This window comes from Simochromis diagramma, unplaced genomic scaffold (genome assembly GCF_900408965.1).
Source record: "Simochromis diagramma unplaced genomic scaffold, fSimDia1.1 OVJJ01000487.1, whole genome shotgun sequence".
NCBI lineage: Eukaryota > Metazoa > Chordata > Actinopteri > Cichliformes > Cichlidae > Simochromis > Simochromis diagramma.
Window position 1 is genome coordinate 1,287,884 of NW_024387305.1, and position 126,687 is coordinate 1,414,570.

Here is a 126,687-nt window from a genome sequence, read left to right on the forward strand (position 1 = left end):
AGGAGTAAAATGTTCTCTTCATTTTGGAGAAACATGTTGGGATTCATATGAAAGACCAATTAAACACTCAGCGAGGGCGAGTGGGACAGACTGCTGCATAATGAAGATATGCAGCTAGCAAACAGTGGAAAAAACAGTAAAAAGAGATCAAAAGAACAAATTTAAGCAGAATAAATGTAGCACCTGAAGATACCACAAACAGAGATAACTCAAGAGGCCACTTACACCTGAGGGGAAATATGTTTGTTTATGACAGATGGAGAGCAGCAGAAGCAGACAGAGCCAGAACACGATGAAACAAACACACAACTAATGAAGCATTAATTGCTACTTACACCTGTTCAACGTTTGCAACAATCTACAAAGATTTGATGAGATTTTGCAGAGTTTTCAAATGCCTGGATTTCTGAACAAACGTGTGCACCGCATCAGTGTCAAGCCTGGGACTGTAATATTAGGATGGAACAGTCATATTAATTTCCCCAGTGAGTCATTTCTATTAGCTCATATCAGTTCTCATGTAACCAATATGAACCAATCAAATCTTGGTTTTAAAAAAAGTACTGTCACTGATTTTGCTCTGTGGTTTTTTTAATTGTTTTGCCTTTCATTCTACTCATAAATTTGACATCAGAGGAGATTTATTTGATAGAAGAAGCAGTTTTCTTTTTCTGTCTGTGATGCATTTTATTTTTCAGCTCAGTTTAAATGAAAATGGTAAATGGTCTGTATTTGTATAGCGCTTTACTTGGTCCTAAGGACCCCAAAGCACTTTACACTATACACAATCATCCACCCATTCACACACTGGTGATGGCAAGAAACAGTGTAGCCACAGCCGCCCTGGGGCATTGACAGAGGCGAGGCTGCCAGACACTGGCGCCACCGCCACCAGTAGGCAACTGGTGAAGTGTCTTGCCCAAGGACACAACGACCGAGACTGTCGGAGCCGGGGCTCGAACCGGCAACCTTCCGATTACAAGACGAACGCCCAAATCTTGAGCCACGATCGCCCCTAATGCTTCAAAAAGGTTTCAAATGTATAGTTGCTGAGATAATAATATAATATAATGCTTAGACACGAGGCAAAGGAGAAGCAGTGCAGTAAAGATCGTTGGAGTGAATATTATTAATAATTAATTAGAATTAAATATAAAATGCAAATGAGGCCCAGTGGCGTTTCCTTGTGATAAGCAACCAAGTTATGTTTTCTCTGTACAATCAAAACTGCTCCCAACAATCATAGATGTTTACATCTGCGCTGTAACTGCAATAATTTAATCAAGCGATTCGCACTACAACCTGGTTTGCCTCTTATCTGTAGTTAATTTTATTTAATTTAATAACTGTACAGTACTCTGTTTATAGTAACCATTGTCCTTGATGTAAATATGTAAGAAAAATTGTGTATGTTTCTGTTCTGTGTCCTGTGTACTGTTTGTTGTATATGTGCCTTTCTGGCTGCTGTTACAACCAAATTTCCCCTTGTGGGACAATTAAAGGATTATTCTATTCTATTCTATTCTATTCTTCTTATTCATTATTCAAAAAATATTCTGGCTCAGCTGAGCTGTTTATTTTAGTACAGATTTAAAGGTATATTTGTTTGAGTCCATGTCCCCTGATTTAAACTTCACCTGTGAATCTCTTTGCATGGTCTTCTTTTACGGAGGATTAAAATTCACGTTTGGAGGTTGGACGTGTGGCAGTAAAGTGTCAAGTTTTGTGGGGGCTTTTTTGTTTGTTAGCAGCTCAGTGTCCACGAATTTCAATGTACCATTTTTAATTTTTTGTGATTGTAGATACCAATAACAACTCGAGCTGATTTAATTTGGGTGAAAAGTGGATCAAGGTCAAGGTCACACCAAATGTCAAAATCAGTAAAAACTCTATTAATCAAAATTCTATATGGAAAAATCACAACTAGGCCTTGAGGGACATGAGTAACTAGGTTGACTAAGCTTTTGCCCTTGACCTTCATTGTTAACCCCTAAGGTCAAAGTTAACCATAAAAAAAGAAAAAAAATGATTATGCTATATCATATGAAAGGCCATAGAGAAAGCTGTACAAGACACTGTTTATTTTGTCAATACGACACTCTGCAGCATCACAGTGATGAATGAATATATCTTTAGCTTATATAAGCCAAAGATTTCAGCCAATTCTGCTGCAATCATGGATAAAGATAATCATTTTAGTATAATTTTTGGTATGTAATACTTAAAGGTCGTAGGTCAAAGGTTAGACATCAGCGTAATGTAATAAAAGCAGGTTGACGTCAGTATGTTGTAATAAAAACATCACAAAACATCAGTTTTTGTATAACCTTTGTCCTTCAGGGGGCACTGCGCTCTCTAATCGATCTCATTTGTCTTCGTTTTTACCCTCTGGTTAGTTTTGTTTTCAGTGGCCTTTTAACTGTTGCTCATGTGGTTAATCTCAGGCATGAGATTGTCTATAGTAATATTTTCTCAGTTCCTCTTCATTCTCTGTTATTTATCTCTGTTATTTATTTGGGAGAAATTTATAAGTGGTGCTGTCCTTTGCAATGTCACCTCACAGGAAAAAGGTTTTAGGTTTGAATCATCTGATGGGCTGAGAGTTTGCATTACCACCATCCTTTCCATTCAAATGTAAAATGTGTTTATAAGAAATGCTAAGACTAGTATTGTGCATTGTGCATTAAGAGTGAGACATTGTCTGTTTCTTTCTGTAAGGTATACCAATTTATAAGTGCAAAGTTTCCACATTGTAGTTTGGGTTGGTTTTTACTGAAATCTCTCAAAAACAATTTCTGTATTAAAACGTTGATATTTTCATAGATAGATATACTGTGTATAGATACACACACAAAAATAGCCTCTGGTGGTCATAATTAATGCATGAATGAATGAAGGGGTTAAGTAATCTTTGTAGCAAGAAACAGAATAATTTATTATCTGACAAATATAACATTTGGTAATTAATGCACCACCACATGTCCAATGCCCGCAAGAGTAACATGTGAGTAGCTTTTCACAGAAATATTGTCATTTGCATCGAGTCATCAGACAAATGTCAGTGATGACAATGTCAATAATTGCGTAACCAATATCACTCACAATGTAATAATTCTCGTGGATGATTAATTGAGCAGTACCACGGGAACATGAACGACAGTTGGAGCTCTGAAGAACTCGGCGCAGATCATTACACCAGTAACGATGAAGCAACACAGATCAAAGTGACAGCAATGACACTCGCCGCACTGCCTGATGTGAGATGAGACCCTCTGATGACCTTGGATTGCTACAAGTGAGGAGCAGTCACTATAACAATAAAACTGGCTGAAAATTCAACAAGTTTTTAGCGACTTTATTTGTGGGCTGACTCCCTGCCTCCTGAAACTGCAATGGTCCTGCCTTGTTGACCCAGTGTTTTGTGTTCTTGGACTTTCAAGCTCACTTTATTGTTTAATATCCTCTGTGTGAATCGCATTTTGCCTATTGTTTAAGTTTAATTCTGTGTCATTTTCCTGTTTAGTTTTTACTTCTCACTTCCTGTTTTTTTTTTTTTGGTAAGCGTCTACATTTAATTCAGTTCTATTTCCACTCCTGCCTCATTGTATTGATTATCTACGCTTGTGCTAATTTGGCCCAGCTGTCTCCACTTCCCTCATTACATTGCGTGTGTATAAGTAGCCTCAGTTTGCCTGAATTGCCACATTGTGCTGTTCCCCTACCTGCCTGTTGCACTGTATGCGTCCCTGGGGTTCCTGCTATTCTCTGTTTTGGATTACCAGCAATAATAAAACTGTGTCCTGTGTTTCGAATTCTGAAACTGTGTGATGCTTTCGGGTCCTAACCTGCAGCTCAAATCTGTCCATCAAGAGACAAGAGGATTTATGTGGTGTTCACAACAGTCAGTGGCCTTACCTTTGACCTGCTAGAGATTGGAATTTAATTTATTTTCCAAGACAAAATTATTACACTCCAATTTACTCCACTTTACAGAATATGAAGAGAAAAAAAAAAACTTCAAAAATACGTCATGTATAAATCCACTTTCACATTTAAAAGCTTCAAACTTCCAATTTTTTAAATGACAAATAAAATGAAAAATAATATTTCTAGAGTAACTTGCTAGGCAATCCTTGTCTTTGTGCTGCACAAGATCTGCTGACCTGCTGAGGGTCTAAGCAGGTCATGTCATTATTTTCTTATTACTCAGAAAGTGTCTCCATGCTATCAGCTGGAAGCAATTCTTGGCTCAGCACCCAAAAGTTAATGCATTCGACCGGCAGGTAATGCATCAATGCATCTGTTTAATTGTTCATTAGCTGAAGATGGTGGAATCCTGTTCCTATGTTCCTATAAAATTTGGAGAAACATAACTCAAAATTTCGAGTTACTTTTCTCAAAATTATTTTGAGTTATTAACTCAAAATTTTGAGTTATCTCTGCCAATCAGTAATCTACATGAATGAGGTCACTTTCTTGTTACCCAGAAGCATATGGCGCAGAGTAACGCGCACTCAAAACGGGATCGCAACACTTTGGGGCTTTCGCGAGTACGTTTGCTGATAGTAAGGCCATGTGATTCAGCAAGGATTTCATCATTTTTGAAGCCACGCTGAAAATACTCAGCAATCTGTGCATTCATGACTGGATGTAATACCGGTAGCTTAGCTGTAGCATTTGTACCTGAGGGCTTCAGCTTCTGGGTAACAAGGAAATGACGTCATTCACGTAGATTACTGATTGGCAGCGCTAACTCGAAATTTCGAGTTATTTTTCTCAAAATTGTGAGTTAATAAGTCGAAATTTTGAGAAAATAACTCGAAATTTTGAAATTAGGGATCCTTTTTTTTCTTTAGTGGTGGAAATGGGCTTCCATATGTTCCAGATCATTTGTACTCACTTTATCCTCTGGTTACTACCAGTTTTGTTTTGAAACTAGTTTTCCTGTGTATTTTCACTCTTTGCCACCCTCTTTAATATCAGTGCCTTATAATCACTTCTTCCTGGCATGTGTGTTTCTTCTCTCAGTTTTCGCTAGCTTGTTATTGTGTTTTCAAAATTTCTACCTTTTCCATTTTATACTTTTATCATTTTTTAACTTGATTATTTTGTTGGATTTCTTTCTACCTCCTTCCTACCTCCTTCCATCTGCCTTTAATGGGTTTGGGCATCTGTAATTTAAGATTAAAGGCTTTTTATTTTTATTGCTTACCATTGTGCCTCATATTTCTGTCAGCAACTGGGCAATTTTTATATAAAATAAATTACTTCTAAAACATGACATTTGGAGGGGTTGGAGAAACACTCAGTTGGAGATCATTTCTCAGCCTCTACCATTACTCCTATACAACTCTTTGCTTTATCCTCCACTCAAACCAGCCGATATTGATTAAGCATCTTCTCTGTGTGAGACCAGTATTTCTGAAAGTAAGATATCAGCTAATAATTTCACCCCATTCTGAAGCCTTGCTTAACCTTCTTATGCAAAGAAAGCTACCATCATAGCCAAATGGACCAGTTACCAACCCCCTGCTGTCTTTGCGTTAATTAATTGTACTAAATGTCAGATAGCTGCTGGCAAGGGTGCAGGCGATTAAAGGCGGCCATCATTTAGCAGGTCATGATTTTGATAAGGGCAATTAGACCACAAGCTGCTGCAGAAAATCAATGGGCAAAGGAAGAGGCTGCCTCGCAGAATTTATCAGGTCTGTGGAGCAGAGAGAGGATTACAACAAAGGCTTGTCTGGGCAGAAGACAAATTCAGGTGAACCCTGAGGTGTCATAATTTCCTAGCAAGTTTTACAATGGAAGAACATTTTAATATTTATGCAAAACAGGTCAGTCAGTTTTATCTAGGCTTGCTGATGAATGACTAAAGTGAAAGGTGAAATCCGAAATTTTGCCAACTTTCTTTAATTACGAGAGACATCACACTTTTTCATATTTCTCTTTATGTCAAAAAGTGCTTTCATTTGTTCCAAATTATCCGACAGTCTCAGATATCATTATTGAAATACAATAAAACCTTGCAGAGCGGAATATTATAGACTTCACATATATCTTTTAATAAGTCGTTTCCAAAAAACCCACTTGATGTGCCAATAAAAGGTTTTCCCTCTTGCGCTCTTTCAGCATTTATCTGCATTTCTCCGATCACGTGACCTCTGGCAGGTTTGGTTCACATGCATATGAGTGATGCTGAGGGCAGATAAAGCATCCTGTGGTAATGAAATACTCCACATCTGACAAATAGGAGTCTTCACAGCTCAGGTTTTATTAGATTTAGCCCTTTTTAAATGTCTCCTCAGTGGCATGGAGGCAGCTTCACTTTCAGCGGTGAGGCACATACAGCACACATAATGTCTCAGTATTAGCTTTACTTCATTCTCAAGGTATGACAGGCCACATGCATCTGTTTGGTGAAACCCTATCATCTCCTGCATGTTCTCATATTTAAAAAAAGCTGAGGTTTTATTGTGACATTTAAAGTCTTCTATTCACAGGCTGTAGTATTGACATGCAGCTGCTAACATGAAAATCTGTCAGCTGTCCCATGGAATAGAGGGTTAAAAATGATGATGGAAAAGATTGCGTTTGTCAGCTATAATATGTTTGTTGGCCCTCAGGTCATACAAAGACAAGAAATATGGGAATAAACCAAAAGGGTTTCATAGCAGTGGTGCAGTCTAAGATCCTTATGAGGATTTAATTCAATTCTTTGCTTCGACATTTGAACTTTTGTGGGGGTTTTTCTCCTTTTTTTTAACCAAATATTTGACACATTATGGGAAAAAGTCTTTTCCTTGCCCTTTGGAATAGTAGCCATTCCTCACTAAACCACAAAACCTTTATCCAACATTTTCCATTGTGTCCAAATGGTAAAACATTTCAGTGAAGACAAACAAAGCAGAGTCACAAAAATATAGAATAAATGTCAATTATTATGTATGGATCCTACATTTACTTTTTATTATCCTCTGGATATCCTCTGTTGCCTCACACCAAGAAGGTCCTGGGGTCAAATCCACCATCTGACCGGCGCCTTTCTGTGTGGAGTTGCATGTTCTCTCCGTGTTTGCATGGGTTCTCTCCAGGTACTCCTTCCTCCCACCACCCAGGTGGGGGTGAGGGTGAATGGGTGTTGGCCATGTGACAGGCTCATGACCTGTCGGTGTACCCCGCCTCTCGCCTTATGGTAGCTGACCCTGCATCTCTGAATTCAATAAGTGGAAGAGAAAGGATCAGACGGATGGATGGATACAAGCAGTGATTAGCATAAAAGTGTAAATTAAAATGCAGTACAATAAAATAAAAAATACATAAGTAAAATGCATAAAATAAGTACATTAAATGTAATTAATTAATGTAATTATACATTTACAGTAACTTCACTGTAAATAAAAAGATTAGCAATTGCCATAAATTCCACTTAGCAGCAGAATAATTTTTTGTTTTAAAAAGTGTTTATTGTAAATTTAATGTGAGCATTTTTTATAGTAACTGGCTGCCAGGAAGTTACTGTAGAATTTACATCAACCTGTTTGCATATTGTTTGTTTTTTCAAACTTCTCAACAAACACATAATTTTTTTTTCTTTTTTCCTTCTGTTTTTAACACAAAAATCTAAACAGAACTGAACAACCTTAAAAATGTTTTGATACAATTTAGTGCAAGTCAAATATATCAGCTGGGTTTATTGTCTCTGTGGTACATTTACTCACCTCCACCTGTATGGCTTTGGTTTGTACAAAGATAGTACATTTCGGGCCAAAGTCTAATATGGATGTGCGGTTAGCAGTAAGTCATAAAAGCAAATCTGGAGTGTCTCAGCCAAGCATCAGCAAACAATCACTGTTCTCAGTTCATTTCCATTGTTATCCTGCCATCACTGGATCTTTAAAACAAGAAAAAGAATGACTCGAAAAAAGATTCATTCGCATTCAAAAAAACAAAAGATGGGTGTTCCAGTAGCTGAAATTGATCTATTTCAGAAGCTTTTTCTAATTAGTTTTGTAATTTTTCGTTTTTATTAATTCTATTCAGCATCTGTTTATCCTCCAGATCCAGATGTAGCTACTTTATTTTTCTGTTTCGTGTACTCGTTTCTCAGTCCTCCTGCCTGTAACATGGAAATACAACTTAGTGGGCCACCTTGAAGGATGTCTGACTCCCTAAAATACATCTGGCAGGAGAAAGAACTGAGGCTGTTTAGGGGGGGCTTGTGTTTTGTTTTGCTTTTCACTCTTGATGTATCACAAAAAGCTTGGCACACAATTATAACACAAAAAATACTGAAAAAAAAATTTTTCACTTCAACTCATGATGAAGATTAATAATTGATTGCAACACATTGTAATACCAATTGCCATCAAAATGGAAAATAACGATTTTGCTGTAACTTTGTAGATAATTGCTAGCACAATGTGTGACTACTGCTGCTTAGAGACTATACATAAATAACAGATGTAGCTTCCGAGTCTGAAAAGTGAAGCTAATAAAGAAGTGCATTAGACCTGCTTTTTTTTTACTGGCCGACATGGAGAAAATACCTTGTTGCAAACTAAATGTAGCTGTGTATAAGTCTATAGGAAATCCCCCTTCTCTTCCCTTGATGCACATCTTCAGTAACCATTTTCTTGAGGACTTTATGGGCTCAACACTTGGCTGCGATCTACAGGTTGCAAACACAGAGAGTTACACAACAAGCAGAAACACCAGCAGTTTTGACAATGGCACTTAGAAAGTAGGTGCGGACATGAATTGTCCCTCAGTTTCTTGTTTAATTCGAGCCCATGCTCATCTGGTTCAAAACACCAAGACATCAGTGATCAAAACAATGAGGCTTTACAGCAAGACTTCATTAACCAATGTGTGTGACAGACTAGTGCAACACCCTCTGGCTTACACTCAAAGTCACAGCAGATCACGAGTCTCAAGGTTTAACACTGATCCCAAACAATTAAATCAGAAGTTAAAGGTAACTTTGAATAGCATTATTATTAGTAGTAGTAGTAGAAGTAGTAGTATTTTCTCTTTTTATAGTGATATAAAGCAATTGTGCAGTGGTAATCTGATATCGTGAGAGCCTTAATTCAAGCATATGCTATCAAATAAACCCCTACAATAGACTGGTACACTATCCAAGTTATACCGCCCCTTGTTCCCTGTGACAGCTGAGACAGGTTCCAGTCCAAGCTGTTAAGAAAGTGGATAGATGGACTTCATATAAATACCAACCATGCACATTTTGTGATCGTGTCTGTGAATTTTCAGCTTATTTTATGTTATTTTCCACCATAATTGACACACAAATTGGTTAAGGTTCATATAAGGTGTGAAAGAGCACACGAGAACCAAAATATATACTGTGTGCAATAATATGCAAAGAAAACGCAGGTGCAATGTCATGATACCAAACCTGCGATATCGTCTTTCAAATTTCACGCTGAGGCATATTAAATGAGTGATGCTGCCAGTAACTGTAGCGGCACGGTAAACCTTAGTGTGAGACTGTTTGTACTGGACACCTGTTGGGTATGAATTTACCACCGCAAGGCTACAGCTCCAATAACTACGTGTTCTTTGCTAATGTGGCTGTTTAAACAAAGTGCTCTCAGGCAGTATATACACAAACAGCAACAACGTCTGACATGTGTTTGTGAGTCATAGAAGAAAAACGCCTTTGAATGTGCAAGTAATGTTTAGTCGTCTGCTTTGAAATACAGAGAATAGGTAGAGTAAGAAGGAATAAATTCCACCTTCACAAACCTAACATCTGCCTACAATATATAGCCTATCAAACCGTGTGCATTCTTTAAGCTATTCAGCAAAACCTGTATTCAAAGGAAATAATGCTTTGTTGCTCCTCCAGGAATTCAACTTGTGAAAAGTCTTGTTATTGCTTCTTTTGCTCTCTGTTTCATTTTTCATTTCTCATGATAGCTAAAAGTGCCACAAATTGATAAAAAAAAGATGGCTTATTTCATTTAAAGATGCACCAAGCTGTGAAAATCTGTGGGAGGACTGGTCCCCTCTTTTTTCTCTCTCAGCCTTTGTGCGTCATAACAACTTTTCCATTTAGGCGCAAAGCTTCTGAGTGATTTGTGTGGCGGTAGCTTTTTTTACATAACAAGTATTTTTATTAGTATCACCTCTGTACACTTTGAGGAGATTGAGTGAAAAGGGTGGGCTGTAATGCCCGGAGCAAACACTAACCAGGAATAATCACCGATTCAGAGGGATGAATGGAACACAATGCATCAAGTGGCAAGCGGAAATTGCAGAGGCCAAAGCATCATATGATGAAACCATTTCTGTAAATTAGATATTTACTCATCTTTGGGAGAAAACCAGGAGACAGCAAATAGGTAGGGGCGAATGTAATGTGGATTCACAGCACAGTGCAGGCAGTAATAATGTCTAAATACGGACCAGACCTCAGGGTCTAGGTCGCACTAAACTGTGTGTTTTTGTAACCTGAAACACTGTAGCCATAACCAACAAATTACTGCCATTAATAAAAATAAACACTCCATTTTCTTCGTGTTTGGACTGCTAACCATTGGCACAGCATGTTCACGCCGGATCCAACTGTGAATAAATCAGAACACATAGCTCTGCCTTCTCTCTTGCTGTAATCATATTATAGACACATATCATGGGGTGAATGTAGTGTTGTCGCAAATCTAGAATTTTAGACATTTTATCAGCAGATCATGGACATTTAAATGAAATTACGTGATGCACCACTTCATAATGGATGTTTTTGGAGCAGTTTCTAAGGTGTTATTTGAGTTTAGAAGTATTAACCCATTAGAAAACCAGTCAGTTGAATCTTCATGTTAAAGTTTAAACCTCCTGGCTGACAGACAGTTACGGAGGTATGGTGACAGGGACAATTTCACTTGCTTGTGTTTGTAATGTGGTGGCACATTACAAAAATCAGCACTTTATCCTGGCTTTAACTGTGGACAGATCTCCTGCTTCTGTAAACATCCTTTAATAGAACATAAAAGTATTTCAAAATACCTTAGAAAATGTACAGTTTTATTGCTATAATAAATTAGATTTACTGTACAACAGTTGTGGTGGTTTGGGGATTCCCGGCAAAGGACCCAAACTCTGAAAGACGTGGATGGGGAGGGTGAAGCTTCTAAAGACTAAGAATGCGCTGTTTCACATGTTTAATGAGCACAAGTGCTTTGGGTTTCTGTTGTTTTTGCACACTACAAAACAAATGCAACCAGCCACCCTATATTGTTAGAAAAAACCCAAATAGGTCTTAAGTGGTAGCAGAGCAGATGTCACCATTTGGCTTGGAATTTGGTCAGTTTAGTGCTTTTGTGATTTATTCTTTATTATTTATTTTGTTTTTTGTAGAGGGTCTAATAAAATTATTCCAAAAGCACTCTGTAGACTGAAGTTAGTAACCAAAAAATATTGAAGTATGCCTGTAACAGCCAGGGTAGCACTGGCATCCATTAATAGTGAGTGAAATGTGGCAATAATATAAAGGGGTTTATCTTAAAAGAATATATTTTATTTTTAGGCAGTCAAGATAAATGAAATGATTTAGTTGAGCATCTAAAGAACAACAGAACCAGAGACACAGTCATGAAGCACACTAGCACCCACATAGATAGGAACACATTCAGTCACGCTAACAAAAACATTCCCCACACATCATAATAACACAATGAACTCAATCAAGACTTCATAAAAACACACTATTGTACCGTTGCTGACAATAGTGAGACCTGGCTGCTGTCCTTCGTTCCGTTTATTTTATGACAGACAGACTTTCCTCCGAGTAAACACCGCAATCTTTTTTTCAATCAAATATCACCGCACGCCATCCCTGAAGAAGATTCCTCCACATCCTCTTATGCCCAATTTTATTTGCTTTTTGGATACCCACTTTTTTCTCATCACAGCTGCTCCAAATATCAATAAAAAGCTTAATTATCATCTTTTTGGAGCTATCCTGTGTAACCCACTATTGCCTGTTGTTATTTTTTCACTTCATCAGATTTAGTGCGCTAAAATGCTGCAATAATATTGTGCAGCTCATGGATGTTTCTGTTTGCATCTCCCCGGTGTTGCATCAGAATGTTCATCATCCCCTTGTGATGGGAGAATGTATGGGAAGCCTTCGGGAGGTCTCTGAAATTACTCATAATGTCCTTCACATTGAATTTCCCTTTCTGCCCACCAAAAACAGCACCAACTACCTGCCTGCTGTTTGTGCGTGTATATTTATATGCACGATGAGAAGTGACTCCAAAATGTTTCTGGCGCTTTGTCTCTTATCCTGCCAACCCACCCCCCACCCACCCACCCTGCCTATCGTCTGAGTTGTTGTTTTCATTTTTGTGCTACAAGTTCCCACTTGGTCAAATCGTCACAGGGGAGGAGAGGTCACCAGATACAAGAGGGGGAGAAGAAGGAGGAGGAGGAGAGAAGATGGAGAGGATGAGTAATGACAGGAAAAGGATAAATGAGTGCAGGAAGGGGAAAATAGATAATGAAGATGAAGAAAAGAGAATAGAAGAGAAAAGAACACAAGGAAAGGAAAGGAGAAAAGAAGGATCAGGGGTTTTTTTTTAAAGTGGGGGGGGGCAGCAGAGAAAACAGAAATGGATGGGAATGTAAAGAGGGAAGGTGGGGTAGAAAAAAAATCCAAAACTGGGACAGAAGAAGGAAGAAATGAAATGAAATGGAAAAAAAAAACCCAAAAAATTAAAAGGAAAATGAGAGAAGAGGCAGTAGAGCGGGGGTGTGCAATTCCAGAATAAGCTTGGATGTTTATCGTTAATCCCCTCAGGAAGGGTGAAATCTTGTGAGAACTGACTACTGTGGAACCCTGGACAGACTCCATGTGGAGAGGGCAAGAGGCACCACACACACGCACACACACACAGATTCTAGAAGTTCAGCTCCAGTCATAACTCAGCAGGGTGCTAAGTGATGAGGACTGAGAACTGTTACGCAGCAGCTCACCCCCTGCTAATTCAAAGTCCATTTTGACAGCTGAGATATTGATTGAAATGAACATGTTTAGTGGCAGTTTTAGTAAGACATTAAGTCATAAGACATAGATCTTCCTATCTGTCAAGATGTTAATAATGCATTACAGTGAATGATAACCACAATGTAAACATCCGCTCACTGAGCTCAATCGACTTCTCAGGAGAAGCCTGGAGAGATCCTGACATGTTTTATGAAACAGAGACAAACGGTGCTGAACTGTTTCCCATGCATTCGAAATATGAAGACATGCATTTTGACCATCGAAACTCGCTGTTCTTGACTAATTCCCAACAGCATGCTGAGAGCACTACTTTGATGTGTTATTATTTCTCCTACATGTTATGGGAGATTGATGTCTGTATTTCCCTCAGACAACTCCCCCACGGCTTGAGTAATTCCCCCAGAAACAAACAAAAACCAAAAAAACGTGATGAGGAAAGAGTGCAAGCCTGTGCCAGATGTAATCTTCCCCAAAGCGTAGCTCTCATCCCTTTTTTCTTTTTTCTTTTCCAAGCCAATGCTGACTAGCTGACTAGTGCAATCGAAACAACTGATCATCCCATCAGTATTCACAGCCAGGCCCTATCCCTACTGCTGTCTACCTCGCTGCTAGCCACGTGAAGCCATTTTTTTTTGTCTCATCTTTCATATTCTGCATCTCTTTTTGAGCTCTACACCAGCTCCCACCTAAAAGGTTTGATGAATTAAATAATTAAATAATGGAATAAATTAGCAGAAAGCAGCAGAAAGTCTGTCATGAAAACTGTATGTGTTTTTGTTGGGCATTTTGCAGTTTCCTTCAAAGCATATCCACATGGGATGGGAAGGGAAGAGGCAGATGGATGAGAGGTTAAAGGGGAAATACAATGAGTAGGATTCAAAACAGATCTGGAAAGCAGATCTCTAGTACTGCAGAAGATCTCTACAGCACCTGCTGTGTGAGGAGTGCTAAGAAAATTTTTAAAGACACTATAGGCCCTGGACACCATTTGTTCAAGCTCCCACCATCAGGCAGGCAGTTTAGAACTAAGAATGAATGCACAAATAGACTGAAACAACTTATCTCAAAAGCCGAGTCATCGTCAGTCTGGTAGGAAGAGTTATGTACCTTATTTTCTGTGCAATATTTTAGGTTCATATATACATATTTTTCTTTTATTTATGTTAAACATGTTTGTGAAGCTTATTTTATTTGGTCATAAAAAATGGAAACATGGTGTCTAATCAAATACATATTCCTCCTGGCATTGTGCAGGCTTCCAGAAACACTGTAGGGAAACTTGCATGGATATTAAACAGATTTCTAGGAGATCTTGTTTTCGTCTGTGCAATATTGCTAAATTTTGAGAGATGCTGAAAACCTTTTGCATGCACTTGTTACTTTTAGGCTGGACAATTGTAATTCATTATTATCAGGCTGTTCTGAAAGCTCCCGGAAAGCCATCAAAATGCTGTGGCAAGAGTACTAACAGAGCACTCAATACCAGAAAGAAAAATCACATTTCTCCCTTACTGGCTTCTCTTCATTGGCTCCTTGTTAAAGCCACAATTGAATTTCTTAAAAAACTCATAGTACACTCATAAATATCCTAATTGAGCACTTCGCTAGTGCAGGCTTACTTGTGGTTCCTGGTGTTTCTAAAAGTTGAATGAGAGTTAGAGCCTTTAACTTTCAGGCCCTTCACCTGCAGAACCAGCTCCCAGTTTAGGTCTGGGAGACATTTCCATTATTTAAGTAAGACGTTACTCTTTCCTTTTAGGTAAAGATTATACTTTGGGCTCGATGTATTGACCTTAAACCATTTCTGAGTTATGCTGTCATTGGCTGTGGCTGCTGGGGGGTGCACCGAGCGTTTCTTCTACACTTACTTCCTTTCACTGCTGATGTGTTTATATGCCTCTTCTGTCTACTTACTCCAGCAGTTTGAGTTTTGTCCTTGTCTCTCAATGATGAGATGCCTCTCAATCTCCCTTTTTGTCTTCTCTTCTGCTCAGAACCCAACCAGCCACAACAGATGGGCTTAGTGCTGCCAGAGCTCTCCTCTTCCTGTCAGAAGGGAGTTCTTTCTCCCTACTTTTACTATTGCCATTTTTTCCATTATACTGTAGGAAATTTAACTTACAGCAGAAAGGAGGACACTATTGCCATAAACTGGTGCTATATAAACAAAATGTAATTTTTGGTTGCCTTAGGTTTGAAGCAGGAGTTTGGAATTTCTAGCAGGTTTTTGCCTCAGGATTTCAAGATTTGACGCCATCTGGAGAACTACATTTGGGCTTTGCAATTTTCTCTAAAAGTTTGATTATCTTTTTGGCATTTAAAAACTGAGGCTAATTCATTATAATTCTTGTTTATTACAACTGTTTCCAGCTAGAAATAACTTTGGGTCCATTGAAATTTGTTTTGCAATCACACTGATCTCTTCCCAAAATGTTAATCTGGTACTTATGAATAACAGATCCTGCAAAGTAGATGTCTCCAGGACCAGCTTTTGCCATGATGATACAGGCAAACAAACAGACAGACAGACTTGCAAATGGTAATGTGAATGGTTACTATGTGGCTCCCTGCTGATTTGTTCGGGGAGCAATTTTAAGGCTGACCTTTGTTGGGAAAGGAGGCTATGAATTCAGTGACACAGTTTAAAAAGCCTTTCAGGTGTGAGTCAACCTTAGCAGCGATCATAGAGGAAAATTACTGAAATTTAGTTGCGTCAGTGGTTTTATTTTGTTTTGTCATTGTTGTTTTTCTCTGTGAGGTTAAAAGACTGTTGTGTAACTGAAAGATGTATCCTTTTACTGCAGCACTACGTACAGTGAATATATCAGGTTTTCTGAGCAATCCCTTGTGTTCTCTTTGATAAATAAGATAAGATAAGATAAGCTAAAACTTTATTAATCCCTCGGGTGGGTTCCTCTGGGAAATTCGGTTTCCAAAAGCACAGCACCGACAGAAGTTACAGAGTTACAGAATATTATATATATATATATATATATATTAGAGATGGACCGATCCGATATTACGTATCGGTATCGGTCCGATACTGACCTAAATTACTGGATCGGATATCGGAGAAAAATAAAAAATGTAATCCGATCCATTAAATATCACGAAAGCACCTCACAAAACTTGCAACACGCCGTAACTCACCTCAGAACGTTAGCACGTCGGAGCAGTATGCATCACGTGATAGAGCGGCTGTGGCATGCGGGACCTGTCGGTGGTCTGGATAGCATTTGGAGCTTCGCTAGCAACCCGGCATTTCATCTCCGACAAAGTTATCCCCAAGAGAAGTAAAGCAAGTGTGTAAGTCCATCTCTGAATGTTTGTAAAGCATTCCTGCGTTAAGCTTAACAAGCGACTGCCTCTCGCTCTCCGGCTGCTACTTCAATCGTGAAACTGCTTAATGATCAGCTGATCGGCTTTTCTGTCGGGAATCCGTCTGTCTTGTTTGTTTTTGCCCCACTTTGCACCAGAAAGAGGAAACCAGCGGCTGAACAACAGCAGCACGTTTAAGCTTGATCAGCTGTTGTTAGAATTTATTTAATATTACTTTCTACTCGAGGATCTTTTTCTACGTAGCTGACGCTGGTAACTGTGCAGGGGCGGATCTAGCAAAGTTTAGCCAGGGGGGCCGATAGGGCATGAACAGGGAAAAGGGGGCACAAAGACATACTTTTCTTTCTTATTCTCATTTAAAATGTCGAGCTTTTAATAAATAATTATCTGACACCCAAAGTTTTAATTTGATGTAAAATGAATAGAAGTCAATTACTGTATATAGTGACTATTAAGTCTAATATATATACCCTAGTAAGCTATAGTACTTTTTACTTTGGGAAGGTACCATCTGTGCAGTCTGCAATTTTGTTGAAGAAAGATGTTGAATCTATTTAATATTTCTTGAAAAATAATTGATTTCTGTGCATTTTTTTCACACTTCATCAAATTAAGGTTGATTACGTCGATTAAGCATCATGAGGTGGAGCGTGAGGGGTGGTTCCCTATTTTTTTTTTTTTTTTTGTTGTTGTTGCTGGGAGTTGGAACCCTATTAGTTAGGTTGCTTAATATTTACGCTAAGTACTCTTTAAAATACCAGAATAGTGAGGATGGTGTAGGTTTAAGTTTATTAGATTGATCAGTATTGCTGAACTATGAAATATTTTTTTTGTATACAGGTATAACAGAATAGCTTTAGTGTAGTTGTTGTTTTAAACTTGAGTATGAACTTGCAGACTTGCAAAATGCAGCAAGACATTTTAAAAAACAGTTTTGTTGATTAAAAAACACTATATCGGATTCATATCGGTATCGGCAGATATCCAAATTTATGATATCGGTATCGGTATCGGACATAAAAAAGTGGTATCGTGCCATCTCTAATATATATATATATATACACACACACACACACACACACACATATATAAATACAGAGACAAATATAAATAAAATATACGAAGGGGATAAGTAGAATAAATAGGAATAAAAATAAAAAGACAAGTGAATTGCACATTTCAAGTATTGAGGTCTATTGCACCATTGACTATTAACAAAAGTATTGCACAAAAGGTATTGCACAGTGAAGTGAAGAGGCACTACAGCTTAGTTGTTCCCCCCTCCTTTGTTCTCCTGTTTCCTGTTATTTCAAGTGTACAGTGCAATCTAAAGTGCTGCAACAAGCCTGTCTTATCACTTCATTTAAAAGAACAATGTCTACATGGTAGCAAAGTCCAGCCGTTGCCACATTTACCTTAATACAACAAAGGAATATTTATCTCTTACATGATTTTTCTTGACTAATTATGTTTCATATTTCACATAACAAATATTTACTGGGGGACTTTAAAGCTTGGCTTGTGAGTAGGCCAAGCACCCTCAGAAAGAAGCCATGCTTCTTCTTATTTTTTTAAAGTTTAAAGGACACAGCCTGAGATTCACTATGTTTGGGTTGAAGGGAAAAGATGAAGGCAATCAGTCAGTGTGATTTGCTGCTGCTCTATTATGGGATGTTTCAATATACAGCTGTTTATGTCATGACTTTTTCAATTTTGCACCGTGTCCCAGGGGTTCCAGACCCATATTCCCTGACTGATCCACTGTTTGATGTATACACTGCTTGTCTCAGCCTTCTCATTTGCTGGGAATGTTCCAGAGAGAATACCAGTGGTTTTCTTCCATTTGTGTTTGCCAGCGACATAACCCAATTCACCTATAAATATGGGCTATCGTGTCCATTTTCCATGCCTGAGCCGCAGACTAATTTACCACTGGCACTGATACGAAAGATGAGCCTTTTGTCTCAGGGAAATAGGATTATTCTCATTGATGGGAAGAGGCAGAATCACATCTGCTTAGACCAAAAAAGGCTGTCGTATGAGAAGATGGCAGCCTGAATACAGTTTGGGCAGAATGCAACCAGGGCAGAGCTTTTATTGTAGAGATCTGAAGATCGTCTTGTACAAAACGGAGCAGGAGGTTTTGGCATGTAGATGAGATGGACTCCCACCAAGTGTGTGTGTACTCACTTCTCTCCCTTTTGCCAGTTTCCTAAATACACATATACCTGCTGCATGTAAAACTTTGGCAATGATCTCTGTTAGCTGTTTATTTTCATAATTTCAAATAATCTTGGGAGTTTACTTGCTCACTTTTAGCGCTCTTGTGTCTTTTTTCTTCTCCTCATTATATTTGTTCCACCTGTCTCACATGAAGCAAATGAGATCTAGGTCGTAACACCCACATATCAGATCATCTACACCATTTGGATACATGCTCACTGGCACAGCCCTTTTTTCTGATAATTGCCTATAATGTGGTTCTTTTTCTGGGATTTGCAAGCTTCCTGCTTAAACCGCACATAAAATGCCATGCTTCTGAATTACTCATAATTACCACGCACTAGCATGGCTCCTATTCTCTGGACTGTATTTCCTGAGAGCACTTATGGAGAAACACAGCTTGAGTTTTACAGGCATGGATATAGGTGGGTAAGAATGGGTGAGTGAAAGGATGAGTTCAATTCAACTGTATTTATATAGCGCACAACAGTTGCTTCATCACACTTTGTATTGTAAGGTAAAGAACTTACAATAATACAGGGAGTGGAAAAGAAAAAAACTTCCTTTTAACAGGAAGAAACTTCCAGCAGAACCAATCTCAGGGATGGACGGGTATTTGCCACGACGGGTTGGGGGTGAGTGGACTGAGAAAGGACAGAGACATGCTGTGAAAGAGTGGATAAGCAGAAGAAAATGGATGGATGGATGGACGGACGGACGGACGGATTTTGACACTTTTGCATAAAAACTTTATTATAGTGGAAGGACTGTCTCTTTATGTCAGTCATTTATGATAAAACCACATTAACTAACACTATCTGTTCAATAAAACAATAATAAATAACATGCAGTACATGTTGGATGTGAAGCATGTGTCACTGACTTAAAGACATGTTTCTGTCTGAATGTCACATTTACGCTGAGTTTTTGGTCTCTACCAACTTCTAAGGGAGATATCTGGGTTTTACACTGATAAACCTTCCAGTTTTTCTCAACGTCTTGTTGCCAAATTTGTCTCTCAGCCTTGTGGCAATAAGAAGTTACTGGACAGAAGGCTTTTAGAGCAGGTCCAGAGAAAATAGCTGCCTTCTGGATCTGAAAACTAATGAGATTTAGGGAAGCTGTGGATTTAGGTTCATTGCGTTATTCCTTGTGTCATTATTCTCACACTGCTTTATGAGGCAAGTTGTGGATTCAGATTTAACTCCAATTGGTATTAGAAGCCCTAACATTCATTGATAAAGAGAAAGGTTGATGCACCAGTAGGGGCTACTAATTTAGTTTTCTCTTTTTAGTAAAAATGCTCTTTGCTGCATAAATTTACCAAATGTTTAACTTCAATAATTGAAATTTCAATTGAACCATATCATAGATACTGGGTTCAAAGAAACCCATGTGTACAGTTTACAGCCCTGTTGCAAAATGAAGCAAGCTTGAAGGTATCATAAACTCTCAAATATTACAACTTGCAGTCAGAAGCCCATCCAGGAACTTTATGTTTGGTTCTGATCAGCGAAATTCTGTTATTTTACTAACCTGTACTAACTGGCAGCTCTTCGCGTTTGTGTGTTGCACAATCTGCTGGAGTCCAGAAACCAATGTGTGACTTCTCAGCACCTACATTTATATCCAATCTATGTTTAAACTGTATCTTTCTAAGGAAATAGTAAAATAATCATGTGACTTGGCTCCAAAACTACAGAACAGCTTACCACCCTCTCTTCACACCTTAAAAAAAATAGCTTAAAAGTCATCTGTTCAGAGGTGTGTGTGTGTGTGTGTGTGTGTGTGTGTGTGTGTGTGTGTGTGTGTGTGTGTGTGTGTGTGTGCGTTCATTTTGTCCATGGACAATTTGTTTTTTATTGATACTTCTCTAAAGCACTTTTGTAGCTAGTTTTTACTTTAACATACAAAGGTTCAAATGTTTACTATTAAAACAGTTAAGTGACAACATTTGTTACCCTCAGAGTGAGAACAAGCTAAAAAGAGTGACTGCATTTGCAACCTGAACTTCTTTCATCAACACTATAAAGTAATTGTGCTGTAATTTCAAAATAAGAAAATGTTCATCCATGTTTCCTTTCCAGTTATTGTGATTATAAAAGCTGCCTAAAACACATGCTATTAACTTACAATCATGGTACCATGAAAAAAAAAGATCAAACATGTCCAAATTTATACCGCACATAAAAAGCTGCTATTCATGAACCGACTGCTTTCATTAAGTCATCGTTATTAAGGCCTGCAGCAATGAAACAGCAGAGTGCTCAGGTATAATCTCCTTCAAACGCCCACCGGCCTGTCCATCAGGACACACTAGACAGTCATTATAGACACTACAGCAACCTACTTCAAATGCCCTCTCTGCCTCCCATTCACTCTGCTGTTCCCGTGTCACCGTACAGATATTCTTCTCGGCTGTCAATCACTCATGGAGAGATGGGAATTTCCAGCACAAAGACCTTAAATAATGGTGAGAGAGAGATCAGCTATTTGTTGCTTTTGTCTGTGATAATTAGCGAGCCGCACAGTTCGCGCGGGGCTGGAAAAGTGTTGGTTGTTTTTTTAATCTTCCACCCCTGTTAAACATTCTTTCATGAAGCTTTTTCAGCCATCATTTCTTCAAAACGTTACTCTCGCTTATCAGCTGGTTCTCTTGTGATTGATGTGTGACAGGTGCGTGTGGCATGTCCATCAGGTTAAATAGCTCTTTAACAGGAAGCTCTGCTTGGACAGACAGTATACACATGCACATGGACAGAGACTGGGCAGAGAGTGCTGAATGGATTACACAGGAAATCAATTACAAATACAGAAATATCAAATTTAAACAGCTACTTGTTTCATTTTCTCGTGGTCTTGGGTCCTTAACACAGTCTTTTTGTGTTTTGGGGGCTTTGACTCTTTGGATTCTGGTTTATTTTAATAATAATGGATTGGATTTATATAGCACTTTACAATACCACTATTCAGTCACTCTCACATTCATACACTGGTGGAGGCAGCTACAGTTGTAGCCACAGCTACCCTGGGGCAGACTCGTAGAAGCGAGGCTACCATATGTGGCCAACACCAGTAGGCGGTAGGGTAAAGTGTCTTGCCCAAGGACACAACGACCAGGACAGAGAGCCCAGGGATCGAACCGGCGACCTTCTGGTTACAGATGCGATTCCCAACCCCCTGAGCCACGGTACCCATGTGTTTCTGCTTTTTTTTTTTTTTTTTTTTTTTTTTTTTTACTCTAGTTTGTATTTGGTTTCTGTTATCATGCCTCCCCTGTGTTCCACACTTCATGTTTAGTGACTCTTGACTTCATGTTTTATCTCTTGTCTCCATGTTTGGTGTTCCTTTTCTGTCTTGTGTCTTTTCTGTTTCTCCCTCAGTCCCAGTGTCAAGCTTGTGTGTCTTAGTCTCCCCCTCGATGTGTTTCCTGTTTTATTTTAACAGTCGTGTGTTCAGCGTGTTCAGTTTTGCTTCCCCAGTTATGTCTATTTATTGCAGCTGTGTACCCATGTGTTTCCACTTTTGTTGGTTTGTCATCCTGTATGTTCTGAGTCTCAGGTTTTTCATGTTTCTTATGTTTAGTTACACCTTGTTTGTTAGCAGTGTATTGGTCTCCTTTTCCCTTGTATTTGTATTTGGGTGTTCAACATAGACAGGTCACACAGATCCATGAGTAGAAAGAAATTCCAGAAATCGAGTGTTTCGAGTAGTCTGAAGCCTCAACCTAATTATTTAACGTTTTGGCTATGTTTAACATGAACATACACTGTTGTAATAGTGTATGTGGCATAGCAGCACAACTGGATACTTACAGAATGAAATTTCCTTTCCAAAGATAAGGAAGTTGAAGTGCACAACTTAAAAACCTTGCTAAAAGAAATATAGAATATAATATAAATGTATATAAACATATACATGCCTAATATCTACTACTTGTATTGCATTTATATGAATAAGAACATGTATGGATTTTTTAACTAGTTTCATCCCTGATGTAATGATGCATCTCTGACATATATTCTGTTACTTGTGGCAATTTATTCTGTCTCAATTATAATTTTTAATTCATTAATTATTTGTTATACTATTTACTTTAAAACCAAAGTGAAGCAACTTGATTTATGTTAATAAAACTCTTGTACTATCTGTGTGCATCACAATACAACATCTCTGTCTATGTTTAGGCTCCAGTCAGGTGAGATGAAATGAATATACAGGGTGCACATCATAACAAAATATCAAATTTAATGTGTTACAAAAGTAAAAAACAAACAAAGAAAGATTTAATTTAATTTAATTTAATTTAATTTAATTTAAAAAACAAAAAAAAGAAAGTGTAAGATGATATTAGTTTGTATCAGAGAGCATTTAACTGCATGGTATGTTGTGTATTCAAGATAATTATATAATAAATAAATATATTTACATATTGGATGATTTTTCTGTTTGTTTGTTTTTTGTTGTTGTTTTGTTTTGTTTTGTTTTGATGAGGAGGGGTTTTCTACGTGCTGTATTTCACTGTTACTAAAACTGGGTTTGACTGGCAAAAAATAGAAACACATGTTTTGATTCCGTTGCTAAAAATTGCTGCCAAAATCCACACAGCTGTTAAAAGTGAGATGATGCATGTGTACACTTGTGCACTCTGGCTCAGTATGATTCTTAAATGGTAGAAGCTTAAATGTATAAATGTTTTAAGACTGCTTTTGTGCTTTTCTTTCCTTGACTGCATACTTCCAGTCCACTTTGTTCAAAGATATTTTAGACACATGAAAACTGATCTGCTGCGCCAACATTTTTATGTGCATGACTAGAACACTAAATCCTGCATGCTATCCTTTCTCCAATGCAGACCAAAGTACCTCACAAGTTTAATAACCACGTTGCGTAATGCTGTGTGGTCTCTGGGACGATGGGAGCTGATTGCACTCAATCATAATGAGTTCCTGGAAAATAGATTTGTCGCGACAAATTATTCTTCAAGGGAAATATCCATTGCCCTGCGTTGTTTTGTTTCTCCAGTCTGACAGATAATCAGCTTGTCGTTAATGAGACTGGAATTTCATTTTAGATGACACCTGTGAAATTCTCTCTTTCCTCAAAGAGGAGCTGACAGACTGCTAGAAAATATGATCCTTCTCTAGTCGTATGTTCGTGGTGTAAATCGTAGTTAAGATGACAAGTACAGGCCTCCTGTGAAATCGCAAAAAGGAAAGCAGGCAAATCAAAGTAGGAGGGAAAAAAACACAGTGAGTCATCAGTAACACTGTGAATAATCATGTATATTAAAGCCACCTCAAATAGGCGGATGTCACTCTGCAAAAAAGCTGTACAGGTTGTAGTACGTGGGTGCCTCAGCCAACATTCGCTGTCATCATGACCTTTTCACCCCGGCCACCTACAGCATATGTGCACAACACACAGACACACCCATCCTCCCACAGCCACTTATAAGCACTCATCTCAAAACAAAGCAGCCAAGTAAAATGCAACTTTATCCCCACATGCATCCTCCATCTATCACTGATTATTTGTCCTGTAGGATTTTCGAAGCATACTGACATTTTGTTCCTGTCATTTTCAGTGGTAGCTGCACTGAACCACGCTTTGCCTTTAGAGACGGATGTGCACTCTAACCTGATGATCCATGCCCTGATTCCCAGAGGCTAAATGTTTGTGTGTGTCTATGTCTGTGTGTGTGTATGTGTGTAGAGGGTCTGCTGACTTCGACAGCTGGCTTCCTCCAATAGGCAGCCAGCGAGTACATCCGCCTAATGATATCACTACTGCTTGTTGATGTGAAAGGTGCAGCGGGAGAGACAGAGAGGAACAGGAGGACGAGACGAGGTAAACACACAACACATATGTATTAGTTAGTATCCATTCACAAACCCCTGTGACCTGCTGTGCAATATTTCAGCTCTGTCTCAAAGGAAGAGGATATCACGACGACACATACATTTAAATCAGCTATAATTGATATAGCACTAATCTATAAAGTGACAATATGAAAGCACTGCAATCTGCTCAGCGCCAAAAAACAGATGGATACTGTAACTAGTGATATTTCTCTCAGGAGTTAGCTAGAATCCAAAAACAGAGCAAAAACGACAGTAAATATTGGATTATGTTCATCAGCTGTTCCGCATCCCCGCTTCATTTGAATCATGTTCCTGTCACACAGCTGCCGTTTGCATAAATAAGCAACGAAAAGGGTTGCCATATCAATTTACAGGGCAATATGTTGGTTTTGTTTTGACCTTCCCACTTATTAATGTCAGTAATTCCCAGTTTAGAAATTTAATTAATGTTTATGTTAAGCAAAATGACTTTAGTTACACAGGATTGTGTATCTATTAATATTAGCTCATACCAGCATGCTGGTCAGACCACATCAGTGTATATATACTGTATATATGTTACTATAGCAGTATGCACACTGTCCATATACACCAGCAACAGTATGCAGTATTTATAAAAATCAATATTATGGTAATTATAAGAAGAAGCAAAAAAAAAATAGCATGGTTCAGTTCAATTTAATTCAATTTTATTTATATAGGGCCAAATCACAATAATAGGTGCTTTATACTGCAAGGTAGAGACTCAACAATACAATATAGAGAAAACCCCAACAATCAAACAACCCCCTATGAGTAAGCACTTGGAGATAGTGGGAAGGAAAAACTCACTTTTAACAGGAAGAAACCAGAACCAGGCTCAGGGAGGGGCGGCCATCTGCTGGGACTAGTTGGGGCCAAGAGGAGGAATGAGATGGTAAATTTTTTAGATCTAACCAGGAACTCTGTCAATGTACTGTAAAGTTCTGTGAATATGAGTATTTCATTATGAAATACTTCAAAAAGTAAGTAGTGATACTTTTGTAAGGATACAAAACATCTAAACTTCCTAAATAAGTTCAGTTTAGTTTTAACTTGATGTTTAATCTTATGAGTTGGTTACTCTTTCTTGACGATGGATATTTCACAACAAATATCAATGTGTATCTTTCTGTTATGAGAATTCTCCAGCAAAAACATATGAAGAGCTTATGTTCTCAACCTGCAACCTCACAGGAAGTAGAAGGACTTAAATCAGGCTCTGGGGAATCAATGCAAAACTCTCTGCTCTGGGTATTGTAAAAAAAGTAACAACAAACATGTTGATTTAGGTCATAGTTTGTGACTGGCATTAATTAGGACACAGCACCCCAAAAGAATTTATTACAAATAGACTGACAGCAAAAGCTTGGCTTTCCTGTCCATTTCTAAACAAGTGACCAGAATTTGAGAAGACTTGACTTTGATGTATTAGTTCTGTAACCTTTATTGACACCCATCTCTCTGGTAAAGTTTTCTTTTCTTTTCTACAACATAACAAAATCTCCCAGAAAATTTCTCCTCACATTCAAAATGAGCATGGAGTATCAGCACGACTGCAAACATGTCTGTCCAGTGGGAGCTCACCCCCTGTGTTTATATGTGCTGCAAATACACTTGCACATTCTCACACACATGCACTGCCTTTTTCTCACAGACTCACCACACTTATACATGTTGTAAACGTGCAGAGAAACACTCCCCCGGCTAAATATAAGTGTACATCAGGCTGTGTTGGATAAGGTGGATACACAGTTAGAAAAACTCCCAAAAGACCATTTAGCTTTCTGAGGACTGTGCTGCTCAACTGCCTTCCTGACAGTCAAAAGGAATCCATTTACATATTCCTCCTCTGCGGGGAAAAGCTATGCTCTCTGTTTTCGATGCACAGATAATAGTTACTCAATTGGTTTTTTTTCACCCGCTCTTCGAAGTCTGATGGAGGGAAGACAGTGAAAAGACAGAGAGAGAGCAAAAGAGAGATGAACCAGTCAATCAGGATCTGGTTTGACAGGCTGCGTGTCTTTATTTAATGACGCATACTGTGGTAGCACAAGACAGCAAATGAACCGTTACTTCTTATCATCCAAAACGAACTCTGAAATCTAAAGCTCCACTAGACAGACTTGGGATGGGAAAAAAAGATTAGAAGGGTAATTTAATTTGACATCTTCCCAAAAAGAAAAAAGTCGAGCATCTTATCGCAATCTTTGTTAATTCAAAGAGCAAAAGAACATTTGCACATGTTCTGTTCAGGCTCATTAAGAGCTAAGCTCTTTGTTAATCTCTTGCAAAGGTCAGATTCAACAGACCTGCATATTTGCACTTTTCTGTTGGAGTATCCAATTCACTGTACAAGAAGGTTTTCACACCCTTGCACGGGTGGCACGTGGGACCGCTTTATTTTCTCCTTTGGGAACTCTTTAACCCGTGATCATTTTCTGAGAACAAATTCAGACGTTTTCTTTTGTTCGTGCTGCCTTTGTGCCATTTTATTACACGCCTCTAGTGTGTTTTGTGTGAATAAGTAAACACACAGTAACATACTGTAAATTATAACATGTCATCACCAGTCTGAAGTTTTATATGGCTCCTTGAGACTGCTTCAGGAAATGGCCTTTATTTACTCTTTAAAAGGGTCTGCATTTTTTCCCACACCGCCATCATCATCATCATTATCTTAACCGTCATCGTCATCAACATCATACCATAAAAAAATGCACAATACTGTATCCATAACAACAAAAACTAGTGACAAATATTCAGACAGATCATTTTGTACAATACACGTTCATAAAATACAATACATATCATGGACTTCACTGTGTTTGTTTCTTTTATAAAAATACAAAGAGCAGTTACAATAAAACATGTTCTCGCTGTGGTGTTCGGTACTTTAAGCCTCTTTTTTGTGTGAACTTGGTCAATGTTGAGGCTGTGGGTGGCAGACGTTTCGAAAAGATGCTGCAAGACATGAGAGAAGTTAGCCTTCAGTTCTTTCTGTTGTATTTCATAGAATGTTTCTTAACCCAAACAACAATCTTTCTGAAATCTTATCAAATATTTGTGTTGCTCAAACCTAGAAAAGCATAAAAGAAAACAAGATTTTCTGCCAGAAAGTTCTAAAGGCAAACTTTTCCCACTAGTGCACAGGAAGCTCATCCTGGCAAAGCTTTTCCAAGCAGTAACACCTAGAGCAAACTGGTGATCCATGCACAAAGATCAATGTCTTTTACAATTTATGTACAGGATGGCAAAAAAGAATATATGTACAAGATCAAGTCCATCATACATATCTCCTAGTGTCCCTCCTGCACAGAATCTTTTTGAATGACCTCCGGAAGTCGTTGTTGAAGATGGTGTAAATGATGGGGTTCAGTGCACTGTTGCAATAGCCGAACCAGAAGAAAAACTTGAACAGTTTTTCAGGGACACAGCAGGACAGACACAGTGTCTTCAGCATGTATGTAAAGAAAAAGGGAAACCAGCAGATCACAAATGCTCCAATGACCACTGCCAGGACGAAAGTGAAGCGTTTCTCTCGGTTCTGACGGCCTTTCCAGCGGCTGCCTTTGGTGCTCGGCTCGCGCTTTCTGACATCATCTTCCCCTGGTTTGATTTGACTCAGTCTGGGTTTCCCCTTGGTCGATTTTTTTTTAATTGAGCATGGATTGTGCATATGATGATCAGAGGAGGATGAGTCCTCAATGTCCACCCCGTTGGCCTCACCTTTCTCATCCTCTGCACCATCGCCTCGTTTCACTTCCTCCTTCAGTTTGATGACCTGTTCGCCATTCAGCTTGTCATGATCCTCATCATCCCCCATGCCGTTCTGCTTCTGGTTGGAAGCAGCGACGGTGGCAGCCTTTGGCAGATCCTTTCGCTTTCTGTCTCCGGGTGGTGCTCGCGTCCTCTTTTTGGCAATCTGGTAGATCCGAATATAGACCAGAACCATGATGATGCAAGGGAGGAAGAAAGACCCGATGCAGGAGGAGATGACATACCATTTCTCATCATTGATCCTACACGAAGGTTTAGTAACATTAGTAAAACTGTTATTATTGTTATAATCATTTTCAGTATTCTTGTCTTTCTTCATGGTGATTAGAGGTGGGAAGGATATAACTGCTGCAATAACCCACACAATGAAGATGATGCATTTGATGCGACGCGGTGTCCTTTTCAGGTTGTACTCGATGGCCTGGGTGATGGACCAGTAGCGGTCTAAGCTGATAGCACAAAGGTGGGCAATGGAGGCAGTGCAGAAGAGAACATCAAGTGCAAGATAGATCTCACACCACACTCCACCGAAGTACCAGTATCCCATGAGCTCATTGGCCAAGGAGAAAGGCATCACAAGGGTAGCCACTAAAATGTCTGCTGATGCCAGAGACACCAAGAATAAGTTCTGGGGAGCCCGCAGGGCCCGGCTTGTAAACACAGCTATGACCACCAGGACATTACCAAACACTATCAACAGGATCATGATCGCCACCAGCACTGTGAGTGGCAGGGCAATCTGGAGGGTGTAAACTTTCATGTCTGTCTGGTTGGTCTCCACAGCACACTCCATTGGAGCAGGTTGACCCACTGCCTATCTGAGTTCACCTGAGGTTAACAAATATCATCCACCAGGAAGGACAGAGCTTGTAGCTCACAGCAGGGATGAGGAAAGGAAGCAAATGAATCACTCCTCTGGGGCTTTCCTCAGCTTTTTCTCTTTCATTGTGCACTGCCTCCTCCAAGAATTAGCCCTTATTATTTATAAGGCTGACAGTTCATCTGAAAATATGAGGCAACACAAAGAAACAAACATCAGATCCTTCAGTGCTAACAATTCTGTTCTCGCTTAACTATGACATGACTTATGTACTAATGTCACCTGTCTGAGACATTAGGTGAGCACTTGAACCTGAGTAACACTGAGGAAAGAGCGTAAAAAAGAGCGGAGCAGCCTTACCTGAGATGAAGGGCAGTGGCACAACGTGTCCAGTGCATGAGAGGCACAGGCATTAAAAAACTGTCAGTGGGTAACTTCTTCAGGCAGACCGTTTGAAAGAAAAGAGGCTCCATGAGGCAGATGAAGCGTTTCCTCTGCGTCTCCTCTCTCTCTCCTCACACAATGATCTCTGTGCTGCATCTAGTTGTGTTCAGTAGCGGACCTAATAGAGCGCTAATCACGTTATCCCGGGCGCTGCCGTGCTTCTGTCTGCGTGTGGAGTTTCTCTCCTCAGTGTTAACCAGTGCGCCACTCCCTCTCTTTATATTCCGCACGCTGCAAAAAGTGTCCCCATCACCGGGCCACTGTGCTTCCGCGGAGTGTCAACACTGGCGTTTTGCCATGCCATGTTTATCTGGCAACATATCGCACACAAAATACGGTCTGCAAGCTTAGTGCAACGGGGAGGTATTAAATGAGGCGGAGATGGAAAAGAAAAGAAATGAAAAGAAAAGAAAACTTGTGCAACTTCTGAACGAAATAACAGGTATATCTGGATCATGCGATGTTGTTACATTTTTTGTTTAATTTAATTTGTTCCCCTTCAAGAATTACTGCTCCAGGTGTTTGGCATGATGCCTCGTGATCCTGATTTTTAAAACGAAAAAACAACCAGAGTAAATAGATACTAAAGGCAGAATTACTGCAAGAGAAAGAACGCTTTTTTGTAGCAAAGTTATGGAGGTTTTAATTCAGTTCACTGAGTAAGAAGCCACATTTTGCAGTTCAAAAAGAGACTATTGAAAGCGTAAAGTACAGGCCGTGTTGGGACAGATATTTTTTGCAGTGCAGCTGCTAGACTCTGTTGCTAAGCAGCTGCCATGGACACACCATGTGGATATCAGAGAAGCATTTTATTACCCACCAAACCTAATTTATTTGGCCACCTTTCACACTCCATGTAGAACACACAAGGGAGTCCCCAAACTTTTTCGAGAGCGGACCTCTGACTGACTCACAGACCTGTTTGCCTGAAGGATACATATAACAAAGTGGCCAATGGTAGCAGAGGCTCAGGCAGATGTAGAGTATTAGCTCTGTATTCCCAACAGAATCTAAAAAAAATGCAACCTCTTCTATAAGGAGTCCTCTCTGTGTGTGTGTTTCTCTGTGGCCACTTATTGAAGAAAATTCAGTGATTAGCAGAACTTTTTTTTTTTTATTGGCACAGACGATCTTATCAGTATCTTGTGATATAAACAGATTGCTGCCAAGTAATATTTTTCTTCAAACATGCAGGTGGTTTTCTTCTTCAGTGTAATCTCATGGTGGCTGCTGACTTATAGGGCATTAAAAGTGGATAATGAGGATAAAGCTAAAAATTAAATTAAAATGGTTCAAATTAAATAAATATCAAACATATTTTTGCCTTTCTATTTATTTTCTAATGTGTCCTATGTGACTGTCTTGCCATGTAATGAGAATCAAAAACTGTTTCTTGTGAAAAAGTTGTATAGTGGGACATGTATCACAATACAAGCCTATTAGGAGTCACTGTGCAATCCACTTTGCAAGACAAATCCTGCAAAGTGATAAAAAGTTACCCAGTGACCTGAAATAAACCTGCCCAAATATTCCTTTTCAGCATTCTGACATCATGACCAACCTTATCTCTCAACCTCCTAATTAACAGTCACTCTGAGTCACACCCAAACACTCAGAAATTTGACTATAACTATGAATAGAAACCCTTTGTCTCTTTACATGTCATGAACTCTGTTCAGTAGTTCACCTGATGTTTGAATTCAAATATTTAACTTCACCTGATGCTTGCATTACTCTGCCCAGTCCAGTTTACTTAGACTATATTTACCTGTCATATGATGCATGCATTGCGTCCATAGACTAAGGATGTGTCAGGTAATCACACAACAGCTGCAACAATTTAACACTAAAAACATATTTATCAGTATGAAAAAAGGATAAAGACTGGATCTTTACTGAACTTTAAAACAAACCAACAGTGCGCCGAAGCCGGAAAATGTTTTTCATAAATCTAAGACAGCAAGGGAACATTAAAAAAGAGAGTAATAAAGAGTCAGTTTTAAGTATTACTTAAGTCAACTAGAAAGTAGTTATTTTTCCTAAATCTGACACATACAGTGTGGGCAGTATTCCTCTGACATTAGATCAAAAATCTCACAAGACTTCGCAAACCCCACAAATGCTAATCCCCTCTTTTTATGTATACAATTTATAGCTGGAGAAGCCGGCGCTTTTGTTTGGTTTGGACACTTTTAGCATTTCTTTAGATTTCATCCACTGGGGGAATCATTATGGTCCAAACTCCCAGAGTCTTCTCAGAAAGTCTTTCTTACCACAGAAACTGTGCTGAATGCATTGTTTGTGTTCCACTAAAAAAAAATCGCTCCAGCAGGGTGACTCGAAGGAGGGAACTCTCGAAGAGAGGACACAGAGTACGCTGCTTATCATCAGTGTGTGCCGGGCGCGCTCAGAATGCAGGAGTCAGCAGACACACTGAAAAAAGTGTCGTGATAATCTTGACTTCAGTTGTGCTCGTCTCTCACAAACAAACTAAAGCTGCAACAGTTAATGGCGACTTCAGTGGGTTTAACACCCTGTTGGTGTCTATGCTGTGGAGAGGCTAAAACTACAGCTCTAATTATGAACCAACCATATTTTAGTTTGCAATTTTAGCTAATAATACACTGATTTTTACAGTCACGTGCTTACATGTAGTGTCTAATTTTCTGATGTTTTTTCCGGGGATCTTTTATTTTCTATTCACCGTTAATTTGATGATTTGGATCACGGAAACAGAAGTGTGTCTTTGACCCTGTTCACTCCAAAGCAGGAGCAACAAGATGTGGAAGAGAAAATTGACATGATTTTAGTCAGAAACATGTAACCCAATAGCTTAATGGATTATTAGAAATTTTGGTTGCTCTGTGATTGTCTTCTGTTGAAGCCATAAACCACAAACTATCCGATAAATGTGCGGAAAGCTTTTAACGGGAAGTCAGTGAATATTCAAAGTGCCCACCTGCGAATCGCTGCTCACAGGCAGGACCCACAAAAAAGCCTGACAATCCAACTCTTATCTGTCCTGGCTGGTGAAATGATAGCAGCCGTACAGGGAACTGGCTGACTGTTTTTGGGTAAACATTGTCTCGTGGCGCCGGTTGATGCATGAGGGCGCGCACAAAGCGCAAGGATACAGTGACACCTGTCGTCTCCAGCAAGAGCCTCCCAGCTTCGGGAACCAGCTCCGTGGGAAAAAAAAGATATTTATGGACAACACAGACGATGAGGAAGTGGAGGAGGTCAATGAGCTCAGTGTTTTTTTTCCCCCCAAGTTTATGATTTCCTTTGCTAAAGACAGATATGTGGGAGAAAGCACTCTCCCACAGTACATACTTGAGCGTAACTAGACGAGACGATGAACTCGGTTGATCGGGTTGATTTTCAGATGGTGGTGGTAGCTCCATGGTGACATCATGTGAGTATTATTATAGATTTATTTAAAAAGATGAAATGAAGACAAGAAAAAAGAAGAAAACCCCGTTTCGAGCTTAAGTTAGAAAACAATTTCATCTCCCCAGCAGGGGGCGGTGTTGTACTGGACTGATGACACCGATACAGCTTCAGGCCGTTAGAGAGACTGTGATTACTTAAAAAACAAACAATGTGTAAAATGCACCTGCTGCTCTTTTACCATCTTTCGTTACACATTGTGTAGCATAAATGAAACCGTATTAACCCCAAAGGGAAGGTGAAAATAGCCAGTCTGAAAGTGAATTATAGATAGATGGTGCATGTCATCAACCTGACAAGTGAGAAATGCTGGATGCAGACAAACCGCGGGCAATACTTAAGATTAGAGCAACCTATTTCTTTCCGTTATCATCAGTGGCGTTTGCAGCTGTATTCTCTGCACAGGTGAATAATGAATCACATCAGCACTTCCAAGATGAGCTGTGAATGAGAACAGGCTCAGCTCTGGCACAGGTCAGCAGCGATGCAAAACAAACAGGAAACGTGTTGTGCAGTGAGTGCTGAAATCGTCCCCGGGGGTGACACACAAAGACTGCTTCCACTGCTTAAGTGGAACCAGTGGAAAAACATTTGTTTATTTCATTTAGAACATTAGAAGAGTGTACTTTTATTACAAATTAATAAATAGATTTTTCTTTCTTTGTATTTTTAGACTGATTGCATTTTGGGCTACAATAAATCTTAATGATTTGTTATTGAAGAAACTACTAGCTCTTACAAAAGTTTCTTATCAAGGCAAAGTCCCACACCACCAGTGATGAAGCCCCAGTGCATGTCCCACTAACTGGAACTGTTTCTCTGTACAGCTGCTTGCTGTTGCCACGTTTTAACAGCACAACCACCTCTTAAAATTGCCACTGTGGTTACATAAAAAAAGATTTTTGTGTGTTTATTTGGTTGGTTGGTTTCTGCTATTTTAGAAATTATTGATGTTGTGTTTTAAAGGTGAGTATAGTAAGTTTTGATTTTCAGAGCATGATGATTGATGACGATTAAGCACGATGAGTTTTTAACTTGCACTTTCCTTTAATAAATCATGTGGATGTTTTGGATTTGCTCTCATGTTTCTTCATCATGGTGGGAAAAAAACAGCTTATTAATTTCAAGTCTCTTTTAACTTCTGATTACTGTTACCTTTTAACATTAGGGAAACGTTAATATTAACTTAATATTCCCATGCTGTGATGTCTGTCTGGAATACAAAATGGAAACAAAACGATAGAAAAATGGCGGGGGGGGGGGGGGGGGGGAAATCCTGACTTTAAAAAAAATGTGAAATTTAAATACAAGCACATGAATTTGTAAATATTTATCAGTTTATTACAGTTAAAAAGATGTATGTACATACAGAACATCACCAAACATGGTCATTTTCACTCATTTGCAAAGTAGTACTCTGCAGCTAGTTGGTATCAGAATAATTTTCTTACAATGGGGCGGCATTGATTAAGTTTGTCATTTACAACCAAGCACAAGAGTCAAGTGTATTTCTCTTCTTTTCCAATTGCCAAATAATGCTTAATAAAGGCATATATATCCAAACAAATAAAACATCGGAGGGGGGTGGGGGTGCTTAGTAAAACAGACTGTTGTTTAATTGCTGGTCCAGATTTCCTGTTTCAAACACACAGCTGTACACAGGTGGAAACACCTCAGACTGGATCTTGGTCACTGGTTAGCAATGAAGACTCACATAGAGGTAGTCATGTCTGCGTCTGCTCGTCCAGTCAAGAAACAACTCATCCAAAATCTGTTATGTCCAAGGACCCGCATCTCTTTACTGGCGTAAAAAGGAAATAAACGAAAAAATGACTGTCTTTGTGGATTAAATCAAGCGGTCATAAAGGTTTTGCTTGGTGCACATAAGGCAGTCAAGTAAATGTATGGAGATACTACAGGAGGATGTGTCAGTGGCTGGGTGCGATTCAGATAAGTATGCACTGGGAAAGATTGAACAGCTTCACATTAAAGGGCCATTCCACCAAAGCTGACTTGGTTTATATACAAAAAAGATGAGTAATTATGAATCCATGTTCCCTCATGTGGAAACAAACCTGGAAATTGTTTGTTGTGTTTCTGAAAACATGTCCAAAACTACCTAATCTCAATATAGATTTATTTTTAAGAAATGAAGTTTAGTCCCTCTGCAAAACTCCTGAATTAAACCTGATATAACTGCAGAGATAAGATTAAAAAAATAAATACGTTGTTCTTTCGCAAAATAACAATGCAAGTCAGTGTTGGTGGAATTCCCTTTTAATGCCAAAGACAAGGGAGACGTAAGCTAATGCACATCCACTTGGTAGCATAATGGCATCATCTTCCATTGCGCTCTCTGTTTTCTTGAAAAACTCATCACATTACAGATTTTGTAATACTGAGCCTACCATAACGTCAGATTACTGTACAGAGTAAAAGGAAAAATAAGACAGAAGAAACTAGACCCAAATTTACATTGTAACAACCAGTTGCTTGTCATCAAGTACAGTCAGTGGCCATAGACACAAGGAATAGCCAAACAAACACATAAAAAAGACCATTAAGGCTGCTTGTCAATGTAGATTAAGTAGGATAAGCATTGCCACACAATGCTTCGACACCCTTTGCAATATACAAAAAGGGAGCATTTGCAGATACACCAAATAGCCACTAAATCGAAATCTTCTATGCAAAAACGCCCGATTCTGACCCAGACAAATCATGTCAAATATGTGTTCAACATGCTTGTTTCCTGTACAAAATAACAAGGCAAGAAAATGACGATTCATATGATCCAGAAACAAAAAAGCAAAAGGAGCAAAATGACTGATTCTGTGATGCTCTCGATGGCCTAAAATCACAAACGATAGAAAAATAAACAAAATACTCCAATTATTTTGGATGCACCAGTACGCAATACATCATCACCACCTGCAGCAACAAGTCAGCACCTGGAACTGAATGGACAGGTCGGTGATCTCCATCTCCTCCTCAGAACATTAAAACTACATTCCACGATCTGATAAATGCTCTCCAGTCGATCAGCCCCGCTCAGTTCGTGCCTCACCTCCCATCATCTCGTCTCTTCATACCCTGGCATTCTCAGCCTTGCAAAATGGCACATGAATAAAGTAAAACAGAGAGACTGAATGTAAAAATGGGTCACAGCGCTCACGCTGCATACCTAATGCACATCTCACTTTTGAGTACTCGTTGAAGGCATTTTTCACACAATTGTTTACAGCTAAAAGTAAATACACACACAAAACAAAAGAAACTTCCAAAGCTTTTATATAAAACCCAGGAATGCAATGCCTCCGGTGTGTTGTTGAGCGTGAACACAGAAAGCCCTTTTTACAATTTTTTTTGTCTTTTTCCGACAGTCTTGTACTGTAACTGCGTTAAGCTCAAATATGCACCTTGTGTTGTCTCATCGTTGTGTCCAAACGATTTGATCTGTGTGAAAACCACCGGGCCTGATGCTTAACCGAAAAGGTCAGTGGATTTGTCCCTTGTCAGGTTTTCGAGTGAAGTCTCTATCGTTCTTGGGAGTGGATCGTTTTCCCTTCGCCTGCCCTACTCGGCTCCCTCTGTCTCGGAACAGCATATGTTTAAGTCCATGAAAAGCAGCAACAGGTTCTGCTGGTAAATTAGAAGCAGCGTTTCATTGTTCCCCCAACCCTGACCCGACCCAACTCCAACGTGAGCTGTGGTGCTCACGTCACTTGGGCTTCCTGTTGAGAAGAGTGGCCAACACAACCCACTAAAACACACCAAGCTGCTGCAGAGAAAGTAGGCCCACACATGTCAATACAAAAAAAGATCCATGATTGAATATAGAATTGGGATGCAAAACATCTTAAGGAAACAAAAAAGGTTTGGTTTGATTTCCTTTTGTCGGATTTTTAAAATGCACAGTCACAGGAGATAATACTAACTGAAAGCACATTTTATCATTTTGAATAAAAAAAACAAAACAAAAAAAACCCCCAAAACAAATTGATTTAAAATAAACTGGGCTCATTTGAACTGCAGTTAGCTGTTATGCTTGCAACAGAGAAAGCAGGATATGTGAATATTAAAACTGTCTCACACTTTTTTTTTTTTTTTAACAGTTCAAGAGAGCAGGTTCCTTTGCGACTGAAAGGAAAACCTTCCCCAAAGAAAGTTACCATTTATTTTGAGCCAGTGAAACTCAGCATTTATATTTAATTGATACAAATTTACAACCGTTTAACAAATAAAATACTTCTGAAACAAAATGCCCCCATTCAAAAATAATCAATGAGAGACTACTGATTTTTTTTTTTTTTTTTTTTTGTCTTAATATAGAGAATGCAAATAAAAAGTGCATACAAGCAGCAGCATTGCTGGGACAGTGTGGGACAACAAAGATATCTTTAAAAAAAATTAAGTTACAAATCAATACAAATCAAGGGAATAGTTTGCATGATGCTATTAAGATTCTTAACTCGACCCTGTGAAAAAAAAAAAAACTACAGAAAATTAAAGACATTTTTTAAAAAGAAAAAAGAAAGAACTTTCAAGAAGTTACCGGCCAATGTTTTATTATAAATGTTTTTCTTCTTTTTTTTTTTTTCTTTTAAAACTCTCATACACTCACCACTTGCTCCAGAAGCTCAAAACGTCTTTTAAAAACGCTTGATATGTTGGTCAATGATCAACTGGATGACAGCTATGCAACCCAACACTGAAGATAATATCAAACAAGTAAACATAACTAAAAATTGCACTCAAGGCAACAACCAGTATTTGTATTAATATATAAAAACATCATTTATCCCATCACCTATGTATGCGCTGATGTTTCTCAATACCTTTTTGTCACATAAAATCAATATAGACAGGGCCCACAGCACTGCCTGTTTTGGAGAAAAGTCCAAGTTGCTTCTGTTTTTCAAGCATGTGTGATTGGCATTTCTCTATGTATGCATTTACTATCTCCTGCTGCTATTTATTTTAAAAACGACCCTAAAAAAGTAAAAACAAAAAGTAACAGCAGTAATTTAAAAAAAAAGTTACCGAAATAATTTATGTCTTTGTACTCTTGTGGTCAACCGTGTTTAGAAATAAACCACTGGTTCACTCTAAACATAGGCACATTTAAAAATAAAAAAACAAAACAAAACAAAATGCCAAAAAAAGAACACCATCATTAGACCTTTGTTCTCTATAGTCAAGAAGCAATTAACACAATTTATGTCAAGGGAAGATGTTTAAAAAATGTTTTAAAAATGGGAGAGTCAAAAGAATATATAACAAGATGACGTTAAAAATCACGGCAGCAGCAGTAAATTAAAAGTTCCAAAGACTTTTCTTGTTTGTTTTTGCATACAATTGTATCCTTGCTCACATAATAGATGTTTGTAATTACCGTAAATACATTGGCAATGGGAGCATGGTTTATATGGTTGAAAGACTTGCCACTTAGCTCACAGTTACTCAATATATATAACTTTATATATCTTCAGTTTTGGCAAATAGATGGAAATAATTCCTCTTGTATGATTCGGAATGAAAGACGAGTTACGGGTGATGGACTGGCGTCCTAAAATGACCGTGATAAACTGGAGAAACACAGAAGTCAAGTCTCCAAAGGTTTGCTTTGCTTCTGCCCAAGGATGATAAAAAGAAACATTTTCCTCCTCAGTATCCTCTTTTTATTTGCCCCACCGACACCTGTTGTGACGAGTGTGTTTTCTTTACAGTGTATGATACACATAATGAGGGTGGGCAGGCAAAAGGGTGCAGAGCAAGTGGAGGGTTTGCAGTTAATCAGGACTGGCATTGAGCTGCTCTTGGCTCAGACCATGGCACGGTATGGTCCCTGCATCTTGAGGAACTGAATGATGAAGGAAGGGCCTCCTGCGACAATCTGTGGTGGCAGATGGGTGAGGGGACAGTTCTCTATGCTCATGATGGACAGTTTACTGCAGAGGGCCAGCTCAAATGGAAGGCTGTGCAGGTTGGGGTTGTCGTTGAGGTACAGTTCCTCCAAGTTCTCCAGTGTGCCTGAGGACAGACATTATGCAGTGTTAGTTGAAGCGTATACTGTCATCCAGAGAAACTGTGTCAATAAACTAATTTTTTTCAATGATAGCTCCTTTATTTAGTATGATATTAGATTTGATGCACTTTAAGCACTCATGAAATAGCAAATGAGGTACGCGTAAGTGCAATTAATTCCAGCGAGCCAAAAGCTCAGGTCAGACTATGTTCTGGTCATCTCCACTAGACACCCCTGGCTCTGTGCAAAACGGCATCACCAACCTATTGTTCAAAGAGACAGCCAATGAGAATAAACTTGGGCTAAAAGCAGGGCACCTAAGTGCAGTTAAAGATAATCAAGGATTATTAAGAATGAAACTGTGCAAAGCTGCTGTAGTAACTACCACGTCAAGAATAAAAGTATTTTATTTATATTGCAAGAGGTTTCCTTGTAATGTTTTGCAATAAACTTTACTGATCATGATACCTAATGCTGCAACTAGTAATAATACAAACTGCCAGTTAGTGTCCTTTTGAAAGGCTTCACATGTTAGTGAATATGAAGGGCAACAACATAAGTCATTCATATTAGAAAGGCCAAATTAAACCAAGCTCAGAAAAAATCATTAATGGCCATTAAGATGGTAAGGAAAGACTGCTACACTATGGGCAAACCTCCAGTTTTCATTAGCTATACAAATTTTAAGTCTTACAAACTATAAATGTTGCACTGTTACTGCTTCAAAAGAAAATCCAAATACCTCTATACCACATCTATAACATACTTCTTCTCTCTGCCTAAACACTCTAAAAATACACTAACCTTATCTTCTTTCCCCACTCATTTTAATCTCTGGCTTAACGCAACACTAACAAAGCTATCCAGATTGGTCCAGTCACTGGGAGGAAGGGTCAGAGGTGACACATACTGTGGACTGTTAAGCTCTTGAACCCTAATGGTTACGCTTAGCCTTTATGGAAAAAAATAATGGTTACATGTATTTGCTTTGTCATAAAGGAGATTTTCAGAACGGGTATAAGAGGAGTACTGACCAATCTCCTCCGGAAGGTGTTGCAGCTGGTTCTCCCCCAAACCCAGATGAGTCAGGTTGAGGAGGTGGCCGATTCCTCTGGGTAACATAGTCAGCTGATTATTTGTCAACACCAGTTTCTGAAATGAAGGTAGAGACAGCACAATGAAACTGTAAAAAGGCTTCTGATTCCACTGTATGCCACAGCATTTACCAGCTGGAGACCAACTGTGGATGATTATCTAATGTGTAGACAGGCTGTGCTGTATCTGCTCCTTAAAACTAAAGTGATTTCTATGATAAAGGATTAGGATTTCAGTTTTTAAGATTGTTAAAACAACAAAAAATGTTAAAACATTTTAAATATTACATGTCAAAACTTCCTGGTTCTGATTAAGCCTTCATATACAACAAAAATCAGAGCAACCAGACAATTTTAGCAATGGTAGGCTTACCTGTAAATCTTTCAGATAAGCGATTTCATTAGGTAGACATTCCAACTTGTTTTCCTCCAAGTCAAGCTCCCTTAACTTTCTCAAATTCCCAATACCATGTGGTAACTTCTTGAGAAGATTATTGGACAATATCAACACCTGTGAAGACAATGAGATTTTTTTTTTTTTTTTTAAATAAGGAACAATCAGACAGCTTGGCACTATTAAATATAATGATCCACAGAATTAAGCAATTAAACATCACAATTAAACCAAAAAATAAACCCAGAAAAAGCAACAGTGGCTGATATGAGTTTATTTAATAAATCACTAGCCTCAAAGATAAGTTCCCAATTTATTATGAATCTGTACCAAATATCATCTCTTAGATATTGTGCTGAGATACTAAAAAAATTAAAAAAAAAAAAAAAAAAAAAAAAATCACCCAACATTTATGTATGAAAGACTCACCTCCAGAGAAGCAAGACCACAGATATCCTCTGGGATCTTAGTCAGCTGATTGGTGGCCAGGTTAAGTTCAACCATGCTAGTCCATGTACCAAAATCCAAAGGCAGTGCTGTTAACTGGTTGTCCTGAGCGAAGACAAAGGAATAACGTTATTAGCAATATAACTGACAATTCAGTGAGTCAACAAAATACAACAAAATGCTTCTTACAATAAAACATATTTTTTTGAAATGACACTTTAAAAGTACTCACCGTGTGTTTTTTTCCAAGTAACAGATATTTGACTTTGATATATTTAATGATTCCATGAACTTTTATCGTTCTACCTCACTTTTATTAGAACTACTGTAAAAACAAACTTTCCAAAAGTGTAGAATGTTGATTTGTTGCTTTGTTAAATATCAAAATTTTCTATGAATTCACAGGAGTGCATAACTTTTTGTATGTGACTCCGTATTGCTCAGGTATAACAAAGCTTCAGTTCAATACCTGATGTTCCTGTGGTTTTTCTTCTCTGAAGATATTTTAACATGTCACAGCACAGATTCAATAATGTTCAAATTCAATTTAGCTCCCTCAGTTTCAGCCTCCTAGTATTGCTCATGCTGGCTCACAGTCACAGCTTACTGGAACACTTGACAATAACAGAGCCATTGTCCACCTGGACCTTTCTTTTTACGACAAGTCAAATATGTCTGCGGTAAAAACCAGGCTTAATATTCACCCGTTTTATCCTATTGTGATACCTTACTACCACCAGACTTTGGCAAAAATAAAACAACAGCAGATAAAATGGAGATAATTTAACCAAAAGATATTAATTGTATATTGTATTACAAGTGTGTAACTATACCTTCATGTTAAGCTTGCTTAACACTTTTGCCCTGGAAAAGATGCCAAAGGGTATCTTGTTGATACGGTTGTGCTCCATGTTGAGAGAGTAAATGGTTGAGAACTGGGATGGCCCACCCACAGGGTACGACTGGAAGCAGTTTCTTGCCAGTGTTAAACTCGTCAGATTGACCAAACTTGACAGCAGACCCTGACCAAATACAGAAACAGTAGCATGGCAGGAATCATATGAGCAGGACAAGGCTGTTGGTATATGCGGTTGGGTTTTACACTGGATATATTCACAAGTAGACCACAAACATATCACATTACATTTGTGATAAAAATCCATGGTCTACTTACCTCTGGCAACACTGAAATGTTGTTGTTTTCAAGATTTAGCTCCTCCAGTTCTCGACATTGCGCTAAAGATCTGGGAATAGCTGACAATCTATTGTACCTCAGACCTAAGCGATTTATGCTTGCCAAGTTTCCTGAAATAGTAACCAAAAACATTTTACAGTCTTTTTGTATCATTATTAAATGTAGCTGGATTCACAAGGTTTTGGGGGAAACAAAACAAATTAAAAAAAGCTTTAACAAAAATACAAACTGATGAATACAAATGATGTAGTTATATTACCTATAGTCTCTGGTAGGTCCAAGAGCTCATTGTGCTGCAAGTCGAGGTTAGTTATCTGTGTGCAATTTCCAATCTCCCTCGGTAGGTGTTCCAACTGGTTATGGGCAACGTCCAGAGTAATGAGGCTGCATAGCTCCCCTGCAGGAAGATGCATACAAAATACAAAAACTACTAATTCAACAAGGGTGTTTTCAATATTATACACTGGCCTCACTGACAACTTCTAAGCCTTTTGTCTCATTCCACATAAAGAGAATTAAAATACAGATTTAAGTGTGCAGAACAGATTTTTTTCCCCCAAATTGGAACAGCCAAGTTAACAGCAACAATTTTTAAATGCAAGGGACTACAGTACGTTAGAGAGAACATTGACAATTACAACGCTGTTATTAGTTTGGGATTTTGGACTTTAGTAATGGTCTATGTAGTACTGCTGGAGCTGAAGGAGACTGTGTATAGGGATGTTGTAGAATTATATACATTAAAAAAAAAAAATGGCCATCACAACGTACACCCTGATTGAAAATTAATACAGCTAAATATTTCAAATCCATGGTCAATCACTCCCTTACACTGGAATCTTCTTACAGTCAGTGAAAAAAGGCTGTCTTTTGTCCTTCCTTCATCTGAAAAATTCATTTCCATTTTACTCACCTATCTCAGCGGGTAGCTGTTTGATCTTGTTCTCACGAATGCTGAGCATGGTGAGTTTGGATAGGTTTCGGATGTCCTTCTCCACTGTTGTAATGCGATTGAAGCGCAAGTACAGCGTGGTCAAAGATGTCAAGCGATAGACAACTGGTGGTATCTCTCTTAGCTTGTTATGTCGGAGGTCAAGCATTCGAAGCTTTTTCAGGGAGTCCAGGGAGTCAGGCAAACTGGTCAGGGAGTTCTCACTGAGGGCCAAAGTGACCAGGCCTGATAGGCAACCCACCTCAGCTGGCAGGCTCTGCAGCTTATTGCTGTATAGGTAGAGTTCAGTCAACTGTGTCAACTCCTTAATGGAAGTGGGCAGAGTGTGAATGGACCGCTTGGACAAATCCAGTCTCGTCGAATTCTCCTCCCGACATTTGTTAAGCTCTTTGATCACCTCTGCATTACTGGACTTCTTGCGTGTACCTGTTGCTGGGTTTGGCCGCTTTATCGTATTGTCAACGGAGAAGGCAACACCTGGTGTTGAGCTGCTGGTGTCCTTCTTTCCTTCTTTGGCATCTTTCCCTTTGGTCTTCGGGTCTTTGCCCCCATCCTTCACTAAGCCGGCCGGACCACCTTTGGGGTCCTTTTCTTTCGTTTCTTTATCTTTACCTAAAGTACTACTCATGTCGACGTTATCGGGGAACCTACAAGATTGCTCATGGGAGTCTCTCTTGTCAGGTTACTTATCCCAAAAAAACAGGACAGACAGCCAAAGAGGCTTTTAAAAAACACATTCCTGTGCAGGCCCACACATTTACAATTACCCTTGGAATAAAGGCCTTTGGATCCAAAGACTTTTTGGATACTTATGATACTTTGTCCCTTTGTTAAAATGCCATGGGAGAAAAAATCCTTTGAAGTGGCTGGATTGTGGCATCCATAGGCCACATGCTTAAGTGTTTGAACAGCACACAATCCCAGGACCTTCGGATGGAAGCTCTTTCCCGTTGCAAAGGTTAATGAAGGTTTTTTTTTTTTCTTTCAAAATTCCTTCGACATTTGCTGTGGGAGAAAAACAGAAATTTTGTTTAAATTGGCAATTTTATTTTTACACTTTACAAATATAACACTTTGGATTTTGACAATAAATTTCAACTAGCTGTCAGTCACTTTCTCCTACAATTTTTGTTTCTTTTAACTCTTTCCTGGCAGTTCTGACAAAAAGAAATACCCCTTTTTGAAAGGACTTCTAAGAACAAAATGTTTAGAAATATTTTCTACTCTGATGATGAATCTTAAAAGTGTTTCCTACTAAAAGAATGCAGTTCTCATTACCATTTAAAATAAATCTTTAGCCCTCTTGTAGTGGGCAAAGATCAGAATATGTGTATATGAAAACTGAGGGGAAAAAAAAAAAAAAAGAGAATAAAATGTAAACATGCTCCTTAGAGTTGTGCTGATATATGACAATGTCGAGATCAAAGATTGTAAAAATGAGCAGCGATAGCATAGGTAATTTTTATTTCATTTCCTCTTTAATGCATTAAATCATTATCATCATTATGAAAGTTTAATAAATTGGATCTGCCTTCACTATCATTTCATCATAGAATCAACACATGCAACACAGAGATGTCTGGGTTTGCAAAGGCACGAAATTAATGTGAGCGAAGCAGCTGTAGCGAACCATCATCATCATCATCATCTACTGACAGAAAACAGGAGGATATTTCTGACTGCCGTACTGATTTTTGAATTAGAGCTTAATGTGACTACTGAGATACTCTTCTATCTTATCTCATTAGGCCTTAGTCACCTAGGTCTAGAAACCAGGCAGTGATCCCCTGAAAACATCTGGCTGCTAGGGAGAAGCGTGTATTCCCAGACCGTCTGACAGCAGGCTGTTGGCTGCCAGTGTGTGAATTTGCAAGAACGGAAAAGAGGGTGATTGATTTGATCACTAGCAGGTTGCTGCTGTTAACGAGTGTAATACAAATAGGAAATTCAGACCACTCACCCTCAAAGTAAAAAGTTGCAATTTTTGAAACATGGTGGTTTGAGTGTTAAGGACTTTTATTTTAAATGAAAAAAAAAACTGTCCATTTCGAGTTTGTATCACACTTTCACAACCGCTTGAAGGTCAGCAAATGTTTTCAGACATATTTGTGTATTTCATACAAACTACAAGTGACCACAGCAACCTACTGACCAAAGCAATTGCACAGAGGGTTTCAGTGCAGCACCGTATAATAATAATAATAATAATAATAATGGATTGGATTTATATAGCGCTTTTCAAGGCACCCAAAGCGCTTTACAATACCACTATTCATTCACTCTCGCATTCACACACTGGTGGAGGCAAGCTACAGTTGTAGCCACAGCTGCCCTGGGGCAGACTGACAGAAGCGAGGCTGCCATATCGCGCCATCGGCCCCTCTGGCCAACACCAGTAGGCGGTAGGGTGAAGTGTCTTGCCCAAGGACACAACAACCAGGACAGAGAGCTCGGGGATCGAACCGGCGACCTTCCGGGTACAGATACGCTTCCCAACCCCCTGAGCCACGGTCGCCCCACGGTCGTATAGCTCTTTGCGACCAATTTCACTTGGCGATAGCAGCAAGCAGCCTCCTGAAACCACTTGCCAATGGTAAGGAATACTTAGTCAGTTTCACAGAAACTTCACGCAACCAGTCAAAACCAGTTGAGCAACCCTCCACCCACCTCCTCCGTATCTTTTACCAGACATAACTGGTTACCAGGAGATTGCAGACCAGTCTCTCAACTTATGTGATTGGAGCTGTGACTTTTTTCTTCATCTGGTTTTTCTGTCAGTGAAAAACTCAGCTGTGTGAAAAGGGTATGGTAAAGAGGTCAGGCAAGATGGGTAAGATAGGTGAAATGTTTTATTCAAGGGGGGGAGGATGATGGATGCTAATACAGCTCTACGGTTAACAAGTCAAGAGTCAGCAAATGTTGACTTTATACTGTTTTAGCTGTTCAGCTGATATCTACCCACTTAAGTTAACTACTTATAGTAGACTCGTTGTTGTACTGAACATGCGACATTGCTAGAAAACTGCCGGAACATGTTTCTCTTATTGTGTTTCACTGGCATTTAAACAAGATACACTGACAATATTCTTCCTTAAAAAGAACTCCTAATTTAACAGGTTTCATATGCTGTCATTATAATTAAGATATTGAGTGTGCTCTGCCAGATCAAGAAATCTGTTTAATTCACTCAAGCATAACCTCACACCAACTACAAAACAAACATTGCATTGTTCTAAGTCTAACACCCCACTTAACCACCCCATACAAAATTTACAACAAAATGATCATATTGACTCCTGAGGCAATACTTATGCCCTAGATGTCCAGAGCAAACAAGAAGGGATGTTAAAGAATATACATGTGTGGTACTTGTCTCAAATACTCCCAGACAAAACACAGTCCTTTGGATCTTTATGTGACAAACTAAGACAGCCTCTCTCTGGAAGCCGTCTCTGTTTAGCCTCTTGCTGGTGCACCTTGATGACTGTGTAAGCTCTGCAGCACTAGTACAGGGTAAGCTGCAGCAAAAAGAGAGGCAGGTTTGGCTCAGGATCAGAGCTAAGTGAAAAGGTTAGGACTGCTGAGAGTAATCTTTAGAAGTGGTTTTCAAAGCATGAAGTTCCCACAACAACAGGTCATATGACCTTTTGGGTAAAAGAAATGTTTGGTCAATAGTAGCACCCCTTACATGAGAGAAAGCCTTGTAGTGTGTTTCTGTAAATAATAAAATGACGTATCCACTGCTCTTTTTGCCTGTCATAAATAAGTTAAACAGCTAATACTGTCTCTAACAGGCATATCTGTGTACTACATAATTATTTAAAGAAAATGAGAATACCCAGGCCAGTCCAACTCCTAGAGCAATGTAAACCAAACTGTGCAAGCAACTTCCTTTTATGGTTGTACTCTCCGTACCTGTCCTTTTACTTCTTTATGGCTATAACAAACTGCAAGTTAAAAAAAAAAAAAAAAAAAAAAATCATCTGTATAGATTTGAATGCAGTTATAGACTTATAAGAGTTGTTGTATGTTATGCACACAATATGCACACTGATTTCAAATCAGTGCAGTTAAGAGTCCAATGCATTCTGCTTTCATTTAAATCCGTTTCTCTTCTCTCTGTGAATGGTAGACATGAGCATTGATCAGTGGTCACGACTATTTGCATAGTAATGATCGTGAAACTGAGCTCATGGCTCACTGTTAGTCAGTGGTGCTAGTTTTCGTCATTATGCGAAAGTACTGTTTATAAGGTTAGGGAAACCTACAGTGAACTGAGACTGAAGAAGTCACGTGAATGTGTAACAAAACATTTTTCCTGCTACATCCAAATGAATGGAGAAAACTTTCTCTGATTTTTCTCCACTCCTTTGCTTTGCTTTTTTTTTGGTTCACCATGTGTGTGCTGATAAAGAAAGAGTTTAAGGTAACTTGTCACATTACTGGAAATGAAATTCCAGTACAACTGTGGATGCTCCTTAATCCAAAAATGAACCAATATCAACCCCAAATTTTTGGAAGACAGCTGCCAAAACAATCCTGAATATGATGACAAAGGTCAGAATGCCACAAGCTCTGCTGCTGATAGTGGAGTTAGTCGTGTCCGAGGCACTGGCTGGTCTCTTGCTGATATAGTTGAAGCACAAGAAAGAGATTAGGGCAACTCCTGGCTCCATAAGACCAACATTTAGGCTACATACAAAAGTAAAAGAAAACGAAAATGAAGCCAAGAGAGAAAAGCAATGTTATCCCCTCCCTTTGAGCTTTGCTCCACTTGATTTTACCTGAATACAGTCAACTAAGAAGAAATATACTTTTATTTCATAGGTATTCTGCTTAATTTGTCCTTGGGACTAAGCACCAAAGAACAGTTGCCTCATAGATAAGGCAAAGACTCTGTGTCTCATTTATGGCAATCTGATCAACTAGAATGCATTTTATGCTTCAATGAATGAAACAGTCAAGAATATTTTTATTCAAATCCTGGAGCATTTCCTTTGGGAGTGACCAAAACCTCTCTGGTGGGACCAAAATTCTTTGTATGCAGGATAAACCCTGAATTTGTGATTATCGTATCATCATTGTCAGTAGCAATGACAGTAAAACATTTCCCTAAGCAAAACAAGGGTATTATGATTTGTATGTGTCAAATAAATGCAGTGGTTTCTGTAAAATCACTAAGGGGCTTAATATTCAAATGAGCAAATACATTCTCACTTCAGAAGGATAATAACAGAAAACATTAAGAAGAAGCACCAACAGGTAAGAGCGCTGTTGAACAACCACAGATTCAAGATATTCAGCACTAGGTTAAGGCAAGTCCCTATTTGCATGAATGTAATGGTTGGCTATAAATACTGGAGTCCTGCTCAATTTGGATCATTTTAACATTGGCTCTAGCAGGCAGCATTCAAAAGCCCCTCACTTGGCTAGGTTGCTGCACAATGATAAATGATGATAAATAGAATCTAACAGCAATACATATATTCAAATACTAAAGACTGACAATATGTGACACCAACCTTTCAAGTGGGGATATGCTATAGCCAATATGGGTGGGAGAAAAACTGACACAAATATGAGAGACTTTGATATTTCGACTGCCAATACCCTATCGATACAGGGACACCAAATATCAATAATGTATTACAGAAATTAAAATACTCTTGTGCACCACCAATCCTGAGATAATGTTAGCCCAACAATATTACATTTTGTTACAAGGAAACTACAAGGAAAACAAATCTGAACACACTCAGCTTGACAAAGCTACCTCCTAATTCAGAACAAGCTAACAGCTCCCTCACAAGTAAAAATAGGACAGCAACCTCACTGCATCTACTAAAATTGGTGATGGCATCAATTTTTTTTTCGCATGCTGTAGTGTCTGAATGGTTGCTCAGATTTTGAGAGTGTTTCACAATCACAACCACTTTTGATCGCAAGGCAACTGCACAGGTGGCCAGATAGGAGGCAACCTTTCTGCAAACAGTCACAGTCTTACTTAGACTTACTGCAAACTCAAGTGAGACTGCTAAAGGTTTGCAAATAATTTCTATCTAAGCTATAAATGCAGACACATTGCCAATATGTTACCACCAGTCTGAATGTGTTTCCAGGAGACTCGACTCAGCTGGCTTTGAGCTGGATGTATTCTGGTTATAATCCTTTTTATTAGGAAAGTTGTTGAGTGTAAATGTAGTAGTTCAATATGAATTTCTGATAAATGATACAAATATGTGATAGCAATAGATATTTGATTTTTGACCATTTATCACAGTTAATTGTTGTATTAGCATAAAAAGATTGCATGCAATTGCCAACTTGAACTATTTGAATCACACACTGATAGCAAACTGACTCCACCTTAAGATAACATTTCTGGCAGTGTTGATATGCCTGAAATCTCATTTTGCACCAAAAAGGAAAATAACTTATCAAATAAGGTCATCTTATTGAATGAAAAAAAGATCAGTGATATCTAGAGAAAACTGCTGTTTACTTGAAACCTTTTTTTCAACATAAACTTTCTCAACAAATAACATTTAAACTCATCTCTCAGAAGAAATTATATACATATTATTAAGGCTTATTACAATAAATATTACATACATTAAAATACTCCACTGTAAACTAATATCAGAGTAGGTCTTCAGCTGGTTTAGCATGTAATACAATGTCCTATCCTATCCAAGTCAACCTAATTGTATTTATATAGTGCCAAGTCACAACAACAGGTCCCCCCAAGGTGCTCCTAAAAGTAAAGAAACTCAGACACCATGTAGAATGATCAGTGTAACTTTTCTTCTCTATGTGCATCACTCTAATTTTGCACTTTGAACATTCCCTTACATCAGTTCTGATAGTTTCAGTAATCTACATCCAGCAATTTGCTGAAATCTGTGACTCCTTATATTGATGTTATGCTTATTATTTGTTATTACTGAGACAATGATTGTTATTCTCTCAATGATAAATATAAAACCTGTGGTGAAAAAGTAGCCAGAAATGCACAAGAGATATTGCTGCATCGACGCAAAGTGTAGTTACATTTCTAGGAAGGTACACGTCAGGTTATGGTGTAGAGTTTCAGAAGGGTTTGTGGTTATGATGTAGCTACAGAGCAGATTTCCTGCTGAGGCATAATTTCCCAGTCAGCAGTTAGCAATAAGCTAGCTAGTTTTTTTTAGCATCTGTTACCCCATGGCTCACTATAGTACCTTTGTGTTAATATAAACACATTACAGCAGACAATCTCTTTCTAAAAAGACTTGGATGAGGGTTCATTTGTTCTTAAACAACAGGAAAAAAAGTGCATTCATATTCAGGAAGCAGACACTGAAAACAGACAAATCATAACCAGGTTAGCAATTAATATGTTGTTATGTGGTCTGAGTTATGTGTAACCAAAAGGTTCTATATCCCAGGCTTAATCCTCATAGTGAAACCTTACTTGGCTCATCTGTAAGCCCCAAGGCTCTAGTATACACAGAGATTATTGTTATTATTTTACACCTCATTCTAAACATGTTGTACACATACTGAGGTCTAAGAAAAAACCATAGAACATGTAAAATGACAACATAATTCTTGGGGGACTGTTCAACCTGAAGACACCACACACATACGGAAAAGGTTTAGTCGGTTGTCAGAACTAGGTTACTGTTAATGCTGTGGTATTGGGTGTGCTTAGTCAGACCAAGAAAGTCTAGTGTACCAAGGATAAACTCAAACCGACTTGCTCCTGCTACGCAAACATGGCCCAGTGGGTGTTAACATTGCAGTAAGCCTACAACCCCATCTAAGCAATCGTTCAACTACTTAGCTAAACCCTACAAAATCCACAAAAGAAAGACAATTTTAACTAGATACGTATGACTGGAAAACCTAATAAGTCAACATAGGACATAACTCATGTGAAATTATGCAACTACTCAGCCAAACCTGTTTGACCAGAACGGTAAATTATGGATGAGCCTTTAGATCACCCTTCACAACTGACTGATATGCTCATGTGTGACTGTGTGTAAGCTGAAACTACTTGTTTAGCCAATGTAAATATGAGGCTGAACTCAAGCAAGGTTTTGCAGAAAAAGCTAATGCATTTGTCCATCAACACAACCACAACACCACCATAAAGTGCTATTTGAACTTCCCACATAGACTAATGAAGTTATCCATTAAGGATATCTTGGGCCCATCTGCTAATGTCAGTAAATTCAGGCATGAGTGGAACTGTTCTCCCTTGTTTGTCCATTACAATCCCTTTAGGATCAGATGATACATGTGCCGATATATCAGCTAATTAGAGAATGCAATAAAGCACGTCCGAAGCAAAGAAATGTTTCAGAGTCAGATTCAAGAAATATTCAGTCATCTGCTTGCTGGTACTTCACAGTAAGTTGAGGCCTGTCAATATAGAATCTCCGTATGATAGAAGGACGCAAAATTGCACAACAGGGGTGAGGTGGCAGCTATCGCTGTTGCCACTAAACAGAACTCCACATGACCCCACTAGGTTGAGGGGGGGTCATGTAGGCTACGTGTGCAAATAGCAAACCCCTGGAAACAGACTACCGACAGAAACGGTAGCTACCAGGTCGAGAAGTCGCATTTCAATATCACCCAATTTCCATGATATGAACACCTAATATGGGTATGACAGTGTATTATCAGTAATGTGAGTGTAACACCTTGACGCTAATAATGCTACGTTGTGACTGTTAACCTAACTGCACAAGCTAGACAACTATTTGTCGTAAACCAACTCGAGTAAGCTAAAATGTCTTCTGTTAGCTAAGCCACTTATAAAACGAAAATATATAATACACGTCTCAAAGTCTTTTCTAAACTGGGAGAAACAGCAACCTGCTAAGACGACTGACAACAAGGCAGGAAATAAAAACAGCTAAGCTGAGCGTCAACGGCACGGCAAACGTCAGTTATACCAGACTGCTAAATTGCTACCGTCAGCTAGCGAGCAACTTAGCTTACAAGCTAACGGTACTTTCCCCCCCCCCCCAAACAAGGACAATCAAAACAGCTGTCATTAGCACATAATGAAATAAAGGACCATTGGTGGGTGTTTGCTAGACCGTGCACAGAGGGTGTCGAGATTTGCCCTTAATACTCACACCCAGCGCTTAGCTTAATCATTAGCAGAGGTGTGTGTGTGTGTGTGTGTGTGTGTAACACAGGCCCGAGCGGAGCGGCTGTCGGACGTAGACCGACCCGACCGAAGGGGGGGAAATCTCTGCTGTAGCCAGCTGAGTGCATACGGGTAGCAGATACCCAAAGAGAACATCCTGTGAAGGCGTGAAGGCAGCTGATATCCCGACCCGAGCAGCCACGCAAGGCCACAGAAGAGCCGACAACCTGTAACGCTGAATCTAAGCGCCGTTCCCGTTGTGAATATGAGCCGAGAAAAAAGAAAACAGTGAAAAACAGCGGCCATTCCGAAGCTGAACAAAAGAGTGCGTTCGTACTCGCCACCGCAAAATGACACATCGCTGTTACACACGCCTTAACGAGAGGCTGACAAGTACGTTACATCTAGAGCAATGCGTTACCGTGCTGTGGGGATAAAAACGTCCAATGTTAATGTACTAAAATAACTGCTTTACCTTCAGAGGTGTGACTCCGCCATCCTTGCTGCTTCCTCCTCTTTTCCTACACTGCTGCTCTGCTCCCCTCCCTCCCCCGGTCACCAAACTGCGTCATTCACACGCCTAACCAATGTTATCACGAGACTTTGAAATGCAATCAAACGTCCATTATTTTACAAACATTTATCTGTGAAAATCAATCTGAGACAATAATAATGATTGATTACAAACCGGAGCATTAAAACAATGTATTGAAAAGAAAATTAAAAAAGAAAACGAACTCATACAAATCTCTGACTTTTATTAACTGTAAAACTGTGCAAATACATTCTAAAAACAACTAAAAACAGATGAATGTCCTTAAAAAAGCAAGCGGATTTGTTTTCTAATTTATGTCATGTCTCTTCTTCTTTTTTTACACTTATGAAAGTTTTCTGAGTTTTCAGCTCCTGAAAACGCCCCCTCCTGAAAACGCCCCCTCATAAGTGTAAAAAAAAAAACCTGCAACCACTTGGGGCTGTGTCCAAAAGTTATTCGCTCCCATGTTAAAATACACACAGAAAAATGTGTAGACTTGCAAAATAGATGCAAAATAAAATCCAATGAATAAATAAAAGAGTTCAATGTACATTTAAAACAGTACTACAAGAGGCAATTCTATAATTATAACCTATACACTGGGCCACCTTTAAAAAATACAAGACAGATTCAAGCATCAGCAATCTAATTTAAACCACATCATGAACCCATCTGCATAATAAACAATACAAGCATAGTACAATCACAGAGGAATATAGTCAGAGCTATAAAGGTGCAAAAATATCTGTAGTTATGGCTTAGTGCACAATATATGAGAGACTTTCTCTGCAGAAATGGATTAATGAACTCACCAAACACTAGGATACTTGTGAATCCAGAATATATAAAGGCTGCAGTTTGTTTTGCAATCTTTGACTGAGCTCATGCTTTTAAACCTTGTTGCACAAGCTAAAAAATTGCCTCTTTTTTAGTCTAATTTAGACATATGGGGGTTAATCCAAACATTCCGAATTGCATAAGCTCATGCCCCACAAAACCATTTCTAGTGCAATTGCTGTAGATCCACTAAGGAGCTACTGTTAACCAAATAATTAACATGAGTGTGATTGTTACTGCAATAACTTACTAGTGATGCGAGGGGGCAGAGGCCACACAGTTATGGATGGGACTGATAATGCCACCCTTTCATTCTATATGATAACTTCTGGCTTCAAAAACAATAACATGGCAGCAGACAAAATGCTAATGTTAGCTTTCATAATGGGGAGTACAAAAACCAGTGGTCATGTCCATGTTTTATATACAGTTTGTTATCTTTACACATTTAATTTACAGTGAATACAATTTACAGATGACAGTGGAAATACACTGCTCAAAAAATAAAATAAAAAAATAAAGGGAACACAAAAATAAGACATCCCAGATCAGAATGAATGAAATATTCTTATTAAATACTTTTTTTGTATTTGAAAGTTGAATGTGCTAACACCTGTGGACGTCGGGCCCTAATTTACATTGTGTTGTTTAAGTGTTCCCTTTATTTTTTTGAGCAGTTTATAAAAGATCCAAAACCCATCGTTGTGTTGAGTTTTTGTGTTGTATATATCAAACAACTTGTCTAGCTCTAGAAATATTTTTAGTTTCATACAGATCCTAAGTGACAGTAGATCATTCTAGAACATATTTTCACTTCATGTTTATTGTGTCAATAAAAAATAAGAAGAAAGAGATTATGCACGGACAAAATCACCTATATATTTGTTGCAACCATGACATCCGTACTTGAGAGTGGTTATACTACAAACTAATAACGCTGTCAAGTATTCATTCAAAATTGTATTTTAAGGTACTCATTTTTTATATCCCACTGAAACATATATAAAATACTTGAAATATATACAATACTCTGAAGGTGAAATAATGCTTTTCATCTGCAGTAATTTCCCCTGACAGATCTAATATTTTTTGTTTAAAAATGTGAGTACTCGACACACCCTTTAGCTATTTTCAAGCCAACCAGAAGCCATCTCTCTGCATATACAGAAACATTACCAACCTATATCAGTGCAATAAGTGCACATAATTATTTTCCTTCTCTGGCTGGTCCCTTTATGGTTCACCATAGTGGATCATCTGCCTCCATCACATCCTACGCCTAGCATCCTCTTCTGTCACACCAACTATGTCCTCCTTCACTACATCAACAAATCTTCTGGTCTTCTTTTCTTTACTCCTGCCTGGCAGCAGTCTTGTCTCTATAACTTTGTCTCCAATATGCTTAAACTCATCTACCTCTGCTCCTTACAGCTACACTGTCACACATGTGTCTCTCTCATCCATACACATGTTCTGTCCAAAAATAAAAGTACAAAAAGACTCTCAATGACCCTGTAAAGCCTGCTTCATAGCGTCAAACATTATTCAAGTTATTGAGTTTTGCTATTCTGCTAGCTGCCTATAGGTGCCAGTAAAACACTGTTTAAATTAAATAGACAACAGAAGAAAATCACGTGATTCTTGCGGACGCGTTGGCTTGACAACTGTAATCTTTACCTGGTGCTGAAGGTGAGAAAAAGATTTCCATTTTACACATGCCCGAGTGGGTGAATAGTATTGATTTGTTTATACTGTTGTGCATTGGTGAGACATTGTGTCTTTAGAGAGGATTAGAGAGCGTTCGCTAAAAGCAAAGCTATCGTTAGTGTAGCTAGCTAGCTAGTACTGTGTACTGACCTGTGGCTAACCTTCTGACCAGTTTATTATAAACTATGTAATACCCACTATAAAACTTAACAGGCTCCTTGAATTTTGCATTCCCTCTCGAGCGGAGAGCATTTAATGATGCAAAAACTATTCGGAATTTATGAATATGTGTCAAAAAGTTGTGAAATGTCCAAATATGCTTACCTTTCAGCGAGCACTCAGAGGACACCATGCCAGAGGTCAAATCAATATTCAGAGAAGTTCTGCCTAAACAAGGTTTGTACCAAAGCTATGTGGACAGCAGTAGTTACAAAAGGTTGTTTGTGTCTCTCAAGACAACACGTGAAGTGAACTGAAATTTCACAATAGCTTGGAGATTTAATCAAGATATGCTCTGTGGTCACTCCTGAAAGTCTTTTCTGGCTTAAAAATATAATTCGGGTCAACATTTGGGACAATATTGCTTTTCTTTAGTTAAAGGTGTACTGGTTGTTAGTAAGAACAAGCTGTTCAGTGGCTCACAATCAGATGTGTAAGATGCCAGATTGGTAACTAGTTGACCAGATATCAAAAATATTGTTGAATTCTTCCGGAGTGGTTGAAAAGATATAAGTTTATAGACGTAGCATCGTATATTTGAAACTCCTTTAAATAGAACAGTAGCTCTGTTTGCAGTACTATAAAGGTTAAAGTGTAAAGAGAACATTTCTCACAGCTAATGTGCTGCAGACTTTTATGAGAAATAGCAGACATGCTAGGTTTTTACATAATATTTTCATTTATGCTTAAATTAAAATTTAATCATTTGTGGATTGTTTGAATGCACCTCACAGGACAGCTCTCCATGGAAGATGTCCCTACTATGGTTTTGTGTAAGCCAAAGCTGCTCCCACTCAAATCAGTCACCCTTGAGAAACTGGAGAAAATGCAAATGGAGGCTCAAGAGGCTGTTAAACAACAGGAACTGGCAATGAAGGAGCAACTACAGTAGATACCCAATGAAGGATTGGAAAAAACAAAATGCCTAAACTGGCAAAAGTCCTTCAGATGGATCAAGCAAACGCACTGATTCCAAGCACTGGAATGTATTTGTATGGACTTTGAGGGAATCTGGCTTTACAGAGTTAAAAAAAGTGTTTAATCCCTCTTTGTCCCTTTTGAAAGTCTTGCTGTTCTGTGGTTATTGTTGAATGATCTATAGCATGGAATTAGCGAAGATTATATCTGTTACTTGCCAGTAGGGGTAGTGAGCTACTTGGGTACTACTTTAAAGTGTTATATTATCATCATCATCATTATTATTATTATTATTATTATTATATCTTTCAGATAACTGCTTATTTAAGTTGCAGTATGCAGTTAGTACTGTGTGTTAAACAGACAAAAAACAGATGAAATGATTTCATAGTGATTTAATCAACAATCAAGGAGCGTCAGGGTGTCTCTCACACTCCTTATTCCCCAAATATAAAAATAAACACTCTTAACACACCACTTTGTGAAGTTACCTGATTGGTATTCGTTTTTGCACAGAACTCATGCCACGGATGTGTGATTAAAGACTGAAAACCTAGCACAGCATAGAAACAGCAGCTAGTTTGGAAGCCAGTATTGCATTGAACCAACAAACTCCCTTTTATTTTATTTTTTTAATACATTTTTATAAAGCTCTTGACACAAACCAGTCATGTCGATACAAACACTGCTTTCTAGAAAACACAAAAGGAGTGGCAGTGAAAACAAGAAAATACTGTACAAAACAATGTGGAATGACTGACACGGAGAGCTGTGGCACTTTAAGAGCTAGCTTATGTAAATGTTTATATTGAAACACCTTGGAGAGAGTGATCTACTTTAGTTTCAATCACAAGTGCATTTTTTTTTTTTAAATTACCCTTACCTCAATTTTGGAAATGTACCTTCTTTTGACCATTAGAAAGGAGAAAAACCATTTTTCAGGTACTTTGAAAAATATGCAAGTAAAAAAGTAGCTTTATGTTTTTTGGGGTAATCTGGCACACAAAGTCTTCTCAGTAGCTTTCAAGTTTGACAACACCACCGTCTCCCTCACTGACATACCTCTTACGGCCCCTGAGAGAAGATGAGAGCAACAACATGATTAACAAAAACAGAAGCACATCTCTGGAGACTAGTGTCAGATGTGTGTGAAAACCAGCGTGCTTACCGACAGGGACAGAGATCCCTCAACTTTACATCAATGATTCCCATGCTGAAGCTCTTGTCAACAAACTGCTCCAAGATAAAGTATGCACGAGGGACATCAATGTTGATCTCAGCGATGTCCATGTAAACTCTTTGGTAGCCCTACAAGAAAAAGACAACCATTTTACAGGGCTACAAAAAAAAAGAAAAAAGAAAAAAGAGCAGTGCATAATTCACACACCAGGTGGCACCATACCCTTCTCATTTGGTCCACAGTAATGATGGAGGACACAGAGAGTGACTTGAGTAGCTGCAGAACCATTTTGAAAGTTTTCTCTCCATTAGACTCCAACACCATCACTATCGCCTGCGAGAAACATTCACAATCTTGTGTTAGTACTCAGAGTACTAACAGCTTTTAATTTAACTGAAGACCGCACAATGCAACATTAAAGGTGTAAAGCTAAAGAAATCCCCTCAAAACAGATAAAATGTTTCAGTAGTTTTATAACATTTTACATTTAGACTGCATTTAATGTGTCGGCTACATTTGATGTAGCCATGAATTTACCTCATAGGCAAACTCGTGATGGAAATGGGGAACCTCAAGATCTCTGAGGCATCGCTCAGCCTCCTTGCTGTCACCAGATAGGATGTACTCCTTCAGAAGAAGGTTCATCTGGCATGACAGAATACAAATGAGAATTTTTGTTATGGCAATATCCATGCAGTAACAAAGAGCTACACAAAGAGAAAAAAAAAAAAAACAAAAAAAAAACGCAAGTCTGCTGCCATCTGCTTTCCAATTTCACTTGAAAGTGATGAAAACAGACATATTTTACACACAACTGCTCAAAAGTTGTAAAAAGTTTTTTTGGGATACTTTTACTTCACCAATTCCTCGCTTTCAGACCTCTTAACGTTTCTCCCACATATGACTGCTATTTTGAAAACAACAACAAGACCAGGCAGGACCGGTTCATCAACATGGCACGGTTTGCATTTTAAGAAGAAGTTCTACAACCCCCCAAATACATGATGAAGACTGTACAGTGCTGCTTCAGTTTTATTCGAGCTTTATAATAAGAACCAATTACAATTCAGAAAAACTGCTTTTATTTCAGAGTGTACTTGATTCTGCTTCATATAACCTACCTCTTTGATGAGCTGTATGACTGGTTGCTGGCCTCCACCTGTCCCCCATTGGCTATCTATGCGAAGCCCACCCATACTCATCTTCAGTAGCACGGCTGCTCGGTCCAGAGCCGCCCTGAGAAGAAAGTGATACACACAAGGTTTATAAAACTTTAACCTAAATTTTCTCTCCTTGTTTTGGAGAGTTGCTTGTAATGTTTAAGAGAGGTGGTGCCTGAGTAGAGTGTGCTGGAGGAAACACACATGATGCACACTTCCTCATTGGGAACTTTAAATGCTCTACCCTCAATCTACATTTCTCCAAATAGCAAGCTAGCAAGGAAAATTGGACATTTGCATTCTTAGACACAAATTAGACAGGGAACATGTAGTACAAACTCTTAACAAGAAGAGAGAAAAAACAAAAGTCCTGCAACAGATGGTCTGGTCCTAACAGAGCCCTGATCACAAAAAACAAGAGTCAGTCTGGGATTACATAAAAACATGGGCACTGAGACAGCCTTCATTCAACCAACCTGCCCCAAACACCTTGTACACTGTGAGAACTGGTGCAGTTTCAAAAGCAAATCATGATCCCAACATTTTATTTTTATTAGATATCGTTTTGTTGTCCTTTTTTATAAATGCACACTTTTATTCAGTTTCTAGATAAACAATATAAATGGCAATATTTTTGAAAGCATCCTCACATCACTGGCAAAAACGTTTTAAACAATACTGTTGGTGTTAACCTGCTGCTCTCCAATTAGAGGACAACAAGAACAGCTGATCACAAGGCTAAACTAAATCCTCTTTTCTCATGAATCACATTGACTTATTGCATTATTCCAACAGCTATAATTACCCTGATCTCTCAAAATGCAAATGGTGCAGACAAACATGTAACTAACCATTAAAGCAATATAATAAAAGCAACCTATTGTGGGTTTGAAATCAGTTTATTGCTAAAAGATCTGGCTATATATGAAGACATTTTTAATTTCTGTGAAAAAACACAAAACAAATGTATTCCTTTTTGACTCCATGAACTTTTTTAAAAACAAAGTTAATGATTTGGACATCTTTGTGCCATTTAAAAAAAAAATAATAATAAAAAAATAAATTTTCAACCGTCCATCCTAACTATTACCCCACATAGGCTACAGCTGGCAAATATTATGAGTTTCAAGAGCTTTATACAAATTTATTTTCTGAGACAGAAAAAAAAAGAAAAAAAAAACTTTTTTGCTATCATTTTATTCGAGCTCCAGAGTAAAACCCAAAGAAAATATTTGTAAAATATTTACTGCCTATTTATTTAGCAAATTTTGATCTAACCCAAAATCTGAAATACAGATTTTGTATACAGTTTTTCGTATTGAAGTACACATGGTATAGCTAAAATACAAACTTAACTTGTACCCTGATCCTTTCAACAGAAATTATGCTCATTATTATTTATAGTTGGGTGCTCATATTTAACATGGTCAATGTTTAAAATAATGAGGTCAGTGTATGAACAAGTAATCCCTGTGAGCCAAAAGCTTCAGACTCGCCAGATTAATCGCTCTGTTTCTGACGGCAGAGAAATGTTCCTAATGTGGTAATACCAGGCCAACAGCTCCCCACCTACTGCCACAAACCTTCTGTTTGCTAAGGCTAGCAAATTAGAAGAGATAATTAAAAGGGTGAAAGAATAAAACTCCTTGTTTCATCATGCTAAACTATTCTGGTGGAGTCCAAGAACAACATACCTTGCATATTCACAGTCAACTTTTCCTTTGTAGCCTTCGATGTAGGTCTTGGATAATATTTGGTCACTTACAGCTCGTGCAATGAATTGACCCACCAACTAAAAGAGAGATACAAAGATGGAAAAAAAACAAATAATTTTAAACACTCTTGCACCATGTTCCCGTTTCTCAGAGCTGCTAACCCACTAAATCAGGAGATATGATTGACTGGTCATTTATTTTCGGCATAAATAAAGTCGGCTTTCAACAGCCTGCAACAATAAGATTATTCGTAGTTTACAAGCTTCAGTTTGGAGGCCCCACAAAAAACACTGACTGGACAGATGACTGACTGTTGCTTCACTTGCACGTGTCTCTTTGTTTACAGTAGTGTGAGCATGCGTTTGAGGAAAATGAAAGAGCTGCCTTTGCTCTTCTGGCCTCCACAAAGCCTGGGCTCACTGTTGCTCATTGTTCCTGTACAGACAAGAGGCAGCTACATCTCAGCTGACCCACTGCTGTGTCTAGACCGACAGGCAAATGAGGAGTAAGGGGGGCGTGTGTGCGCTTGTGTGTGAAACTGAGAGAGCGAAAGCACGAAGGGAAGGAAGTGGGGGCAGGGCGCTATCATAATGCCCCTTTAAACCCACTGAGAATTTGGAGAGTGGGACAGACATGACCAGCGAGACCCAATGAGATGGCGAGAGGAGGGGTGCGGGGGGAAGTATGCAGAATAACGCTTTTAGCGTTCTTTGCTGAGCTTGCTTTTTGTGAGCACAGTTAGACAATAGCCACAGATCTCATGTCTGTGCAGGCCGAAAGGGAAAGAGCTCTAAAAAAAAAAAAACACACCGGCTCTCTCTCGCACACCAACACACAAGAAAAAAAAAAAAAAGAAAAGAAAAGAAAAAAACCCCACAGCGTTGTTCCCCTGTGCTCAACCACAAGCTATGTTAACACTTCAAACAAAAAGCATACTTCTAACTGACGAGTGTTAAAACCATTATCTTCTTTAAAAGGGACTGACTTGAAATAATTCTTCTTCAGGAAGTCAGTTTGTTAAATGTCCTTTACCACTTGTTTTATCTCAATTATCTTGCTGTAATTATCGCTGAAAGCCAGAATTATAACTGAAGTTCTTTTGTTTAACTGCAAAGACCTAGTTTGGACTCATATCCTCAAGAAACAAGTAACTAGAAAACACACAAACAGAATAAGTTGCTATCTGGGGAATAAGTATACACACATTTGTCTCCAAACACTCACCTGAGCAGCCCCAGGTGTGTCTAGGACCAAATCAGGCAACTCTCTGAGGAGTTTGTCAAATGACTTTTCCATGTCGCTGTGGGACAAAACAGGCCCACAAAGGTCAGCCAGCAGCCTGGAGGTGAGCTCTCGGTGGCTGGCTTTGGCCTCCAGGGCCAGTGCTACAGCCAGTGAGGGCACCACGCTCCGCATAGGCCCCAGGTTCAGCTCTGCAAGCAGCTCCTGGAAAAGGAAAAGGACACCAACTTGTCTTAGACTTCATGGTTGTGTTAATATCAGGTTTTTTTTTTTTTTTTTTTTTTTTTAAATAGTGTGTTGATGTCAACTTCTGTAATAGAGTAGCTCACCTCAACTGCCAGTATGCATCTACATTAACTTGGTAACACTCACCGCTACTTCATTTGTGTCTCCATGTTCAAAATACTCTTGCACTATGGGGGTAACAGTCTTCTCGAAGTCCCTTTCATCCAACGGAGGGACCACAGTCTCATACACACAGTTTTCCTGACGAAGCAGAATCGCACTTCAGTCACACTTGTTTGTGGAACATGTATCCTTTTTTTTTTTTTTTTTTTACATTTGTAGAAGAGCCTGTGTTAATAATAATAATAATCCAGGTGATGTCAGCACAACAATTACCTGATCTTCATCATAGTTGGGGTCTCTTTCATCTACTGCCTCTGGTTCATAAACTTCACCAGATCTGCCCCATACACCTTTTCCTCCAGCCCCACCTGGAGACAAAGGGCAGTGACAATATGAATTGTGATGCGTGACATTGTCAAAGTGCTTTCTTTTAATTTTTTTTTTTTTTTAAAGCTTTAGTGCCCCACATGTAGTGGCAAATCTCATTGTTTCATTATCAAGTGTACAAACAGGTTTGACAACAGGACTGAATTTAGTCATAAGATTAAAGTGTCAAATACATTTGGTGCTCTACTTTGAACTAAAACAGCTACTGATACTTCATTTACTGCATGTTTCCTGAATATCCTGACTTGCTTTGGTCATAGAGTACAAACTTCCTTTAAGAAATGGGCTTCTAGTGATAAAAAAAAAAAAAAAAAAAAAAAAGGGAATTTTTTTTTTTCTATTAGCATTTAGTCTAAATTTAATCAATCTGTCTGCATAATTTGTACCAATCCAAAAATGATTTCACTCCAGTCAAGTTCCTGTATGTTACATGCATCACAGTGTTGGTATATGGGGGTCTACTCGCTAAATACTTCCTATGCAGATACATACAGAGAACTGAAGCTGCTGCCAACATGCTGCCCAAACTACATTTTCTGTGTAGACACAAGCAGCAAACATCTGCCAGTTCTGAGGTCAGCACTGGCAGATTGCAGACGGTTTAAGAAGCTGAATGCCAAAGCAGCTTGCGAGACATCCCTTAAAACCTCCATTAGTCTCCCACCCAGTATGTGGCATACGACATGTCACTATATTTAGCCGAGCCCACCTTGGTTGTGAAAACCACCAAGCTTTAGCATTTAAACATTACACTTGTGTACACCCTCTTCAATGTTTTTCCAAACCTTAAATGCATAAAATTTTCATGCAGGAAAGCTACAAGCTCAAATTGCCAGGCTCTGATAGTGTGGCAGTTCTGTTACGCAATCGAGAAAAAAAAGAAAAAAAGAAACAGAAACAAAAGAGGGCAGGCTCTGCGCAGGGAGAAACTAGACATGCCCATGGGGAGAGTCAAGTGCCTGAACTGTACTGCAGTCTGCAGGGACACATACTGTAACCGAGAACTGTATGCTGACATCACTGAAGATCTGCAGCGAGAGGTGGCCGAAGGATTGGAAAATGCTGACACTTTGCTAAACTCTCATCTACTTATAGATCAACAATTATCTATACAACCTATACAAGAGGCAAAAAAGTTGGCAGGTCAGAGAAGCCATTATGCAACATTTCCAGCTGATTGAAAAATTATATTTTCAATAGCATAATTATCTATAGCGTTAATGTTGCTTTACACCCAAATAGACAGACAACAAAAAACACAGGAAATCAGATGCTCCATAAGCCTTGTGACTGTAACTTCGAGTTTGAGACTCGTTTAAACATCACCTGTGCATCCAATAGTCATCTTAAAGATGGACTATTCATGTCACATCCTGTGCATTAATATCAACAACAAAAGCAGTTTGTGGTACATTATACACAAAATGGTACCAGGATTGTTTTTATTTTAACCTTCTCACAACAAAATTGTAGGATTGTTGAAAAAAAAAAAAAATTAGACCTCCTATTAACAAAACTAGTTACAACGAACGATTATGTTACAATGCTATTTTTGGGGAAGGGGGGGCATTCACCATGCTGCAAAGAAGCCTGGAAATTTCCAGAAAGGCTTGGCTGAGCAGATGGCAAGGGGGGAAAAAAAAAAGGATACAAGTGAGTCCGAGTCATTTGTTTACTTGTTAATTCGTTTATGGCTTCCATAAAATAAAAACAACAACAACAACAACAACGGATGACAGCACTACATGAATGTGTGGATGTAGCACCTTCCCTTTGAAGTCCTGGAATTTGAAATACAAATGGCTCTTTGATAAACATTCACATGACTTTGATAACAACCGTGCTTTGGTTACAACTGTGCTACGTTCTTCATTTTATAATATGCTCTTACCTTTCTTTGGGAGGCCTCTGCCCTTCCCGAGCCGGGACTTTCTGTCCAGCAGCTTGCTCTTGGGACTTGTGGGTGCCACTGAAGTTCCCCTAACCACATCTCCATTATCGCTGAGCGAGTCCCCCCTGCCAGAGTCCCTGGAGGAGTTCTTCCTCAGCCTCCGCTTGGCCTTGGCCTTCAGACGTGCCTCGTGGATGCTGTTGCTAGAGGAGGCCACCCAGTTGCCATTGATCTCGTTGTTAATATTTTTATTAGAGATAATGAAATCCCCATTGTTTTCCTCCCCAGATACAAAAGAGTCACTCAGGTCTCCAACCTCTGTTGGTTTACAAGAGAAAATTGTGGTGAGTTCGTGTTTGGTTTGATTTGATTGACAATATGCATGCATGCAGTTAATTTCTATCTGCACTTAAACACAGACTACAGCTGAGGGGGAGTAAAAAAAAAAAAAGTAACCGAATCTGTACACAGTGCAAGATAACATACTTTCACCCACTTCCGCATGAAAAAAAAACCCCCACTGCCCCACATCCTACCCAGCTGATGAAGCACAATACTTAAATGGCTCTGAATGCTCACACTTACCCACGGGGTTTGCGTTCAGCCAGGCCTCGCAGTCAGCTGCCATGATTTACAGTAGAAAAGAAGCTTTTGCGGCAGAACGGCGCAAAAACAGAATTTCAAGCGATACCTGCAATAACGAATAAGAAACTGTCACCTTATGTGTGGACGTGCGTCGATAACAAGCCCAGACAAGATTCAGTAACACCACGCCTCCCCCCTCCCCCTGTTCATTCAAAGTCGCACTGTTGATAAACAATGCCTAACGCTACATTAGCTTAAATATTCACTGCTAGGAGATGTAACTGCTTTAAAAATCTATCTCCGTGCGCGTATCAACGAATAAAACTCCCACACCGTCCAATATCCGCACTTTTGTAGGCGTTTTATGCGTCGCTAACGGTTATCTAGCTCTTCTTCTCGAAGCCCGAACGTCAATTAAACATAATATCAAATTGCAAAGTCGCGAGCTCGTTCTCCATCTTGAAATACAGTTATAAAATCCTAATATCTTTATCTACGATGTCATATAAATCACAGCATTAGGAAAAAAAACAAACAACAGAAAAAAATCTCCGACCGTCTGCTGTGTCCAAGCTCCAAACTGTGACACGAACACTGTTGTTTTTGTTTTACTTACAGGCAACGCTGGCACTTAGGCCAATGTTTTTCCTTTGCTCATTGGCTGGGGGAAAGGTTTTTTAAAGAAAGAGCCAATCAGCATGCAACACGGATTTCCTTCTCGCAATTTCTGTGAGGCCCGTGCGCCTTATTAAGTGCTGCCCTCTGTCGGCGATGTAGCGGAGCTGCACTTTCTATACATAGAAGTCCTTTATCGGCAAAAATGGCATGTACTGGCAGCAGCAACATGCAGGTTTCCAAAAAAATAATAATAAAGCTATGGTTTTATTGACGTTACATTATCGATAGCCTAGGACAAGACATTATTAAAATATAAACTATTTGTATGGTACTTTATACATTTATATTTGTATTTTTAAAAAATAAAGATTAAAATATATGTCTAAATTTATATAAATGTCTTTTATTTTCACCAAAATCGTCTAAAATCAATAATGGAGGAAGAATATTGAGATGCTAGTGCTAAAACTTTTGCTTATTCCATCACTAATTGCTAAACCAGCATGTAGGCATGTGTAAAGTATGACATATAAGGGCAATTTTAACAAAATAGCTGCCACATATCTTCAATCAAATCAAAAGCATTCCTTTATTCATTCATCCACTGCACCTTCCCCACCAACCTCCTTAATTTTTTATTTTTGACAGTTTCTAATGCAAAATATGCATAAATTCTCTACCATTAAATGGCCCTTCTTCCTCATCAACCTCTCTATGTATCAGAGAGAGTGATGAAAAAGAGCATAAGGCTGTGGTGGACAACTTAGTCACAAGGAGTGAGTAAAACCATCTGCATCTTAATGTGGCAAACACTAAAAAGTGGTTGTGGATGAGGTAGACACGAACACCAGTGACCCTTATTTTCATCCACTGGGTCTGTGTGGAGAAAGTAGATGATTACAAATACTTTGGTGTTCATGACAATAAACTGGACTTCATTAAAAACACAGAAGGCCTCTGTTTCTATATTCAGAGATGACTGAGCTCCTTTTACAGCTGTTCAGGATCTTTTATGAGTTTGTGCTGGACAGTACCATGCTCTTTGCTGTTGTGTGCTAGGGCATTACACTGAGTGTGGTGGAAAAATAACAGATTCAGTACACTAATCCGAATGCCAGTACCGTTGTGGGTGTGGAGCTTGACTGTCTGACAGAGGCTTCAGAAAGGAGGAGGCTATCCAAGTTACAGTCAGTATTGGAGAGTCTGCAATTTGTGGCCACCAAACTTTATAATTCACATTTATAATTCCTTACTTTCATTCCTGAACATAAAAATTGGTTTTAGTGATTGAATGTTATACTTGTTCTGGCTCAAATGTGAGTGTAGAAACATGAATTCATTTTATATGGCTAATAAATACCAATATAATTTTTAGTTTTAAACAAGACTGTGACAGCTTTCAAAAAATGTGTTATGTTTTTTATTGTTGTTTTTTTTTTTTTTCATGTCAGGTGGTCTAATAAATTTATTACGTACTGTATATCTCACTTCCAGTTTCTAGTGATGATGCATTACTTTAACAAAAACGTTTTGTATGTTAACACCAGTTACATTGGGACAACTGATGTTTAATTGATATTAAAAACAGATTTTTTTCCACCATGGCAATATTATGCTTAATTTAATGTAATGATAATTTCACTAAACGTTATAAAAAAAATACATGTAGTTGAAAAGTGGGATACATGGCCAATCTTCCATTTTTAAAATTGGTATTTTAAGTGAATAACTAAAATTCTGAAAACCTTGTGTATGAACAAACTTAAATTATCATTACAACATTTTCATTATAAGGTCACTCAAAAGGATTTTTGCAATTGACAGCATTTCCAGTTTTTGTAGTGCGATCCGGATTTTTGCATATTGTGAGTAACCAGCAGATTCAAATTTATCACAGTAAACAAATAATGATGAAATAAAAAACACGCATCTGCATTTAAAAACTTTCTCTGGGTTTTACATTTCTGTTTACAGCAGTAGATTTATTGCAGAATTACATGGATGTAGTGGGGTTTTTTTTTTTTGCCTCAACACTTGGTGGAGCTCTTTCACAGCGCTGCCTTTCAAGGTTATTACACACAAAAAAGCTGCTAAAGCAAAATGATCAAATCTGTTTTTTGTTCAAGAAAGGAAGATGGCTAATTTGAGACATTCACATTGTTTATTCAAGTGTTTTCCATCAAAAAGTCAAGAAGTCTGTCAAAGAAAAATAATACTATATTGCTGAAGTCACAGGATCAGTATTCACAGTATACAAAAACAGAGTGTGAGCTTGATAATCCCTCCGTAACAAATTGTCGTAACATGAAACAGTTCATGTTTAAGTTAAACACATGGTCCAGTTGAAGTTTCATATCTAAGGCATTACATGTCTTGGCAAATATGACTGGGATTGTCCTATGAATTACATTCAACATAAAAGAGAAAATAAAGATCTTTTGTATCACTGAAACATTATTAATCTAAAGGACGTATAGTTTTCCCTGACGGATACTGAAGTTCACAATCGCATGTGGGGGAAAAGGGAAAAAACAAAACAAAAACAGCCTTAGATATAAATAAAAATTTTAATTTTATTATTTATACAGTGAAATTTGTTTAACAAGAACAATAAACCTGAGAATCTGCCTCAGTTTTTAAACCGAGGGGGGGAAAAAACACAGTGGCCCTGAGAGCTCACGTCACAAAGACGTACGAGAAGATAAAACACAAGCAGATGAAGAAAACATCCTCACTGATGATGTCACAAGTGAAAAAAACAAATGCCACAAATGTTTGTTTTTTTTGTTATTGTCTAGTTTTCTTAAATACACATAGCTCTCAGGCTCTGTAACAAAAAAAAATCATAAACTTAATACCCAACATATTCAAGTAATTTAGCAGACCTAAGTCTGTCCCAGTTGTTTCAGTGATGACGAGACAAAATTCAAAACACAAACTGTAAAAGACTTTTTTCTAGATAATTTAAGATAAATGTAAATGCACTTTTATTCCAACAATATAACTTAATTTCATTTCACACAAACCATTAAAGTAAACTGTAAGAAAAATGATAAAATTGAAGTTAAATTTTAAAACCTTACTATACATTTCACTTCATGTATGTACAAACCTGAAAGCCTCTATTGCCTGCGCCATTCAAACATTGCTCTCCCATAAACATCAGCATTCTTGTATTTGTCCGCATGTTCCATGTATGGCATTATCCGTGCTTTAGGATCGTTTAGGAAATCCTTCCTCTGATGTTCGTTTTGCAGCAGGTGAGAGGTCGAGGTATCGTCACTGTGCAGCTGGAGGTTCGGTCAGCACGCTCGATAGACTGACCTCTGCCAGCTGGGAAAGGTATTTCTGTTAAAAAGAAATCAAAGCAGATACCTGCTTAATACCCGCAAGTTGTGTGCTAGCCGTCTCATAAGTCGGTCTTGCTCCAGAACATCCCTCAGCACCCTAACACCCATCCATGCTTTGGTTTTTCTTCAGACACCCTTTACAGGAAAGCACTTCACAATTGATCGATATAATCCCAGGAAGAAGAGACACATTATACTCAGTAAAATTAAAGTAATCTAAATGCTGATATAAAAATCCAGCCTCATTCTGAGAAGTGTCAGCACGATGGCTTAAATCATTTATTTTGTACTGTCTGGAGATGAGAAGAGTAAAACAAGAATCAAAACAAAATCAAACAAAACAAACTGCTAAACACACAGAGCTTTGACAGACAGCACAACTGTTTAAAACTGTTTTTTTCCTCCTTGGAATGTAATGCATCAAATGTGAAGGAAACACGCTCCCCGACCTCGCTTCAGCTGTGCTGCAAAGGACGAGGGAAATGTAAGATGGGTCGGTGCTGACTGGCCAATAACGGGAAACCTAATACAGTCGCAAGTTTACATGCGATGCCTATGTTCGTGCGTATGTGCGCGCGTTAGGACGTGACAGCAAGCTTTACGAAATTTACGATTACGATCCACTGATTTTGTTAAAAACTTTTTTTTGTCATTTAAATTTGAGCTGTTATGAAATGAACTTAGAAACTTAGAAAGACTTAGAAAATGGGTTAAACGATTTGTCAAGCCACTAACGCCCATTAGAAAAGTAAATCCTCACATTTCAGGAACTCGAATTAGCAAACTTTCTCTTAATAAACAATAACAAAAGAGACAAAAGAGTTATTTATTGCCAAAAGTGTCTTTGTGCTATCTGATTATTTAATATCTGTTATGTCTTCCAAACTAAATTTTGTGAAGAACATCTTTCTGAGAGCAATGGAGTCTGAATGAATCATTTGCTCCGTGCATTAATAGGTAATACAGCCTCTGCAGTGGGGTTAGTGCTGAATTAAAATATAAAGATAAGTCATTTTTATCATTGCAATCCTGTTTGGAGAACAGAATCCTACTTAATAAAAAAAGAAAAGAAAAGTAAGTTTTATCCTCATGTGACAAAAGCAAGGCAAATTAATATAATATGCACGTGCTGACTGTGGAACAAAGAGATTACTCTCTAGGCTGAAAACAGCTGGTGTAATCTTTCGTTAAGGCCACAGTTGATGTGGCCTAATGAATCCCTCAGTAAGGAGTGTGCGTCACACAGATCGACTTTATATGGGCATGCGGGAATGCCAGCACACACGGGTTTATGTCAGATACACTATCTCCCGCCATAAAGGCTTGATGTGCTCATATAATTAATTTCTCAAAGACTGGATAAAAGAATGGAGGTGTGTGCCGTCTCGCAGTTTGTACCTGTAGGTTCCTGTAATGGACGGTGCTGCGGCAGTGAGTGGTCTTTGCAGTTTCCTCACTGGTGTAGAAAAGTCCGCAGAGTTTACAGTAGAAGCCGGTTCTTGGCACAACAAACTCCACTCCTATGAGAGAGCGAAAACAAGAATTACAATTTAATCCTTGTCAAAAGACGGGACTCGCATGGTATTTATTAATGAAACCTTTTTTAGAAGGATTTTGATCCAGAACCACAGTCAAGCCTCATCCCACTAATTTGAGTCATTCTACAAATTTGCATACATTTTTTCTAGATAATAAAAAAAAAAACAATTATAGAAGGTCAGTTATTAAAAGGAAAATTAACTACTCTACTGGGACTGGCTCGTGGGTTTTGCGGCTGACTGAAACCATCATGCTGCTGGTCTCAGATTACACATTTTCTTCTCTCTCCCCCGGGTGCCCTGATACCAAATTAACTTTGAACTAACTTTAATTTTAAATGTTTTTTTCCTGTACTGACTTCTTTCAACTCATAGTCTCCATCATCCTTTCTTTTCTTTTTCTCCGTAGAAAATACATAGTATTCTTTATTCTAACAAACATCACAAGGTTTTAAAATTTATTGTCTTTTAATCCAAATGTATCCTGTCCAGACGTGTGTTGTTTTTTTCTGCTTTCTAATATTTGTTCTATTTTCCCCCCGTCTGCATAGGTTATAGTAACAGATTTAAGGGCACCAGATGGGTTGTAGCTGAAGGTAAACAGAGGCTTGGTTAAAAATTAAACATGGTTGGACCAATGAGCACTGAATAAAGCACACTGGGAGTGATGGGGTACGTGGAGACCTTAACAGTTGCTTGAATATTCTGTATGTCAGTTGTAAACAACTATATCCTAAAATATATGAATTCAGTGGGATTAAGGAACTTTACACTCTCATTGCAAAATGTCTTATAATAAACAAAACCCAGAAACTAAAGTAGTTTTCCGTCATGAACAATGTCAGGGGAATCAGGTTGTTTGATTTAGCTGAGGGAGAACCTGGATCAAGTGTATGGAGCAGGACACGTGACATCTAATCATTTGTTCTGACTCCATCGGGCAATTATCTGAGCTATTTGCACATGGGCACAATCAGACATCACACAGACTGAATGGAGCTGGCAAGGCAACAGCTGTTTAATGTCCAATATAACTCTACTGGACATTCGATGATAGATTTCCAAAGGGTAATGTAATAAAATCACAATCTGATTTTGTGCGGTTAAATTCAATTGAAAGAATGGGATTATATTATCTAACAATAAAAGCGATCATACCCTGCTGGCAGTGAGTTCTTATAGTCTGCCCACTGCATTCATTTCAGACTCAAAGACACGGCAAAGCCCTATTTTTAATACCAGGATTAATTATGTATAACATAACTGTATAGGTTCTCAGTCATCTGTAGTCTTAAGAGCTTGCAGAGAAGGTGACTAGACTCCTTTAAGTTTTTTGAAGATGTTTCACCTCTCATCCATGAGGCTTCTTCAGTTCTGGACTTTAAAAGAAGTCCAGCCGCCTTCTTTTCAAGCTCTTAAGAATTATTTATAACCAAAACAACTAAAAAAAAACAAAAACCCAACACTTTTAGTTAGCGGGAATAAAATGATTGCTGGACATATATAAAACATAAGCGCAATGATAATGTGCTCTTAAATAACTAAAAGCTAAATGTATTAAGAATGTTCTAAATGGTTGTTTGAGGCTTTGTTACATATTGACTCAGTGACTCAGAAACCTTTGTAAATTTGTTTCTGACTGGGTCCCACAATGATCCACATTTATTACAAATAAGAAAAAGGCTAAAAAAAACTAAATTTAAAAGCTGGAAACTAACAGGAGCCAAGCTGAATTGAAAACACATCCACCACACACACACACACACACACACACACACACACACACACACACACACACACACACACACCTATTTTCACTTTCAGGCTGGTAAAAAACGAACGAGATGGAAACAATCAGAAGACTTATCAGTATTCCATTGGTGTTTATGCACACACACAGTTTTTTTCTGGACACACATGCAACAGAAATAGTTGCACAATGCTTCTGTGTGTGCACTGTGCACTGAGCTCTGTTGTTGTTGTGCCACTCCAGGGCTTTTGTACAGTAAGTCTCTGCACCGCAGGCTGAAAACTGGCCATGTGCTTTGGCTGCGTCATTCTAGCTCTAATGATAATATAAATACTGATCCCTCAGGGGTGCATTTCACAACCTGCTCACAGAAATAGGTCAGCAAGTAGCCAAGCAGTTCCAGGCAATTAGAGTGCTAATGCAACAGATTGTCAGTGCCCTTACTAATGGTGAAAAAGATAATACTTTATCTTTGGGACTAAGATTATGGGCTCAAGACTCCCGCAGCTTTTGTCCACGATAATGAATAAATATAGCTGTGATAAGCAGGTTTTAAGCACACTGCTTTGAAATATATGGACTAAAGAATTTTCAGAACTGAGAGCAGACAAAAGCATGAGGATGCACGCTGAGACTTCTGTTTCAAACCTTATTCTCTGACCATCAGGATATACATTTTTTTAACAGCAACGGGTGTTAACTGGCCTCTAACATACAACCAGGTTAAATTAAATGTAAATCTTTTACAAACAATTGTGCAGTTGATCAGAATGAGGTTGTTAATTATTAACAAACTCGTTAGGAGCAGAGGAGGTTGTGTGTGAGCTTGTGAATTTCTAATGCAATGAAATCTGATGGTAAACAATTTTTTAATTGCCAGCTCAATAGTACAAAATCCTTTCTCCTGCGTGCTCTGTGCGGGCTCCCTCACCTAAACCTAAAGTATTTCCAGTAGTGCAAATGCATTTGAAGCTGACCATACCCTGTTGTGTGTTTTATCTGAGCAGCAGATTCTCATAAAAAGTTTGGTTTTTTTTATTTAATCAGAATGTCACACGTAAGAAGTCTAGACTAGATTAGAAAAAAGGTGTTACTTTTTACTTTGATACTGCTGTAACTTAGTGGGTTATCTACCCAGACATCCAGTCTTCCACTGGTGACTTTTTTAGGTTGTGGACTTTATTCCGAATGATTGGAAAAACTTTAGAATGAGAACTGCTCGCTTTCAGTGATTTTATTAGTTCAACAGTCATGGTAACAAAACGGTGTTATGCTTACCCAAAGGAATGCCGTGTTCACTGACAGCTCTATCTTGTTCACGAGATGGTGAGCGGGCCTCAAAGTCTATGAAAGGCATATGAGTTATGAGAAAGAAACGTACTTACTTCTTGTTTTGTTTTTTGTATCTGGGTTAAGACAACTAAATAAGACACTTGTAGAAAAAATCTTCTCAGGTTACCCATCACGTGGCTCTAATTACATTTATAACCTGCACTGTCATTTGAGACCATATTGGTGACTTATTCTAATGAGGTACAGAAAGAGGAATAATTTTACAGGTCTCACACTAGCTAGATGCTTTTGTCCAACAAATGATTAACAAAACTGTATAAGTTTAACAAAATAAGCTTAACAGCTACACTTGTTTGTTTTTTTAATGAACATTAATGTTCTCTTGTAAGCAGTACCTTTTTTATGAACATCATCCTGGTGTTGCACTCCATTATTGACTACTTCCATGACCTGTCCTACTTCTGGGGTCTTGCTGTCCTCTAATACACAGATGTGATTTTCCATAGTCTCTCCTGGTGGCCCGTTGTTGGCTATTTCACTACCTTCAAAGCATGTCTCCTTCAATGCAGCTTTAAACTCCTCACTGGGGAATTCACTAAGGTTAGCAACTGGTAACTCAGAAGTCACTGGATTCGTTTTCTGTTCTTCTGGTTTGGCTGAAGTCGTAACAGTCTCTTGTTTCTCAGTTACAGTTGTTGCTGCCTGGTCTCCAGCATCCCCACAAGACTTTTCAGTCTCTGGAGATTTCTCATTAGATGTTGGCTGCACCTCCAAGGATGAGGAAGACGGCAATATAGACTCCTCTACTGATGGCTCCCCTGCTGAGTCTTTGGGGCAGGATGCAAACTCTTCCAGCTCAGAAAGGTCTGGCTCAATAATGGAATCATCTTCTCCTCCCACTTCATCTACAGTGACCAGTTCCTCCATGTTCTTAGGATACCAACACTCTTCATCTGTGTCGTCACAACTTTCCCGATCCTTCTCCTAAGAAAACGGGTCAAGAAAATTGTTTTTAATACACTACTTCCAGCTGGAACCAGAGCTTATAAGGTGTCATAAACATCATGTTTACTTACAGCGTCCCTGTCTTTACCACCTTCATTAGTTTCTTTTGTCTTACTGATTCGCTGAGGTGAAACTGAATTTTCTTTTGACTCGCGGTCCTGAAAAATTCAATCTCTTTAGTTACAAGAAATATTTGGCAGATGTAAATAAACAATCTACATTTACAGAAGTTACTCACAGTATTTTCAGTAGCATTTTCTTTCTCTTTTTTCTCCGCAGCCGTGTACCTCCTGCTTGTTTTCTTACTCCTGCCCCTGCCTGGTGAACTCTGCCTCTTATTTTCAGGTGTTCTGCAAAGTGTCTGATCAGCCATCTCAAATTCTGAATGCCTGGACCTAGAGTGGTAGTCATCACCATCCCTCCTCTTTGGCTTTGTGTCATGTCGCTGGTATGGAGGTCTGAGCGGCTTGTCTGACTTGTACACTTGTTCCTTGTAGAAATCCTCTTCGATGTTCCTGTACGAATTATAGGATGAGCCTTGAGGGCTTCCCCGTGGGTGCCAGTCTCTGCCCCTCATCCCTTCTCCTCCACCTCCACCTCCTCGCTCATCTGTAGATCTGAAACTAAGATGATCTAAGGATTTTTGGTAGGTCTTTCGACGGTCAGGCGCCCGTCCACCATTAGGTCGATCATCATCCACGCTGCCCCCATTCCTCCACGGATCATCCCTCTCCCTTTCATCCTCACCCCTTCTTAAGTGTGACGACCACTCCCATGAGCCCCGGTGGGGGCCCATACCGTCTGAGCCTCTCTCCGGACCCCTGCATGGTGGCCCTTGGGGGCTGTGGGCTGAGCTGCATGATGTAAAACTGGGGCTGTGGGAATGAGGACTTAGAGAGTGGCTGATAGGGCTGCGAGAACGTGCTCGCTCTGGTACAAAGCTAGGAAGAGAAGATGCACGTTTTTGAGATTGCATTTTCCACATTAGCAACTCAAAGAAGTCTGCTGCATGAAAACAAACATTTGAGTTTTCTTACTGTTCATGTTGTTGCATCTCATCCCTTTCCCGCTGTGAGGTAATATCCTGGATGATTGATTGAACATCTTTACCTGGTTTCTAAATTAAAAAGACTTATGGGTTTAGTAAATGCCCAACAGAGTGTATAACTGATTTTTGAAAATGTTTCTCTTTAGTTTTACCTTGAGTTGCAGCTCCTTGTACCTCTTAGACATTCGTATTAGAAGTTTTTGGTTGTTAATCATAGCTGGAGTAAGTTGGTAGTACTGAACCATGGCATGAGCTGCCTCTACATATGCCATTTCTAGAAAGGCCTGATGGAGGAATACAATGTTAGAAAGTTGCAATAAACATGAACCCTGTTACGAGAGGTTCTTTTTTCAGGGCTAATCTTCTCAAACATATATACGTTTCAGATGACAGAGTAGATGGAAGAAAATCTGAACATCAGCATCCTCCAGTATCGTATTTCATTAACGTAATAATTCACTGAAACATTTTCTTTAATCTTTGCAACTAATACAGTGATTTTAGAGTGAATGCTTTAAATTTGATAGGGGTGATATGAATGCTGCAGGTCTGTTAAACGAAACCCTGGAGCCTAAGTGAGCTGTCAAGTACTGGTAGTTAAACAGCCAGTAAGTTATGACTAAGTGTTTGGTATCATATAACAGCCGTGGCAGAAAAGAAGATGCAGATAATAAAAAAGAAAAAAAAAGATCATTGGAATTTTACACATGTGCTCCATATAAAGGTAATCATCCAATCCGCAACTTTTCTGGCGGTAACGACTAAAGAAATCTGTGCAAACATAGCGAGATGCTTCATATATTTTAAAGTTAAGTTCGGGGTATAATTAAACACCCTGCCACAGGTATTAAAACCCCAGCGGTCAACTGTATGTATGACAAGCAGCTGCAATCAACCAATAAATGCTAAAATAAAGAAAACTGTAACCATGTGTCCTGCATGGTGCACATTTTAAGCACAGAAGTTACCTTTTTATACTAATGTAACAAAGAATGTACTGATCTGAATGAGCAATGGCCAAAAGTATAGTTTTACTTTTTATATACACATGTAATTGAGACCTAAACAGTTTCTGATAAACATAAACAACAAGTTACTATTCACTGATAAATAATCATTTTGTTTTACCTGATGTGTAGACCGCATGAGAATGTAATTGGTAACTTTGCCAAAGGGTATTCCCAGGTTGATGACATCAGTCTCCGTGCAGCTGCCCTCAGGGAGGTTGCATATGTGGACGACTCGACCGACGGAGGTCTTTCTGATCGGAAATGGCTGCAAATATGAAACAAAAATGCAATCTTTGAGCAACTTTAAATACTTTATCTGATCTTTATTTAGATCGTCAAACTTTAAAATAGCTTTATTCTATTTGCAGCACTTGTAACCATGACCAGGATACAGAGAGCTGTGTTTATGTGTCAATTTTAGTGTGTCCCACAATGAGCACACGACTTCCCAAATGCAGAATGCAGCCACTGAACACAGGTGTCAGCCATGGAATTCAGTTACCCAGCGTCTCAAAGGTAAATATAAAAGATATCACATGACATTTCATAGCTTTAATTTCCCCTTAGACAAATCTTAGCAAGAAGTTTTTTTTTCCTTCCTTCCGGAATTATGTGAAGCTGGGCGTAGGAATTGTTATCGATCCTATCATCTAATTTTGGCTGATAACAAAAAACATATCTTCAAAACTCTGTGTCAATCTCTGCAGTATATGAAAATCATGCATACTGTGTAAAATGAGTCTAAGACTGCAACACTAACAAACAGACAATGTGTAAATTTCCCTCCTTCATACAGCCCACCTTAGCGCATTTATTAATAGATCCTTGGGAGCCATCCAGCAGTAAAAATTACATTTTGTTATTTTTTGGCATTAGAGACATGTCAGTTTACTAGGCCCAGGCATATGACACACATCTCTCCAGGCTGTCAAGTATTGTGACCTGCACTGCTCAGCACCCACTTGTAATTCCTTTTTTAAATCTGACCTGAGAGGGGGTAATACAGAGGCACAATACCCTCTTTTGTTATGGAAAAACACTAGAAACTAGACTCCAGGAACAATACAGATGAGGTTATACTATTTGTTTTGTATAAACCAATAGATGCTATAAAATCCTATGTCATTATAAATCGAATCCCTTATGTCGATCATCTGGTGTCCCACAGGGCTATATTGTATGCTCTGTAATGTCCAGCATTAGGTCAATCATCTTCCACGCTGCTCCCATTCCTCCACGGATCATCCCTCTCCCTTTCATCCTCACCCCTTCTTAAGTGTGACGACCACTCCCACGATCGTCGTTGGGGATGGAGACCATTGGAGCCTCTCTCTGGACCCCTGCATGGTGCCCCTTGGGTGCTTTGGGCTGCATTGATGTAAAACTGGGGCTGTGGGAATGAGGACTTAGAGAGTGGCTGATAAGGCTGTGAGAACGTGCTCTCTCCGGTATAAAGCTGGAGAAGGAAGACAAGTGGAAGCTAAAGTGCTTCCTTTAGTAATTCTCACATATTTAGAGTTTGATAAACCCGTCAAATAGAGTTTTATAACACGTAAAACTTTAGTATTAAAACCACATAAGATATATTGTAATTGATAATACAGATACCTGCAACTCTTATGCACCTTCTTTACTGTGACGGAGAAGAGTGAATCCTGCGTATTGCATCTTGCAAATACGAAGCGCTATATTCATCATCAGACTAGCTGGTGACATGCCGTCATGTTCCTTTGACATCACTGCAGAAAGCAGTTATAAATTCAACTTGTTATATCACAGAGTCTTAATTCTGCAACCACTGTGCTGCAACTGCAACTTTTCCAGCACCCCTCCTCTTCTTTCTGTGTCTCTGGTTGACAAACCTGACCGACAGTTCCATGTGTTAGCCAGACCGGGGTCTCGATTCGACCCGGAGCATTTTTAATTTTGTCCAAGAAAAGCCCAACAATAACAAAGACTTTACTTTGCTTGAATCTAGAGTGTATATAAGCCTTCGTAAAAAGTAACCTTTAAAATTTACATGTCAGTTTGGTGCATATTCTGTGCATACACAAACAGCCCAAACACAACATGTGCCATGTGACTATATTTTAGACAACAAAAAAAACCATTTGATAATGCTATTAAAAAAAAAAAAAAGAAGATATTATAACTTAATAGTTTCTGGCCAGCACAGTGACATTAACAACTTCAGATGCAATTATGATAATTCTATTAACAGCCACATGCCAGTTCCACCACCAGAACACATAAAGGTCAGTTCAGGATGGGCTCAATAAACAGATCCAGGAATAGGCTGTTTATGTCCCTGGAATATTAGTGAGAACAAGAGGCTCAGTCGCTGCTTGCTTTAGTCACAAATGTGTGACCTGTAAAAGTCAGGCCTGTGTCTGATAGGCCAGACAGTTTGACCACAGCATTAAGATCACTTTCAAGGTTGGCTCAGGCTTTGAACAGTAGCCGTTTCTGTGGTCCGCAAACCAGAAGCGCAGAGTTATGCCGTGTCGTTGACTACTCACAAGGAGACACTTTACACACAGCCTGGACCTCCTTAATGTGGTTTATTTATTAAAAAAATAATTTGAATAAATGACAGAAGACCTTTGGTAATGTTCAGTGTTCACTAAAACTTAATTATCAACAATTACAATGCACAAATACATAAAGAACAGGAATGGAAGGACTCCAAATAATCTTTTAACTGAACTGGCAATCAACCCTGACTGAAATAGTTTAATTAAACCCTTGCGAGTTTCTTACAGTTTCTTACAATTCAGCGAAAGGAAACAGTCCTAAAAATATAGCTTTGCAATGTGTTCAGTAAATTGCAGTGGAATCTCTTCTGAGGATACGTCTGCTTATTTTTACGAATCAGGGTTCATGCTGCAAGACGGTCAGTTTGGTTTGCTCACAAGCCTATTCCTCAGATCACTTTACCAGTCTCTCACCAGTCTGAAACTTAACACTGCTGCCTGGGGGGTGTGACCCTAGGGTCTTTAGGTCTGTGCTCCATGCAGCGGTTAGCTGTAATCCTGTGTTTATCTCTGTTCGAGTTCTGTCGAAAGAAGCTACTGTGTTACTTCAGGCTGGACAGCTGACACTGCAGTGCAGAAGAACAAAAGTTGTGCATGCTTCTAATGTATGTATGAACCCACATTATTATATGTTGTGGTATCTTCACAGTGTAGTGGTTTACAAATTCCCTCACAAGCAAAAGATCCCTGGTTTGAGCCTTGGATGGGGCTGTGTCTGGAGGGACTTTGGTGAAAAAGTGTCAGATCCAACATTTGGTGATACCTAAATCCCCTTTTGAATATAGAGCAGCTGAAAATAGCTTTCATCTTTATACTGGTAATTTTTTTTCCTTTTAGTCTGGTTTGTATCTGAGTTATTGTAGTTTTGATTTTTCAGTTTTAATTAAACTTTACTCACATTTCAGTTTAATTCCCGTTTGCTTTTAAAGCGACCATATCAGCTTAATTTGTGTTACTTCTAAATGCTTAGTTTTTATTGTAGTTTTTGCCTTAATATGGTCAAATGGTGCACTTTTGCATTTTGGTTTTGTGACTCTTGCCTGTGAAAAGCGCTTTTCAAAATTTTTATTCACTTACTAAAGTGTAGTTTTTATTTTTTATTTCAGTTAACTGCAACCACAATTTTTTTTATTTAGTTAAGTGAAATTAATGAAAACAATTTATGTAACTTTTTAATTTTTTTCTGTGCATATCTAACAACTAAATTGCTGTTACACTAAAAATGACACAGAATATCAAAACTTGTATGCGTGTGTGCATTTGTGTGATCCCTGGGATCTCGCAGGGCTTTAAAAACAATAAAACCTCACATGTTAGGCTTGGACAGGTGTGTGTTTATTGCAACCAACATTAGCTCATGTAGCACACCCTATAAATACTTCCACGCTAATAAAATCAAATCCTTTGTCAAAAACCAACCAAAGACGCACACGGCTTTTTCCATCACTTACTTCAGCATTCTGTTATACAGTTACCCTGGCAACAAAGAACAAACAGCGGCTTTAGCGGCGAAGGAATCTAGTTTAAACATTAAGGCATCCATGTCTGGATCGGCCTGTCTTGTCTTTGAATTTGACTTTGAATTTGTCACAAATTAACTTTAATTTAAAGTTACAAATTTAACTTCAAAATTTAAGGGAAATTATAGAAAGTGAGAAAATATAATCTAACAAGTTGAATGCCATGCTTTATGCATTATAAAAAACTGAAGCTAAAATAAAGTATAGAGCACACAAGTCTGTATAGTGTGTTTGTGTAACCATATTAATACATATCCATGCACTGGGTGTGTGTTGATGCCCGCAGACTGTTGAAAGCTGCATGCTAGTCATAAGTGTAGGCTTCCCGAACGTTTGCTGGGTCTAATTTTGGTGTCCTTTCTCTTCACTCATCATCTGCACTGTGCTTTTCAAGAGACCTGCCTTCATGATGGACGCCTATCAACAGCTGCTGTTTTTTTAACCCCAGTCAAACACAGGCTCTTTAACTCAGGCAAACTCACTGCAGGACCACAGTTAGGACAACTATCCTTCATCTATACTCTTAGAAATACTTTAAAATCAGTGTTAGGATTAGTTTTTGCTTTTGCAACCCATTTGGTAACCCTCTACATTGCTAATATTAATTATGTTTGAATCCTTCAGTGTCATCAGGAGGTTAAATCTAAGTGTCTTTACATATTAGGGTGCATAACCAGAAAACAGAAGTAAAAGAAAAAGTGTTCAAGCGATTACAAAAAATCTCTTATTCTTAAAATATAAATGTATTCTTGAGTAAATCTGGATAAATGTTCCTATGTATGTATTTGTATTTATTGCTGTTGTGCTCTTTTTTAAACCTAGGGCTTTCGTAATTCATGCGCTTGATAGATTTGGAAGTAGTCTTCTGAAACTTCTTAAAGTTCAGTGGAAGAGCGCTAACATGAAACTTGGTGTTGGGCCTGAGCGTCTGTCAACAAGGTGAACTGAGTCCATTCAATAAGCAGCACACATTTGGTGTCGATTCTTACTTATTCACTCTTTCTTGATGTTAAAATGTCACATGAAAGAAGTGTAGCAGAATAAATGCTCAGAAAAACTAAATGAAGAGATCATGTCAAAGGTATAAGAGCCCTTTGAACATACTGTTGGATGTTCAAATGTAATTTAAAAAAATCAAATTTGAATTATATATTTTTTTTTATAGGGAGTGAAAAATCAAGAATTTCAGCTGCTTCTTTGTCACTAGCATTTTTTCCAACTTATCTTAAAATTTGATTTATGTGCTCTGGGCAAGCTCTAACAAAGAACCATGTATCCAATCCAAAAAACCCAAACATTTGTCTGACCTTTGACTCTGGCTGGTGTGAGGCAAATCCTGTGTCTGGCGTGGGGTAAGTCTTCATGGCTGTAGCTGGCAAGTATGACATACTGGCTCCTGAGGATACATCTGTGGAAACAATTTGATATGGGAACTTACAACTGTCCTGAAACAGTAAACCCAGTGCGAGGGAAGAACTTTGCTTTAGTAAAGTACATTTTCAAACTGTTAAATATTTTGTTCAAAATGTTTAACATATTTTTTTATTGTTGCTTGTCTTAATTTCCTCTTTGTTCAAAGTCTTTTTTTTTCCCAACCAGCACCTAGCTGGAAGAAAAGGCTTTGCTAAACTCGTCACTCTTGAGAAACATCTGGGAAACAGTAATGATGCTCCACTGTGATGCAGATGTAGTTGCAGTTTCATTTGCATAACCCATTTTCACACAAGCCCTGTAGCTTTATAGATATTACAGATGGAGATGCAGCTGAGAATGAAAATGTTTGATGAGTCAGATTGGAGTCTTCATTCTGCAGTTTTCTCTGCACCACAACATTCACATGGTGTCTGATTAAGCAGATTTCTGCCATTTTGGCCGATGTGAGAATCGTGCAGGCATTAGTCCTAGCTAACTCGTGGTGATTATGTTTTCTTGTCTCTTTCCCCTCGTGCTTGAGCCAGTTGCAGCAGATGGCTGAACTTCCTTGAGCCTGGTTCTGCCAGAGGCCTCTTTTTGTTACACAAGAGCTCTTCCTTCCCATTGTTGTGTAAATACTTGCTCATAAGGGACCATCCAATCACTTGGATTTTAGCTCCAAAACTATTTAAACCAGATGGTTTAATCTTAAGTGCAGAGTGCCTCCACAATAGATATCCAAATGTTAGCTTCAGATTTCTTTAAACCCTAAAGAGAAGATTATCTAAATTTAAAATCGGTTGAATGTGCCATAGGAGCTGTAACTATGATGGAATGACCTCAGAACTATTAGAAATTGGCACACAGTACTAGCATAGTTCAAACAGCTACCCAGTCTTGGGTAGCTCAAAACACATTGTTTCCATTTTATTTAAAGACATTTCTTCACCACCCTTCCAAGCAATGGGAATACAATACTGAGACAGAGATCTTCTAACAGATTACTCATCCAATAAAAATTGTGTTAGGTAATTAATATATATTAATGCTGTATGGGCTTGTTGGCAGTTTGTAGTTAGTAATTATACATAAGTGAATGCATGAAGCATATATAATAGGATCAAGAGAGTTTGTCAGAAAAGCAGCGCGTAGAAGTCTTCGGCTTTGTTGTGTTTACTGCTACTCCTCCAGCATGTACAAAAAAAGATGACTTGGCACGGTGCAGCACTGTTTTAGGACTTCAAAACACTTCACGCTAACTGCACGCAGCACTTCAATGTGTTAAAATAAGAAGTGTTCAACTATAAAAACATGCTGCCTCATGTCCTAAAAATACCCCGTTTCTCATAATCAAGTGATGAGTAAAATATCACTCTTACAGCAGGAGTTAAGACTGATGTTTTACACTTTGCGCTAATGTAAGGAGATACACAGCTGGTGGTGTTGGTGGTGGGTTATCCTACCTTGACTCGCAGCAGAACAGACTATGTGGTTCGTTCCTGCGGGGTTCAGACCTCCATCAGAAGGCCTGCTGACAGCATAGTGAGTAGCTCCAGCTGATACCACCGCTGAACTGCAACAATCAGAGACGGCTGATTTTAGCTGCCTCTCCCCTGCCTTGCTCGCTCATATCTTATGACAGAGCTCATATTCACAGAAAGATTAAGACAGCTGCATAAGAAGTAAGGAAAAGGAAACTAACATATTTCCAACTGCTAAAAGAGGTTTGCTCTGAATTGATCGACATCGTTTTAAAGCTGTGTAAAAAGTCTGAAACTCAGCAAAACAAAAACCACAACAAATCACATCAACACAGAGGCTTACTGAACGTCCTCAGTCATCAATGATAGTCTAATTTAGACTCTGTGCAGTGAATTTTTGGAGTTGTAAATGACTCACCTGTCATTTGCATACAACATTCGATTCTGGAGGTGTAGCTTTCCCTTCACGTGCTGTTCCCAGTCCTAAACACACGTACACACATAAACACTGTCTGAACATGTAGACTCAAACAGCTTAGACACAGGAAGCCCAATACTTGCCCTCCCTTAGTGGCTCTTAGCTACCCCTTGTATAACCTCATGGCTGAAACCAATTAAAGAGACACCATCATGGACTTAGAGGCCATCGAACAAAAATACTTAACTACTGTATATTAGCTATTCTTAATATCTGCTTAATGCTCATTCAGAAAGTCAGGACTTGTTTAAATTTTGTAAAATCCTTCAAGCAACGCACAAACTTGTGTTTTAGTTCAAGAAAACTAACTTTGTTCTGTTCCTGTTTCAAATATACAAATGCATAGATTCATATAATGGTCACGTGCTAAGATTTACACTCATCAATTTGCTCACCTTTAGGTTGTAGACCTTCTTGTCACAAATGCTACACTGGTGTGGCAGCTGAGTGGGTGTAACAGCATGGTAATCATTGACCTGATAAGGCTGAAGTGTCCTGGTACCTGACGATAAAGCTTCCTCTTTTCCGTGCAGGTGCTGGTAGAGTCCTAAAGCCTGCATGCCACTTGAACCAAAAGAGGAAACTGCTGCACTATTGCAGTTTAACTTCGTATCATGGGTTGGCTCCTCTGGGTTATATAGTTCAGTCCTAGGCCGAGCCGGCTGTCCAGCTGGTGTCCACGCAGGGGGAGGACTAGAACCCACATCCACCATACCGGTGTGAGACAAGTTGGTTTGACCTTGCCATTGCTCTTTATGTCCCATTGAGTTAAAAATGTTCATTTTCTGCTCACTAAACCCAGCTTGTTGTACTTGCATATCCTGTCTATAGAAATCTCGCTGAAGACCAACATTGGTCATGTTATTTGCCTGAGTATTGATAACTGTGGACAGCCCGTTACCAGCAGTGGCTGATGCTGCAGATGTCCCTCCAGATAAGTTGTACTGAAGTCGTCTGTCTGTGTCAGAGGGGTAAGTCGACCCAGACTTTTTCCCATACTCATTGCCCTGTTGACCCATCGCGTCTCCTCCACAAGGATGGTTCAGCCTAACAGTGCCTGAATTTTGGTTGAATCCCCCACTGACCAAGGCTCCCAAGGCTGAATTTGAAGAGGGGAAACCTAGCACTCCTGTGGGGAAGGCACTCTGTTGACTTCCAACCATAGTTGAAGTCCGTAACTGATTAAACAAGGGCTGAGACATGTTGACATTGGAGAGAACCTGATTGAGAACAGTGGCCGCAGCAGCTGTGTTGCCTTCCTGAGCCAGTTTCAGGCGATGGAGGGTAAGCTGGGCCTGGAGCTGAGCGAGTTGGAGGCTGGCTGGAGTCAAGAGGAGCTGCTGGTTTTGCTGCTGAGGACCTGTCTGCGAACTGCCTGGGAGCTGGACACCCAACTGGAGACCCTTATTGTCAACACCGTCCAAAGGTCCCGAAGTGATGCTGCAGGGTACAAAAGATCACAGATGTTTTTCAGGAACCTCAAAGATCTAATCTATTAACCTTGCCTATGATTCTAAGCCTGTTTCTGAAGATTTGGGCAAATTTAACTGATACTTATAGGCTACAGAACAGATCTTTGCTCTGTTCTTCATTAAAAATGGTGGATTTAGTCTATAACTGTCTGTAAAGTGTCAATTACACATTACACATGTTTTTCATTTCTAATAAAATATGTGGCCAATACTGTGATTTGTATGATATTTTCAGACCATTTTCTTTTATAGCTTCATAATTATTTACTAGTGATTTGCAATACTGCAAGGTTTGGTAGCAATCCAATACCAAGTAAAGACACAGTGAGTTTTGCTAATACCAAAAACCAATATATATACTTTTAACTTAAAAAGCAGCTTATGTAGAGCAGAGAGCTGTGTCATGATTTATGACATCAATCATCACCAGTTTGCAAATTCTGAACACATTTTAAATATCACTAAAGCATTTTTTACTTTCCAGAATATTTAGTTCACAAAATAAAACACAGCTTTCACTAAACCATCGATTCAATCTTGCTAGTATTACTCTGATAACAATACTGGCTCAATATAATAATAATAATAATAATAATAATAATAATGGATTGGATTTATATAGCGCTTTTCAAGGCACCCAAAGCGCTTTACAATACCACTATTCATTCACTCTCACATTCACACACTGGTGGAGGCAAGCTACAGTTGTAGCCACAGCTGCCCTGGGGCAGACTGACAGAAGCGAGGCTGCCATATCGCGCCATCGGCCCCTCTGGCCAACACCAGTAGGCGGTAGGTGAAGTGTCTTGCCCAAGGACACAACGACCAGGACAGCGAGTACGAGGATCGAACCAGCGACCTTCCGGTTACAGATGCGCTTCCCAACCCCCTGAGCCTGGATTGATATGTGTACACATATTGTTTACCACACCTATATATAAGTAACAACCAATGCTCTACAGTTTGCATCACACAGGGTCTTGTGTACAGAGCATTTTTTTAAAAATTTGATTTGCAAATGTTGTGTACTGATACCAAATAATGACACATTTTGCACAGTTTGCACAGTCCTTTGCAACAGCTTAATAAGCACTGATATTGTGCTTGGCTTAACGCCCACCGGCAGCTAATTTCTGGTTAGCTTTCATTACACTAACTAATACCATATATCGCTGGTATTACCAAGAAAGATTTATCAGATACTTCACAGTTTTTCTTTTCTTGCTGATATTGGCTGATTTAAAGTTTCAAAGTTTCAGCTTTAAATTTTTACACACTTAAGTGCCCCACAGCTAATATCTGCACACATGGAAAATCTCACAAGCAATAAACCAGAAAATGAGAGTTTAGCACTGCCATTAGCCTGTTGTCATTGCTGCTGGGATTAAGGCAAACCAAACAATGTAATTACACAGCATTTTGCTTCTGATAAGCAGATTCCCATCTGCTTATGCATTGAAACAATGTCTTAAATCAAACATAATTCCCAAAGGTCCCAACCTAAAACTATCAGGTCTCCTGCCAGGTTCATTTCCATACCCCAACGGGTCACAGTTGTTTTTCAGGACCTACACAGTATAAACATTGTGGCTAATCAGTGTGCATATGGACACAGACACTATGTTTTAACCTGTTAAGACCTGTTCATCAATTTAATTTTGAAACCTTTTGAAAGTTTATTACATCTCTATGGCACATATACTAGCATAATTAAAGCAATGTTATATCCATCTAAAGCAGCATATATTTGGTCCAGTATGGTCAATACTAACACGTCCATTGTTGACAGCACAGGAAATGTCATGTATTCTTTTATTAAGTCCAAGGTGCAAGGATGAAACAGAAAGGTAAGAAGACAATCCACTGAGGTATTCCCATGACGATGGCCACGTGTACTGACACATCTGCACATCTCCTGAAAATCACCCTGTCGTGTCTCTTTGTCAATTTCTGAAGGCTCAATTCTTCATATTTAGCAGCTTTTACAGGTGATAAAGAGCTGATAAAGTCTAAAAATCACACTGCCTTGGTACTGATTGTGTTGTCCCCACATAAGTCAGTTTGCTCCATTTTGCAGTTAACCTGGGAGCTCATTTCATGTTCATGCTCACAGAACACAGAAAAACCCTTAAAAGGTCTCTGCAGACCTCCATTAGCAACCTGTGATATCCTACTCACAGCATATGAAGCGGGCTCAGTGTGTATCATGAGTGTCTCCTAAAGAAGTTAGGTATTGTCCGTTTGAATACAACTTATGCGTTCACATACTCAATCTGCCCCAACCGGGATGTAAGCAGCAGCAACACATGTGAACTCCCTCGACCAATGACATGATTGGAGCCTCGCAGCAAGCAGTTCACATTAACATGTCTAGAATAACATCATCTGTTAATCCTACATCACAAGTACTGCAATCCTCACACATTTCCTCTTGCCAGTCTGCCTCTGTGTGCCTGTTAGATCTGAAAACTGCTGAGTATGAGTTTGGAAGATTTTCCTGCAAAAATATCTCAGTAAAGCACGTGATCCTACAATCCCAATGTCCCTCTGGGTCTTAGTCAGTGCAGCTATCATCTCAATTTTGTCTGCTATAAGAAATAAACTGAAGAAAGAGATTAGACTTTCTAGATCTTACTCTCCATCTTGGCCGCAGCCTTGCATTCACAGGGTATTATCTTTAACTCATTGAGGATTTGGGATCTTGCAGTGTGGCTTTGTAGAGCTCAATCAGCTGATTACTTATGTAAATGATGTTCCACCTCCTGATATTATAGCATCACAATGCAAAGAAAAAGCACTGGGAAAAGCAAGAAAAATCAAAGTTTGGATAGCCAGAGTTCAAACGCAAGTACAAAACACAAACATTGAAATGAGCTGTAGGAAAATTAAGTCCTGTATGATTTTTAATCGTAATATTTGCATATTAATATTTGATTTAACATTATTCATCCATGTAAAACATAAATTCCATTTAATTTTGACAAAGATGTTGGAAAGTTAGCACCTGAGCTATTTATTTACAGACACAACAACACAACACAAACTGTTGTAATAGAACAACACAACCCACAGGTGCCATGACCCTGTTTCACTGGCCAGCCTTTTCAGTTTCTGATGAATGCTCTTACAGGAGAGCTAAACTTAGTCGACTTGACTAGTCATCACATTATCTATGTTAAGCCCTTGACACCGGCCTGCCTGGCCACTGCTTCAATATTTGTGCAAATACTCTGTCAGAGACAAAGAAGCGACAGCCATAAAACTTTGTTTACAGCAATTATGAAGCATTTGAATCTGGATTATTTGCAATTTTTTCCTAAAAGGTAGTACTGTGCCTAAGAAGTGAGAGATTATAAAATGGATTTTGGTTGTTCTAAACAAACAAAAGTCAAAAGGCATTTTCAAATATTAATTTATGAAACAGAATCTTGCAGAGGATTATCACCTTCATGTCTGTCATCCTGTTGGCTTCTTCAGTTGTGATATGGTCTTGTGACTACATCGCCACATCATAAACTTGTCATATCATATCCATCACTCACACTTCAAGTGAGCCATAAATCATCTTGCTGTATATACTGTGGTCCTAAAATCCCACCTCTCCAAATGAAACATCGTGAGTTTGTTTTGGACTTTGAGAATATTGTAGTACACTTTGTATTGAAATATTGTATTAAAGGTTGTGTATGTTCTACAGTATAAGAGTAATGGCTGATGTATAACGCCATCAAATCATAAAAAAAAATACTAGTTCAATCAAATCTGATAATAAAGCATTCATTTAACTTATTATGTGTCCAAAGTGGTACATCACAATGAGTTAGTTCATCAGCATAACTTTCTGTTTCCAATAACTGGTCATACTCAGTGTTTTGGCTTATTACCCTAATTTAGTCAACAGTTTTTATTGTTCTTTGTCTGTAAAGCTCTTTGGAACTTTGTTAATAAATAATTTATGTATTTGCAACATATACAAAGCAAAGTAATCCAGTACAGTCTGTGGAGTTATAATACCTGTGCGTATGATATTTTGCTCATCCTGGACAATTCACAGCTCCCAGTTCTTCTTAAGTGAACAAGCATGCTGATGGAGAGATACACTTACACCATTCCAGCTTATGACTCAAAGCTATAAATACTAGAGTTGCCCTCTGCCATCATGATACACAGTGTCCTTAATAGGCTAATATGGACTCTTGGGCTCCTGGCACAGTGTGCCAGACACTTCAAACTAATCTTGTTATGACGATAGGGAATATAGGTGTCAAAATAACCTCAACCAGTTGTGGAAGGGAAGGGTTTAACACTATGTATGTATACGTATATGTTTCTGTAGCTTTCTGATAGATAGATAGATAGATAGATAGATAGATAGATAGATAGATAGATAGATAGATAGAGAGATAGAGAGAGAGAGAGATAGATAGATAGATAGAGAGAGAGATAGAGAGATAGAGAGATAGATAGAATAAACATTCAATGTGACTTTCTATATTTAATTGAAAAGTGGAAAAGAATATCAAGAATATTTAATAACTACAGGAATGGACAGGAAACGTAAATAGGAAGTTATAAAGTGACAAACAAATCTAATCTGAAGACAAATCATTCAAAACAGAAAAACAAACAAAAACATGCATTTCTGTTTAAAATAACCAATTTATCGAACTTTTCACTAGAGAGCTTAGATTTGAAACATGCCTGTGCAATTTTCAATCCTAACACACTCTGGTACTATAGTATCCAAAAGAGAAAACAGTTGCAAATCATATATAAAAACATCACACGTGTATGAAATACAAATATAATATTGATATTATACATTATATAAATGTAAGATGGCGGCACGTATGCAGCTGCACAGCGCCCCCAGTCCCACAATTTGTTTTATTTTTATTTTAAAAATAAAGGGCTATTCTATTCTTTTCTATTCTATATTTGAATATTCAAATATAGAATATATTTGAATCATCTGCTGTGATGTGTTCTTATTTTGTTTCAGGTGGTGTGCCAGTGTGTTTTTTGGTGTGTATTTGTTACAGTTCCCTGCTCTGAGTGACGCGCTGAAAACAGCCTCTCACAGTCAGAGTCGCAGTACAGATTCATAGCAGACAGCATTAGCTCAGTCTTCAGAATAGCTTCTTAGCTACATAAATACATGTACAGGTTTCTATTTCGTCCCACAAGGTTTAATTTTAAAAATACATAATTCGAGAGAATATACATCAGAATTACGGCTGTTTATAAACTTACGGAGCAAAGTGATGGCAGATGGTATCAAACAAGAATGTCTACTTTCTCATATGGCATCATTTACAAGTTAATTTGCTGCTAACTATGCATGCTCACTTATTCATTTTGTTCTGATAGGGAACCATAAGCTGTCACAAAAACATAATAAAGACTCATAGTGACCTTTTTGCTAAAGAAAAAAAAGGACAATAAAAAGAGGTTAAAGGCTGAGTGTCATCAGCATATTTTAAAATCAAATGAAAATACATTCCTTAACAACAGAAAATATGATGTTTCTAATAATATAAACCAATATAAAATGCCAGTAACCAAAACAATACAAATCCATTTTATTAAGAACCCCCCCCCCCTCCTCTTGTGGACAGGGGCACATACGTTGTGCATTATGATGTCCTCCCCCATATTTTCACTGTAGTTCAAGAATCTAATTATTTATAATTATTTCAGTGAAAAATTCATATGAATGTTAAAAGAAAAAACACCCATCTATTTCCTTATTCAGAAAGTAGTCAGGTAAGCTCTATTCTGCACCTGGAGCGCTGATTCTTTGTTAATTCAGCTCAACAAAGCATTATACAAATACAAGACCACATCCTAATGTCCAGTTAAAACTTCATTCGTGCATACTGTATGTTGAGAAGCATACGTAAAGCAGCAGATTCATAAAAATCAGCCAAAAACAGCTGCCAAGCAACTTTGACTGATAGTTGCTTCCTGTTCTATTTTAAAAACAATAATAACACAGTCGTTTGTGGCACATGTCAAACTACAACAACCACATTCTCTCTGCAAAACTCGCAAGATAGCATCATAGTCAAAAGCTTGAGCGTTGATCTGGTCTGTCTACAAAGCCTCATCGGAGGAAGTAACAAATTAGAGGAAGGGTTCAGGTCCAGTTTGGTTCAAGAATAGTCATCCGCTGAGTCCAGTAAAACATCCAGCAAAATGCAACATTGTCCAAAACAGTTGCATCTTCACAATTAGCTATAAATCCTGCTTCCTTGCAGCTGACAACACTTGATGCTATACACCCAACGAGCCAAAACTGACAAGCAAACCTTGATGTATTGGAAGAAATGCACAAACCTTGAAAAGTTAGGCAGTGAAGGTCCGAGTTACACCTCTGACGCTAAATTCTGCACTGCTTCTTAATAATCTGACCTTTGCCCAGCAGCTGAGACGGCATCATTGTCCACTAACATGTTGACTAATGCTAGCACATGTACACTAACATAACATCACTGCTAGAGGTCTTTACCCCAGCGTGAGTGACGCTGCTTCCCTGTGTTAACGGGACAGGCAGAGGCAGAGACGCGTGTGATGAAAAGTCACAAGTGGTTGGCATGTGTGTGTGAGGACGGGGCAGACCAGCACACAGGAGGAGAAAGTATTTACAGAGAAGGCATTTGGGTAATGCAGTGCAATCCTGAATCTGTTGCTTCCACAATAGCAGCTGTAAAGCTTGGTGTGGAGTCAAGTGTCAGGTTCAAAGTCACAAAAAACAGTAAAAGCTGTCACAAGACTACCAACCAACTACCTCGTACGTGTTTCGCACCAGCAAAACCATAATCGGGAAGTTTTGCGACGCAAAACACGGATGTAAAAAAACAAAAAAAAACCAAACAAAACATTTGATAAATCAAAAAAGATGCATATTCAAATACCTCCAATCTGAAGGATATGCATATGGTGTGATTTTAACAATAAAAAACATTAGCTTCTTGAAATATGGGGAAGGATCAAGGCATAATGTGCACATACGAAAAATTTGTTTTGCCTAAAAAACACCTTATTGGAAAAGACTTGTCTCTAATTTCTGCTTTCTCCAAAAGATACCAGGAAAACAAGTGAAGTATGCGTGAAACTCACGGCAACCAGAAAAGCTGTTGTTGTAAGATTTATTAACACTGAAAAAATTGAATACATTTACATTTCTACAATAAAAGTTGTCTTTTTTATTTTATGATGTAAATAAAACAAAATAATAATTATTTGTTGTTCATCATTACAGCTACATGACTATAATATTGCAATTTGTTTTTATATTTATACAACTTAACTCTATTTATAAAAAATGATACACATTTAAGCACATTTTAAAAAATTATATATAAGTTTTCACTTTACAAATGTGCTGTCTGGGCATGTACAAAAAATAAAACTTTCACAACATTTGTCTTTTGATTTACTTTTGGGAGGTTTTTTTTGTTTTTTTTTGTGTTGTTATGCATTCATGTAGTTAAAACCAGATCATTAGAATTACATAATGCATTTTGTTCGCTTCCTATTTCATAAGAAGTCACCACGGGTAGTCATGTACATTTGATTTGACAGATTTTCACATTAGATTCTTTTCCTGACTGAACCACAAAGAGATTTCTGTGTCCTCCCCTGATCGCTTGTCAGGCAAAATACATGTTTAAAACACGACACTATACTCCAGCCTACTGTAGATAAAATAAAATTTACAAAAAACATATACATTAAAATACATATATAATACATACATACATAATATATGTAAGCCTACTTTTTTTTTATTGGGGTTTTCTGTAAAGTGCTGTCAGTACATTTTTTTACAGCTGCAAATAAAATCTTTACCTAAGCATACATGCATTCAACTCCCAAGGAGCCTTCAGTTTGAGAGATTTATAGTCACTCCATCTGTTAGCGTCACAACCAGATGGCAGGGAGAGAACAAGCTGCTTGTTTGACTGCCATACTTTATGACTATCAAGAAAAAAAAAACAATTATTTTTTTAATAGTAGTAAACGTATTATTATTATTATTAAAATTCACCAAAAAAAGTGGCAGAATATCTTTCAAGTACTGTTTTCTAACACATTTAAATCAACTGCATTTTCTGACTGGATCCAGCAGACTAATGCAAAAACAAATTGTGTGTTAGTGAAGAAAGAAAGCAAACTGATAATTATACTGAACATAGATTTTATTTTGTCTCCTTTAGTTTTTGATTTAGCTTCAGAACGTTTTCTGTAAGTACTTGCAGCTGCAATGTCTTGTAATGCTGTTTTCTTACAGTGTGGTACAACTTAGAAAATCAGACTTTTTAAAAACTGTAGCTGAAAGTACACGGAAAAGCCTGAAGTATCACACAAAAGGTTGTGAATGGTATTTATGTTATTCCTCTATTCACAGACGATTTTAATTCCATTAAAATGCAAAAGTAATGTTTATTCTGCATATTATCAAAACGTTAATTATGTTTTTTGTCACTTCCATTTTTTTGTTTTTACTGATTAGAAATTTCTTTAGCAGTTTAGGATTAGATCCACATTAAATCATGTCTCTACTGCTTCACTGGCTTGTATTAATTTCCTGATGACTGCACCAACCGACAGGGTTGTCATCTTTTTTGCCTAATTCCACTTACACACAATCTTTACCATAAAATGTAATAATTTACAACATTTTGACTAAAAAGGGACATTATTTTTGTTCATACACTGTTAGTAAAAAGACCTACAAGGTAGGTTCCTTACAAAACACTATTTCTGCTGTCCACTAGGTGGTGCCACATATCGACATAAGTAGCCCCAGGTGGTCTGATAAGGATTCATCATTTTGCCATATGAGGGCACTCTTTTCATTTTAATTAACAGGTCCTTACCAGGTTCCTAGAATATGACATACAGTGTTTACATTTGCAGGCAGTGATTTAGAAAGTGTGCCTCATAATGAAATGCCATGATGGTGGTATGGTAGCCTTGGAATGGGAAACAAAGGCTTTCCAATCCCTTGCACAGATGTGACATGCAGACAGAATGTGGAGAGATGCGTATACGTGGATACTGCTGAATGCATGACTCAAGACACTAATCAAGAGGAGCACGTGTAAGCTCTGCTCTTCCTAATAGGGCAAAAATCGTTACTGACACTCCAGAACCTTAATTTAACTTTTCAACAAATGAGACACATAGCTGCAGCCTATCAAGCAACGAAAGGCGGTCACATGGTGAGATATGTGCTAGGAAGCGGGGTCAGCTTGCTTTCGTCCACATTTGGCACAGACGGTAGTTCCTGATTTATAGGTTTCTAGCGACGGGTGAGGTATCTCGGCCACAGAGACATAGGGTCTGGCCCATCGCAACCCCCGTAAAGCTGACACATCCACTCAAAGGCATCACTTTGATCCATACCATGTTTCTCTGGTGATGCTTGTAAAATGGTAAGATTTATGCAGGGGATCAGTCACAGGGTTTTATGAAGTCATATTAAAATGTAAACTAAAGTTTGTGGAGCAACTTCAATCGCATGCACCCCGCCCAGGCTAATCAGCAACAAACAAACCTTTAAATCAATGACTTACACCAAAAGTGAACAGGAGATATGCAACTACACGTTAAGAGAGTTAGTTCTCACATGCACACGGTAGCTGAAGGTGATCTTGTTTCAAGCATAGGCTGGTAGGATACTGGAGTCGTGGAGAAACATGCAGGTCAAAAGTCTTACTTGACAGCTGTCTCCCAACTGTGAACTTCTAAGAGCCCTCCAAAAAATATGTTTCCTAGCAGGAAATCCGCAATTAGTTGTCAAAGCCCCCATGGCATGGTGCCCACTTAAGGACTTTAAAGGGACACCTGCTTAAAGCGAATGCAAAATTTTTTTTACTAGCCAACTGATGGCAAAAAATGTGCTCGCTATTCACTAAATTTACAAAAAAAACCTATGACAAGTAACCCATGAATTGTAATGCCAAACCTTTATCAACACTTGTCCATTTTTTCTAGTCTATCGGATGTTCTGTGGTTAGTTTTGATTCAGCAGTGCTGACAAGAGCTAAGAAAAGCCCTTCGGTTACCTGGGATCTGCTGACACTGAGTGTCAAACTGGGTGCTGAGTGCTGAGGGCCAGGTGAGTCAGCTTGCTTGGACTTTGGACAGAGTGACATCAGCGATCCAGCTGGCTGTCAGAGCTGCTGCTGGCGAAAAGAAGGAAGGCAACCTCATAGGGAAAGTCTAAACTCCATAAACTAACACCGGTTAGACAAAAAATGATCCATTTCCCTTAATTAAAATAAAGATATATACTATGTAAGAAATACAGTCAGCCCAAATATTATTTTTTTTCTTCTTGGCGGGTTAATCCTGTCTAAACTGGATTAGTAAAATATTTGTAATGTGGGAATTCAAGCACAGGAACTGTCACAAGACTCAGAGGTGAAGTAATATGAGGAATGGGGGTGTGTGTTGGCTTTGACAGCTGAGCTTTACCAGCCATTTTTTCTGCTGCTCTGAAATAGTTATTTATAGCTGCTGTCTGGGTGTAGACAGCAAATTTACTTTTCACTGGAAGCTGCTGTGCCGTACCACATTCATGTTTCTTTGTGAAATTCCCAGTGTAAACATCAAAATAAAGCTTAACATGTCCACAAGCTTACTGATTACTTCTGTTGATGTATAACTGCGGGGTACAGTAAGGAACACGTAAGTTTAGTCTTTCCTGACTGTGGTCAGCAACATCAGAGCTATATTGGTGCGCAACGTGATGTAGCGATGATTCCTACAACCCCTCCTTCATTCCTTCTCTCTTTCCTTCCTTTCACCCTCTCTCCACGGTCTTACCTCACTCCCACTCTCCTCCATCTCCTTCCAAAGCCAGCATTGCATTTTGCCATCTGTCACTTCTGCCAGCCTCACAAATATCAATTGCACCCAGCTGTGTCATCCCAGTCTCTGACCTCTCAGCCAATGGCAGTGCAGCTCCTTTCTCACCTCCCATCATCTTTTAAAATTACTCCATCTACCCCTGAGTAGCACTAATGCAAGCCACAGTGTTTCCTGACCTACATTATAAAATTGCATCTTTTCAAACTAAGCTGAAATGCACCATTAATGATTCAATAAATTCCTTTAGAGCCGATAAATAGTCCAACCAGCAATGTAATTCAGTAAAACCACTGCAAACCAAGTGAAGCATGCACAGGATTCCCTGCAGGAAGGTGACTGCACAAAACTGGACAAAGATCAAATAAAATGGGTGGGAGAGCTACGAGTATTGATCGTATTGCAATATGCAAAATCCCTGTCTGTCTGCGACAGTCCTCATACACAATCAGGAGTTCAGCAACTAAACTTGGTACAAAGGATGAGCTACAACCCCTGAAGATTCGTATCTGTATCAGAAACTGTTGCAACTGCCTAGCAACAGACTAAAGAAACCTGTTTTAGCACTCATGCACCAATAACACATTATAAAAGCTTCGTATCATTTTTACTTGGTAGCAACAACATCTATAATTTACATCCATAAACGTGGAATTAAACGTACTATAAAATGAAGTCATTGTGTTGCCTGACAAGAACATAGCAATTGGCTAAAATGAATGCTTTTAAAGCACCCACTACTTTAAGATCACTACATTAGCATCTCATTTATGTCCAATTTGAATGATAAATGCCTACAAACTACCAACAAATGGGCTAAAACAGCCCAAAATTTAAGCAATTAAACATCTACTACTACTTTTACTTCTCACAGTGTGATTAAATATATCATTTTTCCAACAGTATGGGCATTTACTAGTATTTTAAATACAAGGTAATTCAATAGCTTCACTTGCTATGGGTGGGTTGGGAGTCGAATTCAACAAAAGACATTGAAAGTGATTGCACACATAGACTTTTTTTCTTGTTTTCTCTCTTTCACTGGAAATATTGGTCTCATGCAAAAAGAGGGATAATCTGCTATGAATTTCATGTTTTATTAATAGGAATTTATTAGCTATTTGTAGCTCTAATATTATTTGTGCAAATATTCCAGTCTAAACTGCATGTTGAGTAATGGTTCAGTCACCTTTTATTTTACCAATAAAATTGACTTAACACGGTTGTCTCATTGTGATATTGAAATACAGTCAAGACACAAACCACATGGCACAGCAATAAAAATGAGAGTTAAAGTGAAGACGACAGAAGGATAAAACAGCCAGTCATACTGTTTTACCCTAAAAGTAAAACAGCGGTGGACATAACACAAAGCTGACAGTGATAGAGAGGCCATTGCTGCCATATGGCTCAATATATCTCATCTCAGGAAACTGCTGGCATCTCAGGCTGCTCAAAGAACCATTAGTAGAAATGAGCCTAAACAGGGAAAGCAAGCGATTTTACCACCTTTTCCAACAGCTGCTCTGCAGAAACCCTAAAACGACAAACGAACCGAAGGGGAAAGAAGAGACAGTCGTCCCAGTGTAAGTGAGAAATCCCCCTCAAAGCCAGTGGACAGAATGGGTTGGCTATGCCCTGGAGTAATGACCATCGAGGGATTTCTCTGCAGAGCTTAGTCATTGGAGTAATACATACTAATAAAACTCAAGCGATAAACTAAGACTACTCATCTTGTACTTTATCATTTTATAGCTACAAATACACAGCGCTGAGTCACGTCTTTCCTTTCAGTCGCATAAACTAAATCAAAGTCAAAGACAAAAAATCCACACAGCATCTGTGACAAGCTTCAGTGTGAAATTCTGAAAAAACTGCTATGCGCACACACACATATATGTCTACACATATATTGAATAACAAAAAATTGTGTTTACAAACTGACACATTAGTCATGGAGCAGAGAATTATAGTCATATTACAAAGACTGACTTAATATGTTCACAGATTTGCACAATATACAGTTGCATGTACAGAAAGTCGCATCTCTGTATTTTTGAATGCAAAACGATCTGATAGCGTAAGGCTGATGATGCGCCTCGATCAGCAGCAGTTATTGAGGTAGTCTGTGTGTGGTTAGCACCATACGGTACGATAACTGCATTGCAAAAACAATCTGAGATGCCACGAGGCTACAAAAACTACTGTAAACTTAGTCTGGTAGAAACAGCTCTGGGAGGACTAATGAAAAAAATTACTATGAAATGTCTACTGGGTTCGTGCAAACATCGTTTTGCCACAATATACAATAACTTTCAGAAACTTCAAATTGAAATTTTAATGCTTTTCCTTATTTTCTGTAATATTTCACATTACCACAGTTTCAAATAATGCTCTTGGATCGGTACGATATCAAAGCCCGTCTCTTTAATATGGTTGTGTCCGGAATATAGTTCACAAAACATTTTTGTTTACGAATGGCAGTCAATCTGAAAACCGAAAAAAGGCGTCCTTAAAGCAAGAGTAGCTGAAACCGCTTGGCTCAGACACATGATTACGTAAGAGGCTCCACCAACCTGCAGCTCAATTCCAGGGATAAATATGTGATAAATACAAAAATAAGCAAATAAGCACAGCAGGTCAATTTTAAATAAATGCACCATATGCTGTTAAGCCCTACTAGGAGCTTTCTCTGTGTGTGTTTTCAACTTCAAAAAAATGTTACCATCATTTCAAGAGAACCCTCATAGAAATATACATGAAAAAGCATGCCTGCATTGCAGCACACTGCAGTTAGAAATTATGTGTAACATACACATACAAAGATACATATAAACCAGAGAGGTTTTTACTGAGAACACAACGCCTCAGCGGTCTGAGGGAGTTTTGTCTTCAGTTTACCGCCTGCGAAGGGGAACAGGCAAATCCGCACACCACAGGGAGTCAGGAAGGTTACTGCCCTGCTATCTCCACACTGATGAGTCACTGACAGCTGTGTCTGAGCTGTTCCAGACCCACACACAAAAACACCAGAGTAACTTTATTTTTTTTCCTCGTGCACTGCGCTGACAGTCCGTGTTTCTCAGACAAATGAAAAACAGAGAGAACAAATTAAAAGGAGAAGTGCCATTATTATGTCAACCCACCACCTCTCCCACCTCCCTGTGGTGCAATTGATTAGCTGGGAAGTTAATTGGCAGGAAGCTCTTTGGCATGGATGCTGACCTTGTGGTGACAAGCGAAAATCTTCCAGGTCACCTCCCCCTTATGACACTGGATATTTTAGGCTGCCCATTAGCATGCTTGATTTCTAATCCCTTCCTCAAACTCCTGCTTGCTATGTAGCTACACCCCCATCTCATTATTTCTTCCTGTTTGGGGCTGTTCTGTGCTTTAGCCACTGTTTACCTCCCATCACCACCACTTCCACCTCCCTCCCCCATCCCAGACATCCACACAGACATCTCTTTATCATCCCTGTCTGTCAGTCGATGATAGGGGATGGAGAGCGGATGATAGCAGACGCCAGAAATAGCAGCCTGACGTATGATTGTTTCTGCCTTGGACACAGCACTGTGGAGTAATTGTTGGACATTGTAAACACCTGAAAGCAAAGTTGCCATTACACAAAAAGGAGTTAGCAAATTTTCTAGGAAGAGCAACAAACTTTGTCTGTGTTAAAACTGTGAATGTGGTTAATTATTTTTGATTTTAAAGGAAATAAGATAAAGAAATTAAAAACGCAAGCTGCAATTCTACCTCACCATCACCACTCGATCATACCCTGTCTTCTCTAACGCCCACAATGACAGCCATCGGTCTTACACAGAGTTGAGTGGACTGGAATAAGACTCCATCTTACACCACCCTCAAACAAAGTTTCAAACCAAGAGCAAAGCTAAAGAAATGAAAACATACAAAAACATTATGCCAACCTTTCAGATGAGGGTAAAGAAGAGGCGTGATCAAAGATCTATGCTGTAATTAAACCTAGTGTGGGTGAGTCAATCTACATACACACAAATGTGCTTCTAAAAAGATGATAAGATGATGGCACAAAAGAATGTGTACAAAGAGTTGCATAGCAGTGATGAGTCAAGTTTAATGACAAAATGAAGATGATCTTTTTGCTTTCAGCTACTCATTTGTCATTAATCTACATATTATAACGATAGATGAACTACAAAGTAGCATCTTATTAAAGCTAAAGAGCTCAAAGCCTTTTAATAATGCAACCCACACCAATAAAAAAAAAAGAAGAAAAGTTAGATGTTACATCAACACAATGACGATGACCTGACCTAGTTTGCCAAGTTGAGTATTTAAAAAAAAGACTGTTTTAGTGTTATGTAAGGTCTGTGCGGATAGACAGGGCAGTGACTCATTCCAGGCCCCAAAACCTCTCCATGACTCAACACTACACCAAAAATACTGTGAGTCCTGAATGCCTGCTGCTCCACACTTTGGGACAATCAGTAGGACTTAACTTGAAGAGAAGGCTGAGGTTTTATAATTGATCAAACTCTTACAATTAAGAGAGAATTATAAAGTAGAGGTAAAACCTCAATACCAAAAAAAGATTCTGTTGAAAATAGAAAAGAGCAAAATTAATGACAGGCAAATAATTTAAACTACAGCCCTTGAAAATCGGAGCTAAATTCCCACTTTTATGCACATTTTTATATCATTTGAGAAAGCATGCAAATACTGGTGGATAAACCATGACAGCAATATTAAAAAATGAATAAAAAATGAATAAAAAATGTCGGTAATTACCAAAAATGTGGAGCAGCTGTGCCATAATCCTCGCATTGAATGGTATGGATGGTATACTCTATATCTGTCTGAACACAGTGCAAAAACATGTACGATGAGGAAATTTATCCTAATATTGAATTTGATGCCAGGAGCATATTTTCAACAGTTGGAAAAGGAGCCATTTATCCTGGTGAAAGATTAAACCTTGTTCAAACACACTGTATGCATTTTGAACCTGAGGAGCACAGCTGCAGTAGTTTTCAACATGTTTTCCCTTTCTTGGGTGACTGATTAAGGATCTGCTCCACAGTTTGGGCCTCATGTATTTTTTGCAACATAACATAATGTCAGAAATGAACTGCAGGTCAGATTAGCATTCTGATTTACCGACTTCACAGCTAAGCTTTTGTAATTTCTGCAGAATATGACAGTACTATCTTGCTTAAATAAGCAAAGTCTTCCCCTAAAAAGAGGTCATCTGGATGGTGGTCATTCCTGCTTCTGCATCACATTGTTAAACCTTACCATATAATGCTTCTGAACTAGCATTCTCCTCCTCAGAAATTTATATACACAGATTTTAAAGTTTATGTGATGATATATAGTCCTGCAGTATAAAATCTATGTGGTAACATAAAAGAAATACCATTGCTTACTACCCCACTTGGATGCTCTTAAGCAAGACACTTATTCTTAGCAGTTAGCAGATGTATTGTGCATTTACAACAAACATGAAGGTACCATGTCTTGTGGTGTGATTACATGCAAACACTATTCAACTGTGCCGGCCAGTGCAAGTAGTTAAGATAGTTAAAATAGTTAATATGTGAAAAACCATCGGATTGGAGTTTCCTCATACACAATCACAAACTGAGGACAAGTATGGTGCCTGAACTAATATGGGCAAAATTGCAGGAAGTTATGGTAACTTCTGAAAATATGTTACTGCAACTTGGTAAATGGCCTGTATTTGTATAGCGCTTTACTTAGTGCCTAAGGACCCCAAAGCGCTTTACACTACATTTAGTCATCCACACATTCACACACTGGTGATGGCAAGCTACATTGTAGCCACAGCTGCCCTGGGGCGCACTGACAGAGGCGAGGCTGCCAGACACTGGCGCTACCGGGCCTCTGACCACCACCAGTAGGTAACGGGTGAAGTGCCTTGCCCAAGGACACAACGACCGAGACTGTCGGAGCCGGGGCTCGAACCGGCAACCTTCCAATTACAAGACAAACTGTCGACTCTTGAGCCACGATCGCCCCACTTGGTTCTAGCTTTCAGTGTTACTCCTCGTTGGCTTTTAGGGGTGATTATTTATTGTTTCAAAAACTTCAAGTCATGCAGCTGTACTCATGGGAATAAACTAAGGCAAAACTTCTCTTCACATTTGGTGTGAACACATCATTACTTGTACTTTTTTTTCAAGTTTCAAGGTTCTTTATTTGTCACATGCATAGTTATACAAGTATAACACACAGTGAAATGTAGCCTGACACGCTCCTCGACATGTGCAAAAATTGGGGGGGGGGGGGGGTGTAGAGGAAGAACATTATATATATATATATATATACAGACATATAGTATATACACTGGGTGAATGTGCAGTAGTCGCAGCAAGCAGGTGAATTCTGTACATTAATATGAATAGACATCTGACTATTTTACAGGATAGACAATATAAACATATTTAAAATTAAAGGAATTGAAATGTACATTGTGCCTGGGTTTAGAGTGTCTGGAAGAGAGTCCTGTCTCAGTCAATTATAGATGATGTGAGAGGGCGGGTGTGTGTGTTTAGGGCCCGGATGGCTTGGGGATAGAAGCTCCTCTTGAGTCTCTCTGTCCTTGCCCGGAAGATGCGGAACCTTCTACCAGATTGCAGAAGTTGGAACAGTTTGTTGCCAGGATGGGACGGGTCCTTCAGTATCTGCGCTGCTCTAGTCCGGCATCTCCTGGTGTAGGTGTCCTGAAGCGGGGGGAGAGCAATCCTGCAGCAGCGTTCTGCTGTACGGATCACTCTCTGGAGAGCTTTCTGGTCCTTCACACAGCTGTTCCCGAACCACGATGTCATGTTCTGTGTGAGGATGCTCTCCACAGCGCCTGTATAGAAAATCCTGAGGATCTTTGGAGAGACCCTGAACTTCCTCAGTTGTCGTAGGTGATACAGGCGCTGCCTAGCCTTTTTGGTCTGGACCTGAATGTGGGCAGCCCATGTCAGGTCTGAGGAGATGTGGACACCAAGATACTTGAAGGACTGCACCCTCTCCACTGGAGCTCCATTGATGATGATGGGCTTGTAGTCTCTGTGCTGACCCCTTCTGAAGTCCACCACCAGCTCCTTGGTCTTGCTGACGTTCAGCTGGAGGTGGTTGTCCTGGCACCACGATGCCAGATTCTTCACTTCATCCATGTAGGCCGTCTCATCGTTGTTGGAGATGGCACCCAACACCACTGTGTCGTCAGCAAACTTCACAATGGTGTTGGAGCCATGGGTGGCCACACAGTCTGAAGTGTAGAGGGAGTAGAGCAGTGGCGAGAGGACACATCCCTGAGGTGCTCCTGTGTTGATGGTGATGCTGTTGGAGAAGCACCTGCCCACCCTCACCACCTGAGTTCTGCCAGTGAGGAAGTCCAACACCCACTCACACAGACGGCTGTTAAGTCCCAGATCCCTCAGCTTTGTGAACAGTCTGCAGGGCACTATTGTGTTAAACGCTGAACTGTAATCAACAAACAGCATTCGCACATAGTTACCCTGTTTCTTGTCCACGTGGCTGAGAGTGGTGTGTAGGACGTGGGAGATGGCATCCTCTGTGGATCTGTTGGATCTGTAGGCGAACTGCAGCGGATCTGTGGTGTCTGGGATGGAGGTACTTGTACTGTCCCTTTCAGCAGTGCCATCATTTCCACTTCACTTCAAGACAAAAACTTTTCAAAGCTTGGTGTAAGGGCCTGAAAGACTTCAGCATTTCTTGGTAGCATAAATAATGTTATTTCCGATGTTATTTTACAGAGTGTAAAAACAATTTTTCGGATTTTCTCAATTTTGTCCAAAAGCTTGGATGGTTTTATATTTAGGATAATAGTATACATATACTTCTTCTTTGAGTTTTTAAATTGTATAAAATGTTTAAGTAATATTTATTTACTGGTCTGGTGCTGAGAGTCTGGCAAAGTGCCATGCTTCTGATGCTTACATGAAAGATAACACAAAGATGACAGATAAAGTGGTTCTCACTAGTAGTAGTGTGGTCTCATAGGAAACACTCCCATTCCAATATGTAGACAAATTACCAAGTGACTTAAGTGGGGTTGTTTTAATGCGTAAATGTAGCTCAGGCATCTTGATTTATTGTTGAAATTTCACTATTTAAAGTTAAGGGAGGCAAAAAGTGACTTTAATCTCCAGGAAAATAAAAAATAGTTGAAAAAAGGATAAATTAGAGTGCTGATGTTGTCAAGTTAACCCATTAAACATGTGTAGCCTTTAATTTTAAGATGAAAGACAATAATTAATAAAGTTGTGAGGAGCTTAAATATTAAAAGTGGTCACAGAAACTTCATAGTCTTTAATGGCCTCATAAAGTCACAAAAATACTTTTTTTGTAGAACTCCACTGCTCAATATTTATACATATAAGTACTGAGTATATGTAATACTAAGTACTCCAGAACTACTCCAAACTAGCTGGGATGTTGGGTTTAATGTAAAGGTTTACGTGTTAAAAGTGATCTGATTACAATTATAGGATTAGGGACACTTTTCTTTAGTTAGTTATGTTTTTATTAAATCATTCATAGACGTCTTTAACAGAAAAGAATTGAATGTTTACTGAACATTATGTCATAATGAAATAAAAGATCTACCCTTTAAATTAAATTGTGACAATATTATAGATAATCTAATAGTACTACACAATATTTATGTAATGATTTTACTAAACAGATAATAATAAACAGATAACGTGTGCTTACTCATCTCTCACATTCACAGAAACATTGGAGGCCTGTTTGTTGGCTGCAGTTCAGCCACACACAAACTCAAACAGTAAGCTATTCTGTGATGGAGAGTTTATCAAACACTGTTTAATTATTTAAATTTGAATATGGCTTTTGTCCAAATGAGTTAAATTTATTTAATCCTTATATCATCTTCAGGGCTCCATTTTACAACTACTCCACTAAACTTCATTATTCTCTCAAACGGGTTATAAGCAAAGTCCTGTGTTAATTGTAAGAATGCCTTCTGACATCTTTCATTTGCCTCCATTTCCACACAAGAGCATTCATCGTTTTTCTTGACACAGCATCCTGTTCTCAACATATTTACTCTATCAGCTGTTCTGTTCACCTGCTATGCCAAACTCCAGAGTGGATATCAGGCATTTCCCCATTAACATTTGTGCAGACTGTATCTACAATTACAATTGCTGAGTTGTAAAGTTGTATATTAGCTCTAACTATAAGAGTCCTCTCTCCTGGCACGTCTGATAATTTATATATTGCCCACCTGGTGTCCTCCGCATATCCCAGAGTCTGAACGTGTTACACTGAGAACAGCTTCTGTCATCTACTCCCTCAGCCCAACTTTCCCGCGCCCCTCGTGAGGGTGAAACAAATAGAAATGGGTCAAAAAGCAACATGAGCCAACCCTATTAAATGTCCAACTCTATCTTAATTCCACCACAAATCATCAAGCTTCTTCAGGCTGTCACTCATTTCCACATATAGTCAAAAGAGTGTGAACAGTGTTGAGCTGCCTTATAGATGAAAGTCCTGTCATTTGGTAAAACACATGGTAAAATACAAAGATAGAGTGAATTGTAATGAGAAAGTTTTTTTGTACAAGTTTGTTTTGTATTTTCTGGACTTTTGAGAACGGAACTAGATTAGTAGTGACATTAATAATCAAAAATGTTCAGAGAACTTTATCTGAATACACTAAAATGTCCAGTTGGAGATGTAAAGGCAATACAAAGAGCCACAAATTGCCTACACCAAAACTTCTGTGTGAAATTCAGCAAACAAGAGCAGATATATAAACATAAAGGCAGGTAAACAGGTCTAATGTCCAAACATGTCTCTATGAATGAAATACTGCACTCCTTTTTGTACCTTACAGCAAAAAGGACCTTGTGACTTGTGATTTTTCACTATATAAATAAAACTGAATTGAACTGAGTTATAGTTTCCAGACTTCCATTAGTTTGAATGCTTTTCACTATTAGAAAATATGTCAACAGTTCAAGGAAACATGGTGATAGTCAGAAATGCTGAAAAGACTTTGAGCTGTAGCTTCCAAAGTACGTTGGTCATGAACTAGTTCAAACTACTAGTTACAAAAGAAAAAGCTAAATTTTGATATATAATCCTGAATTTGGTCAAATGAGGTTTGATAACATATCAGCTTTTACAGTTTTTAAACTTCAATTCAATTCAATTCAATTTTATGCATACAGCACCAAATAACAAAAACAGTCGCCTCAAGGTGCTTTATATTGTAAGGTAGACCCTTCAATAATACATACAGAGTAAAACCCAACAATCATATGACCCCCTGTGAGCAAGCACTTTGGCGACAGTGGGAAGGAAAAACTCCCCTTTAGCAGGAAGAAACCTCCAGCATGAATACCAGCTAATCACAAACAGGTGGCTTTCTTCAAAAAGCAGTTCTATTGCTATATCTGCAGACCAACTGAGTGTTTTTGTCTATTAATCATTAAAATCAGTACTGAATAGATTTATTTCCAAATATCTATCACTGATTTAGAAATTAGGGAGACATATAACCTTATAAACACAGAGCATCTTCACTATATACATAACCAAAACCTGACAAAGTTATTAGTACGCTTTGGATCATATTAACCATTAAAAACCACTTAAGCCTAGACCACCTGACTTTCTGTGGGGACTTTCTGTGGTCAGCCAGACATGTAAACATGTCCCTGGATGGAAAAAAAGCCAGCAAAAACAATCAGGCACCGCTCCACTGCCTGTGACGGTCAAGATGAATGAATCCAATTTCACACGCAGTTCATTTATATGGTGATTATAAATAATTATACAAAGGTATTTATCACCTTTTGCCTTCCTTCTGCTTGCCATGGTGTTCCCTGCTGAGCAGCCCTTCTTTTAACGCAGAGAAGCTGAGTGTGGTATTTCTGCTATTAAGGACCTATACATAGCCAAACCCCGGGTAATGGGACGGGGGCCACTTGCTTATCCCTACCCAGATACTGACAGAATTTAAGTCCAAATTCAACAACCAGTAATAGACTAGCTCTTTTAATTTACATAACCAACTAATTTTAAATTGTAAGCACAAGGTTATGCTAAATCCTTAACATAACAGAACAGTCTACGCCCAACGCCGCCTATTTATCTTTCAGCGGTGCTCTTTTTCACGATACAAAGAGACTGCATTAGCAGACATTAGCACCATGCAATAACAAATCCATTGCTGGTAATATGTTGTGCCAGATTACTTTGCTCTATAATGACAAGTATATAATGAGCTACAGTAGTACATAGTCACACAGCATAAGCAAAAGCACGCTAACACATAAAATAACAAAAATACACCCACACACCAAGTGCGTAGACACAACGAAACAGATAAACAACACCTAAACAAATTGATATATCTGGGATTGTAACAAGCAAAATATGATATAAAATGTCTTTAAAATATATGAAATAGAGATTAAATGTATGTATGTCTTTAAAGTACACTTCACAAAGGATTAGATTGTCTTGGCAAACCCACGGACGACATAGTGACATAATCTTGGTGTGCACATGTGACATAATGTTTAAAAAAAACTGTCCTCATATAGAACAAAGATAAATCAACAAATAAAGTTCTTATCTGCAGGTATTGTCTGTGTATGTGTGTGCGAGCTCCACCTGTGCATGACAAGTATACAGAGAATTTGATTTCCTGGATTCTGGCCTGCTCACTATGTGGATGAAAGGAAGATGCCTTTGGGGTGAGCACACGTGCTACAATCTCCACTGGCCTCAGCTGTTGATGCCGGCCTAACAGAGCAAAGCAGAGTGGCTGTGTGATACTGTGTGGGTTTATGTGTCACTTAAACACCTGTACTCTCCTTCTGTTAAACCTGTAGGGCAACATGCATTCAGTACATTCTCCCAATTCAGAACTGAGCTGCTTCCTCTAACTGTGTGTGTGCAATGTGTGACCTTGCACTGAAGTCTGACATACAGTAGCTGCACTGCAGGGTGACATTTATTTATATTAATTAGGACAATCAGAAGAGCCAGTCTATTCAGACCTTTCCTGGTTCGAAAAATAGCTTACTCCCAGGTTAAACTACAGCTTCAAAGGCTGAGAAAGACAAACTTATTCATTTTAATTCTCAAGATTTTAGACATTTCGAATATTTTGTAGTGAAGGCTTTTACTGCAGCTGAACAGTGCTATAACTGGCTGACAAATCCTGTAAATGTTCATTTTAACTACTAAAGCCAAAATATTAATTTTGCCACCTGCAAAACAGGTTACTGTAAGCACCAATCATGCATGCCTCTGCAAACAGAAAAGCTCTCTGCTAACTTGACAGGGACTTCTTTATCCGTCAAGGCCCTACATGTGAGAAAAGTTGAAAACAAATCAATATTGTGCTCAGCATTAATAGTAAAATCGTCTAACTTTGTGAAAAACTTTCACATTCAGTATTAAACTTTCTGACTGCTGGTTTTGGATAGCAGCAAATTTGTCAGTCGAGTTTTTATACACTACATAGAGCGTCAAAAAATGAACTATGCTTGTGGCATTAGCCTTTAATCCTCCCTCTTCCCTCACTTTACTATATCTTGAACAAATACCACTAAACGACTGATTGACAACAAGCAGCAGAGGCCTCCTACTCGCGTTAGCCTTGTCAGAAGAAAAAAGCATAGCAGCAGCAGTATTGACAAAACCTTAAAACAGTATCTGACTCATTTATGACTCATTGAATCCAATGTGGGGTTTAATTATGCTCAATTCAAGCAAAGTGCCCACATACCCAAGCTTACATGCAGCACACTACCTACGCGCTACCTGAACAACAAAATACAAAATTATGAAAAACTAAAGTTATTTGATTACTGTCACGGACATAAGATACAAAAAATGTATTCAATACTTTGATGATGCAACCCCCACATCTGCAGAAGAGCAGCAGAGCTGTTGTCCCAACATAATTTGTTATAACAAGGAGGAATGTCTAGTCCAGCAGCAGATGGTTTGATAAAAAAATGCATAGTTTATTTAATAACAGTGATTATGCAAGGACTCATAAAGATGGAAAACAAGCCATACAGTCAGCGTTAAATAAAAAGTGCCCAGTTTAGTGTTTGATGAGCTGCCAGTGGATCATGACGAGAATGTGTCCTTGCTAAACTTTTCACATAATCTTCCCATTTTTGTTTTTTGGAAATGGACAAAGGCTTATTTATATTAGGATAGTGAAATATTATCCCAGGCCCAACAAAGGCACCATCACAAACATATAAAAGCAGTCACTGTTCACATGCACGGAGCAAATCTTACAAACACGTTGAAGAATTTATCCGAAAAAAAGAATGTTGCAGCCCCCGCTGGGAAGTACACTTCATCCGTTTCAAATGAACAACCCTTTAAATTTAGATTGTGTTCACATCGAGACCTTTAAACTCTGCCAGCTCATATATTTAAGCATTAAGAGCTGGAAAGGTAGTGATGAAGAGCTGATCCCAAAGACGACTGATTGCCTCTTGTAATTAGAGCTAGGATCAACTGCTCAAAAGGTTCATGCTATGCTATGTAACTGTAACTAAATAATTTTCAAGAAGAAACAGTCACAAATAAAAAAAAAAAGTAAAAACCTCAAACTGCTACTGGATACTTTAAGCTCTACGCTGAACAAACTGTAACCATCCTAACAGTATGACTGTCTCTCTGAGCGATCCTGCTAATCTTTCTCAGTTTTGTGCTCATGGTGCTAGAATTACAGTCCATCCATTGAAAGAGCAAAAGTCTGTGTGATTCTCAGTAATGTGCAGCTGATACTGTGTTACTGATGAATCCAAGCAACTGCAATCAAACGTCACAAACAATTACCGCCTCTCATTTTATTAATATTGTTCGAGCTGCGTCTGTGATTTTTTTCTGCATCAGCTAAGAAGACCATCACAGCATCGGCGTCATATTACCGCTTCATTTATAGAGACACCAGAACCAAACTGAAACTGTGATGATTTCGGGATTAAGTGGTGTATCCCTCTCAAGCCCGTCTAAGTTGCGTGCAAATCTCATTGGTAAATATATACAGATGCAGATATTTGACAATGCTCTTTTATCATTGCTGTCTTTTAATGTGGATACCATTTGTAAAGACATTTAAACCCCTTTAACTCTGACCACTCCCATTGTTCCAAATAGTTAGCCTTGCTAAGTCTACCAACTCAACGCCTATAAACCCTTTCCCACCAGGACATAACCCCATGTGCTGCAGGAGAAGAACCACAGACATGAATTTACTGTCACAACCAGCACAGACTACGTATGATCATTTCCTGTTTTATTTTGAAACTTTCTACCAGTTTATTGTACTTGTTCCTTTGGTTTCTGTTTGCCCACAACACCTGTTTCCCTTGACTTAATTACTCTTTATACAGCCATGCTGCCATCTGTTTCCTGTCAGACTATCTCAGCAATTTCCAGTATTTTCTTGTGACTTGTTTCGAAATTTCCTGTAAATCTTCCTTGTCTGAATTTTTGGATTTTTGCTCTGTGAGTCTTTTATTTAGCCTTTGGATCTACTGTTTGGTTCAGCCATTAAAGCTACAGCATACTGCTGGAGTCTGCCACCACCTAAACTTTCTTTCACCATTGTGGCATGTCACAAATCCTGCTTGTAACAATGTTTTTCTAAGGCCTTTTCACAGACTGTTAGCTTGAAGAATATGCATTTAATAGTTTTGGCAATGGCCTTGTGCTGTAAGAGAATGTGTGCTGAATTAAGTGAAATATTGCAGAGCTTTAGAAAAGGCGTACTCAAGCTTAAAATTCATTTAAATTAGGTAAAGCCCAGCCAAATAAACTGTTACGTGTTTGTTTTTACTGTTATGCTTTATTACTCTGCATTAGAGACACTGATCTTTGTGTACAAGTCACAAAGGCTATGTTAAAGTTATAGAGAATGAAACTTCTTTGTTGTGCCGTGGGCTGATATTAATGGTGCATTTTGTGGTAACATCCTCAGCCTAATTTAATGATCCAATTACAGGATGCACCTACACTTGGCTGAAAGTGGACACCAGCGTGGCCGTTGTACCTACGAAGACTCTCTCCGGTGCAACTGTCAGCCATTTAACATCAGGATTAGCCACAGTTGCTGCCACGTGTCAAATAGGCAGTGAACACATGCTTGAGGTGTTGGTGGGGGAGGTAGATGGTCCCATGACACAAATAGGTGACACTAGAAATTAAGATTTTCTGTAAGCAACAGAAAGGACAAATCTTCCTGGTAAAAAGTGAAGGACGAGCGTAATTAATCTGTTTGGTCAACTTTTCTGTCTTCTTAAGGAGAGACAAGATCTATTGGAGGGGACAGTGATGACTGTATTTTAATATCAAATGTTATTTTAAAACATTAAAAAAAAATTAACTACTCTGTATTTTTTATTTGCTCAGCCTTGTGCCAACCAACATCACGGGTTTCAAAGGGATCCCGCACAATCACAGATCTGCAAAGCGACCACACCAATCACTCAACACTTCTCTGTCCACATGGCCATTTGGCCAGATCCATTTAAAGTGTGCGAAAGTCTAAATTAGCTCCCGTTAATGACCTTGCAGGGGATTGCAGGGATGATTGAAACTTCAAGTTAACGACTCGGTGCAAAGAGCGCTTTTAAACATGACACACTTGGCAGCAAACGAAAGGATGTGAATTTGCTTTGATAAAACACATCAATAGTTTTCTATTGTTGTACATTTTCAGACATCTGTGTTTAATGGCTTAAAATCTATGAGATTTAAACAACAGAAAAAGGATGTTAACAACACGTCACCAGAGGGGGACAGCCCGAAAGAGTAAATATCTGTGAAACTTCATTTTCAAAAACTAGATCTCCAGAGGATTTTTAGAGGATGCTTCTGTTTCCCTGAACCACAACATAGTTATTTTCAATATTTTGCTTTCGACAGCTGTGGCTATATACTTTCCCTAAGGCTCGAGCGTGGTTACACATGGCAAAATGGTCCTTCAACTCAACTGGCTCCCCTCTTACACTTACACTGCCTCCACTGAAAGCTATTTATTACATTAAAAGTTTTGAGAACACAGACATTTAGACGGGCAAAAAAAGATCACAGATCAGTCGACGAATAAAATAAAACACATAAATATTATAATTGTACATGTTTATCAATGCAGAACATTCTCTGTCCTGATGAGCTTAACTATGTACCAATGTAACGTTAAATAGAAGAGGAGCATAAAATAAACTATATCATTGCTGTTTTGATTTACAGTGAACAAACAAATAAATATTTTATAAATATAAGTATATGATTATAGCTTTATTTATAAATCCATGGATACTCCCAAACACAAATGCTTTTACAACTAACCCAAAAATCAAATGCAATATATTCACTACTTCATTAAAGACAAAGTTGTTCTTTACAAAGCTGAGTTTTAGACCGTAACGTATTACAACATGTAATGCCTTTGAGTTTTGTTCTGTTTTGTTCTGAAATGTGGCTTTCACAGCACTGAAGAAAAGTATCAGCACATCGATGGAGGAACACCGGCTTTTACCTTTCCTGCTGCATTTTCACATATCAACTTCCGATGCGGAGCCGCACGGTCTGTGGTACAAGGTAAAATTCGCTCAGACACTGAACTTTCCCCTCTGTGACGCGCTGTCACAGTGATATAGAGCCGTGGCAGGTGGGAAAGAGTCATAAGATGAGGAAAGTGAAATGGCAAAATAAGGAAAGGTATGAATGCTAATGCATAGATGGTGTGACAAAGCATGTCAAGCATGCTCAACTGATCTGTTACAGGACAATCCGTCACAGGCTACTCACCACTAAACCACCACAAACATGCAGTCTGGTCACCCGGATCCTTCGGCCCTGTCCTAAATCCTGGCTGAATGTTTTTGTAACGACATGTTACAACTTTACAGTTTCCTTATTAATTGTGCAGATGTTTGCACAGTGGTCCGTATACATTCACGGCAAGTCAGAAAACTGCATACGTGGACATGTTAGGCTCTGGAAAATCTATTTATTTTATTGTAGCCTGTGGTGATATGAAAAAGAAAAAGCTAATTCCTTATATCTGTCTTATATCTGGGATAATCTGTCACATTAGAACTGAAAAGACCCTGGTAGGTGTTTAAGAAAGCAGCTAAAAGGGCTCTTTTCTTAAAGGGGTGACAGCTTTTAACAACAACAACAACAAAAAGTCTCACCAATCTTGTTACAGTCTACTACCCAAAGAGCAGATACTTTTTCTTACTGCACATATTTATTTGCTGCATTATAATGATCTTAGTACATAATTGTACATTCCTATTGTTGCTTTTTTCATGTTTATTTTTTGTACAGCCTTATTCGTGTGATGCAGAAACAGAAAGTCTGGCAGAATTTTTTTTGTTTTTGTTGAGCCCTAACTTTTCTTGTTTCGCAGCGGTTTGCACAGCAGTTCGAATGCGTAGCAGTCACTGCAAGTGAGAAAACCCTGCACATAGACTCACTAAGCGCTGGAAAATCTATTTGCTCCATTAAAAAAACTAAAAAATTATTATTATTTTACATGTTCAGACATTTCCAGAGCTAAAAGTAAAAAAACGTGTATTTTATTTTAGTCTGAAAAAATATCTGAGCTAAAAGTTTGCCTTATGTACAAATGTACAAATTCCTCATAACTAACAAAATTCAGATTATTATGTCTGAAAGATTTTTTCTGACATGTTTAAATGAATGATATCCATGCCTGGGCTGAATATTTGAGAATTAAGAAAATGTTTATAGCACTTAAGACAAGAAGACCTCAGCGTGTCACAGTGTAACTGAAAACACTCGGGTCGATGTTTAAGAAAGCGCATAATGATCTATTAAATTTGAACATTTGTACAATCCTACCGTTGCTTGTTTCTGGTTTTGGAATATTTAGACTTTATTTCCCTTAAACACTTTTCCTTTAATAATTTATCTCAGCTCTTGATTCTCCAGGTTATCCAACAATACTTTTTAGGTAACTAATAAGTCTCAAGAAAGGCTGCACAGTCTGACTACATGTTGGGTTTTTGTTTGTTTTGATGATGGCAGCAAGCAGGGCGACAAATCCTTAACTTAATGACGATCTTAAATAAACAGCAGAATGGAAGTCCATTAAAGTGCTATCGAACTCTTTTACTTTGCTGATTTGCAATTAACCAAATAAAATGTAGCTACTGATACTATCACACACAACAATTTTCATGTATTCATTCAGTAGAAACTCTCTGCCCAATAAACGTTTCCACCAATTCATATTAATATTTAAAGACAAATTGCTCAGTTGTCTCCTCACACACTGTACAGTAATTCAAAGAAAAATCATCAATAAATACAAAATATAATCAATATAATCAAGATTTGTTACAGAAATGATCACATACGTTTTACAGTTTTATTGTAGGGTTGCAGAGCTTGAGCTCAGTGATACTGTGTTGCTGACAAATTTAATATAAAACCTTCAGTGACTTCACAAATTACATCTAATTTTCCAAATTTAATGGATATTTTTATCAACTGAATTTAGTGGTCTTAGGTACAGAGTACATGTTGAAAACAGCTAATTTTCCTAAATTAATTGTTTTGGTTTTAAAAGGTTAAGTAGTTTACAAAATATAATTTATTCCAATTTAAGAAGCAGCAGCAACGTGTAATGTTAAAAACAGTGGGATTGTTTTCAACACATCTAATATTTTGAACAAGACAACCACAGATTTGAATGAGCAGCGGAAAAAAAAATCACAGCAAGGCCGATAGTTTATTTTCAGTCAGCATTTCTGCTTTTTAATATGAATCCTGGATATGTTTAAAGGGGAAAATGTGTTAGCTCAGTATATTCAGATAAATCTGCTGACTGTACAATTTCCCTTTTATTTAATTTTATATTGCTTTTTCCAAAAAAAGAACCTTAGAGCCTCTTTAAAGTGCAGATATTTTTTAAATAAATTTTAATAAGCACTTTGTTATATTGTTGCATATTGTTATTTTTTTATATATGGTGAGTATAAAATCCTCAGTACTGAAGTAGTATTCACTAAGACACATTATAGATAGCAGCTGTAAGGTTATCAAATTCGATTTCATGCAAGAAGACCTTACAGGACAGATGCAGACATTTTTCCAACATCACAACTTTTTTTTCAGGATATTCATGATACCACTGCAAAAACGTGCTGTGGACTTTTTTTCGTAGAGCCACGTGAGCACCTGGCATGTGTTTGTACTGTATCCTGATTCTGCGGTTTACAGATTTTGCTCTTACCTCTGTAAGGTGTTGCTTGTTGTCTCAGGGGGGTATCCACTGCTTTGTCCTTTTCCCAGCATTATTATATGACCTGTTTTGTCACTGTCAACGCTGCTTGTCCGATCCCAAACGTTCTGCATGGCAAAACAAACTCCCTAGCACCACCCCCCAGCCTTTACACCCTTCCAGTCACCCCCCTCAGAAGTAACCACCTCAGACCAAAGACACCAGATCTTGATAGGGCAACTTTCTCCAGCCTGCTTTTCTTTGTCTTTTTTTTTTCTTTCTCTTCACTGAACGGCCACAGAAATACCAACAGGCAGGAAGAGACTGGGGGCTGAGCACTTCAGCGGGGTCTCTGCTGCTCAGCTACTCCTGATCGACAGCAGCAAAGGCAGCGAAGCCCCCTTTACCCTTGGCTATCCAACTGTCTTTCCCTATAAACTATGCTACATACACTTCCAAGACTTCCCTTCACTTCCTGTATTCTCTCCAGGGGCAAGAGATGGGGAAATCAGTGTAGCGCCTGTTCAAAGAGAAACAGGAGGATGACTGAGTGAAGTTAAAGAGGGAATAACAGAAGAGGTGGGCTCAGGGGACCGCATAAGGGGGGTGTGAGTTAAATAGACTAAAAGGGAGTCCCTGCCCAGGACAGCTCCACGCAGTACAACAACAGGGACGAGAAGGTCTCTCCAGCCACCGCTGATTATCACCTCTACACTGACACAGAAACACAGACACACGCACGCTTGCATAGTCTGGCTGATGAAGGCATGCACTGCGGTTCTGGGAATGCCATCAGTCACTCAGTAGGTGTCGGGATCAATTTAGCTGCTGAATCATTGGAGAGATCCAGTCTCTAGGCCTGGAACACAGTGTCAGATTATTAACATTTTGCAATGGTCAGACAGGCTGAGGTTTCACATCTGTCAGCCAAAAAGTAGGGTGTGCTTGATAATAAATCACCATTAAGAAAAGGCTCATACAGAGTGACAACACATGAATCCTCAGGGTCTTGTACGTGCTGCATGGTTGGATTTTTGGGTATTTATTTAGATTGCAAAGGAAAGTGTAATTTTGCAGGGGGATTTAAGTTATGAAGACAAACCTAGAAAAAAGTTTCCAAGAAATGAGTCAGAGAATCTGAGAGATGATGTTTGTTTAAAGAAACCTAAACCATGTCTCCCCATAGACAAACATATCATCTAGATATAGCTGCTATTTTATCTGATTGATCACGAAACAAAGATTTTCAGCAAAGTCTTGAAACCTAAATTTATAAAATAATTGAAAAAGTTTCACAATATGCTTTTACAAGTGGATTAGAGTTTCATAGCTCATCTGGATTTGCCCTAATAAATCTACTTGTACACAATGAAGACTGGAGGAAAAAAATAAGGAGCTGGAGCTTGCGGCTAAGCTGTTACTCTAAAATGTAAACAGACCCGCTACACTCGTGGTTGTTCAAGGAAGCTGCTCCTGACTGATCAGCCGTTTATGGTAAATAATTGTAGTGCACAGAAACAATCAAGCAATCAAATTCAAGTCACAGAAAAGCAGGAGCCAATTCCTAATCATCTTCGCACTGACTGCTTGAATGATGAATGGCAAAATTGGAAAATATCTGACACACCTTGCCGACAACCGCCAGGAAACTATCGCTATGCGTTGCGTGTGTGCAAGTAAGCGTGTGTGTATATATGCATGTGACAACTCTACATAACAATCCCCCACACTTATTTTTGGCGCTGTGAGAAAGCAGATACCACTGTAGCATGAAGTGGTTTCTATAATGGTGTGTGCCTGGATGGCTCAATGATAAGCGTGGCAGTTAGAGAGGTGAAATACATTTAAACTGTATTGATTCTGTATTGAATCTTTCCAAAAACAAAACAAAACAATAACAAAGACTTGACAGCTAGTTTTATTTTCATTACAAAATGATTAATGAACATATTTTTGTTCCTTTTTTCTCTTATTTATTCCAGTTGTGATACATCAAGGCAATTTTATCTCAAGAGAATTATACACAACAGGACAACAATATTAGAAATACAGAAAAAATAAAGGCTAATTGCTATGACTTTGTTTTACATGTAGTCACATTAAAACATTAAGTTGGGCACTTTAACTTACACCCAAAGAGCCACTAAACTGCAGCTGGAGCAGTTTAGGGAATGCTGTTTATAAAACTAATACCTACATACGGCTGATAGCTTATCACTTTTCGCCTACATGTGAAAGTACTTCACTATTATCCATCTGAGTCTCTGTGTACTGTTTATACAAAAATGCACTCTGGTTTTAATGACTATGTGAGGTGAAAGGAATCAGAATATATCCATCTAAATGTGTGGCATAAAACCACATTTCCCACAATTCACCAATACAGGAGCTAACTTTAGCACCGTCATGTGAACTGAGACGACAGTGACAAGTGATCTGTCATATTCAATGTAGCCAGCTGTGGTTGGAAAGCCAAGTGATGAAAAGCGGTTTTTGATGATAATGAGTGACAACAAGAGGCCTCGCAAAGACCTAATCAGTGACAAAGTGCTGTCCAAGTCACAACTTCACAGCACTTACAGGGTAAAAATGGCAAATGAACAGCGATATATGACCAACCAGTCAGAGCGGTTAAGGAAGCCAAACTGTCTCTGGACACATTTGTTACTTATTAAATGTTTTTTACATGTTCCCAGTTTTTGTATATTCAGACAATTACAATCTTTTTCTTTCTTCAATCATTTTCAGTCCGGTCCTTGTACCTGATCATTTTCAGATTAAAGTGTTTATATCTGTTACACCACTTTGACCTACTGACCTGTCAGTCATTCAAACATAAAAAAGCACCTAACTCAAGGGATCAACCAGTGTCTGTCTACACACAGCAGACAACTTAGCTTTGTTACTAGCAGCCTGTCACAAAGACATACAATTTGTTTCAGTTTCTTTAGTTGAATCTACAAAATAATCCCCAATGCAACACCAATGTGATTTACAAAGAGCTATTATATATAGTTACAATATATCCAGGTATGCAAAATAACACATGAACCGAACTGAAAATCAGTGGCAGCACGTCCTATGGAGTGATGAAACCAGATTTGAAGTTTTTCACAGAGGAAGCCGGGAGAGAGGTACAATGATGAGTATCTACAGCCATCTGTGAAACATGACGGAGGCTCTGTCATGGTTTGGGGCCGTATTTCAGTCGCTGGCTTTGGAGATCTTGTCAAAATTGATGGAATTAGGAACACGGAAAAGTACTGTCAGAGTTAAATCCACCATGTAATCTGACTAGCAATGATATTTTTCAGTATATGACTTTGTCCACAAAAACACTGTCCATGAAGTAATAACACTCAGTGGAACACTATCAGTCATGGATTGGCCTCCCCATTGCCCGGACATCAACATTATTGAAGCAGTGTTGGATCATTTTGACAGAAAACGGAACAAAAGACAGCCAACATCCAAAGAAGAGCTTCAAGAAACCTGGAGAACTGTTTCTGAAGTAAGAACTCTTGCCTAGGAGAGTTCAGATTGTGTTGAAGAATAAAAGTGGCCAAACACTGACTTTCAAGCTTGTGAGAATTGTGCAAACTTTTTTTTTTATAGTGTATATCTTTACATTTCAATAAATCACTGCACCTATTTCTCATTTTCCTAGCAAAATGTAAAGAAATGACTGGGTGCCTCAACACACTTGAGGCACCAGAGTTTAAGACATGAGGGACAACTCTGAGGTTAACCTTTCAGCATGTGTCCCCAAACTTCTACGTGCAGATTTGAAACCAGAGCAGTATATTTAATCATGCATGCAGTCATGAGAAAACTAAGAGCGTCTCTAGTTTTACAGGGATAAATGGAACAGGCATGTGGTTTAGCCTTTGTAGAAATCTCCCTGGATGGAAAATGTAATGGCACCACAACTTCTCCGTATCAATATCACCATTAAGTTTTGTGACACAATAATGTAGTGAAACAAAGACAACCATATGCATCCATACCATTTGCGAAATACCCAAGTAATACTGTGCTAAGTAAGAAGCAGCTCCCTTTCCAAGCGATCAGTTTTCAGAAAATTCTCCCAGTGCAGCTGAGAATGCCTCTGTGGAGCCGAGCATTCCCGTAAAGACGGGAATGCTTATTTTGCAGAGGATTTAAGACGACATGTGTGAAGCCATTAAGTAGACTTAGACTCTTAATTAAATTCATTCTGTTGCTCTACCTTTGACCTCATTACAGCGAGACCTCTGCACTCAGATGTGAGCCGGCTATAGTATGCGACAAGTAAGCGCTCACAAATTCATTCGCTGCCACATGTGGCACACACACATGCATACTGAAGGTCCAATGTGCTTACAGCCGTTGCATGAGAAGAACGTATCTATTTCAGCAGATCTCTTTGACTGTGTGCACCCCAGCTAGCACAGATAGCAAACACAAACACAGAGGCCATTAGTGCTAATCGTGGTTTGGACTGAAGCTGTTTAAGATATCTTTTTCAATTATTTGTGACTATCTGGGATTCAACGGATTAACGTTTTCCCCCCAATTTTTCCCCCCAATTCACACAGCCACGGAAGGCTTTGTATTTTTCCCAAGTGAAGAACAGTTGCTGCCTAATTAAAGGTCATAAAGGTATAGCAGGAGAGTTTTTAAGCGCTGAAGCTGCTCAGCTTACAAATCCAGGTCATTCATAAACACATGCACACAAAAATGTTAAGAGACTACAGACACTTTCATCTAAAAAGACTTCAAAAAGGGATGAACTCACAGTTTAGATGCTGGTGCCCTTGTGGCTAGAAGTTATAATCAGTCATCAACATTTGGCCGGAGACCCAAAGAACATATGACCTCATAAAACGAGCTTAAAAAAGGAATGAGCCTGCAACGATCACTGACAACAGCTTGTAAATTCCTTTGTTCGTGGCAGGACGGCGCTTGCATTATTTTATTGTTGAACTAAATTTATACTGTGACACACAACAGCACGATCACTATCTCTCAGTGTTACTGGTATGTATGGGACATCAAAAGATGTCTTTTAAAAAGCCAAAAGCAGAGGCAAGTTTATAAACAGCTTAATGTTTTATAGACCTGAATGACACTAACACCATTGGTGGAAGCTGCATGGGGTCTGAGGTCTAAACCTGAGAAGCTTTAAACAGCTGTGATCCAGAGAGTGTTTGTGAACATTTTATAGACCTGAGGAGCCCCTAAAGTGCCTGGCAGTGAGTAAGTGTCAAGCCTTGACTAAATTAAATGGTGCCGCTTATTGTAATTGTACAGGCAAATACAAAGTAAATACAAACTGACTAAAACTGCACTTAACTTTAGAAACGCACCTATGTGCTAAGTGTACTTTTCCAAACTCTGTCCAAGTGAAAATTGATTTGGATACACACACGTACCACCAGAAATATGAATAACACCTTTCATCATCTTTACTCATAAACTGAACGAGCATCATTAGTAACGGTAGTAATTCTATATATAAATAAGCAAAATGCAAAATTTCTTCATACACTTAATGAATCATGAGAATTTGACCTTCAGGAGTCTGTCAACCTCATAGCGGGCACAAGCAGCTAGCCACAACTGAAAAGGCATAGATCAGGCCATAACATTAAAGTCATGAAAAATGTTCCCCATGTTGTGTTTATAAGCGATCTCTGGGAAAGGAAGCGGAAAATAATGCTGAATATTTAGCAAAAATGAATACCTGAATCTTTCAAATTACTACAAGATACCGCTCCTGATTTGTCAGCAATTCATGTTAAGCTAAAGACCATCTGAAGTATTCTACACGCTTGACCTTCAGGTAGGATCATAGGTCACTTTGGTGAAATTTGGTTCCACGGAGTCTTAGTGTGGGCATCCAGCAGCAAGCCAGCAGTGGTAAAGGTCTGTCTGACTGCCTGCCAGGCCAACTGGTGCCATGTAAATAAACACACTCCAAGAAAAACCCTGACAGGAAAAACCTCTCGGTATTTGTATCCATAATTATTACTTGTATATTCAAACATAACTGAAGTAAAGACTCACGCAGATTTTGACAAAATGCTAAGAAATCTGAAAAATCTTCAAAAGTCAAAGAAAAGTCAAAAGAATTACTTTATTCAAGCTGGTGATTTGGGCAGGTGTAACAGGTTTTGCTAACTAGTAACTTAGTTACTACCTAATGCAATCTAGTTTTTTTTTAAGCACTTTTAAAGCCACAACTGATTTAATCTAATTGAGGGTAATTAGGCTCAGGGTCCTAACTAGCAGTTATTATCTTTTGCCTGGTAATGCGGAAATGAGTTGGTGAGAACCGCCATGGGATGTCAACATCAGATGCAGACACGGTTGTGCAGTGCGCAATGGGCTTTTATGCATTTTTCACAGTGCTCTGCCCACTGTCCTCTCACCAGCCTCACTCACCACTTCTCCTCTCTGCTCCCACTGTGCTACTACATAAATAGGGGAGGCTGATTAGACAATATTTAACAGGTGTTCCTCCACATAGCACTGCACACTGAACCACCTGCCTCCTCCAACAGTACAAGTTTTTCTAAATCAACACAAGCTTATGATCTGCACTTTCTTTAAGTTTCAGCTCTGCAACCATAATCCCTTCAAAAGCCAAAGATTTTAGTTTCCTAGAAGCTTTGTTCTTTTTACCATATTTTGCATCAGGATGCATTATGTTGCAGGCTGTGAAGACTGTTAAATTCATCTGAACCAGAGTATTACATCAGTACTACAGCTTTCTTACTGATGAAGGCAACAGGTGGAAGAGTTACTGATTAGGCAGATGGTCAATGTCTCACACTGGCTTTGGAATTACAAATAATGTATCAATGTTCATTTTAATTGGATGAAAATGATTAAATTATATTGAAAAACTGATAAATATAATCATTTAATAATTCATTGAATGTTTAGAATATACTTGTACTTAAACAGATTTGACTTTTTAAAATTAATACTATTATGCAGTTATTTTCCTTGTGCAACCCACTTGAGGCACCGCTGGACATGTAGCAGCAGTCACTATTTAAATTCCTTTGCTGGCTCAACATCCCATCCTTTGAGTGAGTGGCAGCTGTTGTCTGATGACTTAAAAAATCTAAAGCTGCTTTGTCACTAACAAAACCATCTCTCTTTTTTTTGTTATTGCTGAGTGAGAGATATATTATCCCGCGTTTAGGATTTCACATTTTGCCAACAGTGTGCTTTGTTTATTCGCTTCAGTTAACATCAGGGGCAGATCCCAGGCTACCCTGTTAACCCCACCACCAACCTTATACGGCAAACCTGTGACTTTATATAACAAGTGCCAGTCTAATTATAATCTTGGCCAAAATGTTCAAAAGCAAAGTTATCCAGAGTATAAGTACAAACCTTTGGGGTTTTCGAGGTGTGGCTGCACCTGTAACAATACATTAGCCATTAGCCATGTAGCTAATTAGTCATGTAGCACACATGCGCAAAGTTACAGGCATGAAACTAAAGCCTGATACAGTGTTAGGTTAGTTGTTCAAACGACTATATGGGCCTGAACATAAGCTCTTTTTCGCCTTACCTTCTCGTTTGCAGAGAAACAGGTAGAGGCGCATGCGCACACCTGTGTGAAAGTCCACCAGATCCGTCCCTGCTTGCTGAGTAGCTGTTCAAGTTGATTGTTGCAGAACAAAAATCAGCATAAGTTACCCGTGGTTAAGATCAAGGAAGTCAGCTACCCATTTCAAATCATCAGCTAACATAAAAAAAAAAAAAAATTAATAAAATAAAATAAAAAATTAAATGTTTTGAAAAAAAGAAGAAACAGTACATTTAGTAAATTTATAAAATAAAATATAAAAAAAAGTTGGATGTGGCTGCATTTACAACATTAGGAAAATTGGGAAATTTGGGTTTACATAGTAGCTCCTTAGAATTATAGCATGTTTACATACCTATCTAATACATACATATATTAGAAAGGTATGTAGGAGATTTCACTAGTATTTGTGTTTTATTCATTCTAAACTTGTAAACTTACTCAGAGATATTTAATTAACTCAATGTGCCAAATGAGGTGTTGTAGCTGGTAGCTATATTATCTGGACATTATCCCAAGATCCATCCAAAAAATCCATTTGCAGAGTTACCGCATTACAAATGTTGGTCCAGGACTTCCATAACTTAGGATTTTGTGAATGTACACAAAGCCAGATTTATTTTTACAATTTGTAGCGGGATATACTCACTGTGCTTACTGGGATCTAATAAATTAGTTTTCTTTTCTCCTTCGGAGAGCAAAAGTCCCTAACCGTTCTGCAATTCATCTCTCACCACAACGTCCAGGGGCTTCAGGTCAGGCTTTGGATCAGTTACATGTTTATGTAGGACCTTTAACACAGACCACAATCACATGTCTGTGATGGGAAAAACAGTGAGACAAATAGACAGATGACAGACTGACTGATCAGCTGACAGGCGCTTAAAACAGACGGATGACTTTGGAGCGGCCGGGAGGAATAAGCAGTCAGAGTGTTGGGCCTGCATGGCAGATGGACCACCATGAAGTGCAAGGACAGAGCCAATCTTTTCACATGGTTCCCTCCTCCTCCTCTCTCCACTGCAGTTAATAAGCACCTGTTACACAACAAATTAACTCGACTGAAAAAATACCCGGACCGCTTTATGCCTTTTCTATGATAAGGAGCTTGATTATGGGAGCTGGTATTATCTGTCTATTACTGTATTCCATATTTTGATAGCAGGGAGCAGAGGGGTGAGCAGATGGCTTGAAAAGATATGGTGTTTATTGTTTGACTATGAGAAGAAGCTTGATGCCGGGCGAGAGGTGGTGCTGGTCTGATGATTAATCTGTTAATTAAAAATGAAATTCAAAGCTGCACAAAGTGTTTGGCTTATAAACATGTCAGTATTTTATATGAATAAAGTTGACATCAGCAGATTCATGCATCTGGCTATTCATGCTGCCTCATTTATTAATCCAACCATCCATTTTCTTCCGCAGCATTTTCTTGGGCAGCAGCCCAAGCAGAGAAGCCCAGACCTCCCTCTCCCCAGCCACCTCCGCCAGCTTATCCGGGGGAACACCAAGGCGTTCCCAGGCCAGCCAAGAGATATAATCTCTCCAGCGTGTCCTGGGTCTTCCTCGGGGCCTCCTCCCGGTTGGACATGCCTGGAAAACCTCGCCCGGGGGGCATCCGTGTCAGATGCCCGATCGAACCACCTCAACTGGCTCCTTTCGATGTGGAGGAGCAGCGGCTCTACTCTGAGCCCCTCCCGGATGGCCGAACTTCTCACCCTATCACTAAGGGAGAGGCCGCCCTTTGGAGGAAACCCATTTCCATCGCTTGTATTCGCGATCTCGTTCTTTTGGTCACTACCCACAGCTCGTGACCATAGGTGAGGGTAGGGGCGTAGACTGACCGGTAAATTGAGAGCTTTACTTTTACATTCAGCTCTCTCTTCACCAGGCTCCGCATCACTGCAGCCGCTGCACCAATCCGTCTGTCGATCTCCCGCTCCCTTCTCCCATCACTCATGAACAAGACCCCGAGATACTTAAACTCCTCCACTTGGGGCAGGGTCTCGTCCCTGACCCAGAGTGGGGTTAGAGAATCCTGCAAATAAACCAAGTAAAGCTTAATGAGGATGGGATGGATTTGATTACTTGCTGTCTTTGCTGTTTACACCTGTGTGAGAGGAGAGCAGATCATGCTTTTCTATTGGTGGAATGAGAACGTCAGTGTGGGTAGGTACGTGTGACGCTTTTTGACGTATGTCAGCTGACGTGGTGACAGAGAGCATGCAGAGTTGTTAATATGTGACACATCTGCATCCACGGGGTGAGGGGGGACAGGCGGATGAGCGGTGCTGACAATGAGGTGAGGTATAAGCAGGTGTTTTTATTACAGCTGTGGACATTTAAGAGGGAATAACTGTTCTGGATGAGGTGGGATAAATGGTTGTTATTTTTCAATTGTTTATGCCAAGAGTGTGAATTAGATTTAGAGGCACTGGCTCTTAAATATAGGAAACCTCTCATGGCTGGAGAAAGTCAAAATTTATTCCTGTTTGATTTCTCTTAGCAGTCACCCCCACACACCAACTTCAGGCCAGAAATATATTTCTGTTGTAGATCACGACTAACAACAGAAGTGGAGTCATGAAGTGGAGGACAAAGCTCCTGGTGCTCTGCTTTCAAAGGGGAAAGCACTCTGACGTAAGATACCACGCGAGTGCTGGCGAACGCCGTGGACCGAGATGCTCTGGAGGTCTGCAGTATTACAAGAGGGATCTAAGACTTGATCTCAAGAGGTCACAACCTTTTAAATGCGCTGCCAGAGCAAGGTGATGTTACACTGGAATGGCAGCCATGCATGGATGACATGCGGGAGCTCCCCTGGCACAAAGTAATTCAGGATCATTGCTATCAAAAAGAAAATATAACACAGGTGTAAGGGCTGTGTAATGTGTGCCAGACACCGACCTTGTTGCTACAGTTGCTGACCACATGTCTACTGTGCCCTGTGTCTGAATCTACAGCGGCCGTGGATTAGGTTTCCTTCTCAAGTTAGATTAATTTGGTGTTGAAATTAAGGATTAGACACAGACAAGTGTTGTGACGGAACACAATCGGGTGTGAGAATATACACGGGCTTTTCTTTTTGTAAATACATCTCTCTTCTTTCATGAATGTAGCTTTTCAAAGATGTTTTAAGATCAAATCTATCAGTTTACATTGCCAGTATACAGTGCTTATCACATTTATTAGACCAAGATCTAATGTAAGGTTTATGACACAGCTGTAGCTTCAAGGTATCCATCAGGTACAAAATCACATTTTTAATACTACTAAAACACATTTATTTTTATTAAGTGGCCAAATAGTCATTTACTTGGATTTATGATCAGAAACAGTTTTTAATGGTTGAACATTAGACTTGATTAATTTGTGTGCAGGTTCAAAGTTCGGTATAAAACATGAAATTATTATTTGCATTAATTATTATCCATGTATATTTTTCAATATATTTTTAAACA

The 126,687-nt window shown here is 38.8% G+C and overlaps 4 protein-coding genes across 5 annotated transcripts; all 4 read right to left on the reverse strand.

Moving 5' to 3' along the window:
• Window positions 1–21,816: 21,816 nt before the first annotated feature.
• Window positions 21,817–29,820, reverse strand: adra2a (adrenoceptor alpha 2A). The gene is made up of 2 exons (XM_040004439.1): window positions 29,435–29,820; window positions 21,817–29,256 (listed from the first exon to the last, which is right to left on the reverse strand). Exon 2 carries the CDS (start codon window positions 29,045–29,047, stop codon window positions 27,761–27,763), a length of 1,287 nt encoding a protein of 428 aa, XP_039860373.1. The 5' UTR covers window positions 29,048–29,256; window positions 29,435–29,820; the 3' UTR covers window positions 21,817–27,760.
• A 5,409-nt stretch (window positions 29,821–35,229) lies between these two features.
• Window positions 35,230–52,782, reverse strand: shoc2 (SHOC2 leucine rich repeat scaffold protein). The gene is made up of 9 exons (XM_040004436.1): window positions 52,702–52,782; window positions 43,040–44,083; window positions 42,386–42,523; window positions 42,106–42,236; window positions 41,765–41,953; window positions 40,914–41,036; window positions 40,464–40,601; window positions 40,031–40,148; window positions 35,230–39,001 (listed from the first exon to the last, which is right to left on the reverse strand). Exons 2-9 carry the CDS (start codon window positions 43,704–43,706, stop codon window positions 38,793–38,795), a joined length of 1,713 nt encoding a protein of 570 aa, XP_039860370.1. The 5' UTR covers window positions 43,707–44,083; window positions 52,702–52,782; the 3' UTR covers window positions 35,230–38,792.
• A 4,040-nt stretch (window positions 52,783–56,822) lies between these two features.
• pdcd4b (programmed cell death 4b) lies at window positions 56,823–65,623 on the reverse strand. Of its 2 annotated transcripts, none has more exons than XM_040004438.1 (12): window positions 65,507–65,623; window positions 64,951–65,056; window positions 64,366–64,683; window positions 62,361–62,455; window positions 62,112–62,225; window positions 61,722–61,943; window positions 60,477–60,574; window positions 58,744–58,858; window positions 58,160–58,267; window positions 57,845–57,955; window positions 57,611–57,750; window positions 56,823–57,516 (listed from the first exon to the last, which is right to left on the reverse strand). In XM_040004438.1, the coding sequence occupies exons 2-12, from the start codon at window positions 64,991–64,993 to the stop codon at window positions 57,456–57,458; spliced, it is 1,425 nt and encodes a 474-aa protein (XP_039860372.1). In that variant the 5' UTR covers window positions 64,994–65,056; window positions 65,507–65,623; the 3' UTR covers window positions 56,823–57,455. The 2 variants fall into 2 exon arrangements, with proteins under 2 accessions (XP_039860372.1, XP_039860371.1); XM_040004437.1 differs by having other exon boundaries at window positions 57,830–57,955.
• Window positions 65,624–67,337: 1,714 nt separating this feature from the next.
• rbm20 (RNA binding motif protein 20) lies at window positions 67,338–116,676 on the reverse strand. The gene is made up of 14 exons (XM_040004793.1): window positions 115,651–116,676; window positions 84,384–85,428; window positions 83,929–83,993; window positions 83,493–83,602; window positions 81,924–82,024; window positions 76,681–76,827; window positions 75,705–75,836; window positions 75,542–75,621; window positions 74,743–75,445; window positions 74,576–74,662; window positions 73,895–74,483; window positions 73,485–73,550; window positions 70,317–70,438; window positions 67,338–68,916 (listed from the first exon to the last, which is right to left on the reverse strand). The coding sequence occupies exons 1-14, from the start codon at window positions 115,770–115,772 to the stop codon at window positions 68,848–68,850; spliced, it is 3,438 nt and encodes a 1,145-aa protein (XP_039860727.1). The 5' UTR covers window positions 115,773–116,676; the 3' UTR covers window positions 67,338–68,847.
• Window positions 116,677–126,687: the final 10,011 nt, after the last annotated feature.

Bases quoted from the DNA above. Each gene is read 5' to 3' on its own strand.
- pdcd4b (XM_040004437.1), bottom strand. From the start codon at position 64,993: ATGGCAGCTGACTGCGAGGCCTGGCTGAACGCAAACCCCGTGG. The intron at 64,684-64,950 runs GTAAGTGTGAGC...GTAAACCAACAG, and splicing joins GCTGAACGCAAACCCCGTGG to AGGTTGGAGACCTGAGTGAC. The intron at 60,575-61,721 runs GTGAGTGTTTGG...TCTCTCTTTTAG, and splicing joins ACACACCTGGGGCTGCTCAG to TTGGTGGGTCAATTCATTGC.
- shoc2 (XM_040004436.1), bottom strand. From the start codon at position 43,706: ATGAGTAGTACTTTAGGTAAAGATAAAGAAACGAAAGAAAAGGACCCC. The intron at 42,237-42,385 runs GTAATATAACTA...TTACTATTTCAG, and splicing joins GGACCTACCAGAGACTATAG to GAAACTTGGCAAGCATAAAT. The intron at 41,954-42,105 runs GTAAGTAGACCA...GTATTTGGTCAG, and splicing joins ACATTTCAGTGTTGCCAGAG to GGTCTGCTGTCAAGTTTGGT.
- adra2a (XM_040004439.1), bottom strand. From the start codon at position 29,047: ATGGAGTGTGCTGTGGAGACCAACCAGACAGACATGAAAGTTTACACC.
- rbm20 (XM_040004793.1), bottom strand. From the start codon at position 115,772: ATGCAGAACGTTTGGGATCGGACAAGCAGCGTTGACAGTGACAAAACA. The intron at 75,622-75,704 runs GTAAAACTAAAG...TTTTTAATTTAG, and splicing joins ACAAGGAGCTGCAACTCAAG to AAACCAGGTAAAGATGTTCA. The intron at 74,663-74,742 runs GTGAGTAACTTC...TGAATTTTTCAG, and splicing joins AAAATGCTACTGAAAATACT to GACCGCGAGTCAAAAGAAAA.